Source organism: Pangasianodon hypophthalmus, chromosome 8 (assembly GCF_027358585.1).
Source record: "Pangasianodon hypophthalmus isolate fPanHyp1 chromosome 8, fPanHyp1.pri, whole genome shotgun sequence".
In the NCBI taxonomy this organism is placed as follows: domain Eukaryota; kingdom Metazoa; phylum Chordata; class Actinopteri; order Siluriformes; family Pangasiidae; genus Pangasianodon; species Pangasianodon hypophthalmus.
The window spans coordinates 5,331,302-5,475,480 of NC_069717.1; the positions used below are offsets into that span (position 1 = coordinate 5,331,302).

General features: G+C 36.7%; 3 protein-coding genes across 4 annotated transcripts; 2 read left to right on the plus strand and 1 right to left on the minus strand.

Moving 5' to 3' along the window:
* Positions 1-4,006: 4,006 nt before the first annotated feature.
* Positions 4,007-69,623, plus strand: kcnd1 (potassium voltage-gated channel, Shal-related subfamily, member 1). Its single transcript, XM_026928607.3, has 7 exons — positions 4,007-4,313; positions 5,402-7,308; positions 54,078-54,240; positions 55,118-55,201; positions 64,304-64,399; positions 65,221-65,459; positions 67,791-69,623. Exons 2-7 carry the CDS (start codon positions 6,194-6,196, stop codon positions 67,990-67,992), a joined length of 1,899 nt encoding a protein of 632 aa, XP_026784408.1. The 5' UTR covers positions 4,007-4,313; positions 5,402-6,193; the 3' UTR covers positions 67,993-69,623.
* A 10,237-nt stretch (positions 69,624-79,860) lies between these two features.
* Positions 79,861-103,431, plus strand: LOC113534956 (scavenger receptor cysteine-rich type 1 protein M130). Its single transcript, XM_026927977.3, has 17 exons — positions 79,861-80,233; positions 80,618-80,725; positions 82,244-82,450; positions 83,609-83,818; positions 84,428-84,736; positions 85,542-85,844; positions 86,349-86,609; positions 87,755-88,075; positions 89,381-89,674; positions 90,700-90,993; positions 91,891-92,154; positions 93,164-93,445; positions 94,444-94,572; positions 96,440-96,514; positions 96,826-96,897; positions 97,491-97,643; positions 97,744-103,431. The coding sequence occupies exons 1-17, from the start codon at positions 79,861-79,863 to the stop codon at positions 97,911-97,913; spliced, it is 3,825 nt and encodes a 1,274-aa protein (XP_026783778.3). The 3' UTR covers positions 97,914-103,431.
* Positions 103,432-105,605: 2,174 nt separating this feature from the next.
* si:dkey-8e10.3 (serine/threonine-protein kinase SBK1) lies at positions 105,606-114,986 on the minus strand. Of its 2 annotated transcripts, XM_026927990.3 has the most exons (5): positions 114,883-114,986; positions 113,918-114,135; positions 111,567-111,743; positions 110,095-110,297; positions 105,606-108,513 (listed from the first exon to the last, which is right to left on the minus strand). In XM_026927990.3, exons 2-5 carry the CDS (start codon positions 113,970-113,972, stop codon positions 107,863-107,865), a joined length of 1,086 nt encoding a protein of 361 aa, XP_026783791.3. In that variant the 5' UTR covers positions 113,973-114,135; positions 114,883-114,986; the 3' UTR covers positions 105,606-107,862. The 2 variants fall into 2 exon arrangements, with proteins under 2 accessions (XP_026783791.3, XP_053092472.1); XM_053236497.1 differs by lacking the exon at positions 114,883-114,986 and having other exon boundaries at positions 111,567-111,769; positions 113,918-113,984.
* Positions 114,987-144,179: the final 29,193 nt, after the last annotated feature.

Consider the following 144,179-nt stretch of genomic DNA (forward strand, 5'->3'; position numbering starts at 1 on the left):
TTTAAAAAGGCCCAAATCCAGCTAGTCCAGATCCATCAGCAGTCTCGCATTGAGAAGTCTGATAACTGCCTGAGTCTGCAGGCATACTGATTAGAGTCGAAACGGGGCGTTAAAATATGGAGAGTCAGTTACACACAGTGCCTTGCATTTTCTATTTCTTTCTCTTTTATATGGCTTCTTCTTGTTTTCTCCTTTGTTTTTGAACCTTGTTGCTCTTTTCTGTTTTCAGCCCATTTCCTTCTGGATATTTTCAAAGCTAGTGAATTATTGATGATTACACACACACACACACACATGCACACACACACACACACTCACACACTCTCACACACAGACACAGAGGAAGTAGCTCTTGCACTTTCTCTTCCAAAGATTTAAGGCACATTTATTCCACATTTATTTGTCTTGTTCTTTTTAGGTTCTTTATTAGAAAATAAAGGTCTGCATGTGTTGCATACTTTAGAAATGTATTGATAAAAATATTCAATGGTTCTAATTTTCATTTTATATTATAATCCTTTTATACAGAATATTAGGTATCTGCATATCTGCTTCAGTTACCCTGAATTTTGTGGCTCATCTTGCTGAAGGCTCTTCTCTTCTACACAGCCAATGACTCGAGGAATGTAGTAATCGATCCAGTCATCATTTCAGCTTACCTCTCTCTCTCTCTCTCTCTCCTCCTCAGTTTATTCTCGCTTGTATTGAATCTTGATGTTTCCCCAATGATCTCACTGCAAAAGCTGCTTTAACTCACAGCAGGTGCTACAGCCTGCAGCCTCTTTGTTTTTTTCTGCACAAATAGATACAATTCATTACAATTGGAGCATTTATTTATTAGTAAAGGATGTGATAAACAACTGATTATTTATTATTTAAGACTGACCACCAAAAAAAGAAAAAAAATTCAGCAACAACAGGACTAAGTTATAAGTCCATTATTTCTTGATTCATTCTTGCTATAAAAAGAAAGCAAAACCAGTTACAGTTTGTTAAAAATGTATAAGATATGTGCTTCATATAACTGTATGTGTTTCCATGGGCATACATGTATATTGAGATGGAGACATGTGTCTGAGTGCATGCATTGCTGTGTATTATATTTAAACTGGATTCACTGTAAGTGCAGTCTAATTGTTAATCCCTTTGAGAAAACAGGACAACTATAAATACCACTGTAACTGAATCCTTCTATTTTCAGTGCAACTCAATAAGCCACGTGGGCCTTTCTATCCCAGCAGCATGCTTTTGTGTGTGTGTGTGTGTGTGTGTGTGTATGTTTGTGTGTGGTGGTGGTGGTGGTGGGGTGGGGGTGTACGAATGGGCAAAGTGTCCTCGTTATAAACGGTAAGTGGCCGAGTGTCGGTTTGCTGTACTCAGCTTTTGCCTTCATGTATTATTCATTTGTATATAAGGTCTAACATGAAGCATGTGAACGTAAATCTTGACAAAAACTTCCTCCTGTTTCCAAACAACACATCTGAGAAGCTTCTATTAGTTCCATTAATGACATTTTTGAAAGGAAGTCATTTTGATTTTTTTTTCACTCTCTCCTAACATTCTTGGAGGATCAGGCACTGTCATAAAAATGGAACGACTCTGCAAATAAGAACAACTATTCCAACGTGAGACAAACTTAAAAGTAGGAGTAAAGATCAAGACTAAAGCAGGTTGAGCCCAAAATAAATTCAATATGGGTCCAACTCCAGATGATGAGTAATACACAGTGGCATTGTGCACTGTTGAGATTTACAGACACTACAGTGTTCCATAGCTGTAACAGCAGCTTTTATTCTAAAGAAATGCAAATAAAATTGACAAAAACAGAGATTTTTACTTTCATTCTAGTTGCTAAATTATTCATAATACTTACAAAATAATATAATATAAGATAAAAAACTGAATTAAAACACAAGATGTTGAGGGATTATTATCATTACTTCATCTAGTAAATAAGACAAAACCAGTATCACCGTTTCTGCACTCATTCCACCAGCTCTACTGCACTATCCTATGAGCCTGAGTGATGCGTTTTTTCCCCCCTATGAAACTAGAGACATCAGGCTAATGAGTGAATGTCAGCTTGTCAGCATGTCTTTCTGTCAACAGACTGTCATGGAAATTTATTTATTTATTTTTTTTAAAGGATAGTCTGGCTCCTGAGTGGCTGAAAAGAAAATCCCAACTTTGAAAATTAGCCATGCTCTCTGGGTGGGAGGGATGGCATATACTCTCTCCCCTGCCAATCACAGTGTCACTGTGAGCACATGTATGAGGAAGAGGATGGATAGTGCTTTCCTCCGAGTGTGTTATGCTGCTCAGCGAAGCAGCATGAACAGCAGTTGCCTTTGGCTGGCTTCACGTGTCTCGGAGGAAGCATATGCTATAACTGGATAGTCTGTCCTGGCGCCTGGTGCATTGCAATTTGGATCAGTTTTTGTCTACCAACAAAAGTGTAAGTGATGTAAAGAAGGAAGATTTAGATTTAGGCTTCTATATCTTTTGGCTCCTGTAGGTCACACCCCAGCCAATCAGAGGGTCTTATTTAGAAGCATGAAAACCTGAGGTGGTTTTGATCAGCTCTAGTAGTAGGAAAAACTGGGAATTGTTTGATGACTGACAGGAGGAACTTACTCTATTTGGTTCTGTGATTATGTAGTCTGTCTGAATGATGTACAAAGCCGTAATCACTGGGGTATCAAAGTCAGGAATGAAGCAAGTGGGGATCAAATATGATTCCTGAGTGAGGAGAAGGTTAATAATAAGGCAATTAAGACAAGAGCAATACGAGTTCCAGTTGATGACAATCTGTTACATCACAGTTCAGAGTTACCAACACTACAAAATGCATGCCATTTATTACATTTTTCCAATTTATCGTACCCAATTCCCACCCACTAACTGAGCCTTCACAGAAAAGCTACCAATCTGGCAGTGCTTCCTCTGAGACACATAAAGCCAACAGCGCATCTTTCTGAAGGCTAGAATAGCACACTTTTAGAGGAGAACAAACTGCCCTATTTTGTATACACAAGCTAACAAGACTCCTCATATTTCCTTGCTCTGATCGACAGAGGAGAGAGGAATGCGGGGCCAATACTTGGAACTTCAGCTTTGAATGGGATTTGAGCTTTGGAGCACTTAGGAGCCTTGTAAAAGTTGAGAAGATAAGAAGAACAGATAATCCTATTGTAGGCTAGAAAAAAAAAGATTCCATGTAGCACCATTAAGGGGTCTTTAGTTTGCTTAACTGGGGAAACCCTTAATAATTTTATGTAAAACCCTACAACCAAGGTTTTCTTTTTCAGAAGACAACCCATTCAGAAAGTTAAGAACCCTTCTTTTTCAAAGTGTACTGACTGGCATTATATGAAAATACATGATACTACAAAACCGTAACAAAAAAGCCATTATGTTACAAGCCAGACTTAGTTACTGTTCTGCACTATACTATGATTTAATATGGTGGTGCAGCGGGTAGCGTCATTGCCTAACAGCTCCAGGGTCCCTGGTTCGATCCTGAACTTGATCCTCCCACCTTGCAAAAATATCCTGGTATATGAACTGGTGACTCTAAATAATCCTTATGTGTGAATGAATGTGTGCATGGTGCCCTGTGATGAACTGGCATCCCAACCATGGTGTACCATCTCACACCCAGTGTCCCTGGCATCAGCTTTGGATCCATTGCCACACTGACCAGGATAAAGCAAGGATCAGTGAATGATTGTAAAACAAAAGTCAGGCTGCTATATAGATGAAGAAAAGTTTGAGTGTTTTTAGAATTTTAATCTGCAGTGCTTGCATGTTGTGTAAAATCCGCTTCCTTACCGCGTACTCCTTGGCCCATTGCAGGATGCAATGCATTTGCGAGTTAAGTATTAGATGGATTCATAAGTATATGAGAGAGACAGAAAGCCGGTGTTTGTGTGTGTGTGTGTGTGAGAGAGAGACACACACACAGAGACAGAGAGAAAGACATAGGGAGGGGGTTTAGCAAGCAAAAGAGAGAGCAAGAGAGAGAAGCAGTGCAGGAGAGGAACAGCACAAGCGGAGGAGAGGAGTGGAAAGAGAGAGAGAAAGAGAGAAGGGCAGAGAGAGAGAGAGAGAGAGAGAGAGAGAGAGAGAGAGAGGGAGGCTAGGCGGACTAAGCATTACAATCACTTCTTCTCTAGCCTGTGTGTGCTATGGTGAGACGGCTGCAGAGGATCATTTCTTTCTTGCCTGTCTGTTTCTCATTCTTTTTTTTCTTTCTGTCACCTGCTTTCTGTCACACAGGACCCATCATCCTTTCAAGATCCTCATAATGGGAGGTAATTATGATCCTTATTAAGCTCCAAAATAGATTAGAGATGCCTATGAGACCTTTGAGTTTTAGAGCATGCTGACTGCTCATAACTTCATTACAGATTGAGACTTTCCACCATCTCTTTTTCATTCTCAATTTAATTTACTCAAAGATGTTTGGGTCATATTCCAGAGTTGAGAGGTTTTGTAAAATACATGGATTTGTTGACTGCAGGGGACTGTAGAGCTACAAGCAACAAGCTATACATAAGATGGATGTTATAAAAAAAAATTACACAAGCAATATCAATATAAGGATAAAAAGCAGTTCATTTTATTTGGAAATCAGATGCTATAGATAGCAGTCTACATTTTTTCCCTGAACTGCTATATTAACTTCTAAATGAACTTAATGTGCTTCTTGGTGTGGGATATTAGAGGAAGTAAACTGATATTGATTTTTGATTGTGAGGGCATGTGATAGATGTACTGGATTGAGGCTGGGTTGGGTTATTCATGTCCTTCATGACGCTCTATAACAGGCAAAAATTGAAGTGCTGCATACATGGCTCTGGTTTTAATCTCACTTCAGCTGTCATGCTGGGAGGTATTTGTTTACCGGAGACTTTTGTTTACCCAGCAACATGAAGTTTGCAATTAATTGAGAAGCTTAGGAAATAATATGCATTTTGACAGATGGTAGGTTAGTCAGTGACCTTCTAAAAGTGAAATATCCAAAAGCTGTTATTTTGTTATTTTTGTGGAGGTGATACAGCTTACAGATAAAAAATAATTGGTAGTCGTGACCTTAGCATATGCTACATACGTACCTTTCCTGTATATTTCTATGCATATTTTCCTGTATATTTTTAAATAAATTTTATGATATGGCTATTCAGTTAAAATCCTAAAATACAACACTTGTTTGTTCTGTGCATACATCTTGTGAAAGTTTAATGTTACTTGTAAGAGGGTTTTCATAAACTTACTTTGAAGCTTGTTTATCCAAAGAAGATTGCGAAAAGCTTAGGTACAAACAAAAGTCACAGTGCATCCAGGCTTCCACGGTAAGAGCTGTACAGTATCTGAGCTCTTGTTGTGTTTGTTCTGACAGGGACATTAAGGAACATGCCGTATATGGAATAGAGGCGCCTGCGATCTCGAGATCTCCATTCAAAAGCCTCGTCGACCATCGCTGAAATCGAGTAGCCACTTAAGGCTCACTTGTAAGGGAGGGGAGACACTCAGCATCAAAGCTCTTAAACAACAGAGAGTGAGAGAGAGAGGAAGAGTGAGAGAGAGAGAAAGATTGAAAGCAGTAAAGTAAGATTTGCCTATCTTGCAATTTCAGAGACCATCACCACAATTTAATAAGAATTTGAAATTGTCTTTAGGCAGTGTGTGAGAGCAAGAGCCGGCAGGCTTACCATAAAATGATTTTATGAAGAGGACCCTGCAGGAAAAGGCTCTGAGGAGAGAATTTGAATACACAGGGTCTGTTTAAGGGGCCTTTTTCTTTTCTTGGTTTACAGAAATAAGTTCGCCATGTGATATCAAATGGCATCAGATGTGTCCTCAGTAGTCCAGTGGGACTGTTGTGAGGTTTTTTCCTAATGATGATGATAAAATTTCCCTGAAGCCACTCACCTTGCAGGAACATTCCCCTGTGAGTTACATGGACAGACAGGCTGAAAAAAAAAAACTAAAATAAAAAAATCGAACCATAAGGTCTGGCTGAGAAGAAAAAAAAAAAACCTAACAGCTCGAATGATTAGTTTGGAAATTCCTTTTTTGTTCCTCTTACTTCAAAAAAGTTCGGAGAGTTCACCTCAGGGTCCTACACCATACTCTCTACTCTCTACATAATCTCTACTCTGGTAAAAACTATAGCAACAAAAAAGCAAAAATGGCAGCCGGAGTTGCAACATGGTTACCCTTTGCCCGGGCAGCTGCGGTTGGCTGGCTTCCTCTGGCCAAAAAGTCCATGCCCAAACCTCCTGTTGATAAGAAGAGCCGCAGTGATGAGATCCTGATAGTTAACGTGAGTGGGCTTCGCTTCCAGACGTGGAAAAACACCCTGGACCGTTATCCTGACACCTTGCTGGGAAGCTCTGAAAAGGAATTCTTCTATAATGAAGACACTCAGGAATATTTCTTTGATAGGGACCCAGAGATGTTTCGGCACATCCTGAACTTCTATCGCACAGGCAAGCTGCACTACCCACGGCAGGAGTGCATCCAAGCTTTTGATGAGGAGCTGGCTTTCTATGGCATTGTGCCGGACATCATTGGGGACTGCTGCATGGAAGAGTACCGTGATCGTAAAAAGGAAAACCAGGAGAGGCTGGCTGAGGACACAGAGGCAGAGATGGCAACAGACCAACCCTTACCTCCAAACAGCACACCTCGTGAACGTTTATGGCGAGCTTTTGAGAATCCGCACACCAGTACAATGGCTCTGGTGTTCTACTATGTCACAGGCTTCTTCATTGCCGTCTCAGTTATTGCTAACGTAGTGGAGACTGTGCCGTGTCGGGCACCCAAAGGCAGCCTAAAGGACTTGCCATGCGGCGAGAAGTACTCAGTGGCCTTCTTCTGCATGGATACGGCATGCGTGCTCATTTTCACATTCGAGTACCTGATGAGGTTATTCGCTGCCCCCAGCCGCTGCAAGTTCATGCGCTCAGTTATGAGCGTCATCGATGTTGTGGCCATCATGCCCTACTACATTGGCTTGGTCATGCCTGAGAATGAGGACGTGAGCGGTGCTTTTGTCACACTACGTGTCTTCCGGGTCTTCCGCATCTTCAAGTTCTCGCGCCACTCACAGGGCCTGCGCATCCTCGGCTACACATTAAAGAGCTGTGCCTCTGAGCTTGGCTTCCTCCTCTTCTCCCTCACTATGGCCATCATTATATTCGCCACAGTCATGTTCTATGCTGAAAAAGGCACCAAGGAAACCAACTTCACCAGCATTCCAGCCTCCTTCTGGTACACCATTGTCACTATGACAACGCTGGGGTGAGTCCATCTGTTTTTTGGCTTTACATCAAGTGTAACTGTGGATCGAATGTAGATAGATCTAAACAACAACACTACACAGTTTATGCTTTCTCTGCTTAAGATTCAAATCAGAAATTGGTCGAATCCATATGTATTGTAGCAAGAAAATAATAAACTGTGCTGTGGCCCTGCAGGCCCAAATTTCATCATTCTTCCTTAATAGTGACATCATTTTTTTACACATACACAATGAGTGATACACACTTCCTTGAGGTGAAGCGTGCTGACTGTGTAGCAGCAGGTCAGGTTCTCGCGAAAAGGCGGATAAGATCCATTAAGGACTCTTTAGGAAATTCCCCTGTGCCTAAATCCACTTACAGCTTCATTTCTCATGCATGCTGCTGACAGTGTCCTTACATGCAGGTTCTGTGGAAAGTTTTGCAGTGACTTATAAAGTGTAATATTCTGTGTATCAGGTACTACCTGAAATGGTCTGTGCAGCTGACAAAAACACTGTGAAAAACTTATATCGTCACGCATTTGTCACACAGGGTTTAATAAGACATGTACTAAGTTATTCTGGAGGGCTGTTCTCCTGTGTCCCATGATGCAATATATGAAACTTTTATTTTAATACGTTTTATTACAGATATCAGACAGGAGCAGATAAAAAAAGGCACATGCTGGAGAATTCTTCTTTACTGTGCTTCTCATATCATACAGATATTTTATAAATGTGAAAGGGTTGTGCATGTCCATAAACTGTAAGCTATGCAAAAATAGCAGGAATTATCAGTATTTACTGCGTTAATTAACATTAACAAGTGTAAAACCTTATGATAAACCATAAGTAATGGTATTAACTAATATTTGTTTAAATGTTTATGAAATTCACCTACGTTGACTATTGTGTTTTCAATCCATGACTATAAATAAGTCCATATAAATAAGCTTACAATAAGCATACATATAATATGATAGCATTTTTGGCTAATGCTTTGAGTTGAAAGCTTTTCTTTAGTGTTTTAAACAATGCTCTACATAGAGCATTTCCTCATATGTACCTGCACAACAGTAACATTTCCTCACATGTACCTGCACAGTAGTAACACTGCTTCATACGTATTTGCTGTCTGATCTTACAAAGAGGTGCCAACATCTACGTTTTAGCCATGGCATTTAAGATTTTTCATGATGACCCCTTGCTACAGCAATATGGGTGGCACCTGAAAACTAAGTTTTTCTGCCTTTTCAGCTAAAACAGCACTCAGCCCAAACGCAAATACAATTCACAAAGCAGAAAAGGCAATTCACTAAAAGGGAAAGGACATGGGCTGTGAAAGATGCACATTTGATTCTAGTAGTGGTTAATTTCATTTGTAGGTGAATTTTGACCTGTACGGTTGTGAATCTTGGTCTAGTGAGCCAATAGAACCCGAGTGGGTGCAGATTGTGGTCTCTTTCCATTGGTAAAGAAATGAGTAGCTGTTTGTTATTAAGTAGCGTTCCTCTCAAACTTTTCCCTCACTCTTCTTATTACAGCTTGGTGCACAAAAATCCACTGACACATGCTCTCTGCCTACTAGGATTTTCTTATTAGCAACATTGGCACCTCTGCTTACTATTCAGGATGGACTGGCTATGAATCAGAGTTTCTGAAAAGCAGTTTCTGTAAGACAGACAGCCCAAGCATTTCACATCCAAATCAAATCCTTTACTGCACATCAGATGTGCATGTTGCTCAGCTAGATGAGAGTAAACATGACAGCAGTCCATTTAACATCCATATGGAGTAAATTACAGGAGTCTGTCACATTATTGCTGGTGATTAGGTACAGCACGCAGGAGAGAGAAGATGTGTGTGGGCCGTGGGTCTTTTTTCACTGATACAGCATGATCTCTTGCAGTGATGGATGGATGGAAGGAGGAAGGCTATCACAACCATTGGGACAAGGCTTACATTCAATGTATTTGTGTTTAACACAACTTACATCTGCTTGCATGGAAGTATAGTTTATAAATACAGTATTTATGCATATGTATCATCTGCTACATTAAGGATATATCTTTCTTTACATATGATTATTTGATTTATTTAATATATGTTGGGCATTCAAGAAAAGCACTTATATATAATTGGAAGAAAACAGATGCAGAAAATGGTGTTGGTAGTTTACTAGTTACTAGAGGTTTAGCTGTAGCATTTACGGGTTTTGACCTCTTGCTACAGCGATACAGGACACACCTAAAAGCTACGATTTTTCAGAATCATGAAGTAAGTGTTTCTTTAACAGTAGTATTGGTGTGTCTCAATAACTTGTGACTCTGACCTTGAATGTAAAATTTTGCAAATTTTCTTGCCCAATATCTACTGTAATAAGTCCAGCACCACTATCTGACTATGTGATGTAAGAACAGTGTTTCACCCAGAAATTCATGACTTGAGCAGTGTTTGTGTATAGTGTCGAAATAATAATCTTTAATAGAAAGCTGTGAATTGAGCACACTAAACACTGTGAAATTAATGTGCCAATTGGGTGGGTGGACTCCAGACTGCTAAATTAAGACAAATTTGCAAAGATGGGAAATTAATTTGATTAATACGACTAGGCCTATGCGTGACTCAATCTCAATACATTCTTAATAAATAAGGCTATGACTAGATTATTACTTATCATTTTCATTTTTACCTTCAATTATTTTTTGCTTTTATTCTACATGGTATTGCCACTGACAGTAAAAATAAAGAAATAAAGTAATGAGCTTCATCACTCCATCCTGCCAGTGCTTTTTTAAAAAAATAACCGTGTGGTCTAGAAACTTCTATACACAAAAGCCTTAGCAAACTCTGGGGCTTGAAGTGCATACAGGTAATTTCAATAATGTGGATTCAGAAATGCCTGTTCAGCACATGTTTAATGTGAGTCTGGGTACAGATAACTTTCCCTGCATGTCTGTTGACATTTCTTGGTTTTAAGTTTCAGAGATAATCCTGAATTCATTGCACTTTATTAGATATAGCCATCTAATGACTCAGTGTATTATTACATATTTATTAGACCAGATGAGAGGATATTATTGGAGTGCATTTAAACACATGCAACAATACTTTATTGTTTATTTATTGAGATTATTTTTTTAAACAATGCTTTTGAGACCTGATTCTTATTTTGCGCTGTATGAAAATGGGAGATTATACATTGCACCCTGACATCCTGATAAATGTCGTTGGTTTAGATATCAAATTCACATTAGTGTTAATGACCACAATCCATTTCTCAGCAGGAGCTTTAGTCTGACCATACATTGTACCAGAATATAAATGAATCATGCCAGTTCTCATGTTTCAGTTGATTGTGTAGTTGTGAAGACATGGGTATTAAATATTCTACTTTTTCTTCATACATCATCTTGGATGACTGCCTTTCATACAGATTTTACACACACATGCACACACACATACACACCACTACCACTCTTGAGCATTGTTCTATATTATATTATACCTCGCCATGCTCTTGTATGTAGTTAAACTCAGTCAGGACAATGCCTTATTGAACACTGTCTGCTGAGATGTCATTATGGATCATTTCAGAGACAGGAAGATATTGAGCTATGGATAGCATGGGTGTAACACAATGATATTATATGCATCTGTATCTGTGTAGTGCTCCAAATATTTGTATTTGGATTTAACCTGAAGTCTTTTTGTTTTCTATTCCTAGATTGATAGTATCATCACGAGCTATTGATTTCATGTCACACAATAATGATAAACACACCACGCATAGGTCTATGTGCTGATAACGGTCTTAACGTAACTGAAGTAATCAATACTCGATTGATTTCATGTGAAACTCCAGACATTCTGTAATGCTCTAGCACACCTGCTTCAGGTCATAAAAGCCTTGATAATTAGCAAGCAAGCCCAATCAGACATGTTATAGCAGGGCAATCACTGAACTAAGCAGTGTTACAGCCATGGGAGATTGGACAGCTTGAGATCTATGACAGCATTTTTCCATTAAACAGCCTTGAAAAGTTTTCCTTAAGGTTACACTGATGTGCATCCACTGTGTTTCCTGTGCATGCAGCCTTGTAAGGAACACATTCTGAGCTTGCCAGTGCCAACTCTCCCAACCCTGGCTTAGAAACATTACTGTCATTTTGAGTCCATCATTCAGACTACAATCAACAATCTGATTGATGTCACCATGATATGCACTATGCAAGCTAAAATCACAGTAATAATTGCAAATGCAAAATTATAATGCAAACACACACAAGAAAGCAGCTCCCGCAGGTTGCACGCTACACTGTGCATGCTAACAAACGCCTCGTCAGTGTGAATGAATACATTTGTATGCATGTGCGTGTGTATGCGCGTGCACGTGTTCCTGCAGAGATAACACAAAGATCCCCAGATGCATTCATGTTCCAGGCAGCTACGGCTGATGAGGCTTGTGTGTCCCACTGAAAGCTTGTTTAAATGCTCCATTTTAGCCTTGGTGTGCAGAAAAAGACTAGGAGTAACGTGTGCCAAAATAAGCGGAGGTGAAAGAAGTCTTCGGAGATTCCTGTGAAGTAGTACAGGATTCTACCTGCAATTAGATCCACACATTATCATCACACTAATCTCATGGATCATGTCATATATTTCTTATTTTTTACCAGGTCGTAAACGTTATCTCATTTTCCCAGGTTCTGATGTATAATTCAAAGGAAAACTCCTCCATAAAACAAATTAAATATGTTTGTATTGTAATAGCTGTGATACGCTTAGCAATTCTGGTGCTAATTTGTTGGTTGGTGCTGTATTTTCTGTGAGAAGTTTGCAGTTGTCTGTGTTGATGTCATAGGGGGACAATGCTAGCTCAGTTACAACTGCGTTTAATAAGAGAAAAAAATTCTACAGTCTCAAACATTATGGATAACAATCAGGTTTCACTGTTAGCACCTTAAAACAAAAAGAGCAAGAGCCTCTTTTCTCACTCACCATTTTCCAGCGATGTTCATTTTCATGTTAATGAGAAATCCAGTCGAGTAGTGATGTTGGAGCAAATGCTGGACTCAAAGTCCCAGAATGCAGTGCAGCTCTATGATGCACATGTGCTGAGTTACGGCAGAGACTTGATGTGGCTAGTTAGTGATTTATATGATGATGAACTCAATGGCATTGACGGCAGTATTGAAATTTGAAGCTTTGTAAACCACTCTCTTTGAGAAGAGTGTACAGATGAGGAGGTGAGAGTGCTGGCAGACTAAAGGACTAAAGTGCTGTTGCATCACTCTCTTTAGGTAGAGATAAATCCCACTGCACCACTATTAGCACATAGTTCAATGGCTTTGTGGGAAACTATTAACCAGAGTGAAAATGTCAATTAAAGAAGTTCAAACCAAAAAAGTCAACTCAAAATTTCATTAGAAAAGAAATCTTTTGCACAATTGAAGATCACATATGGATATGAAAGGGCGGATTTTTCCTTTAAATCTTTCCTTTCCTGTAACATAGGAGAAGACTGCTAAAACAATGTATAGCAGATGAAAATTAATTTCTTTAAAGCGTCTGACAGGGACTCACTTTACTGCATCCCTATCACAATCTTCTTATAAAGTTAAAAAGATGTGCCAAAGGAAAAAAAGCAACCAATTTAATTTGATCCTTCCTTCCCTTCAAAGAACTCAAATTATAATTCAAAGAACCTTCCCCCAGGACTTCTTCACAGCACCTGATGAAGTTGTCCATGGAAATTTTAGGGAAAAAGAGAATAATCCTCTCCTTCACTAGAGGACGTGTACTCTTTAGTCCCATTGGCATCTCTTCTTCTCCCCAGAGCCGCAATCTCCCTTCTTTCACCATCTGCCGTTAGCTTATATAAGTGTCTTCTGGGATATGAGCTGTCCTTGAACAATCCAAGACCCAGAGGACCTCGCAGTGTAGATGATCAAGCGAGTCCAGTGAATAAAAGGAGAAACCTCTCTAGCCAAGGGGTGCTGTGAGTTTTAACAGTGCTAGGTAAGGAATGATATAAAGAGTAATAGGAAGCCCTGAACCCGAGCCGTACAAAGCATGGCCTTGGCCAAATACAGTCTGGTGATGCAGGAACTTATCAAATTCTGCTGAGACACTTTCTTTCCTATCCTTGAAACTTATTTAGCTCATTTGTTCATTTGGCTGATGCTTTTAATCGAAAGGGACTCACAATTGAGACAGGATACAACTGATCAATTGAGGGTTAAGGATTTTTCCATAGGACCCAACTATGGCAACTCACAACCTTCCAACAGTAGCCCTGTGTATTAGCCACTGAGCCATGCCGAGTTGTATATTCATGAGGTAATGTGGTTATAGGTTTAGAAGAGTTCACACAATCAAGCTACTATGAGTGAAACCAGCCAGCACATGGCAGATATACAGAATGTCGAGATGTCATGACTGATGTTTGGACGTTCTCCAAGAAAGAGAGAGACATCTTCTGAATGTTCCAGTAGGAAAGGGCCACCTAGGTAGACAGCATTTTCGGCCAGGCTTTGCATGCAATATCAAGCATTCATATTACTTAATGATATAATCAAACCTGTCCCATTTAGAAGGCAGCTGTGTTCTGAGGTACCTTAGTTTGATGGCAGCATTGCACAATTCTCAGTTTAAGCAATGTCATACACGCAGAGAGTGCATGTATTAGTCAGTCATTTCAACAGAAGTAAAGGTAAACAGCTAATGTTATGTCCCTGCATTTCAATCCTACCAAGTCACCAGGCAAAAGGATACCTCATTTTGGTCAAAGGTCAAAGGAATGTATTTTTTTTCTATAGATATTCCTATAATCCTGTTCACCAAAGGCCCATAAAAGTTTGACAAACATGCAAGGGCCAAATGTTCCGAGGAGTTTACAACTCTAACTATACAGCTTGTTTTAAATCTGACGGATAAGTTGGTAATAAAACACGACAGGGCATGTGGTTATAGGAAAATAATCGACAATAGTGGTGGTGTGATGTGACCTGATGTGAATCTGAGTTACTGTTATCACCCTGAAGTTATTTTTTCATCATCTGTATCATTTTTCCAATAAAAGAAAATGAAGTAGATAGTCATATTACAGAAAACAAAAACAAACAAATAAATGCAAACTCCTCTGTCCTGAAGACTTTCCAGTGTCAGAAAACCTAAATTTACTGCTTTACCACTGTTACAATGTGCTGACTCTGGAGACTCCTTCCAAAAATAACAAACATCCCCTTACAGAAAACCTAATCATATCAACAACGACGCAGACTTTATTAATCTGGTTATGTGGATCTTCCACCATACAAGTTCCTGCATAAATTGTTACTATAAAAAACATAATGTATTAGTACAAGTGCATTAATATAAACCTGATTTACCTTGCAGATGGAACTGCTGTCTGAATTTCTGTTACAGAAAATTAATCAACACTTTCTGATCAATCAGTATAAGGAATTCAACAGAGCTGTGGTGTAATAGAATACAAGCTATTGTATTGTATAAACTGTTGTTTGTGTTCATAGACTACCAGAAGTCGTTAAAAAATAAAAAAAAACCTATCTAATGTAACACAACCATAAATGAATCTGTGGTCCTCCTGTTTATGTGTGTCTTACAAGAGTAAAGCTACTCCACTGATGGCATTGCAGGATATGCAGACTTTCTTTGGGACCTTGGTGTTGTCCTTTCGCTTTACTGCAGGATGTAGATGCCAAGCTGTAATGACTTGAGTGAGAAATTAGTTATTATACCTTTCTCTTGGTTATTAATCATACCAGGCAACTGTGCAAGTCAAAAATTAATTTGTAAATATGTAATCATTAGTATGCTTTCAGTCTGAAATTCCTATAACAAAACATATGACCATTCACATTAAAGCTTCATCACAGAAACTTTTCTGAAGCTTGAAAATATCAGATAATTTGATGCACGCAGGTACCAGTGTTACCTCTACTGTGCAGTAAAGAGGAAAGAGCCTCTAAGAGGACGAAGAGTTACCAAGATAATGTCTGACTCATGCTACACTAACCTTAATTACAGTAAGAGAAATAGATTCAGATTACTAAGAAATCTAACTTAAAGTATTAAATCAAATCTATTTAACCACTGAATTTTCCTCCTTCTTATGAACACAATCTGTTTATCAACTATTACCAATGGATTTATAAATATAAGAAACTAACTTCTATTATGATTTACTATGCAAAATTATTTGCAAAAACACCATAAAGGCATGCTTTGCTCTTTAAAGCTTTCTCGAGTTCTTGTCAGATAGAAGTCACAAGGTATTCATTACATCCAAGACTATGCAAATGTTGATTTTCCAAGAGCAAGTTAACTTGACAGTGAATTACAGTAATTTTACAGCCCCCTTCATCAGTAGTACTACTCTGAGGTACTTCTGGGCTAACGTTACTTGTACCTCTGGCAAAACATGCATTTTTACTATACTATATGTTCATATAGAGAGCAAAGGTCATATATTAGCTTTATCTTCTATACATTTATACCTACAATTTAACAATAACAATCTAATGTTCAAATTGGCCATTAAGACAACTTTAAATTCTTCAGTTAGTAACCAAATAGTTGTTCTTGTTAAGCTTGCGTATTCATCAGACTTTCCTAACCCAGGCCTGGCACACCTTTGACTAGGTGTGTTGGACTAGCTATGAGTCTTTGAGGACTTTGGTTTGGGAACCACCAGATTGTATTAAGATGATGGCCAACTTGTTTAATCACTAGACCAGCTGGAACTAGTCATTTCATGCATACTTGTATATAAATACTGTATAATTGTATATTAGGCTAAACTGAATTAAATGGGCCGGCATGGTGGTACTGCAGGTAGCGATGCCACCTCACAGCTCCAGGGTCCCTAGTTTGCTCCTGATCTCGGGTTACTGTCTGTGTGCAACTACGCATGTTCTCCCCCCAGGTTTTTTCCTCTAGGTTCCCCAGTTTCCTCCCACCTCCCAAAAACTTGCCAGTCTGTGGATTGGTTATGTTAAAATTGCCTCTAGGAGTGAATGTGTGTGTGGTGCCCTGCAATGGACTGGCGTGCCATCCAGGGTGTATTCCCATCTCACACCTTATGTTTCCGGGGTAGGCTCCAGAGCTACCATGACCCTGACAAGGATAAAGCTCTTACCGAAGAAGAATTAATTTAATTATTCCTGTGATTAATACTGTCTTGTAGAGCTATGGAGGGTGTTTGTAAGTCATTGTGTTTATGTGCTAAAAGTTGTGCTAATGATGGTCTTCATTTATTCATTTATGCATCGAGTGTGTTCATTTATGCATTTATTGGGTTCATTTATTTCCTTAACGTTTACACCCATGCTGTCCTGGCTCTGAGTGGATAGCTGATCGGCAATGGGCAATGCATAATCTAATTGAAACAAATATATTTACTACGCTAATCAAATTTCGTGATCCTTAGAAGTCAAAAGAGGCTGATGTTTTAAGGATTAGCGTCTTAGAGCTGCAGAAGCATTTACATGTACACTCGCAGAACATGATAGCTTGATAATGGAAATCTGGTAATGTGCTAATTTGGATCAAATCCTGTCCCTTGTATTGTAACAGATATAACAAAGAGGTCAGCTGATCCTTGATGACCTCATGACCTAAGGTATTTTGTCTGACATTGGGCTGAAGATTAGTTCACCCACATAGTATATCGAATAAAAGAAGATGACATGGGGGTCAAAAGGTCTGCTAAAGCAGCCATATTCATTACTCAGAGTTAATGACATGTTGTGGGAGATAAAATGCTGACATGATCCATCTTACTGTGAAAGGACAAGGCTCATTAGGTGCATTTTTACCATCGCTGGAATCAAGTCGATTGAAGAGTAATGTGAAGTACTGCAATAAGCTAGCGAATCGATTGTAGAAGCAATACCATCTACTTTTTTTCTGAACAAATTAAAGAATAATCACTGTTTTTCTAGAAAGAGTTTTTGATCTTGATGTGATACATGTGGTCCATTGCAATCACAAAAGCAGGTTTACCCAAAAGTCACTAAGTTCCATTGAAAATGCTCTAGAATCCATTTATAGACAGCAGAAATGCTAAGATTAATCTTACCCTGTCAGTTTTCAAAAAAAAAAAAAATCCAAACCATGAACCAGTAGTGTGGACTGCAAGGCAAATCTAAGATTTATTTCGATGCGCTTGCTCTAATATGTTATTGTTCTGTAGTAACAACTTGCAAATTGCTGTGTTATTTTCTGGTGGTAACCTTTGCTTATGTTCAGGCCACATCACACCACCCCGTTGTTGATTGTTCTCCTGTAACAGCATGCCAAAACCGTTTTATTCCTGACATTGCACAATTAAATACTAGGCCAGTTCCTAGGATTATAAACTCAAATTTACCAGTTTATTCACCCATTTTATAATTGGTAATTTGACAGTTTGTCACTTATGTCAAATTATCACTTGTTAATATCTTTTACTAGATAATGGAGGTAATAGAATCTGTTTAATCCATTATCATTTTAAGGACAGTTGGCAGATGTGATGTTTGCTTTGTCTTTTTAAAAGTTATTGATAATAGAAATCTTAAGTGGTACCACATAATGACAGTAATCCAATACAGCAGTTTTACAAGGAAGGCTGAATTTGTTGTTTTTTCAAACTCCAGGGACAAAAATGATAAAAACTATATGTCATTTTAAATAGAGTACAAATAATCAATATGATGTAACTGAAACTTGATCATATTTTAAAGTGTGACTAAATAGAAACAACTCTGAAAATGAACCCTGGCTGTGACACTTAAAAACACATGCACTACTGCAGTAGAAACACAATGCCTCTCTGTATTCTGTGTTTGTCTTATATCTGTTCATGCTCCTGTTAAGTAGAAGACAATGAAAATTCCATCTCAACTTCGGCTAACCAAGCAGGATGGCAACTGGATGCACACGGAGGTTTAACAAAACCAATTTGCTCAGATGTGCAGCTTTCTGTATTGGAAATGTTCTCTCAGGCATGATACGGTTCAAGTCGCACTTTTCTTCCTGCTCCGTTACTCAGGTGATGTTATTTTCTTCCACGCCCTTTCCTAGCGTTTGATCCGTCAAGGTTGACAGAGGTGGAATTTAAATCCGAGAGTTTACAGGAGATGGTTTCGCATAGTCGCATTGCTATGAGACAAGCAATGAAGGATGGTTTGAAGTTGTTATGCATTTCATTCGTACGATCACACAGATGGAAAGATTGCTGGATCTCACAGCCCTGAAGAATGGCCTAATCTGAAGGCGCTTGTGGGATTGAATGCTTTAAATTATACGAGAGATGGGTATACGAGAAGTGAGGTGTTCACGTGAAGCAAAGCGAGGCCATGGAGAGTGTTTCTTTTTCTTTCTTTCTCTAAGGCTTAGAGAATCAGTGACATTAGCAAAGGCAGGGAAGCTCCTTTCACTCAAACAAGATGGAAGAGAATCGATCATCTCTTCACCATCGATAATCTCCGCATGCAAGTCCACAGGGTTGTGGGCACACATTTGCACACACTGATGGGTGTGTGTTTGTGTGTGTGTGGGCATCCATTTCTGTGACATCACCTTTCCATGGAATTAAATACTGCACCACAGGGCCTCCAAGAACTGAAAATGAAGGTTGATGACAAGCTGGTAGTATTGGTATGTGTTGTGGTAGAGAGTGTAAATATGCTTTAGGTTACCAGTTCACAGCTAATATAGCAAAACAGGTATTCAGAAGCTTCTTTTCATCAAGAAAGTTTTATATTTTTTGCTTCAAAAAATTTCTAGCATCATTTATAGACACTAGAAGGCATGTTCTTTGCTTGACTTGACGTCTCTCCCCTTCTCTTGGTCTCTCTTTTAATAGACCTGTTACTGCTCACACATGTCACCATTCTCAGTGTTGCAAAGTGACAGGGCTGGATGATAAATTTGAAGTTCTGGTGTGATATGAGCATCTCTGGCTCTCTATTTCATTCCGTATTTAAGCTTACTCTGTGTTCCCACTAGCAAGCAACAAAGTGGCAGGTGACGTTTAATTTCTATGTTCATTTTCCTGCGACAGCGACAACTAACACAGAGACAGAATGACAAGTGACATTTGAATTGAGATAGACTTAACAACAACTGGCTCTAGTGTGTTCCTCGGCTCAATCTTACAGAGCAAGTTGTCTGTCATCTCCAAAAACTTTAGTTCCTACCTGCATTTAGTCCCTTTCAACCACATTTGGTACTTAAACATGTTACATTAGAACAGAATGTATATGATTATTGTAGAATTATTCATAATATTTTAGATCATATCTAACTGGCCATAGTTTTAGTGACAATGGGCTTTATTTAGCTGGATAGAAATGCATTTATTCATAAATTGTTTGTACATAGCAAAAATGGAAATTTGCTATTCATAAAAATCCACTAAATTTGGAAAAATGTACATATCCTACTCATGCACCTGAGGTTGTGTAAATTTAGGCATAAGAAGACTAACTAATGTAAACCTTAACTTGATCGAATAATACAATCAAACAATGTGAAAAAACGAAAGAGAGCCAACACAAGCCCATATGTGAAGACAAACAAAACTAATCATTGTCATGAATGGGAGGCGAAGGCGGATGCAAGTGCAGACAATTTATTAAGTAAAGTGCAACCAAACAACCAAAAATGTGAAAACAACAACCATAAACATGAGCTGTGGATACAAGGCAAAAAAAACAACAAAACCATACAGACTAGAAGCAATACTGAGGGGCACACACAGCAACAGACGACAATACAACAGAAGCTTGACAAAGAGACGCTGAAAAACTAGAACTTAAATAGTGGTACTAATTAAGGTGAAACAGGAAACAGGTGTGAGTGATAGTGACGTCTGACATACTGGGCTGATGGGTAGTGTAGTTTTGTGCCCCTTGGGCATTACCAAGACAATCATTAACTATGATAAAAGAAACGTCGCTGTATCAACGGAGGACGGGCCGGTCTTTTAGCACATAGCCGTAAACAGATACAAACAAATAAGTGCACACTTAATAATAACAACAATAATAATAATAATGATATATATATATATATATATATATATATATATATATATATATATATATATATATTATTATTATTATTAAATATTTTTTAAATTATTTAAATATATATTTAAATTTCTTAAATATTTTTTAAATATTTTTTTTAAGTCAAATAACTTCCACTTCTGTCTAGTTCTGTCTTTCATCTTTTATAGTTCATTTTGCACTCCCAGCCCTCTGTGCACTTGACCTTTTATGGAAGTTTGTGGGCATCACTATATGCAAATGAGCTGTGTCAGGAATATGCTTTGCACTTTACAGCTGTTCAACATACGCATACAAGTAGGAAGAAAATTAATGTCAATCTGGTGGCAAATTTTTTGTTTGGTTTGGCTTATGCAAACATTTACACACTTTACACATACTTTACTAATAAAGATGTTATCTTTGTCTTATACCACTCTGTTGTTGAATTCAGAAGGTGTTGAAAAAATTTCTATAACAACAGTTCTGACAGTAGTTCTTGCTATAATACAAATTACACATTTATATTAATGTGCTTATTCTATTACACTCCCCATAAACTGATTTAAAAACCATATTTAATAGTTGACATTATTAAGGTTTCTTTGAGGAGATGTTTATTTAGCATGTCTGGAAGGAGTCTCCAGGGTCAGCACTTTGTAACAGTCAGAGGTAAAGCAGTAACTAAGTTTTTAACATGGGAAAGTCTTAAGGACAGTGCAGTTTGAACTACTCGGTAACATGACAAATTGCTGTTTATAGCTGTATAATGTGAGCGATAACAGAAACTGACTTGTTTTATGAACGTTCAACAATAAACATAAATATAAATGGATTTAAAATAGTACATGTCATACCATAATAAATAAAAACTATAGTCTTGGCTAAGACTGTGGTACAAGAAGAATAAAACATTTTCACATCCTCTGACTGGAAAATAATCAACTTCTTGGTGGTAACATTAACTCTGCTTTTTCCCAGCCTGCTTCACACCACCCCATGCCTGGTTAAGCCACAATTTATGCACTATAAATCATAAGTACGTATTTCATATCAATTACATGTAAGGATTACTGAGTTTAGGGTATTTGTGTAGTATTTGTGTGTTGTGTAAAGATTAACTAACTGGATACTACTACTTTTTACTACTAGGGCAGAAGGAGAGAAAACGCTAACCTGTGCAATGCTCTTCTGGACCAGTAAGCATATTTCAATCACAGAATCCATGTATATTAAAGATAGTGGCTCTGTGTGGTTGTGACTTCTAGTCTATGATCAGACGTGAATGTGTCTTTGCAGCTATATATCACATATTAGCATTTATGAGTGTTTTTAAGCTTCACTTCACATGAACTAACTAGACAGGATTTATATCCTTATTCAAAATCTTCCCTGCTAACACTAGAGATATGACTTATATGAGGTTTCTGAGGATATTTTGAAATCATAAGTCATGACTGTCAATTTTCACTACTAATTCAAGCCATAGGATAACATGAGGCAGTCTGACAGGATTTCTGAGACTAGCTAGCTGGCTAACATGCACTAATCTGACAGGATTTCTGAGGGGATTTTAAAATTTAAAAAAAATTTTTTTTTAAATCTCCTGTGTATAAATGTTCAAAACTCTCACCAATAACACTAGCTGCCAAACAGGAGTTTACTTAACAGGATTTATTCAAAAAGTTTCTCTGCTAACACTACTTATGAAATAACTTGAAGGATTTTCACTGCTAATACAAGTCCACAGGATACTATGAGAAAAAGTATTTATATTATTCACTTCTAACCATAGCTAACTGGCTAACATGAGGTAGTCTGAGAGGATTTTTATTTTCTGTGTATAAATGTTCAAAATTGTCACTACAAACACTCACTGGCCTACATGAAATCCTGAAAAGATTTGAGAGGATTCATGGTCATATTAATAAATGTTCAGAATTTAATTAAAATAAGCTAACCTGACAGGATTGCTAATATTTTTAAACCACATTCCTGAAGATTTTGATGCTAATGCTGGCTAGCAAACATGAGTTAATCTGACTGGATTCTAAGGTCATTTTAAGCCATATTTAATTATTTAAAGTTTCATTCACTGCTAGTGCTTGCTAGCTAGCTAGCTAACATAAGCTAATTTGAGTGAAAAACCTTACCTGTTTGAGTGCATTCATAAAGGTTTTGAAGGCTTATTGCCTGATTAGAAACAGCTTGAATGTTTAACAAGCATGTCTTTAAGCTCATACTGTATACTACTACAAAACCCCACCCAGTGATCTGCAGTCTGCGAGCCTCCCCTCCAATTTCATAAGCCTGCTTTAGGAGGTTGAGATGCAATTGTCTTTCATTCCTCATAACTTTTAAAAAAAGAAATGTTAAAAATAGAATGCTGGAATTTTCACAATGATTTCATGATTCATTCTGTAATTAGCTAGTGCATTATTTAATGCAGTGTAAGCCAGTTCTTCGCCTGGTGTTTCCCTGCACTGGACATTTTTTTTTTTGATCCTCTACTCTAACAAAACTGAACTCGTTACTTGACTCATCAGCTCATTAACAGGCCCTTATTGATTTTAAAATGGGTGTACTGGAGCAGGAAGTGCACTAAGAAGTAACCCTATTTGGAACTAAGGCTTTAGAAGTAGATGCACTTCAGTATTTGTTCCAACGTGCACAAGAACATTCACTCTAGCAGTTTAATTTGATGCTTTCCAGCATTCTTTAATTAGCCAGCTTTTTTTTTTTTTTAATTTTTCAAATGCATTCAAATGATACAGATTTCACAGAATTAATTCCCAGCCAACACCCCTCCATTTCACACCATTAACACCTTTCTGCACCATTGGAGAGGATTTTAATTTATAGCCACTCCTAGTCTTGACCGTAATCAGAAGAGACGGTTGGCGTGTGTCCTCTTCATTTTCATTCAAATCACTGAAGCATGCCCTCGGGTGTCTGCACAGCACCAATGCGGGAAGAGAGCTGGAGAGAAACTGGCTGTTACACTAATGCTCTGGCCTTACACATTCTAGCCATGCTCTGATTTATTTGCAGGTTTGCAATAGGTGGGAGAGCTTGGCTTGCCTATGGATGTATTGCAGCATGGTCTGCTGTTCTAGTCCCTGAATGTCATCTTTTATCTATCATCTAAGATGAAAAAGACTGAGATGTTAAAAGGTTTCATATTAACTATTAAGTAGTAAAAAAGTAGGATGTTTCACTTATTTATAAAACAAGTATGGTCACAGTAGGGTAGTCAACACAAGACCCTTCGCAATACTGCTTCACTCCTTGTGGCAACAGTTAAAGCTTTATTCTAAAACACAAACATCTTTTCACCCATTATTCTAAAAGCATGAAGTCAGTTTAATGATACCTGCCAGATGCTGAAGTAGTGATGCTAGGGTTAAATGCATCACTAGAATAGACTGCAGGCTTTCCTGGCTCATCAGAGTTATGGAGTTCTGTAGTGTTCCCAAATGGCTGCCTGGGTTTACAGGAAGTAGGTGATGTAATATAAATACTATGGAGGTTGAAAGATACATGAAATTCCAATCCCTGCTCCTGCAACTTTTATGCACTGTCCATCAGTAAGACATGGTGAACCTGTATGAGGAAAGATATGTTTAATCTAATGCAGAGACAAGCTGAAAATGAAACCTTCTCTGATTACATTTTCTTTCTTTCTTTCTGAAACAATGTCATTCATACCAGACAGGGTTAGAGACAGACTGTATAGCCACAAGTATGCTAATTTTGTACTGCGATAAACCAATGACTGTAAACTAGTAGAACTGATTATTATATAGAAGAAAATTGGGTAAGAAGAACCACTTGATAAGGCCCTGATTATGCTTGATTTCATTCAGTGCATCAGTTGAGCACATCTAAAATTTAGGCAAAGCATGATGTTAAATCTTGGTCTCATCAGATGAGAGAACCTTTTCCAATATGTTTGCTGATTCTCCAACATGCCTTTTTGGCAAACTCCAAATGTGATTTCATATAGCTCACCACTCTTCCATCCAGCCAAACTTTGTGGAGTGTCTGGGCTATGGTGGTCCCATGAACAGCTTCTCCCATCTGAGCTGTGGATCTCCTCTCCAGCAAATTCAGACATACCCTTGGCCTTGCTTGCTTGTCTGAATAATCCCCTGCTTACTCGATCACTGACTTTTGGTGGATGGCTTTGTGTAGGCAGAATCGCTGCTGTGCTATATTCTTTCCACTTTTTAAATAACAAATATAATGGTGCTCCAAGCAATGTTCGAAGTTTGGAATATTTTTTATAACCAAAGCCTTCTTGGCACTAGTTTAATTTAGTCCTGGACTTGTTTTGATAGCGCCCTGGTCTTCATGATGCTGTTTGTTTAGGAATGTTCTATAACAAATCTAGGGCCTTCCAGGCAACAGTGATGTGACACTTTACGTGTACACAGGTTGACTCTATTCAACTCATTATATGACTTCTGATGGGAACTGGTTGCATCAGAACTAATTTGGGGGTTTCACAGCAATGGGGTGAATACGATTTCATGTTTTTGTTTTATTATTATTTGTAAATTATTTTGCAGACTATATTGATTTCCCCTAAGCTATTTTGTACATGTGACATGTAATCCCAGTTAAGTTGATTTAGGCTCTAGGTTGTAACATTACAAAATGTGAAAATGTACAAGGGGGAATATTTATGCAACTCACTATATGCGTTTCAGAATAGCTGGCATGAAGGTAGGTATAAACCCTGAATAGACACACACAACACACATTTATAGCTACAGGCCACCTTTCTGGCCTGTATCCTGAGGAAAACCAAACAACTCACCTTTCTCATTAGCTCATCATACAATTAGAACTAAGGACTATTTTTTTAGATTGCATACGTACCCATAAAACCTTTTTTTAATCTCAATACAAGATATCGATTGCCAAAGTGTCACAACACTTTTAGGTTTCATTTGTATCTATGTTGAAAAATCTATTTGGTTCAACGAACTGATGAAAAGTGAAAAATGGCTCCTCTTACTCCATTCCCTATGACTTTTCTTATTAAATGGCAACCATTTTCTTTAATAAAAGGGTGATTTTTCATTCGGTTAAATTGATTGAGCTTCCTGGTGGCAGCTGGCTAAACTGGCTTGGATGAACAGGCATAGCTTAATCCTCACTTTCTGCGAATAGAAACTGACATATGGGATTTTAAGGCTTTCATTTTTGTTCCAATTGGCAAGAAACCATTTTCTGTTCCCAACGATGGAACCTGTAGTGAATTTCTGTTGTTGGTTTTATAAAACACATGACAGCAATCTAATTATCATGATTAAAATCAATAAATATAGCAATAATTCAGTCAGTCCATTATAACACAATTAGTTTACATTTTCTAATAAAGAAAGTGGTTGAATTAGAGATTAAGTATAGTGAAGAATTCCTGCGTCTTTACACAGGGCATGCCCTAAGCAATCAATAATGAGTAGCACAGTCTGAATACAGTATCATAAAAGATAGATGTTAAATATGACTCATCACTGACTACTCCCACATGCCCTTTTGGCATCTAGAACAAACGTTACAGGGAAGGTGAATGCCCTGTAGTAAGCATGATGAGATTCTTAGTGGAGTATAAAGTGTAAGGATGGACAGGGCCTATTTAAAGCACCCTTTGGGAATAATAGGAGATTAGCTGTTTAAAGGAATGCCGTTTGAGCCAAGAAACACAATCATTTTGTTCTCAGCTTGGGTTCTGGTCCTTAGAGACCCTCAACCTTTTGGCACCTTTTTTTCTTCTCCCATCATGCCTGAGCTAGATGTCTGGACAGTAAAAAATAGTCTTGCTAAGGGATCATGGAAAATGAGGAAACCTGTTTTTGTAGGAATTCCTTTTTTGTAGACAAAAGTGCCAAAAGCATCTTTGAAATTGTGACTGCCAAGCATGTCTCCAATCCTGACTTCAACCATTCACACCTTTTTTTTTTGTTTACATCAAGTCCTAGAAACAAGTCGCACACACACATAAAATACTTTTATAAATATGATCTCGTGAAATTTAGACAGATTCCAACATGCAAGGGTGATGTGATTGAATTTTGTGATATGAACGAAGGAAGAAAAGATATAAATACTAACCCCACCTGTAGCTCTAATATTATCTAATATTATTAGAATAATATTAATATCTAATATTTAATATTAATCATCGTCAATAATGGTCATAGGATTTGTAATGCTGGCTCTCACAAATGCCTGATTTACTTCTCCCATTTAATGCTTTAATTGTATTTTGTGTGTTCCAGAGGTAAAGATAGTGAGTAAGAAAACATGAATTTCATTCATTCATTCATTCGTTCATCAGTAATTGCTTTATCCTGGTTAGGGTCATGGTGGATCTGGAGCCTGGGTTTTTCAGCACCATCACAGGGCACCACACACACACGCACACACACACACACACATATGTACACACACACACACACACACACACACACACACAAACACCTAGAGGCAATTTAAGGTAGCCAGTCCACCTAGTGGCATGTTTTTAGGAAAAGGGAGGAGACTGGAGAAACCAGAGGAAGCTCATGTGGACATGAGGAGAACACAGACAGTAAACTAAGCTCAGGCTCATACTTTGGACCTACTGTGCCATTGGGAGACCAGAGCATTTTATATTAATTTGAAAGGTTAAATTGTGAGAGTGAAAGCATTATGTGGTGAAAAAAAATTGTAAAGTCTGAATTGGTTAACTGTTCTTACTGAAGTGAATTTTTACCTCTGTTAATTATTTCTGTCCCTGACATTCACCTCCAACCTGATCTCATTAGAAAAGCTTGTATGAAAGTGAATGAGATTGATTGTTCATTGAGTGGTGGTTCATTTTCAGACAAAGTAAGAACATGTATGAGTGCTAACCTTGCCCCTACCTTCGACCTTAAGCTTTGCAACTTTTCATACAAATGAATTCATGCAGAATGTTATGAATTTGCAAGTGTGACACAACCTTATATGTGAATATGAATATGTAAACAGACAGTGCAAGTGCAGTCATGGGCGTAGACTTTTTTTTCAATTCTGATGTAGGTGTATGCATACAGTCAGGTATGATAGACAAAAGAAAGGCCACATTCATTAACATGAGAGTGTACTGGGTGCTAGCATGGATTTCATTCATCTTCAGTAAATGTTGTATTGAAATCAGGGTCATGGTGGCTTAACTGCTAATTTGCTTATATTTTGAGAAATAGAACCAACTAAGTTTGTCCAAAAATATCGTAGACGGGTGCAAACAAATCAGTCTAACTCGAACACATGAACAGGGCAAAACCAAACCAGCCAACAGTGAGACTGTGAAGTGTATATAACGGTTATGTAATGACTGAAACCAGTCCTGTGTGACTGTAAGTGAAGAGAGATTCCCTGTGAGACTTGACTGTGTGTGGGGTTCATCAGTTAACATGACATCTGGCTAGGAATCATAGGTGGTGTAGTTCAGCTCCCTTGAAGTGGTATTGTGAAAAGACAAAACTGTCGAGGTAGCAAGGTAGGAGTACAAGTAGTAATAGAAATAAAGATGATTTTTTATATACTGCTGCATATGAGAAGTACAGTTTGATTAATACTCTAAACAGGACCACATAGGAAGGTCTCTCTTATACCCACTGTGTGACTTACAAAGCCTGAATTGGATATGTTTGTGAAATATGCTTCGAGAGTGAAAGCTAATGCGAAAGGCATGCACCGCACTGCGCTCCTTCTGCAAAATTACTCTTATTAATAATGACAAGTGTTTAATAGCACTGACTGACTGTAGGTGGGCTGTTAAATTTAGATATGAAATGCATTTGGTCCTGAGGTGGAAGAAAAGCTGTTGATGAGCATTTCTGGACCTGCACATACATACAGAGTATGCTTTACCTGTTTTTTTTTTTCTAATAGAAGAAGGGAAAAAAGACAAAGTATAGCAAAATATATAGCCTATGTGTCACATAAACTAGAAATAAGATAAAATATACATTATGTTTCATTATTTATTTGCCAGGAAGAGCAAAAAAAAAAAAGAAAGAAAGCCAACAAGGTGAGGCCCTAGTCTTTGGTTATTTGAGGGTTGGACATACAGCTATGGTCTGTATGCCACAAATATCCCTGAGGACATTACTCTTCCTTCTATGGGAGTCTGATAACAGCCATGTCTACCCTCAATTTTTTTTTGTGGGTCTGACTGATGAGTGTGTGGAAAAAAGTTAAACTATCCGTGCATTTTAATTTGCGGTTAGTTAAATGCTTTTGCATTCCAAAATAGAAGCAATAGCAAACCAAATGATAAAAGTTTTGGCTTCCAGATTTTGTCAGTTTTATTTAGTCAGACAATGACAAAAGTCAGTCAGCTTTTAAATATATTATGTATATGAAAATATATGGAAATAATTATATAACTACTAGATTTAGTTGCATGTTTATAACCATACATGAACTCAACTTGTTATAAAATAATTTATATGAACAGTAAAATGATATTGGGAAAAGTTTATCTGCATGAGTTTTATATATATGCGCTGTAGTAAAAGCTGTATAAAATGAATTGTTACCCAAAAGTCATTTAAACTTCCTTTCTTTGCTGTCACCAATTGCTCAATGTCCTATAATGAGTTAACCCACAGCAACATTATAGGCTTTGAAGCAGCCACGATCAGGCTTTAAAAAATTCAGTAAATTGTCCTTGGCTTTCCTCGCTGAGAAGCGATTTTGCTTCAGACGTGGTCCATCATTTATGTGATAGAGTAGATATGGATCTCCCCTTGCTGCCGTCCTCCGCTGCAGTCATCATAACAGATAGGTTTCATCTGCTCCATCAGACTATATAAGAGAAGCAGTCAGAAATCTATTTTTCACTCTGTGACCTTTCCATAAAACCATATTCATTCCACATCATCTTTCTATATTACTCTTTCACATTTTCCCCATCTTGCACGTCTCTCTCTTGCTTCACGGTCTCATTTCCTTACTGTTCTTTTCTATTACACACCCATCAGAAACCTCCTTCCTCTAACTTTTACTGTAAAAAGGCTTTTAATGGTTTGCTTTGCTAGTAAAACTGCAGTATCGTGGCCTCCTTAAAGTGAGTGAAGCGTGTACCTGTATTAATACGTTACAAAATACAGTTATGATAAATATCTGGTGAGAATGTGTCACATCAGCATTTCCTGAGTGCATTTTAATTGTAACATGCAGGCAGGGAGCAAGTGCATTCAGTCAGCACTGTGTTTTTTTCCCCTGGCTTTTCAATACTCATGGTCAATTTCCAAGTCAGTTTACAGACAGATGGGGTTAAAATAGCAAATTCTACATAAAAATTCTATACTAAACCTTTAAAAGCAGAAAAATGCTAGGAACAGGAAGCTGGAAAGCTGGGCTTTGCACCACATAACTGAAAGTATTGAGTAAATTACTCAATAATTGTAATTTTAAAATACTATAAATACAATGTAAATGCACTAGAATAGAATAGAATACCTTTATTGCTGTCAAAATAGAACAATAAAACAATAAGACTTTTGTCTTGCATTGTTATGTGAATATAGAATTGTACAGTACTGTGCAAAAGTCTTAGGCACCCTATTATTTTTAGTACAAACTTTGTTATAAATTTTTATTTTATGATTTCTACATTACTGAGTCAGTACAAAAACATTTTAGATTCCAAACATTAGTTTTCCAGCACAAAATTAAGTGTTACAGAAAAATGTTTGTATGTCAGTAAAGAAAGCAGCATATTATGTAAGAGACACTTTTCAGACAAAAAAACATAATGAAGGCTGCTGGGTTTTGCTGCAAAAATAGGAAGCAAGTGCAACAGTCAAAGTCTCCAGAAGAACTGTGGCTGCTTCTGCAAGATGCTCAGTAACACTTACAGCTCATTTCCTTATAAAACTGCACACATTGTACCTGAGACTACTATTTTTTTTTAAAGCGAATGATCATCACACCAAATATTGACTTTGTTTCATTTATTACTGTTTACTGCTCTTTACAGTATTTCTTTATAATGTAGAAGCATTTAATTTCATTATTTCTGAAGGCATCTTTGCTCTAAAGCATTTCTTTGCATGTGCCTAAGACTTCTGCACAGTACTGTATATAATAGAAATAATAGAATACTGTACATAATAGGAAGAAATGTGATTTAAATAAAAATGTGATTTAAAAAAAAAAGGAAGAAATGTGTTTAAAAAAAGAACTGTATAAATTACAATACAGTGTTCAAATTATGCTGAAACTCCTGGCTGTGGTCAAATCCACACTTGCTTGTGGAAGCTTGCTAATATGGCACTGATAAAATAAAATAAATAAATAAATAAAATAAAAAAAAAATTTTTTTTTTTTTGTTAAAAACAAAATTTTAAAAGAATTAGGTTAAAAATATGTTTAAAAAAGAAGCCAAATTTAGTTGAATTAGTTAAAAAAGAAAAAAACTTTTTAAATTTATGTGTAAAAATTATGATATAAACCCCCCACATCTTATTAAGAATATAGTATTAGGTTTGTATTAGGTGGCTGGTATTGGGGGTACTCATGAGAGCCAAAGTAATTCAAACACTAAACAAAGCCATTAATCAGGGTGAAACTAGATTAGACTTGGTGAAAAACAACCAGGACACAAAATCAATGACAGCTCAATGGCAGAGACTACAACTGAAACAGTAAATAAAACAAACAAACAAAAAAGTTATGAGTTAGGAAATATCTGAAGTTTGGGAGAAAGGCCATGCTTGAAGCTCCACTGTCTTTCTAGTTAACCTTCTATAAATTCCAATCTCTCTCTCTCTCTCTCTGCTGGTGATGAAGTTTCTGCATCCACCATCTCCCCAACTCCTCCTTCAACAACTCCTATCCAAGAGTCTTTAGTGGGGGACTCATTCAGGTACCTAATCATCTGATCCTCTGTTGATTCTGCACTCTTCTCTTTTCTCTTGTTTCTCCTGACCTCTCCAACCTTACAGTCTTCTCAGTATTTATCATTCTGTCCTGACTCATCCCAAACATGCCCAGCCTAACCTCTACAGTACAGTTACATTAAAATCTTTGGAACATCCACAAAACCTTATTTAACTTTATATAATATTATAACAACTATAGTCATTTATATAACATTATAACAACTATAGTCATTCTTTCTCTTACTTTCTCTTGATTTTAATAAGACAAAAAAAGCATAGCTTGCCATTTTTGTGAGAAACAACAAAAAAGCACAACATTCTCTGTCGTTAGACTTTTCTCTAGTGGAAAACATAAAGGAATTTTAACTTTATTACAAAGCGCTGACACTGTAGACTTCTTCCATGAATGTTAAATAAACATCTCCTTGAAAAAAACTTCACCATATCAACAGTTATAAGTTTTTCATTGTCAAATAACTTTTACATTTATCATTAGATTATGTGGAGCATCTGGAATACAAGTCCCTGTGAATATTGTTGCTATGGTTGTTGTGTAGAAACAATAGTGTATTAGATGATCATGATAACATACAGCTCTGGCACTATTGTCAGAGCTGCTGTTATTGAAAGTTAATCAACATCTTATAACCAATTAGATTTGAGAATTCAACAATTTTGTGGTATAACTATCTTTTCATGTTTGTTATTGGTGTTCAGGATCTATTTCTTTATCTTTTTAAAGCATCTCTTTGTCATCTCCATTTTGGGTTTTCTTTTGTATTCCTCCTATGAAGCAATGCTTTCTTGCTTTAGACAATAACTTCAGCATTTGCCTGCCTTTCAGGACATTTAGCTCTCTTTTATCGACAGGACTTCACTCTGATGCAACCCTGAAATAAGTGAAACAAATGGAAAGCAAAAAGAGAGGCAATGCAGCAGGACTGAGTAGACAGACTTCCTAGCTTATGGTGATGAAGCCCAATTGTGGCCAAGTACCCGATGTGGAACAATTATGCATTTTTTTATGAGATTTACCATGTTCTGGGGCATACTGGATAAGAGCATGGTGCACGTTTTAACTGCACTTTGTTGTCCTATTATTTGACTCTCTTACCGATAAAACTAAGATGCGAAATAAAATGAATCAGACAAGAAATAAGAAAGTTGTTAAGATGGAGTGAACAAGACAAAGATGGTGTGGTTTCCAGTCATTTTGAAATAAAGCTTCTGTTTACGGTGCAGTAGAAAGCCTCTTTATGTCCCACCAATAACGTTTAGAGTACTTCTTTTGGACAGAACTCCAAGGGTGATGCCTGTTACCTGATTGCTGCATTTGGATCACTGAACATCATAGGCTCTGATGCACTTACAGATTTGATGGATGGTCTTGCCTGGCTTCTACTTGGCTGTAATCATGCTCTACTTTGCTTTGCCCTCTGCAAAGAAATGCATTATGCCCATTTCCTAAACAGGCACTGCTATTGAATTCCCTTTGGCGCCTGTCAGGCTATTGTGGAGGAGCAGTTTCTCTAAACCCTGCAGGTGGCTAAACTGCTAGTAAACTACTATGACGGCATACTTGGAACATTCACCACATCAACCTGTTGCTGGACTTGCACCCTGCTCATTACCATATATAAATTGATCTCCGTTGGTTTGGTCTAAGAGTGACGTTATCATGTGTTCTGGGAAGACAGCCAAGGAAGCCTCCTTGGGATGCATGGGTACTTTGAAGTGCAAGGCTAAAAGGTGCACATACATTATATATGATTAGCAGTTTATAAAGAAAAAAAATATTAGACAGCTCATGTTATGCTCTGCCATCAGCGTTCTCGTAGAAGATCTAAAGTCTTTTCCCGGCTCACATTGCCCACACCCTCTGAACCCTCAAATCTCTACCCAAACTCTCTGTTTAAAGTCATATTCGTATGACTCAGTCCTGGAAAATATTGTATTGGGGTAGTGGTTGCTCAGTGGTTAAGCTTTGGGCTATTGATCAGGTGGTGGTCAAATCTCCAAACTATGGATGTTCTTCACACAAAAGAAACAGCTAAAACAGAGAAGAGTGATTAATATTAAGGAGTTCACTCATTTCAGTATCATTATCGCTATTGGTAGGAAGGAGTACGAAAAAAAAAAAAAACATGCTCAGTCATACTCAGCCTAGAAAAAATGGTATTGATGCATTCTTGTTCCAAACACATGATCCAAGTTCAATATCAAGCCCAATAAATTGTGTTTGAAGCAGGGAAAACCTGAAATTGTCCAGGAGCGAAGCTGATAAACCCTGGACTAAAACATATATAAGGCATATTTTGGACTGAGAACAGTTGGATAAACCTTGGAAGTCTGGTGTAATCTCATATTAGCATTAAAAAATAACAGTGCTGTCAAACACTGATTCAAGCTGAACTGCTTTGCTAAGAATTTATTGCCTGTTTTAATCTGTTTTTCCTCTCAAATATGCCTGTCAGAACACATCAAAGAAAGGTTGATCAGAGATCTACAAACGTATTAAGAGCAAGAAACACTTTAGCTCAGCTCCTAATGTAAGCTATCATGTTTTGGAAAAACAAAAGAGAAAGACAGGTGTAATATTGTGGCAAAGAAACTGGTGAGTCGTGCCCTCAATTTGATGAAGCACTCGAGCGTTGAATGAGTTTAACAAAGGGCCATTCCCAAGACTCACTGTAAAGCGTGTGCACTCGAGCTTACACAACCATTCCAAGAAAATCAACTTCCTGGAGTTGTTTCAGGTGCGATGTTTGTGTTTATTGGGCTGAGACGTTCAGGACAGACAAACACATAAACCAGGGAAGTCCATTTTTTTTTACTCTAGTGTTCATTCAAGACTAATAATGAAATTCAATAAACAATAAGCTTGCTATGTTTTATACTATATTTAATATAATACAGTAAGTTCATTACCACATTGAATGGAAGTATTGACATGTTTATTATTATAGACAGGCCCAATTCCTATGATAATGAATTTTATTGTATAGAATATTATTCTATTTGTCTAAAAATCTTAACAACTGACAGCTCCCAAGCTGAGACAATGAAACCAACCTGATCTCAGTAGAAATTTGGAATGAATGAATGCAATATGTTTAGATTTCAGGCAAATTAAATACAAATGAATTTTTAAGAAAAACAGTGGATACAAATGATTTCCACAGCTCTAATCTTTATAACTTTTCATACAAATTGCTATGAATTATAAATGTGAGATCATGTTGACCAATAATGGGGAAGTCAAAGGTGACCATGGCATTGGAAAGAAATTGTTTGAGAAGCCAACAGTGATACTAGCTGACGCAGGGATCCTGATATTAAGCTTATGATATATTACAGTAGAACAGTACTTGGGTCACACAGAGGAAAGGTAAATATTACTGATTGGTTTGAAAGTGTACAGGGTGTGAAGTCACGATATGGAAACAGAGAAGATACCCATGTGAGATTACCCACTGCAGCAGGAAGGTGAATTCATTCATTCATTCATTCATTCATTCATTCACGTTCAGTAATAGCTTTATCCAGGGTCACAGTAGACCCGGAGCATATCCTGGAAACACTGGGCTTACGGTGGGAATACATCCATAATGAGACGTGTTAAAGGAAAGACCAAAATATAAATGTATTATTAAAGTGTTGGGCCACCGCAAACCTCAAGCCTCCAGAACAGATTTAATTCCTCAAGTCTCTGGAACAGTAATGGAGCGATGAATACCGTATTTCCTAAAGATATTCCCTCCATTAGTGTCCAATGGTCGAGGAAAGCACTATCTAACACACCACTCCAAAATCTTATAGATGTTTAATTGGGTTGGGATCTGGTCACTGTGAAGGAAATAGCATATGATTTACATCATTTTTATCCACACCACTGAGTCGACATGCCATGTGGATGAAGGCAGGGTCATCCTGGAAGGGACCACCCTCGTTAGAAAAGAAAAAATAAGATAAAAGTGAACATCTCAGAAGAACTTTGCCTTGATTTGCAGTGTTGCTTCTCTCGAAAAGAGACCAAAGTCATGCCAGTTAAAAAAAAAAAAAAAGGGCCCCACTGCATTACCGATCATCTCGTTTTCCTTTAATTTGTCACCAGTCTGTAGGTGGCATTCATAGTTTTAGGAACCACTGAACTTCATGAATAGCTCTTAGTTCAGTGTAGCATCACACCAAAATCAACAAACAAGGGCTCTCAAGTCCTAAGTTCTACTTTCCCTCCATGTCTGCTGAAGACATGAAATTGTAGCCTAAATCATGTAAATGATATTTCTGCTGTAAAAGAAGAAAACCACCCAGGGGACAGAAGAGATGCCATCTCCAATGTCGGCCTGATGTCCTTGGCCTGGTCCGTGGCAAGCTTTACTTTGACATTGCCTTGATCTGCCTACTTCATTTGTTGGTATCAGTGGTTCAGGTTTTCTTTTCTTGGTCTTTGTTTAGCTTTAGCAGGATGTTTCAGGAGGGGAGAAATTAAAAAAAAAAACTCTGATCTCTCTCCGAGCAGAAAAATGAGAAGTCCCATGTGCGACTATTCGAGGCATCACCTGATCTTTCTTCCTTTCTTTCCAGGAGGCCAAAAAACTTCCTGGAAGTGTGACTAGTGCATTTAGTGGCTCCTGAAAGTCAGTAATCTCTGTGAATCATCTCTGAAGCCTAATACTCCTAACAACAGAGCCAGTAAAGCTTCTACGGATTGCTTTTATTACTACGGATGTAACTGAATATGAATATCTTATAAGGAATAAACAGATAATGTGTTTTAAATAAAGTGACCCAAACCCAAACAAAGAAGAAATGCTTATATTTATAGAGCTGCCACTTCATATAGTTCCTGCTGACCACGCGTTAATTTAATTAATTTTAAAAATATTTCCCTGTACATTCATGGTACATGTTTTCCATCATTCATCAGTGTTATTAAATGAAAATTAAAAAAAAAATCATACATGCATTATAATGAAATGCCACTTGAAGGCCCCCATTTTGACTAGCAGCAGCACTGAGTTAAAGCTTCGTAGTAGACTTTGAAAGTGTGTCAGTGAACCTTTCTGATCTTTCTGATCTCTCGATTGTTACAAATCCTAAAACTAAAGTAAATTTAAATATTGCTAGGTATTGCTAAATCTAGGTATTACTAAAGTAAATACTGTAGTTGGCTATTGTTACATATTTACTTTTGTTTTTGGGGTTTGTTTAAATCAAGAGACATCAGAAAAGTTTGCTGACACACTTTCAAAATCTACTATGAGCTATTCCTTGATTTGGGAAGCTTACTCAATCCCATTCAATAGAAATTTTTCCAGAAAGTTTCACAGGGCATCTGTTTGAGACTGATTATGAACTCGAGTGATATAGCTGAGGGTGAGGAACTCTCAGGAGTTGTTCTGCAAAGAGCTGTGTATTATATTTTGTGAATTTCCAGCAGCGCTGGGTTTTTTCCCAGCGTTTCTGGAGCATAGTGGTAGGATTCACATAAGGAAAAAAAATAAATAAGCCACGCCCACTTTCAGTTCAAATACAGATACAGATATTTAAAGCACTAAACAGATTCTGATACAGACACTGATAGTGGCGTTGTGTTACATCACTATTTCTTACACAAACTGTGACCTTTGATAATGTATAGATTGAACTTGACATTCCATACATCACTGCACTGGAGTTGTATTTGTAGAGTTGAGAGATGTTAGCTTGCTGATCTCCCCCAAAGATGTACCTTTTCACATCTTCTCTGAAGTTCTCCTGCCATTCTTTACTTTTCAGTTTTGGCCTATTTGCTCTATGTCATGACAGGATACGGACAATCCTACTCTGCAAAATTAATATAAAAAAACAAAAAGCATTGCTGCCTGTCTTATCATCTATTCCCTTATGGGCCCAGGCTAAAGCGCCACACAATCCCTGTTGTAATATCCATTACTAATATGCATCACTTTCATCTTATTAGATGAGGGAGCTTTCTCATCCCTTTTGGCTCTCTATGCCTATGTCTATGCAGAGATGCATTCCAATCCAGAGGGTCCTCCTCTCACATCGTCTGGCCCAGGAGTCAAACGAGTGTTAGCATATTAGCATATTATCTGTAGTGTGCAGCTTTGGTCCTATGCAAATACTGAGATTTGTTAGGGCATCCATTTGATCCTAATAAGTAATGTTGTCATGCAGATTGTCAAATTTAATGTAAATCTAATGTCATATGAAATATGGAATGCTAATATAAGCTAAGTTTGATGAAAACGTCTTGTTGTTGGACTAACAATTTTAAGTTAGCAGAACATCTTCTGTGAACCTGTGAATCATAGTATTTTCTCCAAACACATTTACAGCTTGTACCGCATTCACTGGAACAGTTAATCCATGATAGATAGACCAGGAATATGTGCTTCAGTGGCCCAAGGCTGACTGGTACATGAAGCAGAGCAATAAATATAGCTTTCAGTACAGTAACTATGACCTCTGACCCCAGTTTCTAACACATCATGCCATGCTTCACTGAGCATAGTTGCCTAATTGAATGTTAACACAGCTTTTATGCCCCAACAAGCCTGCATGGGTGAAGCAAGTGGGTGCAGATGTGCACACACACACACAGGCACACACACACACACACACACACATATGTGCAGAAGGCAAAGCAGAATAGTTTAAATACATTCTTCTGGGTGTTTTTTGGCTCCACTCTGCTAATATAATCCAGTGTTTGGATTCCTTTCAATCTCATTTTTGACATATCCTGTCGTGTAATAAGGAGTTAATATTGGGTGAAGATTATGGTAAATAAATTCACTGTGTGATCTGTACAGAAGTGGTGATGGTATAGTGATGGTGATGGTATTCAGAATTTGTTTAATTATTTAAGGCACAATGTACCGCCAATCTTGCCATATTCATAACGTGAATAGATGTAGCAAACATAATACATTTATAACGGTTCCACTGAAATGATTAAAATAGCATTCTAATTATTGTTGTTCTTTCGGCTGCTCCCGTTAGGAGTCGCTGCAGCAGATCATTGGTCTGCATATTTGATTTGGCACAGTTTTTATGACTGGTGCCCTTCCTGATGCAACCCTCCCCAATTTTATCTGGGTTTGGGACTGGCACTGCTAGTGCACTGTCTTGTGTGAGCCTAGTGGCTGGGGTCACTTCCCTAACTGGGAATTGAACCCGGGCTGCAGTGGTGAGAGCACCAAGACCTAAACACTAGTCCTCCAGGGACCCTATAATAGTGTTCTAGTAATAGGGGGAAAATGACTTCTTACCTTCTTTTTCTCCTCCACCACTAAACCTCCAGTGGGTCATTTCAGCATTTGAGGACAATCTCTGTCCCTTTTGACTTTTTATTGAATAAAACATACATAGTTTACAAATACATAAAACCAGCTGCATATTCGATATTATATTTTCTTTTTTATATATTAAAAATCCTTTCAAAAGTTGCAATCATAGTAAAAGGGCATGTCCCTGAGCTTAGTCAATGGATAATAGCTAACAGTTTTTATCTTAAAATGAAATAATATTTAAAAAATGAAAACACTGTTAAAAATGTAAGTTTTAATTTTACACTTAAATTAATTAAAAATCATATTTTAACGCATAACCAGTGCAAAAAAGTGTCACTTTAAACTTGTTGTCAATTTCCTGTCAACCCTGTTATAATGGGGATAAAAACTGCAGGAAGTGGTAATATGTTGATTTAAGTCATATAACTTTAAGGCAGTGATTTAATTTCATTACAAAGAAGCATAGCATGCAAAGAATGGTAAGTTAGCTCGTTTTTTGTCATGTTTTTAAACATTTGACACATTTTTTGGAAGGGTGGAAGAGAGTACTGGTCATTCACTCCCCCCACCTACAATCCCTACCAGGCCTGAGACTCAAACCTACAACCTTTGGGTTGCAAGTCTGACTCTCTATCCATTAGGCCACAACTGCCCCTATGATTAACACACCAAAAAAGCCTAAGTTTATTCACAGTAAATTAAGAAAATGAATTCTCAGTTGTATTCTATTCAAATAGTTAATTTCAGTGTCTATAGTGTCAGTAGTATGGCACCAGTCACAGCAGCAGAGAGACAGAGACAATACAGGGCAAGGAGAGATGCTGACCCTGTGAGAAGGCAGCAGTATTTGGAAAAAGAGAGAAAGAAATGAGGCAGGATAGGTTGAAAGGGAAAAAGAAGGGAAAATTTTAAACAGAAGCTTTTAAACAGAATTTCTTTTCCATTTTATTGCATGGCAGTTCTGTGATTGATGTATCAAAGTTTAAAACAAACTGCACCTTTAAATGTGATATAAATAAAATGCTTTACTATTATTATTGGTATTATTATTATTATTATTATTATTATTATTATTATTATTGGTAGTAGTAGTACTAGTATGAAAACCATGCTGTTAAATTAAAAGTGTAAAAGAATCATACAGGTGTACTTTGATGTGTCATATATCATTTACAGTATGCTTTTGCTCCTCTAAAAAAAAATAGCATACATTCATTTTTGGGCGAGCTTCCCAGAAGGATTTACTGTTTGATTCCAGCAAGACTGTTGCTGGGTAGCATTTAAAATCGACTTACTCTCAGTCAAGTTAAAACATGAATTCTCACGGAATTATTTTCTTTTTGACAGTTTTGACCAAACACAACCTAAAAACCAATGTCTACATTCAATCTATGTTATTTAGAGATCATAAGTAAGCCTAAGACTAAATAAAAACAAAATGAATCCACATTCCCCACTGGAAGGGAGAGTTTAATTTTGGAATACTGGCCCAAAATGATGAAAATACTTAGAGCCTATATTAAAATATATATGTTATCTTCAACAACACACACCAGCTTGAACCCTATAAGAAGTCCCTGTGTCAGTTTCCTTGCATCAGTTTGCCAGTGATAGTGAACCAAAGCCATTCTGATCTGTTTTTAATGGATTGGCATTGAGTGTGTGTGTGTGTGTGTGTGTGTGTGTGTGGCCTCAGTAGACTGACAGTCTGACCTTCTGTTCAAGGATGCTAAATAATTCTAGTTAATCAAGCCATGTCTGATAAGGAAGGACAACAACATTCCTTTTTTTGTTTGCCTTTCTCCAAGAATAGCTGTTCTGCAGTTTTTGAACTCCCGTGTCTGTTTTTATGTATGTTATAAGATATAGCATGAATTGTTTTCATTTTAACAGTATATTTTACGCATAAATGTAATATGGAGGTTCTGCAGTGACACAGTTTGTATATTCACCTGTTTATTGCTCCAAATATCCGTATATGTATATAGATTTAATCCTACCACTGTGCCCCTGGAAACACTGGAAAACACTGGGGAGAAGTTCCTCAATCTCAGCTACATCACTGGAGTTCATAATTGGTCTCAACTAGTGACGTGTGTGGTCTGTTTTTTATTTTTTATTTTTTAATCCTGCATGCACAGTTTGTATTTTTGTTTGTACCTGTCCACAATAGTTTCTAACCAGTACTTAGAAATTTGAACCTCCGTAATCAGGACCAGGCAGTTACTAAGGATGAATGAATGAACCCTGTAAATGCATTGCATTATTTGTCCTGTGAGCTTCACGTCTGACCGCTCGCTTGAAAGTGAAAACGTCCCACTCAAGCAACTGTTCTTGTGGTGTCTCGAAGGATCCTGAAGCACACCTCAAGCCTCAACCAGATGCCCTGTGAACCTTTCTGGCAAGCGTATAGTATACTTCCTGTTTGTATCTCTACTTATATCTGTTTAGAACACATTATTGGTTGCATCCCTTATATGCAACTACCTACCTGTAATATGAATTTTCTGGACCTAATCCTAATTCTAACCCTAACCCTAACTTTAATCTCAGTAAACTGGTTTTTACGATTTCATTCATGAAAATAGTAACACATAGTTTTTTATCATTTTCATTCATGAAAATAGTAACACATAGTTCATCCTTTGAGGATGAACTAGCTGCTTGTGACAAGGTTGGTTCACAAAAACAGACACACACAGCCTTGTCCTTTTTATGAGACAAACTGCACATTCTGCATTCTGAGAAACCAGAGTGTGACTGCGCTAGCTGTGTGTATTAATGCACAGCGAGGACAGTTTTCTCTCCTGATAGGGATGCAGAGCTGCAGTCATCTCCATGACACTGAACAGTAAATTGCCGGGTTATCAGCGGAAACCATGCGCCTTTTCTTCAACGGCTCTCAGCACTATGTCTCCACCACCCCCAGGCCTGCGCTAACGATCACCTCCAGTGCGTCGATTTCAAGCAAGTCGACATCATGTCAGAACATGATCCAGTTTTTGCACCTCCGCTTTTATGGCCCTCTTCGAAAGCGGAACATTATTGAATTTTTAAATGACTTTTACATGAGTATGGGCCGACGCAGGAGCATGTTCATCATTGTTCACTATTTAATGGTCTCCGGGGCTGTTTCGAGGACAAACACATAATTCTGGGGGTGTAATGTGAGATGTGTGGATGTAATCACCCTGAATCCTTGGTTTTGGTTCAGAAAGAGATAAATCACCCATAGCAACGTGCTGCACCATCGGCCAGGAAAAGAACTGTGAAGACCATCAAGTTCCTGTCACTGAGCAACCAGGATCAGCAAATAGAACTATACAAATAATACAAAAATGTATTATTGCTTATCCCACAACTTTTATTCAGGGAGTTTTTACTCAGGGAGTTTTTCCTCGCCGATATCATCTCTGGCTTGCTCATTCGGGGTCTAAATGTACATCTGGTTTTCTGTAAAGTGATAATGTCTATTGTTAAAATCGCTATACAAATAAAATAGACCTGTAACTGTGGGAGATTCTTCACCACCATCATTTGATTTGTGTAAATTTTATAACTCTAAACACTCCAACTAATGCATGCGAACTACTCAGACTAAGAAGAGCTACTCCTTATATTGGATCACACTAAGAAATCTGTTCACCACTTACCAGTGGGTCTTAACACAATGTATAATTAATTTTTAAATACCCAATATACCATAAATTCATTTCAGCTGTTAGCAATTTAAATAAATCTTTAGAAACAGACACAAAATATTTTCTCATATTTAGGAATTTTCCAGTTTGCATGTGTGCATCCAATTTTTTAAAAGTATTTTTAGTTCTCTATTCTATGGTCGTACATTATTCCTTTTTCTCATGATCTCCAGAAAAGTTCTTTTCTCATATGTCAAAATGCATTATTAGATATACTGTACATATTAGTATACATCATGGATGAGCGCATCTGCTTTTACTTTAATCAGGGAGCCCCTTTACAGAAGGTAGCTGGTGCCGGGGTAGAGTTATGGCTCTACAGCACCAAGGTTGCAGGTTTGATCCTGAGTTTGGGGGCATGTGTAGATTTTGACAATATTTTTTCAAAAATTTCTCCTTCAGAGCCAATAAAGTACATCTATCTATCTAGTTTGTCAGTGCTAGACCATTTCCAAATTAGTGTATGTCGCTTGAGAAGATGACTCAGAAATATACCGTTGTACAGTGTATACAACGTAACATCGTAAACACTGTAGTCAGTTTCATCTCTCAAACAACATGCGATAAAAATGGGAACATCCCGGTCTCTCAAACTGGTTGGCAGTGAAACCAACCACTCATTTAGGATTACTGTAGAGTTCACTACGGTATAGTTGCAGTCACCTTCTCAAGTAATTTGGAAATGGTCTAGCACTGGCAAACATAAGGCTAGCTAGCTAGCTGGATGTACTTTATTGATCCTGAAGGGGAAATTTGGGAAATATATTGTCAAACTCTGCACATGCACCCAAACTCAGGATCAAACCCTTGACCTTGGTGCTGTAGAGCCATAACACTACCACTGTACAAGCCATCTTCTGTTAAGGTGCTCCCTGATTAAAGTAAAAACGGATGCACTCATCCACGATGTACACTAATATGTATGCCTAATAATGCATTTCAACATATAAAAAAATAAGTTGTGATGTTGAGAAAACAATTTTTATTATCACGAGATCATGAGAAAAAAAAAGAAAGATCACATGGCCTTTCTGGACTTCCATACTATTTGGTCTGAAATGGTTTCACACATATTTAATCGGAACAAAAGAAAAATGTGAGTTGGTGAGTTGGCGATAGTATGAAGAAGCATTATAACCATGCCTACACAGATATGTCGACTGATCTGTTGCTGACAGCAGCACTTAACTTCTTTGACTGATGACAAGTGTTGACACAGTGCTGTGTTACCGTCTGACACTCTTCTGTTCAGTCCCAAAATAGTGAAAGAGTCCGAATGGTGACCTGTGTCTGCTGTTTCTGACTCGAATAAGACAATAAGAACCAAGACTCTTGGTCTCTAAAGCCTTAGTTCCTGTTATCACGTGCTATAGCAGCTATAAAAAAGTCATTTCTTCACCAGGCTATTTTTTTTTAACTTTCTCCTGAAATTCATAACAAAAAAATGCAGCTTATCATGTCTTCAAGAATTTTGTATTAACAAAAACTTAAGGTTACAGCTTTACCTTTGACTGTTACAAAACGCTGACACTGGAGACTCCTTCCAAAAATGCTAAATAAACATCTCCTGGCAGAAATACCAGTGATTACACACGTTTATTGTGTAGCGTCCATCCCAGAAGTCCATGTGCTACCTGTTACTGTGGAAATGATAACATATTAGAATGAATGCTTTAATATTAACTGTGTAGCTGCTGTTATAGAAAATGAATCAACACCTTCTAATGAATCAGATTCAAAAGTTCAACAGTGGTGTTGAATAATTAAAAATAATGTATGTAAATAAGTTGACATATAATAATGTGATCAGCCGGTGTGTTCGGTGTGTGCTAATGTTGCTGGTGACTCTCATATTAAGCACTTGTTTATGGTGATCAGGTGTTCTAAACATTAGGCATCTAATTCCCTACTCATTATCACAGCAGTAATTACTCAAATAAGATTAAGTCCGGTCACAGATGATTGGAAAAATCAGATTTGAATGAGACACGAGGTGTTAAGTAGCAATTTTGGGATTGCTTTAATCAGAACTGTCACACACAATCAAGATTAAAACACAATGTGTGTTTACTGACATTACTGAATTACAGTAATAAAACTGCTATGTATAAACCTTCGTTAGCATACTACTGATGCTAGCTGTCGTTTGTAGATGTTATGTCTTAGAAAAATCAGTATTTGGTGCCATTATAGGCCCTCTGTGCACTTTTGACTTGATGATTTGATAATGTCCCAATGGGTTATTTAGTGGCTTTACTTGTGCAACTGCTTGTAAATTAGCAGCAGACTGTCAGTATGGAGCTATCAAGAGAATTGTAGCCTAAGGAAAGAAAATAAATATATAAATATATATTAAGGCCTGGTGTCACTGTATGCAGCTCAATTAGAGTTTTATATATATATATATATATATATATATATATATATATATATATATATATATATATATATATACACGCACACAGTACTGTGCAATACTGTGCAAAAAAATTAAATGTTTCTACATTTTAAAAAATACTACGAAAAGCAGCAAACAGTAATAAATGAAACAAAGTCAATATTTGGTGTGATGACCCTTTGCTTTAATAAAGTCTCAAGTACAATTTGTTTGCTTGATAGTCTCAAGTACAATTTGTGCAGTTTTATAAGGAACTGAGCTGTAGGTTTTACTGAGCATCTTGCAGAACCAGCCACAGCTCTTCTGGAGACTCTTGCTCTCGCACTTGCTTCTTATTGTTGCATACAGCAACCTTTATTATGTTTTTTTGTCTGAAAAGTGTCTCTTATGTAATATGCTGCTTACTTTACTGACATATAAACATTTTTCTGTAACATTTAATTTTATGCTGGAAAACAGTTTGTAAATCTAAAATGTTTTTGCACTGACTTGATAATGTAGAAGTCATAAAATAAAAATCTATAAATAAGTGTGTCCAAAAAAAACACATAGGGTGCCTAAGACTTGCACAATACTGTATCTATATATCGCAGCACTGAGAAATCAATAAAGCAGTGTTTTCATTGTGTACCCTCCCCGCCGTGTTCTCTGCTTTCACATAAAGAGTAAAATCCTTCAGCATACATTCTCCTCACGTGCTGAAGCATAGGATCAAGATGGTGAAAGCTCTGGACAGTTTGATTGCAGCTCTGCTACAGTTGCTGGATATAAATTTAAGCATAAGTGCTGAATGGGAGAAGTGATATTGCATTGCCGTCTCTGTGCTGAGGGAAATACGAGCTGGTCAACTTCACAGAGCCCAAAAATAGCTCTGTTTGAGGATGTTGGTTTGGGGTGCATTCTATATTTTGCTCAGAAAAAAAAAAAAAGCAGAGATAAAAACAGAAAGGCAGGCTTAGCATTACAGCATGACTGTATCATATTTCTTTTTTATTTTTTTTAACACTCATCAAACCCTGCTCATGTAAAAAAAAAATATCTTACTTAATATAATACTCTTTATAGAGTTACCCGGGTGTTTTAGACAAAGAAACACACCATAAATCCATCCCTGCTTCTTTTATTTTTGTTCTTGTTTGCTATTTTCTCTGTCCATGCATTCTTATTGGTCTTATTGGTATATACACATCTATCTGTGGCTTGGTATCATTACTAGTTATGATTATTGGTCTTTTTCTCTTTCTTGGTTTTTGCCTTTTGTATTTCTGTAGTAATGTGATATTGGTAGCCTTTTTTAAAATTTAAATATCTACAATTGCATATATTAAGCTGTTGGTTTTGTAATAAAACGCTTGTGCTTATATCTACGCCTCCACATTTGTAACACCGGGTCTAGTGCTAAATGAAAAAACAATAATGCATTATCTGTTGTTGTCCATTCTTCTCTCTCTCTCTCTCTCTCTCTCTCTCTCACACACACACACTCACTATTTACTTCATCCCTCTCTTGCTTCCTTTCTACCTTTGTCTCTCTCTTTCTTGCTCACCATCTCCCTTTTCTCCATTTTCCCTGGTTATTTCTCTCTCCCTATTTTCCCCTCCCATCCCCCTTTCTATCATATTTTCATTACACAATAAAAAAAATCCTCCAACATAATTCTGAGGCTAAATGAAATGCTTTAACGAGTTCTCTGTTGTTATCCCTTTTCTTCTCGCACTACTTCTCACCACTTATTCTCACTCTCTTCCTAATTATGTATACAATTCCTCTTCCATCTCACTTCTCTGTTTTCATCTCTCTCTCTTTCTCTCTCTCTCTCTCTCTCTCTCTCTCTCGCTCTCTCCCTCTGTCTCTCGTAATTCATCTTTTTGTATGAACCACTCATAAACCTCCTTGACCCCTTTCTGGACTGCCATCTAGGCCAGGCAGCCTGTTTGTCTCTGCAGTTTCTGTCCAACACTTTCTATTATAGGAAACTTTAAGTAGTAGCGCATTCTTCTCGACACTGAAGGGATTCACAGCACTGTGATAATTTATGCTGTGTAATGACACTTCACTTTACATCTCTCAAAGCCAGGAGCCTGAGTTTCCAGTGTCTTAGTAGCTACGTGTAATGAACAGGACTCAATGATTAGGATCCATTTGCATGAGGTTTATCACAAAGAGTATCCAGAATCCAAAACTCGTAAACAATGAACAGGCCAGGATCACACACAGAAGTCCAAATGGCAGTTCCAAAATTGTAGCCAACAAGTCATGCAATGATCAGTATACAGTAGAGATCAGTATTACCAAAACCAAAGGGAGGTAAAGATGGAAAGTTCATACACAATAATCTGGACAGGATACAAACCCGCTCAGAATTTACACAAATGAAAACAAAAAAACAAAGCTTCGCAGTTTGCATAAGTGTCCATGTGCTCTATGTATACTGATGACCCACAACGAAGTGACCTTAGACTTCGAGGGAGGGTGCCCTCTGATGGCATGGCAGTGAAATGTCCCGGGCGGATGTAACAATATGATCAGTAAGTAAGGAATAAAACATAACATAATCAACAACAGGGAGGTATGATGTCGTTACCCCCACGAAGGTGATTATTTTCCTATAACTGCACTGCCTGAATAGTTGTTCCCTCACCAGCCTCTCTTTTCCTCTCTCTTAAAGTTAATAAGACAAAAAAGTGCAACTTGTCATGTTACCAAGAAATGACGAAACGCAAAGCCGTCCATCCTGAAGACTTTCCCATGTCAGAAAACTTTACAAAGCACTGACACTGGAGACTCCTTATAAAAATGTTACATAAATGGCACCATATCAAGAAGTCAGTTTTTGTGGAGCATCCACTGTACAAGTCCCAATCACAAGAGATGGATAAACTGTTAAAAAGTGTCAAGTATAGGCAAATTTATTTAATTACAGGCAAATAAAATAAACAGAGTCAAAACCTGAGCCACAAAATGAACAAACCAAGAACTAGGAGAACAAGGCATGAAACATCATACAACAAGTAACAGAGACTTAGCAATGACTGTTAGAATGTCCGGGTTATTTATGTTGTGAGTGGAATGGGAAACAGGCGCACATGATCAGGAGGCAGGGCAATGGTGGTGGCTGATGGGAAAGGAAGTCCAGTTCGCCATTTTGTGAGACTGCAATGAACTCTGGCCAGAGGAGTTCATGGCTCACATCAGCACTGACTTGACAAAATAAAACAATAATCATGCATGAAAACATTCCTTTCCTAGTCAGGATCTATGTGAATTTGTCATTTAGCATTAAAGTAGCTGCAACAAACTAGCAAATTTAATGTCACACATTTATTTTTTTAATAATTACAAAGTTGAGCCTTGCTACTGTATCTTCTCATTGTTATGGTGACATTAAATGCCAAATCTTGCACGTGCATAGCATACTTTTTTGCTGGTTATACGACCAAGACTTTCAGCAGACTGTAGAGTTTAGGATACCTTCAAGTCTATTCCGAATCTGCGATCAGAATCAGTTCATTTTATGTGACAAATGTCTTGCAACTGTCAAATTGTCCATATGCTTTCATTTTTCAAAGTATTCCAAAATATTCATCCACTTTAAATAGAAATAATGTTGGTTTTAATGTCATCTTAGTCTAGGAAAGAAGAGATTTGGAAAGCTTTTACATAACAACCTCCTCCATCCTGCACAGTGGCGATGCTTTGTAATGTTAATGAACATCTGCATGCACAGAACATGGCAGAGAGAAAAGCAAAGCAAGATAAGAATAACAGACATCGTAGTTCTACAAATGTGTGTCTGTTTTTGCCTTATCTGTGTGCCTGAGGCCATCTCCTGATCTTCTTGTCTTCCCTGGACTGGAGGGTTTCCAGTGCAGAATGAGATTAGGAGGTGGACTGATGGTGCTCCAGGGCTGCTGAAGGGGAGCAGGGAAGCGAAGGAGGAACAGAGTGAATGTGACATTATATTTAAAGAAGGCAAGACTATGGTGTGGAGTAAAATCTTGTCCACTTTTTTCGAGATCAGTAGTTCAGAAGGAAGGGAATCTTAATCTAGAAGCTTGAAGGGATCTTCAGCTTGTTCCTGTGATGTTCCAGAAATGTTTCTAGAGACCACAGGCAGGAAAATGCAAAAGGCTCCTCTGGTAATTCTTCCTCTTTATTCCCATTATGTTACCCAGATGCCTTTATAAAGAAATGAAAGATTGAACCTTTTTTCATAGCTTTACAGTAATAGAAAAATATAATGCATTAGACAATCCCCTAAGCTAACAGTATATAAAATATGAATGTCTGAACATGTTAGCATTATATTATGCTTTGCAATTAGATAAACTATCGTTTCATCATATATGCTATAACAGAATACCTTTTTTTGGTGAAGTATTGACCAGTATTTTTATGGTCTGCATATACCTTAAATGACCAAGCTGTGATGAATGACAAATTCTACCAAGAAAGCTAAATAATTAATATTACACACTCCATACCAGTCTAGCACTACATTATTTTCTAGCTGAGCCTACAGCTGTCATCTTTGATTATTTCTTTATTAGATTATCTCCACCACTTGCCACAGTCCTGCTTCCTCTTTTCCTCTTCTTCTTGTTCTCTCTTTCTTTTCTGGCTTCCTGACAGGTAAAGTTCTCTTCATTTTGAAAAGTTAGACATGTTAGCGAGTTGGACCCTTTTAAAGGGGTTGCTGATATAGTGTTGTACATTACCCATTGGAGGTTTTGGGGGGTTTGTGGACTTCGGTAATTGCCTGCCTTGCCTGTCCTGTAGCTACACCTCTGTTTAAAGGAACTCTTAAAAATTCTGTGTAAAGTCCTACAACAGAGGGTTTCCGTATCTAAGAGCTTTCATGGTAGAGCTCATTTAGGAAGCTAAACATGCTTAACTAACAGCAATCAGCTGGCAAGAATTGATTGTGATTACTATTGTTTAAAAAAAGACCCTATTCATTTGTTGTGTCTTGCCTTAATAATGCAGGCTTCATACATTGATGAGAACATTAAAGGAGCAGACTGTAATTTTTTAGAACCCTCTGCTGTCCGTAAGGTGAATTGTGATTGCAAGGAAAACACTGACAAGCTAAAATACAGGGTGTCCCAAAAGTCTCCATACATAGGGGACTGTGTACGCCAACACCACATCGGTTGTGTATTAGTCAGTGGTTGTTCATGGATGTCCACTTCCCAGTTGGTCCTCAACACTTATTTTTTGTTTTTGAATTTGTTAATAAGTTTGGCAGCAGTGTCGTGTGTGGTGTGCTTGCCATGGTTCCTGTTAAAGTCCATCACAGTCTTGAGACAGCTTCCCTATCCAGCCATGAGAATGATTTCAATACGTTCTTCTTTTGTCAAAGGCATTCTTAAAGGCTATGTTAAAAAAAATATATATATATTATATAAACTAAGTATGAAAGATTTTGGAAGATATTTTGCTAAAGAGTGTTCATTTCCCTTATGTATCTAGACTTTCTGGACACCCTCTATTATGAATTTTAGTTTTTCTTGAGATATATCTTTAAAATATCTTTGATTGATATTACAGGTCTAGAAACACGTCTAAAAATTACAAATTGCTCCTTTAAATACTGCTCATTGTACTTATTACTAATTTTCTCATTTTGGTGCTTGGAAAGGTGGATTTGAGCGTGGGCATATTCCTTTACTAATGACATATCAGTCTACTCTCAGTGAGGGTTCCAATGTTGGTACACACACTGAGAAAGATGGGGATACAGGGATCTCCCAGAACTGAGACTGAGAATCACTCTGTTATTTCTGAAAAAAAGAAACAGCTTGCTTTAATTGAATTTTCTTGCAGTAATAGTTGGGATAGTCACAGCAACAGAGAGTGTGTAGGTGGTGTTTCTGTCTATCATCGCTGTGATAAAGACAAATATTGTTTTAATTTGAGCCATCTGCAGATCCCCCCGGTGAAACAACAGTACATGGTGTGAATGTGTAAGTGCGCTCTGATAGGGTTCTTTCATTCTCTCTCTCACGCACACGTCGAGCTCTTAGCCGCTGCTTAGTTCTTTGGCGCCTGGTTTGTCTTTGGCTGCTTTAAAGTGCTGAGCGAGCTTCAGCTGTCAGAACAACACGCTGAAGGATGGGAGTGTCTTGCAAATGTTAGATTAGTTTTGTAAATGCTGCTGCCAATAATACAAAATTTGAGGCACTTTCTAACACAATGAGCTGGTTTTAATTTCTCTGTGTATTGTTAATTATATTAGCACAAGCTTTAACTAGACAATCAGGAGACATTCAAATTTCTGAGACATCATTATTCCACTTATGGGACTAATTATGACTGCAATCATTGTTAGCACTATTTTAGACTCGTTCATAATTTCCTAGAGTCGCCTGTAATTATGGTTGGCACAGTTGTGTGGTGCACAATGTTGCCGTTTCACAGCTCCAGGGTCACTGGTTCAATCCTGAGCTTGGGTTTCTATCTGTATGGAGTTTTGTATCTTGTCCATGTGGGTTTCCTCTAGATCCTCTGGTTTCCTTCAAACTCCAAAAAAACATTCTGCTAAGTGAATAGGCTGTGATAATTTTCCCCTAAGTGTGTGCGTAGGTTGGTGCCCCATCTAGGGTATATTCCCATCTCACACCCAGTGTTCCTTGGAAAGGCTCTGGATCCCACGATCCAGTAATTCATTCATTCCATAACTGCTTTATCCTACTTAATCCAGGAAATACTGAGTGCAAGGCAGGAGAATTCACTCTATGTCAGGGCACCACACACACATTCACATACACACATGGACAGTGGGAGGAAACCAGAGAATCCAGAGGAAAACTGTGTGAACACAGGGAGAAGATGTGAAACTCCATGCAAACAGTAAACCAAGCTCAGGATTCAATCTGAGACACTGGAGCCGTGAGGCAGAAATGCCACCTGCTGCATCACCATGCCACTCTCAGTAATAATAGTATTAATACTAATACTAATAATAATAATAATAATAATAATAATAATAGCACTTTTAATTTAGAGTCAAAATCTCAAATTGCTTTACATAAAAGATTAAGAATAAGACAAGGAATAAAGTTAAAAAAAAAACAATACATATAAGGATGGAAGATGTTAGCAGAAAATTTAATAAAAAAAAAACAACATTAATAAAACATTTTAAAACATATCACAGTCACAAATGCTCAGTCACTGCTCAGTTACCAATTTTTGTTCCTGTTTCATTGCTGTTTTCTGCAATCGTGCTTCTGCCTCTCATTTTGTGCTGTGGATTTTTTCATCGATGGTGACATCAGAGACCTCGGGCTGTTATGACTCATTGTGATTGGCTGCTAATCATCTGATTGATGTAGGAGGATTGGAGCGTGGCTTCTCCTGTCTGAGTTCAGCTCGTGTCATCTTTTGGCCTGCCAGCCTGATTTATGGGTCAAAACAGAAACATGACGAGCCCTGTAAAGAAGTTAATGATCCACCAGTGTGTAGGAGGACAGGGAATTATTATAGCAAGAACACAGCTGCGGTGTGTGTGTGTGTGTGTGTGTGTGTGTGTGTGTGTGTGAGACTCTGACTGTACACACCTGTGTACACCTTGAGCATGTTAGGATATGTGTGTGTGTGTGCGTGTGTGTGTGTGTGAATAGTTGACAGCATGGGTGTGTTTCCTGTCTGTGGCTACAGGCCCTGCTATTAAAAAGGAATCTCTCTGCTAAATGAGTTGTGCTAAATGAGCGGGTGATTAGAGATGAGCTTTGGATCCCTGAGGATGGAAGAACCAATATGCATTTTCCCAAAGAAATTCATCCAATTAGTATAAAAGCTTCAGCAAAGTAGACTTTTTGAATCATTTATGGAAAGAAAATCAGTAAAATCCTGGGACCTTGTCCACACACACGATGAATCTCATACACGCTCACCGTCCTACATAATGAATTACCACAAACACAGTTCAGGTCATAGCATTAAAAAAGTGAGAATTACTTCCACCTCAGTCATGTTTTAGGTCCATTCTGAAATGAGTATGCCTCTTCCCTAAACTCAGAAGGTTCACTTTCTCTGTAGGAGTAAAACAAAGATTAACAGCATTAGCAATCCAGGTTTTTTTTTCTGAGTAAATATTAGCCAAGTAAATATTAGTAAATGTTAGCTAAATGTTAACTAAGTAAATGTTAGTAAATGTCAGCTAAATGTTAATTAAGTAAATGTTTGGTAAGTAAATGTTAGGTAAGCAAATGTTAGTAAATATTAGTCAAGTAAATGTCAATAATTAAGAGCTAAGTTTTAGTAAATATTAACTAACTAAATGTTAACTAAGGAAATGTTAGCATAGTTAAAATTAGTTAATAATTGTTACCTAAGTAATGCTAATGTTGGCTTAACATGAAAAAAAAAAATCTCACAATCTCAGACACGTATGCGAATAAGAAGTGTAAATTCATTGATAATTTATGCAACTGTTACCAAATAATTTGCTCCTAGCTAGCATTATGTCTGCTAAGTAAATGTTAGCAAACATTAGCCAAATAAAGCTTAGTAGATCTTAGTCAAGTAAATGTAAGTAAATATTAGCTAAGTAAAATATTGGTTAAACATGAAAAACTCTCACAATCTCAGACGATTAGGTGAACAAGACCAAATATCTCAAATAAATGAATCCATTCAGTAATTAATTGCTGTGACTGTTACCAAATAATTAGAATTTCCTAGCTAGGAATATGTGAGTAAATGTTAGTCACAATAGCAAAAACTCATTTTGAAGTGATGGACAGGTACTCATAGCTGCACGGACCGAAATGTAATTATGTCACAATTTACTATTAATAAATGTATCATTAGTATGATTCATACTTAATGTACTATATTAACATAATGTACATTCGCTGGCAGTATAGAAATCTGATGACTGGCAGTAAAACATCCACAATATAGTGTACATATGAAATGACATAACAATATTAATCCAAAGGGGATAGATAGGGGGATTCCAGTTTTACAAGAGTGAAGATGAATTATAATTTATTTATTTTTCACAACTGGGAGAATGAGATTCTCATGTATAGCCCTTCATATTCAGCCCAGTTTATAGCAGAATATATATTTACTGGTTGCTATTTTTCCGTTATGTCTTCCAGAGTAAGATCTACACCAAGAATCTCAGGGACAAAGTGTTCATTAGTGTCCTTTATAATAACTGTTTAGAAGGGCATTGGAAAGTCACTGTTTTTCAGCACTTCAGTTATAAATGACTGCACAAACTAGCTGCTTAAAGAGTTCTCCCTTCAAAGTCCCCTGTGCAGGCTTCAGTTATTTCATCCTGGTTTATATTGTATGAAATGTTGTACGTTGCATTATCTCATTATACGCAAAACTATTATCCTGACCTCTTGTGTCTAAGTATATGTGTGCTGGGTGTTGCAGATATGGAGACATGGTTCCTAACACCATCGCCGGCAAAATCTTCGGCTCCATCTGCTCTCTGAGTGGCGTCCTGGTGATCGCACTTCCTGTTCCTGTCATAGTGTCCAACTTCAGTCGCATCTACCACCAGAACCAGAGAGCTGACAAGATGCGTGCCCAGCAGGTACGGAGAGAGTTTGTGCAAACAACAAAAGCTTTTTTTTTTTTTTTTTCCAGTGTTACTGATTTTATATAATTGGCCTGAGTAGTAGCAGTAACAAGTGAACAATAGACACATTAGTCTTTTTAATAGGTGGAACTTAAGCCCTACAGTTTCAGGTGAATTTCTATGTAGTGCCTTTCTTTTAATGCTGAAGTCAATCTCAGAATCAGAGAAATGTTATGTGACATTGAGAATTACAATTGCAAAGCAGAAACCCAAACCATTAAAGATAACAATAATAAATAAGTATTATGTATAAATTAATTCATTAACAAATAACTAAACCAACAAACAAGTAAATAAAACATTTATAAATAAATTAGATTATTATTATTATTATTATTTAAAACATGAAGTGAAATCAATAGAATAAATGTCAAGAAGATTGAGGGTGAGTGTTACAGGATACAAATGAGCAATCATAAAACATCATAAAAATCTAATAAAAAACAGTTGTAAAGGCAAAAGGTTATTTTTTTCACTATTTTTATTTTAACATACACTATATGATTTTTTAAACTAAATTTTTTTCACTTAATGAAATCTGTGAATCCTCACACTTAGTGTTTTTGATATAAGTTAAAAGTCTTTGTCTTCTTTATGTTATTCTAATGGTCTTTTGAAGGTTGTTGAGTTTTGAATTCTATCATATCATATCATACTTTTTATGATTACTGTGTTATCTAAACACAACAGCAGATGCTTTCCGAAGTAGATGGAGTTCAGAGTTTCCACAAGCAGGGCTTTATACAGTATTTTTTGCACCAGCAGTCCACTTGACCACTTTGGGATAAGTGCTGATGCAGCCGTTTGAAACGAGGTTTCCTCTGTTTTACAGAAAGTGCGTCTGGCCAGGATTCGCTTGGCTAAGAAAGGAACCACTAATGCATTCCTGCAGTACAAAGATGAAGGCGGACTACAGGTGAGTAACTGTGTGCCAGTATGCAGTCTGAAGGAATGGGATCTCTCTGTGGGTTTTGAGCAACAAACAAACACTGAGACACTGTTCACTTACACTCACACGTCATGTTGTGTGTTAATGGGATTGTCTTGTCACAGTAGTTAGGAGACCTGCAGTAATGGAGGGTGCGCCAGTGCTGTTTTCATCTGACATCATTGAGATAAAGACTAATATTGTTTTAATTTGAACCATCTGTAGACCCTCTCTTTAGTGAAATTATTGTACATGGCTCTTTTTCCCTCACACACACACACACACAAAGTATACAGCAATGCCACTATCTGTATCTGTACCTGGATTCGGATTTAAATCAGAAAATTTTTATTATTATTATTATTATTATTATTATTATTATTATGCGAACCCCACCACTATTCCCCTGGAAACACTCACAATTCACAAAATATAACAATAAATAGCTGGAGAACATAATTTTATTCAAGTCCTAAAGTTAATTATCTTTCAATACAACACCTTTCCCAAATTAGGGAATGCTTCTTTATAGTTATAGCTATCTAATAATATTTTATCATAATTGCTTTCATTTTGGGGTTTGTTACATTCCAAAAAGACCAGAAAAGTTTGTAAGATTTTCATTTAATAATTCATTTCACTTTGTCAAGAATGACAAAGCATAGCATGCGGTCTGTGTGGGGTAAATGGAGCGGTAGCTCTGTATCTGTTTTTATATCTGTTTAGAATACGTAATAATGTATTCATATTCAGTTGCATACCTAAGACATCTAATACACACACACACACACACACACACACACTGTTAGCTCTCAGCTGATGCTCAGTTCTTTGCTGTAAAATGCTGAATGTTAGAACAACACATTGAATAAGAAGACCTTCTTGCTAAAGTTACATAAGCATCATAAACTCAGCTGCCTTCAAGAAAAATTTAAGACACTCTCTAACAGAATGATGGAGCTTTATTTCTCTTCATGTTGTTAACTTTATGGACACAAGATCTCATTTGTTATAAAGCTGAAGGGCTTGGAGGAATAAGACTCCTTCACATTTATTGCTCTAAATGCAAGAACCGGAAACTAGTAACCTGAAGAAATGAGTTGAAATAAACCTGAATGGCTTTGTTTACATTCCCTTTGGTTGTAAAGTCTTTCCAAATTTTCTTGAGGGTGCAGCCTTCAAAAAAAAACTTGAGTATATGGTAAAGTTTTTTTTTAAACTGGTCTTAACTTAAACTTCCTGGATGCACAATTTGGGAATTGTACTCGCTCATGGTAGAACATTTCATAATCAGGATTGCTGCAAGTTGAGAGACTTGCGTAGTGCTTAGTGAAGGCTGTGTCACAAATCTAAATAGCAATAACACGGATGATATACTGATAAACTATTTAGTATGGCAGTTTTGATTTTCAGAATATAATTACAATGCTTCCATAAGTATTCACCCTCCTTGAACTTGTTCACTTTTTGTACTGTTACAACCTGGAACTGAAATGGACTTAATTGGATTATATGTCATGGATTTACACAAAATAGCCCATAATATAAATATGAAGTGTAACAATTGAGTCACAATTGTATGATAATTCAATTGTATGATATTCATTCCATTTTTTTCTTAATAATGTATTTAATGGTGCTCCACAGGATGTTCAAAGTTTTGGATATTTTTTAAAAAATCAAACCCTGTTTGAAATTTTTCCAGAAATTTAAACTTATCCATGAAGACCTGTAGCTGTAATTGCTGTTAAATGGGGCTTCTACAAAGTACTGAATAAAGGGTCTGAATACTTTTGTGAATAAGAGATTTCAGTTTTTGATTTTTAATTAATTTTTGAAAATCTCGACACTTTTTACATTATGGGCGATTATGTGTAGATTGATGGGTAAACCTGGCAATTATATCCATTCAAAATCAAATCCACAACACAGTAAAGTATGCAACAAGTAAAGAAGTCTGAATACTTTCTGAATTCACTGTAAATAAGACGTTTGAAGTGGTTATTGCTTGTTTTGTAGAAAACGGGAGTCGCTGAACTAAAGTCAGTTTTTTTATACGTTCATATCCGTTTTTATACGTTGGCTCTACTACAGTATTTTTTAAAGGCATTTGGTATTTTACTGTATTTTAAGGTATTTACTTTGAGGTATCTGCATCTGGACCATGGTCCACCAGTTTACGACCCCTGCTGTATGATGTCCTATATAAAAACAACCTGTTTCTGTTACCTGACAGGTCTGACTGTCAATTACTATTACAGACTTGCCAAAAACTGACGTCCACTCAGACAGCTCAGAAACTCCATGTTTTAGAGTATATTTTACTCCCCTAACTCAGTGTCTTATACACTGCAGCTTTAAATTCAACAAGTCAGGAAAGGGAATTCAGAGTTTGATGCATTTAGTAGTATGATTTTTTTTTCCTATAATATGAGACAATTCTAGACAGCAATATGAGCCTGATGGAGATCTGACATTTGAAAGCTTTTTTGTATTTCAGGCTAATGAGTGGAAATGTTAGCATGAAGCCCCAGGGGGTCTGAAAATTACATTTTCATGTATTCAGCGTTTTATGTGAAGGAAACAAAGCCTGCAGTGTATTATCATTTTGAAGGGATTCATGAATGCAGCTTTGATGAAACACCGTCATTATGTGAGCTCGCAACCTTATCTCATACATGTGCAATAATAGCTGCAGCTACAGCACCTTATAAACGAATAAATGCCTGTGCCCTGAAGCTCTGCATTTCCAATTAACCACAAACGTTTACTGCGTGTTTCCCTATATTGTCACTATTCTTATTCAGTTTAATGCCAGCACATCATTTCCGTGGAAGTGTTTGCCTGATCAACAGAATTTTAACAAATCGAAGTACTTCAGTGATGCCCGAGGTGGTTGGAGATAACTTCAGAGCCGTTTGATTTAGACCTTTTCAAATATTGTAAAAAAAAAAAAAAAAAGGTTCAATCTAGCACCATAAATAAAGAGTTTGGGTAGTTCCTCTTGTTTGGCTGATGAGTGATAATGGAAGATGAATGAATGAATGAATAAATGAATGAATGAATGAATGAATTAATGAATAATATAAATTTCTGGAAATATAGATAAGCTAAATTAAACCTAGGTTAAACTGATGATTTGGAGGCAGTAGAACCAAAACAAAACATTTTTTTTCAAAGGTTATTTGTTTAAAGTGCTTTTTGTGACTGTGAAACCCTCAGTTGGAAGGTTCCCCCAAAGGAACATATCAAAGAACGTTCAGGGTTATGGAATTAACCTCTTTTCTAATAGTTCACACAGGACTAACAAGTTTTGTGTTAACTTTGATTTTTCTCTGTAACCATGAATAAATATTGTTCTGTAAATAAATCAGGTGTAGTCTGATTAAAAAGCCTCTTGCATTTTAGCTAACTGTGTTAGCACAGTCTGCTGCCACCGTCAGGTGAGCGGAAAAATTGCAACAGCAGGCCGCATATCATACATTGTAAGAGAGATGCCGCAGGCTAGTTAACGTCTGTCCATGGGTCGCATTTGGCCCTGGGGCCAGACTTTGGAAATCCCTGTTTACTACTGTAAGTAGATCCTTACAACAGAGTTTTCCATACACAAAAGATTCCATGTAGAACCACACTGGGCAGAGATTGTAATCGCACAGTGAAAGGGCTTGTCTCAGAATAAATCAAACTGGGACTGTGGTTATCCATCTGGTGGGGTGACTAACACTCAGGCCTGGCTCTTTAGCCTTGTCCCCAGCTGTGTGTCCAGGCACCGAGTGGGTGTAATTAGCAGAGCTGATTAGCAGGTCCTGTAGAAAGTGTGTGGGGTGAGGATGAGAGAACAGCAGGATGAGAGGTGGGCTAGAGATCCATTGATAATTATAAAGACAGAGTTAATAATGTCAGATATGGAGGACTGAGCCAGAGATCCAGGGACATGGAGAAACTGCAAAGCTGCGCCGATCTATTTCAGCTGCTGGATGAAGTATCTTACTGTAATCTAAAAAAAAAAAGGATGCTGTCCAATATGGCTGTGTTGTGGTTCTGGATGTACTGGACAAATGAAATGAAATACCAAACTGGTCTTTTCAAAGCCAAGTAATGTCAAGGTTCTTCAAGGTCCTTCATGTCTAAAAACCTGTAATAATATAGATGTGGAATATAAATAAACCACAGAATCTGGTTTGGCTAGTAATGTATTTTAAGGGTTTGGATCAATGAAATGAGAAACAGGTTACTGATGTTTTCAAAGCAAAGATGTATTATTATGGCTTGAGGTTCCTCGGAATGCATTGCAGCATACACTATCCAGCCGTTTTAATAGGAACACCAGGCCACCGATCATTTGGCAGCAGTGCAAGATAGAGATAGAGATCAAGTGCTTCAGTTAATGTTCTCATCAAACATCAGAATGGGGGAAAAAATGTGATCTCAGAGTCTTTGACAGTGGCGTTGCATTGTTGAAAGCATTGTTGGTGATAAACTGGTTTGATTATTTTAGAAATCTCCTGGGATCTTCATGCCCAACAATTTCTAGAGTTTACATGGATAGATGTAATGTATAGTCCACTTATGTCCAATGTCCAATATTCAAGTACTGTATGTCCGCTGTTTTTTATAAGCACTGTAGGTAACACTGTAACCCGGCAACAAATTCTTTGGATGTACATGGTCAATAAAATTGATTCTGATTGTGTGAAAACAAAAAAACGTCCAGTCAGTGGTAATTCCGCGGGCTTGAATGCTTTATTAATGAGAGAGGTGAATGGCCTGATTCCAGCTGACAGGAAGCTACAGTAACTCAGATAATCACTCTTTACAGCTGTGGTGAGCAGAATAGCATCTCAGAATGCACAACATGTTAAACCTTGAGGCAGATGGGCTACAACAGCAGAAGGCCACATCAGGTTCCACGCCTGTCAGCCAAGAACAGGACAGAAACTGGAGAGTTGAAGACTGAAAAAAGACCAGATGTTTTTCCAATCTTCAACTGTCCAGTTTGGGTGAGTCAGTGCCCAGTGTAGCCTCAGATTCTTGTTCTCGGCTGACAGAAGTGGAACCAGATGTGGTCTTCTGCTGTTTTAGCCCATCCGCCTCAAGGTGTGACGTGTCGTGCATTCTGAGATGCTTTCAGTACAATGCATAAAATCATGTGTGCTCCAAAACAACTGGAGTTCAATATTAATAGTGTGTATTTTCCTCTGCTTTAGAAACTAAAGGTTTATGGTTTTCCACTAAAGCATGCCCCTCTATTTCCTTTCTCTGTTATGCCCCAAAGCACCTTTAAGATAACATTTATTCTACCTTAATTAGCATTACAGGAGCAAACACCTACTCCAGGGTCACCATTTTCCCCATTTCCTCTATTCCTTGTGATAGTTACAGTAGTGCTGCAATTCCTTTTTCTCTGGGCCTGTGTACTTGTGTAGTTGTGTAGTCGATGCACAATCAGTGGCCTTGGCCTAACAACACATTCCTGAATAAACCATCTACCCCATGGGTATGTCTCAAAATGAAGACATATAGGTGGAATAACACTAGCTTAATGGAAAATTCACCACTGTTTATATGCTGATACATGTGAACTCCAAGGAATAGTGAAAGAAAGAAAGAAAGAAAGAAAGAACAACAGAAAGACAGAAAAACACAATAGATGGAATGAAGAAACAAACAAAGAAACAAAGATGGAATAGAAAATAGACAGAATAGTGAAAGAGAAAGAAAGAAAGAAAGAAAGAAAGATGGACAAATGTAGAATGGCAGAAAAACACAATAGAGAAGGAAAGAAAATAACAAACACACAAACACACACACAAACAAAGATAGAATAGAATAGACAGAATAGTGAAAGAAAGAAAGAAAGAAAGAATAGTGAAGCGTAGAAAGAAAAAAGAGTAAGATCTAGAAAATATTGTGTAAACAAACAAACAAAATAAAAAAAAATAATAGATGGTTAGAGAAAGACATTCTGAATTCTTATTGTGATTAATGCAACCGGTGGAATTATTATTATTATTATTTTTTTTTGTGAAAGCCGTGATGATTTAATATTTACAGTGCCAGAGTGGAGGTGTATGTGAGTGTATGCATGTGTGTTTATTTTACAGCTTGGGTCTATAAACCTATTACAAACACTGCCGTGCTATTTATAAACCTGGCCAAGCTTTTTTTTTTTTTCACGCCTGTCTTGGCCTTATATTTTTCCAAGCTCTTGTTTATGTACACGTTTTTGGAGATTCTCATGACCTGAGATAGGAGATTGCCAAGATTTCTGCAGGAAGCTGTGCTTTTAAACATGTACAGCTATTTATGAGGACAATTTATCACCAGACATTGCAGCTGTTTAGGAGATATATGCTTTAGCGATTTATGCTTTGTGGGTAGAAATCTCCTTATGAGTACATTAGGTCATTAGATTTGAATTTTAAATGCAGAGGTTTTGCAACAACAGCAGCTCGCCCGCTCAGCTGCTGTAATGTTATGCACATTTGCATCTACAGACTTTGAAAAGCTAAAGTGATTAAACTTCCATGAACTTTGCTGATTTTTAATGTTTTAATCAAATGGATAAGGTCTGAAATGGGATCATCAATCGTTGAAATTCTCAACCTCCAGCTGGAACTTACATTTTTTTTAATATACCACAGTGGTATTGAATTCTCTGTTCTGATTGGTCAGAAGAAATTGATTAATTAAAGTATGATGAGTTGCTCTTCAATAAATAAAAAACTGTAATCATTGGCAAATTGCCATAAAATACTTTGTGGTGAGGTGTTATTGGAAAATAATAAACTTTAGGGTGGTAACAGTAACTCCGCTTCATGTTGGGCCGCATCGCAACACCAATCCTTGGATTATTTTCCTGTAACAGCACACCACAAGTGTTTTATTCTTTTCTTAAGATAAAGTCTAGCCATTTAACACATACATACACTTTCACTGTCAGTCCAACCTGCATAGATTTTAATCACTACTGGATTAGTGCTCCAAACCTCTTGTATCTGTGGAGAATGTGATTTATGTCATTTATGTGATATTACCATCAGCAGTTCTTCAATGCAGAAAGGCAGCTGAAGGGTTAATACTCAGTGGAGATCCACTGCAGGGGAGATGATTCGCTCCTCCTTACCGAGAGATGCAGAGACATTTAAGGCTTCAGACATGCAATTTGTAGTAAATCACACTGAAATTGGACTTATTTCCAAAGTAATTACAATCATGAGGTGGCACAGTCGGCTACAGGTCCTCCAATTAGGCCCTAAAAAAGGATGCTGATGATGTTTAGAAATAACTTTAATTTTCATTTTCAATCTTTTTTTTTGCTTGCAATAACAATTTTAATCACGTTAAACAGTACATGTCATAACTGCATTTCTAATTTGCACGCAGGGTGTTTTCTTACTAGTTCACATAGTTGAAGATTGTTCAGATTTTTTTACAGGCTGCTGGTCTGTGATACTTCATATTCTACTAGTGCTCGTCTGAATCGCTGTCCATCACAGAAACATCCCTCTGTGTTTGCCTGGACTTTGCAGAGGATCAGTGTGACTCTTTTTCTCATTTGGGAAGTGAAATTGCTCGTTGTTTCCGTTCATCTTACATCCTACGTGATCAAACTCGTTCAAACACGTCTCTCGTGACCGCCCTGCAGTTCTGAAACACATCAGTAGTACTCCATCGCTGTACTTTCAAACTAGCAAAAACAAACTAAGTGTTTTGAGGTCTGTTTATTGATGATCTTGTTGGGCAAAAATTCAAAGCCTCTAGTGGTTACTGGTGCTTTTCCGCTGACGAAGCACTTCCTGTGAGTTTCTGATGCCCTGTTTTCTTTTATCTAATGTGCCCTCTTCCACTTATCCTGGCCGTTTCCACTTTAGTGGAATCACTGTTCACATATTAAGGACTGTTCCAATACTTTATCAGCTTGAAAAGAGTACATTAGATGACCCCTTTCAGGCCCAGGGGATTGAGTCAGCATAATTGCAAACGTCAGGAGCAGAAGGTCTAGTGATCTGAGGCTATTTGCGTTTTAAGCAGCAAGAAATTCCAAATAAATTAAAAAATAAAATAAAAAACAAATATTTTTTTAAATAAGCATTGTGTTATGTAAGAAAAAACATTTAAATATCAAAATATAATCCATGACGGTGTGGTGTGATGCAGTCTGACACGAAGCAGAATTAGTGTTACTACCCTGAAGTTGATTATTTTCCTAAAACATCACATCCCAAAATGTTTAATTATGACACCACGGCATTTAGCCACTGCTGACAATTATTTATTAATTAATTGAACAACACATTATAGTTTTTATCTGTTTATACTCATGTTTAATAAAACAAATTACTTTCTCTTATCACTTATGTTATGTTTCTAACACAACTCGGCTCTTGCCTCACAAGACTCTTTGTTTTTCTCGTTTGTAAAATCAATGTCATGTTACCATGAAACTGGAAGGTCCTCTGTCCTGCAGCCTGACCTCTGATTGTTACAAAGTGCTGACACTGAAGATTCCTTCCATTAATGAATTAGAAATTGTAATCATTGTAAATTGCTGTGGGCTGCATTACACCACCCTGTTGTTGATGACTGTCCAATAACAACACGCCCACTAGTGTTTTATTCCTTACTTAACAACTGGTCATTTTGATGCCATTTTTACTACAAGTTATTTAAGGTTATTTTTGACTTAATATCAATAAAGATATGAGATATGTTCACATGACCAGTTACTAATTGTTATTTGAAATAACAGCAGAGTGCCTAATGGCACCAAAAAGCAAGTTTACCAACAGCGTGTGGCAATGAATATATTTTTAAATGTGTGCATTGTGGCGTTCATACAGAAAAGGTCCTCTGGAGCCTAGAAATAGATGGAGTCATCTTTAAATAGCTCAGAGCTGGTTGACCTAGAGCACCTTTGTTCTTCTGATCTAGGATCAGGTTTATTTGTCTTTGAATACACCATGAGCAGAAATTGATCTTTCCTCTCTTCCTTTGTGATGATCTCCCTGTGTTTGTAGTGATATTGACTTCTTCACCCACGTGAGTTTAATTCTCAAACGTTTCTTTCTCCTGTGCTGCCGTTTTCAGGATCATGATGGTGACAGTGGCGCTCTGTGTCTGAAGAACAGGTCGTCCTTTGAGCACCAGCACCACCATCTGTTACACTGCCTGGAGAAGACTACGGTGAGAGCTCTCCTCAGGTTCAGAAGGCCACGAAATAGCCTTGGGCACTGACTGTCACATTTATAATGGCAAGGAAAATGCAGACCTGGCAACCCCGAAGAAGAATAATGCATAGACCTAATCTATGAAAAATATCTACCTCAATTATACAGCAATTAATAAGAAAGTGTGCATTGTCAACTTTTCTAGTGTCTACATTTTAACTAAAAGAGATGAGCAGAACCTTTTTTTTTAATTAACCATAAGCACCCGGTGGTTATCACAAAACCATATATATACACACACTTCAGTTTCTACTACCATGGAGTTGATCATGTTTATCACTTTTTAATTGTTAGTACCAGTAATATGATTATCAATTACATTGATAGCCTATTTATTTTTTTCAGGTAAATTTGTGGTCTTTTTTTTCACTTTCAGCCAAATATTTTCAATGGCATTCCTAATAGATAAAAATAACTATATATTTGTTGAACTATATATTTGTATATTTTATGAAGATTTCAGAATACCTATGGGTCTGTCAATCATTCTAGTTTTACAGGCTGATTTGCTCATCTGTCATTTCCATTGGGGGGAAAAAATAAGCTCCTTTGGCATATTTGTGAGTGATAACTTGTAGCAGCATACTTTAATGTTAAAATGTAGAGCTACATGAAATGCATAATGCTTGGCAGATCTGATGGTAAAATTTATCCAATATAGGATATATGTAGATAAGACGTAGGATTTTAAACATGGACATGATCAGCATAGCGTTTCCTTGGCATTAATACAAGTGTATAACCCCTAACCTAGTATATCCTTACATACATCCACAGAACCATGAGTTTACCGATGAGCTGACCTACAGTGAGATGTGTATGACGGAGTCGGTCGGCTTCCGCACCAGCCGCAGCACATCGATCTCCAGCCAACAGGGCGTCTCAACCTCTTGCTGTCCTCGCCGGGCAAAGAGGAGAGCCATCCGCCTGGCCAACTCCACCGTATCAGTGAGCCGTGGCAGCATCCAGGAACTCGATACACTGCATGTGCACAAAAGCCCGTCTGGTCCTCAGAGGTACTCACATTATCGTATCATAACACTCATTACAGATTACACCTTGATCCGATCAGACTTGTAGTGGTTATGTCACTGCCACCTGGTGTAAACTGATGATGACATCATATGTACACCATGATGATGGTATTACTCATTCAGATATTAAAGGATTGAAATCCAGCCTGAAACACGCTGAAATATTTGTGATGTTTTTAGTGATTCTGTTTCGAATTTGTTGATTGGTGCTGTATTTTCGCTATTCTTGTGAAGAGTTAGCGGTTGTGTGCCACACTGATGGCATAGGTGGATATTTCTAGCTCAAATAGGAGGAAAAATTTCAACAATCTCAAACATAAATATCCAATATATAGGACTGTAAATAATAACAGTCACTGTTAGCTCCTAAAAACAGAAGAGCTTCTTTTCTCACTTATAATTTTCCAGCATCATATTAATGAGGAATCTAATGTAGAAGTAGTGGGGGCACTGATGCAAACACTGGGCTCAAAGTTCCAGAATGCAATGCAGCTGTATGATGCAGTTACGATAGAGACTCGGCCTGGCTATTTAGTGATCATCGACACAACGACCACAAAAGTTGAAAATTGAAGCTTTAGAAGCTGATCTGTTTGAGCAGAGTGTACAGCTGAACAGACTAAATACTAAAGCGCTGCTGCATCACTGCCTTTAGGTAGACATGAAGCGAGGACTAAATCCCACTGGTGGCACTATCAGCATTGTGGGTGATGTAGGTAACTGTTAACCAATTAGTTGTTGGAATTTAGTAGATATTCTACAGACCACAAACTTTTCTCTTTTGCTTTCACTTTATTTAGATTGTCCAGTATCTGGCTCCTGGAGTCTAGAAGATCATCTATAGATTATCAACTTGTTTCTCATCCTGTCCATGTGGAATCTATTGGTACATTTAATAGCATGCTGTTGAAAGAAAACATTTGAGAATCAGTTAATAGGCTGCTTCATGACAGTTTATAGAGGGAGTGTCTACATTAGACAATCTGAAATTCTTCTTATTATGATTGACAACCTCATGTACAGCATGGTTTTTGTGCCATGTATTATATAATCTATGGGTATATTTTCAGTTTTCCTATTCAAAAAACATGGATTTGTATATCAGTGCTTTGTTCTTTTATTTTCTCGGCCCATAAGTAGTTGAGGTTCTATATGATCTACTAATATACTCTTGTATAGCTGCTACATCTAAAAAGAAGGTTTACGATCTCTGAAATATCCCCCACATGAAACTAACAATGAAAGGTGTTTACAGTCTTCACAGAATGAATACACAATATCACAACACAATCTAATGTCTCCCCCTAATGGTAGTAGTGGAATTATCAGTTTGCTAATGTGTGCTTTTGCACACAGTAAGTAAAAATATGCCCATGTTGTCATTCTAATGATAGATTTAAATAAAATTGAGACATCACTGCTAAGTTATTCAAGTTAGCAGGATTAAAATAAGCAGTCAGTTGTGCCAGTCAAACTCATAGCCTAGTTTGAACTTAAATTACCCCTATGTTCAAGTTTACAAATGAAAAAAATAAATTAAGGGTCGCACCAAATAACGTAGTTTCATGAACATGTCGAATTGTTTTATGAACAATGTCTGAGTTTCATGAACTAGTTAATACCAAATTTAAGGCTATACAACATACATTAAAAGAGAGTCCAAATTTGTCAAAAAAAAAAAAAAAAAAAATCATATAACGGTACTTTCCAGCTTTTGACATAAAAACAAAAACTACATTTTAAGAAACTATGAAAAACTACTTCAATAATAAACTGAGTATAGTATAGTTGTTGATGTGGAAAAGTTTTCTGTATGGTTTATTTAACATTCACAGAAGGAGTCTCCAGTGTCAGCTCTTTGTGACATTCAGTTTTCAGTCACTGGAAAGTCTTTAGGACTGAGAACTTTGCACTTTCTGGTTTCTCAGTAACTTGTTTATTTATTTATTTATTTATTTTTGGCTTATTAACTTCAAGAAAGTAAAACAAGAGCACGGAACTTACATGTCATACGTACAAGTCATATAAAAGTCATTCTTTAAGTAATAAAAAATTGTTAACATTGACAAATTACTGTGGTATAAGTGACATAAAACACTGCAGGATGTGCTGTTAGAGGAAAATGATCAAATTTGGATATCAGCTCTACACAAGTCCAAATAGCTATCAAACTTTGTAGTGTCTTCAAAAAATGAAGATACAAAAACACTAAACAATTTTACTCCTTTTCTAACTGAAAATGAGTAATGAAAAATAATGCAAGCTGCTAAGATTCTGAAGAAGAATGTTTTCTATGTTTTCTTTCTCAAATAGTCGCTCGAGTCTCAATGCCAGGACAGAAGACCTGAAGTTAAACTGTGAGCAGCGAGACTTCACGGCAGCCATCATTAGCATCCCCACTCCTCCAGCCAATACACCTGATGAAAGCCTGCCATCGTCGCCTGCCATCCCAGGCATTCTGCGCAACTCCCGCTGCTCCTACAGTCAGGAGGCCGTCAAGATCTCGTCCTTATAACAAAACCGCCTCCAAGCACAAAGCTTTCCTCCAATGCACAAACGGGAAGGAGGAAGCTTTTCCTGTCAGACTTACCACCAAAATATCATCCCAAGATACAATGCATTTGACAAAGGCACCCAGCTATGGCTTCATCCCACACTGAAAGCTCCCTTGAGGTTCTGTGAGAATAAATCAGCAGGAACTGAGACGTGAACCGAAGCAGGTTTAATTACAGCCTTTTTTTGGAGGACTGTTGTGATTCTTTCACAGATCTGCATTGGCCATTCTGCCTTTCTTGGGAAAAAAAAGACAAGGAAAATGAGAAAAACTGTTCCACAGATTATTATTATTATTATTTTCTTTTTGATGAAAACAATACTGGATATCAGGATGGATGGATGATTTAGTGTGTGCAATCACAGGGCCAGTATTAAGAGTATGAACACAGAACTATATTCCTATATAGATATATCTTTAGAGAGAAAGACATACAAATACTGTATCCTGCAATAGATGCTTTCACAAAAAAAAAAAAAAACAACCTATGGATATTATGGCTGAGACTTAGCGGGTCAGTATACGTATATGTATCATAATTTGTATCATACTTCACATGCATCTTCCAACCTTACCAAAAAAAGGGTCATCAGTGCCACCCTACTCAGACATGCATGTTATTGTACAGTAGATTGCAGAGAATGGAGCAGCTAAAATGCTCTTCCCACCTATTTTTTGCATGATAATTCCCCCACCTCTGTTTTGTTTTGTCCTATTTTATTACCTGATGTCATTTAAAAAACATTTATAGAATATTACAGATCCAAAAGTGCACAGTAACTTTAAAAAAAAGATTAAGAAAATTTGAAAAAAAAAAAAAAAACATTCAGGCATGACTCTTTGCAAAAATCTCTGTCTGGACGTACATGGGTGTATGCGGGGGTGATGGGAGTGATGATGGTAGAAAGGATTTGTGTACATTAATCACAAATATGCATGGATACCGTTATAGGTATGATTTTCCTTTTCCTTTATTTTTTACATTCATTGCTCCTTTGGTAAGTTGATGGCATTTTACTGTATATCATTAAGAATGTAGGTGGATGAAGGGATTATCTACTGTCATTTGCTTTAACTGAATCCATAATGTAATACATTTATGGGATTAATTTACATCCATCTCAGTTGGCCTTGTGATTATGTGCATTATTGTTTTTACTACTGTGATGGATCAGTGCTGCCAGTCTTTAATATGTGCACTTTAATATGTTCTCATTTAACTTCTTATATTATGATTTTCTGATGATTCACATGCAGCAATGAAACTGGCAATAAAAATGTAATTATTTTAGTAAAAAGTGTTTAATATTCCATAAAACTACTTGCACTTGACTGTGATGACAAATGTACTCTGCGACTCTGTTTACAGGTATTGTTCCAGAATTATTTTTTACTTTTGTTTGTTTGATTGATTGTTTGCCGCCGGTTGTATTTGGAGCCATAAGGTATTGAGCTTGGACATGCTGGGACAGTTGCCTCCACATCAGCATACACGGAATGTATGGACATGATTGCAGTAGGAGGACGAAGGAGAGTGTTAGATTTGAAAAGCACAGAGGTGTACAGTCTATTCCACCAATAAAGTGAACAGAACTCAGCAAACTCAGTCTGTGGATTCATTCGCAGCTTTGAACATATGTGTGTTAAGGGAAGGATTGTGTGATGGTGTGCACAGCAGAGGTGTGCATCAGGACTGGGATCCCACAGGATTCAACATAAAAGTCGAAAGTGTGGGTTGATTTTACTCTCATGCAGGCGGGAGTGGACAGTCAGATAGGGTCAAAGAAAAAAATCGGTGTTAGCATTTCTGTGGTTTCATTTAGTAATTTGTTTATATATTGTTAAACAGAATCAACTTAGGTCATTAGATAATATCGCAGGTGCGTAGAAACAAAAATAATAATGTGGGAGTGAAAGGGATTAGTCAAACTTTTTGTGGGAATGGACAAGGTTAATCAAACTTTCTGTGGGAAGGACTGGTCAAATTTTTTGTGGGCATGGGCAAGATTGGTAAAACTTTCTTCAAGATTGAGCAGGATTGGTCAAACATGGGAGTAGGCAGGATTGGTCAAACTTTCTTCAAGATTGGGCAGGATTGGTCAAACATGGGAGCAGGCACGATTGGTCAAATTTTCTTCAGGATTGGGGAGGATTAGTCAAACATGGGAGTAGGCAGGATTGGTCAAACTTATCAGTGGAGTGGGCAGGATTGTTCAAACCTTCTGTAGCCAGGATTGGTCAAACATTCTGTGGGACTAGGTGAAATTGGTCAAACTTTCTGTGCGAGTAAGCAAAATCGGTCAGATTTCTGTGGGAGCAGGTGGAATTGGTCAGATATTTTGTTGGAGAAGGTGGGATTGGTCAAACTTTTTGTGGGAGAGGAAGGGATTGGTCAAAATTCTGTAGGAGAGAGTGGGAGAGGATGGGGTTAGTCAAACTTTCTGTGGGAGAAGGTGGGCTTGGTCAAACTTTTTGTGGCAGAGGATGCGATTGGTGAAACTCTTTGTGGGAATGGGCAGGAGTAGGTCCAACATTGTGTGGGATATTCTGCAGTATCAAGCAGGATTGGTCAAACTTTCTGGATGAGTGGGCAGGATTGGTCAAGTGTTCTGCAGGAGCCAGAAGGATCAGTCAAACTTTCTGTGGGAGCGGGAGCAATGGTCAAGCTTTCTGTGGGAGTGGACAGGATAGGTCCAACATTGTGTGGGAGTGGGTGGGACTGGTCAAACCTTTTGCAGTAACAGCGCATTTGCCTCTTTTGCTTTGAACACTTTGATAATGTCCCTCAGATGAATTCTAAAATGTGTCCAAGATTATAGCTCAAGTCCTGTCACCAAGAATTACTACTGCTGGCTGATCTAGTAGCAATATGTTCTTGTTGAAATTGCAACCTAAAATATTACAAACACAAGTCTACATTTGAGTCATTGTCATAGATATGATTTCCTAAAAGATTTCAATGCAGCTGTAACCTTTCTTTCCAGTTTCCAGGTTTTTCTGGGGTCAGCTGCCAGCAGTTATATCAGGGAGGCATCTGCAGGCATCTCAGGGAGGCAAATGCAGAGCATTTTTTTGGTTTATAAGCAATGGGCAACAATTATAGCCTAATTTAGCTACCTGGGTTGTACCTAACATATCTTAGAGGAAGCATGCATATGACATCCTGTTTTTCTCTGTTTGTTTCAAAGGCACATACTGTACCTACCACTGGTTTGCTTTTCCTGCTAAATATAGAAGGTTGTTTACCAGAGTACTCTGATGATGCCATGGTGACGCTTATGTAGTCTGCAGTTAGCAAACCTCAATCTGTTAACCTCAAGATGTTCTAAACATGCAGTGCATGTGCCAGATTACTGAAGACCTTAAGGACATGACAGGTTCCCAGACCTTATGCAGCAATGTGGCTCTGCAGATCCATGGCATAACCAGAGAGGTGGTGATGAGACTCACAATAAACCCACAGAGCAAATAAGCAAAGAAACATCAGTATGCACTGATGCCTAGTGTTGTGGAAGCAATCAGGAGTGAGAAAATAATTCCACAAACCCAGGTGAATGAGTAATCAAAAGTAGAGAGAAAAAGAAAGTAGAGAGAATACAAATAGAAAAGCAATCCAGAAAAGACGAAACATTTTTCAATATGTCCAGTACCAGCAGGCAGTGAATCCCAGGTGAGTAAAGTAATTTAACCTGAGAAGGAAAAGGGACAAAAGAAGAAGAAGAAAAATACAAAAAAAAAAAAAAAAAAAAAAAAAAAAAGGAAACAACAAATTGAAAGTAGAAATAGTGTAAAAGAAACAAACACACAATATATCACGAAAAGCCAAAATTATACTTAGTATTAGGTTACAAACAGTGTCTTGATTAGTAAACTGTGAAAAAGTTAATGATGGCAAACAAAATTAGAGGGTTTAAGAGAGAATCCTTTAAGAATAAGTTCCAGGTAGAACCACTTAAGAAAGCATCACAATTTTACTGTTGCAATAAATGGTCTAAAAAGAACCCTAGTCAAGAGCTACTGGACAATGATATAAACAGCGGGGCTATTAAAAAGGTACTCAACAAGTGAATTCAAGGTGTGAAACCTAGTACAGGGCTGTATGGTGTATCCATGCAGCAGGTAACCTTGCTGCCTCAGAGCTCCAGGGTCCCTGGTAAGATCTTGAGCTTGTATTACTGTCTGTGCAGAGTTTCTGTTCATGGTCTCCCCATGTCTGTGTGGGTTTCCTCAAGGTTCTCCCACCTCGCAAAAACATGCCATTTGGAGGATTGGCTATGTTAAAGTGTGAGAGTGTGTGAATGTGTGTTTGCATGGTGCCTAGTGATGGACTGGCGTCCCATCCAGTGTGTATTCCCGCCTTACAAGCAGTGTTCCTGGGACAGGCTCCGGATCTACCATGACCCTGACCAGGATAACAAGGTTAATGGAAGTGGGTGAGATAAACTAGTGCTATTATAGATAGTCAAACACTATCTTGTAGGATTTTTTTTTTTAAATGAGCTGATAAGAACCCTATGGATAGCAATCAACCCTTCCATCATTCACTCTTTTACAAGGTTCTTTAAGTAGAAACAGTTCTACCTAGAACCTTTAATCACAGAGTGATATTACTTTCCAACTTACTTTTTTGCTTACTTTTTTGCTTATTACATTTAGAGAGCACCACATCTCTCTCTCTCTCTCACTCACACACACACACACACACACACACTTCCCCTCCTGTATCATCTCTCAGCAGGCTGCATAACCACAAAGCCACAGCACACTCCTAACATGTTTCCTCTGAACTGGCACTGCTCATCACACACAGCCTGTGATGTGATCTTCAAACCACACAGTGGTAACTCCACTGCTTGATTTTCTATAAAACAGAAGGAATTCTTTCATATAAAACTAAAGAACATTAAAAAGGTTCTGGTTCCTTTAAAAAAATTAAACCTGTTCATATATATTCTTCATGATGGAGAAGCTGTTTAAGCATTCATGCTCTTGAAGCACCTTACAAAATAGCTTTATAAAGCATTTTTTTTCCATTCCCAGTCATGCAGTTCTGCCACTTTAGTTTTATCCTGGAAGTTAAATTTTTATCAAGCCATGTGTGAGTTGTATTATGGCAGGAAAATGGTGCAGTGTAAGGCAACTCTAGAGCACAACTAGTTCTAAGTAACATTTTAACTTTAATAAGAGTGATATTTGTTGCTTCATTTCCTGATTTGGCTTCTTTATGTTGATAACTTAGGCTTTGATACTGATTGCATTTTTATGGAACTGTCAGTAAATTGCTAACAATATTTCAAAAATTACAATAATCAAAATTTCATTTGGTTTATTTTGTTTTCTTTACAAACTCTTGCTTTGTGTAAATTTTATTCATGTGAACTTATTGTTCATGACGTTCTTCCAATATTTCTAAGAAATTTGAAAATAGGTCTTGAAATTGAAAATTCTCAATTCTGATTGGTCAGAAGGTGTTGAATAATTTTATATAACAGCAGCTCTGACAGCAAGGCAATTCACAGGTGCATATTAACATACCTTTTCTAATATGTTATCGTTTCTATATATAGCAGATGCTCTACATAAACAGAATAAAAACATGAGTAATTGTTGACATGGTGAAGTTTTCTTTGAGGAGATGCTTATTTAGCATTTTTGGAAGGAGTCTCCTGTACCAGTGCTTTGTAACACTCAGCGGTTAAGCAGTAACTTTTTAAACCAAGTTTTCAGACACAGAAAAGACTTCAAGATAGAGGACTTTGTGCTTTTCGGTATCAAGGTAACATGACGAGCAGTGTGTTTTTTGCATTATTAACTTCAAGTGAGAGAAAAAAAAGAGAGGCTGGTGAAGGAATGACTGTTTAAAGCTGCTATAGTGTCATAATAGGTTATAAAAGGAACTCGTTTCATGGACATTACACAACATAAAAACATAAAAAGTATGTCATTCTTTAATAAAAGGAAATTGCTAGTGGTGGCAAATTGCTGTGGAATAAGAAGAATAAAACACTAGCAGTCATATTGTTATAGGGAAAAAATCAACATCGGTCTGCATCACATGCATTTTATTTCTTACTTACACATAGTAATAATTACTACTGCTTATTAGTGATATATTTGGATTAGAACACTAAATCTGAAAAAAAAAAAAAATCTACCAGAAATAAAAGACAATAATACTCTCTTAAATAAAAGGACCTGTTTTTAGTTGTAATTTGGGAATTTAAAGGTTCCTAGTTTCCAAAAATGGTTTTACTTGGAACCCTTTCTAATGGTGTAATAATCTAATATAGGGTTCTAAATAGAACTTCCAAGCTTTTTCTCCAGGGTTTCTATTTAACCTTTTTATTCAAGGATTATTAATATCAATCCACATGGTTTAACTAAATAGCATTAATGACATAGGAACAAATCTGAACAATTCAACAATTCAAGCAATTCTCATCAACAAAATGCCCATTTTGAAGGATTTTTCCAAAAAAGCTGGAAGTGTTGAGAGGTTGTTGACAAATTTATTTAATAAACAAATAATCACTTATTACTTACATACGTTCAGCTTATAGTGAATATCTGTATTTCGTAACCGGAATCTGACATTTAACCAAAGTTCTATAATCAGCAGATTTTAATGCCCGTATGACATCACACAGAGTTTAAAAGCAGGAGAATTCTCCCTCTGTCCCTCTTTCTCTCTCACTCTCTCCTGCTCTTTCTCTCTCTCACTTCTCAACAGTGACCATGTGGTTCCTGCTAATATACATCCAACTTACAGCAATACAAGGCAAGTAAACCTTTCTGCTTTTATACGATGAAATTTTTTTTACGATTTTTGTCCAAATATTCTGAAGTATCTTTTTTTATAATAATTTCAACAGTTTGACTTCTAAAGTATCTTTTTTCCTTTATTCTGTGTCACTCAGTAATAATCAATATTGATGAATAACGATTCATGAAATATTCATGTTAATGAAATAAATAAATATGGTAAGACAGTGGGGAGAAACAGTGTGTTGATGACATGCTGTGATTGTCTGAAGGCTGGATTTATGACGTATTTTATTTGTTAGTTGCTAAATTGCAAATTTTCTCTAAAATGCGAAGACCGATAGCTTTGCGATTTGAAAGCAAATCCAATGAAATGGCCTTTTTTAAATTACTTATAAAATTGTCAAAGAAAAACAAACAATTCCCATAAATATTCTAACTTCTACAATGATATATTTTCTAATAAAAAATTTTAAAATAAGCACAAAATAAAAAAATATAATGCAGTGAACCCCAAAACGCCTTCCACAATGTAATTAGTTACGCACATTAGTTACACAACTTTGGTATTGCTCTGCACAGTAGTATATTTGATTTGTTATTACACATGCATGTGATTACAGTTATTCTCTAACACATGGCTCAGTAAGTATGGGATCTGAAAATTTTAAACCATGAATAAAAAAAAATCAAGATGCACTTATAATTGATTGCAATATACAATATGAATTATGCATACAAATAGGTAAGGTAACAGTCACAATATATAGAAGTATCACATCGTATTTTTAACAGCAAGCTCCATTCCTTGTGAATACTAAACATATTTTGTCTGCATTATTTTGTTTTCATATCACAGTTAGTTCTGGTCCACTAATTTGATTGGACAAGCATCATTACGAGAGTGCTGATGTTTAGTGTAACAGCACTGGGATGTTTGCATCACTCCTCTTATCTGTTTTCACTACATAAAATTCCAGTTGTAGCAATAGTGTGTTACATTGAAACTATTACTACGCTTATTATGGGGTGTCAGTCAGTCTGTATGTTGGCATGGTAACACATAACACAGACGCATAACATTTGGCTATATTGTGTCTGAAATGTCAGTGACTTGATCGCAATCGCAATCATGCTGTTGCATATCAGCACTGATATTCAGTACAGCTGCACTCTAGTTCATGTGATTTTGCTTAAATCTATTAGGATTTTTTTTATTGTGCAACAACACATAAATTCAACAAAACAAGTTAGAAGAATGCATTTCATTTCTACGATCTAAGAGGCAAATCCTTTACTAAGTTATCTTTTAGAAAAGCGCATAAAACAAACAAACCCGTAGCTTTTCTAGTAATAATGAATGACCTTCACTATTTTGTCACATCATCCACAATTAAGGAGGCTTTTGGCTGTGTGCAGCAACAAACATTAGATTAAACATTTAAAAAATTAATTTAGATTTAGATTAACTGGATTATAAGTTTGGATATATATAACCAAAGCTTTGTTAATTGAAATTCTATTTCAGTTTTGTTGCATTATAAAACTGTGGAAACACTTTACAATAACAGTACATGAATAATCATGCACTATTACCTATTATCTATTTACATTTAAGTGTTCTATAAGATGAATTGCTGGTGTTTTAGTCCATTGTTTAAATGTTAATAGATAATAGTGTTTGATAATGAATAAATATTACTGTATTATTTCATCCTTGTGGGCATTGGAGCAGTGCCCCAGGCCCTAGCTACCCAGAGCACATAATAGTGCTACAAAGAGATTTGAAGAGAAATGGACTCATCATTAATTCATAATTAAGTAAATATTAATTCAGATATCAGTGCATGATTATTGATGAACAGTTATTGTTAAGTGTTACCAAACATTTTAATCACGGCATAGAAATATTGAGATAAATAAAAGTGACAGTGATTAGTTTGCCAGTCAAAATAAGAAAACAGCATCAATGTTGCTCTTGAAATTAATCATTATCATTTTTTACCGTAAAGATTAAACCAGAATTAAATGATGCCTAAATGCAATTCTATTGCAGTTCAACTTGACAAAATTTTATGATGTTAAAACATATGTAATTTCTGGCAAGAAATTTGGATAGCTCAGGGGTGGAAGTACTATTTGTAAGCTTTTTACTTTCCCAAGCATTATTGAATTTAAATACTTATTCAAGTAAATTTCCAAGAGAGAGAGAAAAAAAACAGACTTCTAACTCCTTACATATTCATTTGATCTCATTACAAGTTTTCAAACTTCTTTTTTTTCTATTTTTTCCCTTTTTTGTCTGCTTTTGCTAATGGTGTCTTTTGCTGGAGTTTTTGGAGGTGTCCCATTTGTATAAAAATGAAATTTTGGTCTTTTAAATTTGTTATCAAAGCTAAAGAAGTATGTTGAATTAACATTAAGTTTGGTAAATTAGCTAATTATGTTTTGTAATTTAGCTGTTTAAATTCGGTAGCTATTTAATTTTTATATATTAATTTGTAGAATTAGCTAGTTAAGTTTTTTTAGCTTAACTTTTTCAACTAGCTACCTAGTTAGGTTTTGATTTTTATTGCTAATCTGCACTGCCATTCATTCCAAAACTGTTATTAAACATTAGCAAACCAGCAAACCAAAATCTAGCTTTGTCTGAGTTAGTAGAACATTTTCTTCAGGACTACGCTGCTTAGTGAACTAGCTAGTCATGCAGGATTGGGCATAATGAATTTCTGGTCTGCTTTTTAAACATATTTACTTTTTACTCTTGAATACTTGAAGTATGAAGTAACTTCAAGCTATTAAATATGCAATTCATTAAATTCATTTATAAACAGTGCTTTGTGTTGCCTATTAAAGACACCTGATTTCTACTTGATATTTTCCTCAGAATCATTAAACATAGGTTGAAGAATTGTTAAAAATCCCACTTTGAATATTTGTAATAAAATCCATTAAATTGTTGTTCAGTATAGAAGTAATGTTCTTTTTTCATTAAGGTGTACTTAATGAAATACTATAAGCTGGGTCAAAATGACACAAATCTTTATAATCTGTATACTTACTATACACTGAGTATGTTATACTTTACTTTAAGGCATTTTATCATTAAAGCATATACAGCAGATGCAGTGTGCTTAAATATATATTTTACACCTATGTGCTGTATATACTGCTGTTCCAGCATCACTACACTGTACGCTTTGTTTCATTTACACTCCTTTTATAGGTTTGTAAAGTCCTTAATGGCGTTAACACTTCATCCATCTCTAAGAGACGACCATCCAAATTGAGTTTTAATATCATCAAGTGCTACTTTAGTGAGCGTTCCAAAGATAAAACACAAGAAATGGAGTAATTTCTGAAATATTTGGACTGCCATAACAGCATAACATTCATCAGGTGCTCTCTACTACCAGCTTAAGAAAAGGCCAGAACTTTCAAACTTTACTTTTTTTTATTAAATGTGTTTTTTTTCTATGCCTTTTCTGAGTATTTATCTATCTATCTTTTTTTATTTATTTTGCCAACATGCAAAATGTTTTTTATTGCCAATATGCAAAATGTAGTTTACGCCCCTTTGGTTGGAGGCCCTCTGATTTTTCGTCCTTGCTGCCATAGCAACAAGTAGTCATGCTTACAAATATTAACAATATGTCTATTGCTGTCAAAGTCGAAATGGTCAGCCAGTCTTATCTTTTTATTTTAATTTCTTCTCTTTTAATTATTTAAAAATGTTATTATTAATTTTATTATTATTTTAATCATTTACATATTACTTTAATTCTATATGATTTTATTATTTTCTAATAATTCTATAAAATATAATTCTATTAATAATTATTTTATGAAAGTTTTATATAAAAACTTCTTGAAAACTAAATATCAACTATATATCAATCATTATGCAATTCCCCCCTGATGTCCTCTCCATGATAACCTCAGTGACAGGTGTGTGTGCGTGTGGTGTGTGGTGTGTGTGTGTGTGTTTTAATTGCATGCAATGTGATTTTGGGCAGCTCTGTGGTGTAACTGAACCTGCTACAGACTTGATATGTACTTATCAGAAAATCCGCACTGACGTGCAACTCTGGCAGAAGCCTAGCGCTAAGACTTTCTCACAGATAAGAGCAGAGTTTCAGCAAAGCGTGTGGTTAACCATTCCTCTGCATCTGATGCTTACACCAGTATTTTCCACTGACCGAATGAGTTTCAATTCACACATTCATTTGAAAATTATTTTTGACATAAAAAAAAAATCTTGCATGTTTTTACTCCAAAACAGCTCAGCTCAAAAAAGTATTAATCATCTGGCGCATTGTAGTGGGTGCTGTAAAACAGGGTTTAGGTTTAAAATCCTGTCAAATGACTTCAGTTATATGAAATCCAACTCCAACAACTGCTGTCGTTTGTTCGAAATGAGATTACACTAAATATACAGGATATAAAATAGTTATTTTTTTAGTACAGCATCACAAATTATGACCACACACCCCACACCTAAACAAACAAATAAATAAATAAAAGTTAGAATCATCATCATCATCATCATCATAATAATAATAATAATAATAATAATAATAAGGTACACATGAAATTTGCTACATACTTCACATTCAAGTGTATAGTAACTACTGTAAAGAATACTGAATATGTAACAGTACTTAATGCTACGAACCATATTTGAACATTATCAATAGCCATTTAGCTTCAGATAAATGTTGAAGAACTGTATAATATTACAAGCATTATTACACAATTGGTACCTGTGTACTATGTATTTGCATATACAATTATAGCGGCATTATAGTGGCATTAAGTGCTGCTGTACAGTCCTGATAGTTTATACACATTATTATGCACTTTAACATCTACTATGTGAAGAATGTTCCAGTAATTACCAAATTATCACCTACATTAAATCCTAGGTATATACTATACTGTACAATAAGTGTTACACATTTGTGGATTACAAAATGTAATTCTACAAAATTCTCTGTAGATTATTTTATGTTTACCATTTAATTCTGACATACTGTTATATTAATGATTATTATTATGGAAAAAATTATGTTGTTTGTGCCAAGTCAGTGCATTATTATTTTTAGTCCTTTATCTTTTACAGCGCAAGATCGAATAGCTTTACGGGGGTCGAGCCACCCATGTGAAGGACGTCTGGAGGTGTACTACAAGAACCAGTGGGGTAGGGTGGGCCATCATCAGTGGAGAGATGAAAACGGTGCGGTAGTGTGTAAGTCTTTAGGCTGTGGTGATCATGTGGAATCTATGATTTTACAAGAAGCCTCCTCTTCTTCATTTACAAACTGTTGGCTGGATGAGATCAAGTGTAAGGGGACAGAGAACAAGCTCTGGGACTGCGAATCCAGCAGCTGGAATGACACTCAATGCCACCCTCACACCTATGTTTCAGTTAGGTGCTCAGGTGAGTAAACATTTTCAGTGTTTTAAAACTATAAATCCAAAAAGCATGATTGCATTTATTGTCTTTTAATTAGTGAAAACATGTCTACAGGTAAAATGCAGGTAATCAAAGTGAGCATTTTGAGCACCTGAGGATGTGCCGTTTTAGAAGAATAATCAACACCTGATGAAGAGCAGACTTACTGTTACCGCCCTTAAGTTAATTACTTTCTAATAACAACATGTCCTAGAAAGCTAGTCAGTCAGTAATGCCAAGTGAAAACACTCGTATGCATTTTTGTTGCTTAGCGTTCCTAAATGTGTTTCATCACTATGAACATGTTCTCTGCTTAATGTGACAAATTAAATACAATACAGTAAATTGAGTTTTTGTTTATCAACACAGGGAACATTTCTCTGACTCTAAATCTACATGGAATGACGGACGAGTGTGCCGGGGTGGTCCAGTTCACAACACCGAATGGCACAATTAGCGTTTGCCAACAGAACTGGGGTGAGTTTCACATATCAGTACTGCTCATTTGTATGTGTAATAAACTAGTATCTTACTGCAACTATAGTTATATGACCACAGTGCACCAGTAACATCAGCAAACATTTACATTCCTGACAGTGGCTATGGACCACTTTTTACTCCTAGATCTTGCTTTTAAACTTTTCTCCAACCTGCTAGCCATATGCTGCTGTGACTACACAAATGCATAGCTACTGTATGTTAAGCTCCTTTTCACCTCGGCCATATAATCCATCTAGTACTGTTCTCTTGACCTGCCCAGTTTCCTTGCACTGTCCTGCATATTTACTGTATATTTTGCACTTTATGAAGTCCTGTGTACTGTATTGTGTGGTGTACCATGGTCCCAAAAAAAAAAAAAACAACAGTTCATTGCAATGCAACAAACATAATGATGACTGTGTTGCAGCATTTTTTTGTGTGTGTTTTTGTGCAATATTTTCCTGTGCAACATTCTCCTCATTTTGCACTGTCATTTTTATTGACAGTGCAACATATACTATATGACCAAAATTTTATGGACACTTGACCATCATACCCATGTGCTTGTTGAACGTCTTATTCCAGATTTAGTACCCTTTTTGCTATTATAATAACCTCCACTGTTCTAGGAAGGCTTTCCACTAGATTTTGGAATGTGGCAATTTTTTTTTCCATTCAGCCCCTAGAGCATTAGTGAGGTCAGGCACTGATGTCGGGCGCGGAGGCCTGTGGTGTGGTCCGTGTTCCAGTTCATCCTAAAGGTGCTCAGTGGGGTTGAAGTCAGGGCTCTGTGCAGGACATTTGAGTTTTTCCACTCAAACCTTGGCAAACCATAGACCGAGGTCTTCATAGACTTTGCTTTGTGTGCAGGGGCATTGTCATGCTGGAACAGCTTTGGGACTCTTAGTTCCAGTGAAGGAAAACTGTAATGTTATAGCATACAAAGACATTCTATACAATTGTGTGCTTCTAACTTTGTGGCAGCAGTTTGGATAAGACTCACATATGGGTGTGATGGTCATGTGGACATCCTCAAACTTTTGGCCGCATAGTGTATGTCGTATATAGAAATAATCCTGTGGCACGTGTGGGTCGACGTTTCCTCTGTTCCCCACACACGTTTAGTTCCTACTTCTAATTTGTTCCTATTTACAGTTCTATGTGCATAAATGGAAGAAAAACTTATAACTGTGGTTTGGAAAAACCACAAAAAAAATGTGTATATAGATATTATGGTTTGACTTTACTCAGCTTGACTTGAAGGTTTTAGAAAAGTAAATGCAAAATGAGTTTTAATTCATTCAAAAACTGTGGGTCCAACATTAATATATGTGTATTATACTTTAAATCTCCGTACACACCTGTAAACTGAATGACTCCCAGAGTGTACAGGGAATGTATAATCATGCTGTCAGTGCTCTTTTTAGCTACTTCCATTGTTGCTTTAGCAAGGTATATCCTCTCAGAAATTCCAGATTAAAACCTTCTAACATGCAAAATATTTACCTCATTCAGATGAAAACGAAGCAAATAAGGTGTGCCAAAAACTTAAGTGTGGGAAATATGAGAAGACATTCAAACTCACCACTGTTAATGCAAAAGGAAATTCATACAGCGTGCCCCTAAACTGTATTGGCAAAGAAGAGTTCTTGTGGCAGTGTGTGGACTGGTTGTCTGCCAAGTCACACACATGCCAAGAAGAAATCGGCATCATCTGCTCAAGTAAGATTGTGGCTTGACGCTACCCCAGCTATACTCCAAATTCCATCTAGTACCTCTTTGTGTCTTGTTTTTTTTCTTCTTGAGGAAGCCTTATGGGTTTTTTTATAAGTGAGATCTTCATAAAAACCCATTATTAACCATCCTAAAAATGTAGAGGAACCATTATTTCTTAAAGTATACATACATACTGTATTCCTGCATTAGAAACAGCTTTCACACCAGATGATCTACCAGTTACTGCAATTGTGACTGTTTTTACACCAGCTACCATACACTTCTACTATCTCTGTTTCACAATATTTAGTGTGCATGCTCCAACTGGATCATTTTCAGTATGTGTGGCAGCCTGGGAAACCTTCACATGTTTGAATTTAAAATCGAAACTACAGGTTTTCCTGAACTGAAATGATTCCCTTCTGCATACTGTATATCTCAACCTAGTTACAGCATGTGATCAACTGCATCAGTGAGTTTTATCAAGATAATTTGACAAACATGAAACTCATCATCACTTTTCACTTGACTGATCGCTGTTTGGTCTTACATCTGTGCTGAAATAATCGCTGTTTAATTTTTTCTCATTTTTTCTGTTCTAATTTTTTCAGTTTAACATTCGAAGAAATTTAAACTTTGTCCACTGTTATTTCTGGATAGTCAGAGATGGCGTATGTGCATCACAAATAATTTGACAGATTATTATTAGTAGTATTTAGACCATTTGCAAACTGAATTTTTTAGGCTTATGTCCCTTTTTCTATGGCATATAATCAACAACTTGATCAAATCATGACATTTACTGCGTAAGAAAACTACATTTAACAAGCAAGACAGCAACTAAATCATATTCAATTTATAGCTGTGTTTGTTACATTGGCTCCTTATATTAATGATAGTATATTAAAGTTTACAAAACCTTTCTATATCATTTCAGTGAAATGTATTTGTTTTTTTAAAGTAAAAGTGTTATAGACAGAAAAACTCAATTTTGGTTAAATCAGCAATCAGCAACATCTGCTGGGTTTTCCCTGACTGCCACGCATATATGATTGATGCACTAGGACCATTGTCAAAAACTAAACCATATTTGTGTGTATTCCATAGGAACTAGTTTGAAATCTTACCTCTTGACATAATTCTAATCAGAGTATTATTTAACAGATTACAGTCATGTCCGTCTGCACGGTGGTGCTGATGCCTGTGAAGGAACTTTGGAGGAGAAGGATAGCACTGAAGGAGGGTGGGCTAATGTACCATGTCAAGAGGGTGATTATAACAGGCTTGATAAGATGTGCGCTAAGCTGAAATGTGGCAGAGCTGTCAGTGTGAAACCATGCAATGAAAGCAAGAACACCTGGCTTAAATGCTCAGGTAAGCAGATTTAAATGTGACAGTTTGAATACTTTGTGATAGTCAAGCTAACAGTGAATGAAAGCTGGTTTGAATGAATGGTCAGTAATGCTAACTGAAGTCTAGTCAGATAGTAATAGAGTGTGCATCACAAATAATTTGACAGTGTATCATGAATAATGTAAACTGTTTCCAAACTGAATCTATTAGACTTGCGTCCATTTTTCTATGGTACATAACCAACAACTTGATCAAAATCATGACAATCACTGCATTAATAAAGCTCAACAAGCTAACAAGCTAGCAGCTAAAACATATTCTTTAGGCAGACTGACAATTTTACAGCTGTGATTGTTAAACTGGCTAGTAAGCCAGTTCGTAATGGTAATTGAAGACTTTTCAGTCAGTAGTGTTAACATGAAGATAGTCAGTTATGATAAACATTCATTCTTTGGTGGCCACACTAAGTTCATTAAGTGTCATTTTTGCTTTTTGTTATAGCATTTCCAAATGAACAAGTTAACAAAGGCTAATGAATTTCTTTTTCATTTTAAATAGACCCATGTAACTGATTTGCAAACTATTCATTTGAAGCTAAGCTTCTCTTGACCACACCATGCCTTTCTTCAGATCGTGTCAAGGTGCAGCTAGGAAAAAGTGGGGAAAAGCCACCAGCATGTTATGGGGACATCTACGTAAGCGTGAATGGCTCTCAACATGCAGTGTGCATCGATGCCACCAGTTCTAATGTGAATGTTGGCGAGGTGGTGTGCCAAGAGTTGCAATGTGGAACCCCCCTCTCTGTGTTGCAGAGCTCCAAACTGCAGCAGGACCAAATTAGTCAGGTTGAATGTCATGGACAGGAGAAATCTCTGTGGGAGTGCTTACACAAACGTGGCACTGTTGGCAGTTGTCGCACCATCAATATTATATGCTCAGGTAACTGCAATGCAAGTATAAAGACATGCAATGTTCACAACACTCAACTGATCAAACAGCTGAAATACTGTATATTTCTTAACAAAAGTTGGAACAGTGTGAACAGTGATGGTAAATAGGACCACTTTCATGTATGGTAACACATAGTGTCTTCAAAGTAGCCCAGCTCCAGGCCCTGAGAGTCAACCTCAGTCTCAACAACCTCTGTCTGAATTTGATCTGGCAGTCTCTCCACCGTCTCTCCACTGTCTCTCCACCGGTCTCCTCCAACCCAGTCTGTCGTTTGGGCTTTCCTCTAGTTCCCCCTCATTTTCTCCTCCATCCCCCTCTGTCTCTTTCCATCTCTTCCCACTCTCTTGTGTATCTTTTCCCCCAGTCTCTTCTACAATCTCTCCCCAGTCTCTCTTTCAGCCTTTTCTTGCCAGTCTCTTTGCCTTGTCTTTCCTTTAATCTCATCCAGTTTATCTTTAGTTTACTGCCAATCTCTCCCCATTCTCTCCTCTACCGTCTTCCAAATTTTTAATATTTTCCATATTTTCCAAAGATTTCTCATGTTAAATTGAAATAGATAACAGAATATAACTTTATTTCTTTGTACAAATTTTTACTATTTAATTAGTTATAGTTCATTAAAGTATGGAATGCTACTGGCAAGACTAGATTCCTTTATTCATTTAAACATTATTAAGATTACTGTTAATTCAGCACTGTCGATTTTACTATGGTCCTTCATTCTCTGTAATAGTTAAGGGAATATCCACAATAACCACAATATACTTGAATTGTGATTCCTCTTGAATGACAGGCTCTCTGGACATGCATCTGAGCAATGGTCTGGACGAGTGCACAGGCCAACTGGAGGTGAAATCATCCGGTTCCTGGTGGAGCGTGAGCTCTGTAGACTGGTCGAAGGAAAATTCAGACATGGTGTGTCAGTATCTTCAATGCGGAGAAAAAATGAAGGAAAATAATCAACATCACTTTGTCAAGAGCAAATTGCAAATACTGCAATGGACGTTGAAATGCACTGGCTCTAACATCTCGCAGTGTAGGATGGCAAAAAAGAGATATGATCAACAGGATAAAGTTGTCAACATCATCTGCAACAGTATGGGATTTAGTATATTGGATTTTGTTTTTGTTTATATTTGGAATTTAGAGCACGGTAGCACAGTGGATAGTGTTGATGCCTCGCATCTCCAAGGTCCCTGGCTTGATCCTGAGTTTGGGCTACTGTGTGTATGGAGTTTTGGACTGATTTTCAGTCCAGGTTGCATTTCTTCCCCAAGACCAGTGTTTCCAGGATAGGCTCCGGATGTACCGTGACCCAAACCAGAATAAAGCAGTTACTGAAGACGAAGAAAAGAAATGAATATAGTAGCTTAACATGTCTCAAAATATGTCATTAACTTTTTAAATTATTGCAAGTTAAATTAAAAGTCAAGTCATATGAAATGATATGAAGATTATACTATTTTGAATTTGTATTTTTCATCAGATCATGTTGATACAGCAGCATTTCCCAAACTTTGAAAATGTCATTTGTAATTAGAAACCTTTTACATTAAAGATTCAGTAGTGCTTTGATTTGATTCCCCTTTTTTCTTGACAGAGCATGAGCTCTGGTTTCTGCAGGGCAACTCAACATGTGAAGGGAGAGTAAAGGGTGAAACTGATGTATACTTGCAAAACATCACCAACGGAAAGGCTGCAGAAGTGTGTGCACGAAATCTTTGCGGAAGTGTCCAAAAAATTGACAACAGCAACATGCAGTCCTCTGTCTGCCCTGAAAACGCAACCTCATCCTCCAGCTGCTCTATGAAGAATACAACCACATCAACAGAACCTCAATTTGACTATGTGAAATGCTCAGGTAACTGTGTATGAAAAAGTGTATGAAAATCGTTCTCTGAATTTCTCTAAACAAAACCAAAACTCAGTAACAGAATAAGGGTAGGCAGCATAAATACCCCTAGATTATATAGGAATCATTCCAGCAATCCAACTTTTTTGGGGGGTACTTAAGGGGGACATGTGCATTCCCATAGTCCATTATCAGCATGTGTTCATGTTAACACTTAGAAATCACTACAAGCCAGTTTACTAACATACTATTAATAGGACTGTATACTTAGAATAAAGCATAAAGCTATATTATCTGCAAGATGAATGTTTCTTTATCATGTCCGTGTGTGCTGTCAGACTTAATTGAGTGTATGCAGGCTGCTATCACAGACAAGCTACTAATTAGCCTGAATAGCCTATTCTTACTGTTCCTTTATAGAATAGAGTAGAATATTACAACGAAATTTTGGTGTAACAACCTCAACGGTGCTTGTCATATAAAACTACTATAAATACAATAAAAAAATACAAAAAAAAAAATAATAAATAGAAATACACAAAAAAGAAGTAGTAAAGGAAAGCACCATGGTGAAAAACACATTCATGCACACACACTACATTGTTTCTATATTGCTTTGGAGAAATATATTTATGTTTTCTTAATGTTGAGGTGTTATAGGCAAAAAAAAAAAAAAACATCTGCTGCAAAGGCTGACAGATTTCCCACACTATTTGCCAGACATTTTAAATATTACTTCATGGAACAAATTGAGATTATTTTATCAAACTCTACCATTTGGGACGAGCCAACATTCCAGTGGTTCTAAAAACAACATAGCATTTCCTAAATGTTTTTGATCAAGTCTTCTGAGAATATTTGTCAGAAATGTTCCTATAATGTTGCTGCAACAAGATTTTGTTATTGGTTGACTTGATTTACAACATAAATTTGGAAACTCTTTAAACTGCTTTAACTTTGACTTGTTAAAGTGGACTGAGGAACTTCCACTACCCTAGATTTATTACTACTTGGTACAGTGCAAAAAGTTTCTGAACGCACTATTTGCTGGTACATGACAGAAGCAATGTTTTTACTCTTGAAACTGTGCACTCTAAAAGGTTGTCATGCTTCCAGATGAAATAAGATACCTTCTTTTTTTTTTTTTAATATAGACGTGGTCAAATTTCCTTCTTCAGTCTCAGGCTCCATGAAGGTGTGGTTGCAGAACAAGTGCTATGGGAAGGTGCTGGTGTGTCCGAAAGAAAACTGTGGGGTGTGTGAGGACACCTGGACGGAAAAGCAGTCAAGAATGCTCTGTAAAAGCCTGGGCTGTGGAGAGTTGTTCAGAGAGAAGTACAGCGAGAAGAAAAAGTCTGGCGTGACCGTGGCCAGTGTACACTGTTCTCAAACTGCTGAGAACTTCGGCCAGTGCAACTTTGTAAAACTTGAAGACACTTCCTTATGCCAAAATCCAGCCTACGTTGTCTGCACAGGTAGTGATTCTATTCTCTCTAGAGAAAGAACAACAACAACAACAATAATAATAATAAGAAGAAGACGAAATAAATATAAATAAACAAATAATAATAATAATAATGATAATTATTATTATATTGTACCATTACACTTTAAATGCAGCTGAAAGTGCTTTATGTAACAAACAGGACAAATTATAATTTAAAAAGATAGATTGGTATACAAATAGGTATAACTATGACAAATAGGTATAACTATGATAGAAAGTTCAAATGAATCGTGTGAGAAGAATTCATGTGAGGTACAAAAGGTAAAGCTAAAATAAACCTATACAAAAGGATACTTTATTACTTTTCCTGGGTGTTGCCCTTGGGATGTTCATAAAGGCGACACTTGATCTTAAAACTTTATTTAGGACAGATCTTAACCATCTGTCCATCAGAGATTCTCGCTAGTGTGATATCTCAAGAACGAGTGGTTGAACTTTGGTAGGATTTATAAGGATTAACACTGAAACCAGCAGAACAATGATTCGATTTTGGAATTGATCCAAACAAGGTGAAGGTTACAACAAGGTCAAATATCTGAAAAATGTTTTTCTTCAATCCCTTCCTTCCTGTTGGAATTATATTTTAAGGGCATTTGATGCATAGAAATTAGTAACAAGAAGAACTAGACTTCTTGGTGGTGGATGCATTCCTGTTGACGCTGTTGGTGTCGACTTCTATTTGTTTTACAGTAGAGTGACTATATAATATATAATAGAAAAGTACACCACATTTACAAGTCATACTGAGTATATGTAAAGTGAATATGGTGCCAATTTTGCAAATGGGAAATGGAAGTCCATAGTAACTAATGTGCCAAACTATCAGGTATACCACAACACCTATTATTATATTTCTACTATCATATTTCAAAATGATATTATCAATAACCATGTACTTTCAGGTGAATGTCATTGTTGAATAGTTAAATAATAATTTGAGCATCTAAATAATTATATAATGTTGTGAGATCTGTTCTTATTAGTTTCTTTAAATAGTTATATATGCATATATTCACCACAACAGTTTGGTACATATAACTATTATGCTACTTTTCAGCAGTATGTATTTAAGTACATCTGGTTCTGGCTACATGTTACAGTGTACTTTAAAAATAAATATAAAAATTAAGCTGGATATTTACAGTACTATAAAATAATGTGTTACCCTACAATTTCATAAATCATCTATTAGGTAATTGCCTGGTTGAGGACTCAAAAAAGTTTTTTTTTTTTTTTCTATAACATTCCTTTCTCTTCATCAAATCTTCCATAGGGAGTGTGAAAGCTGTGCTGCAGGACCCGAGAGATAAGTGTGCTGGAAACCTTAAGCTATTTTACTCTGGAGAGTTGCGCCCTCTGTGTACAAACAGCATCAATAATAAGACACAGAATGCTATTTGTACAAACTTGGGCTGTGGAGAAGCCCTCAGTTTCAACGAGCCTCTCAGCAAAATGTCTAACAGCAAGGGACTGACAAGCGTCACTTGTCAAAATGCCACCCTTTCCAGCTGTGATTTCTCTAAAACTAAAGTAAAACAATGCCAAGCTGGTTATCTCAAATGCACAGGTATTCATTTTACTTCTCCAAAATTGTTTAATTTTATTTCAGGAAAACACCCTTATGAGTCAGTCACTGAAGTAAATCTTCTTGTTGGGAATTCTTTTAACGATTTTCTTTACATAAAACAAATATTACAATATATTACACTTTTGGGGGAAGATCTAGACCTGTGTAGAACCATATAGCACACTGTGTCAAAGTCACATAGGCTTTTATTGTCATTCCTCTCATCACATACGTATATAACATTTGGAACAAAATATCGTTCCTCTAGAATCATGGTGCTACAATTACCATGTGTCTCTTTTAGAGAAGGTAGAAAACCTTTAGGAAATGTTAACTATCATAAGACCCCTTTATTTCTAAGACTGTACTGTCCTATAGTTTATCACCAAAATCAAAATCAAGTTTATTTTTATTTTTTACATTTTTGGTAACATTCGATAATTTGATAGTGGTAATAGAAACATAAAAGCACATTAAAAAAAGCAAAATATAAAATTTATTGATCGATTATGTTGATTATATTATACATGTACAGTATGTACACTTTTCATATTAGTAAGACTGTATCATAGTGATAAGCTGTATATATATTTTAAATATTTTATATTTTATATATATATTATATTTTAACTAATGTAAGATTTATAAGAGGTAAAAAGATATCCCACTGTATACTGCAGTGAATTTTTGAAGTAGGCATTTTATTAAGGTATATATACATGAAAAATTATTGCCTGTCAAAAAGGACATCTATATGGCAAACATTGGTATTTATGAAAAGAACATTTTTCCTGTATTTTTTTTTTTACTTTAGTTCTTTAGTACAGTCACAAAGTATGTATATAAACCTTTTGTGCCCAAAGTGTTTTTTCCCCCAAGCTTGTGTTTCCTATGTTTCCAATGAACTGTTTAGTAATTTTGTAATCGATGGCATACCCTTAGTGTATTTCAAGAGTTCTACACCAAATTCTATACAGATGCAGTCATCCCAGAGACACTTCATGAGTGTTTACTTTGTTTCTCAGGCTGGAGACGGCTGCTCCTCACCAACATACAAAACGCCTGTACTGGTGAAGTCTACCTCCAGAAAGAAAGAGACTTCTACGCAGTGAGCAGTGATGGTTGGAGCAAACAGGAAGGTAATGAGCTGTGTAAATATCTAGAGTGTGGGAATGTCTCTGAAACTACGAATAAAGAACAGGTGAACGTGTCTTTCTGGAGCAAGAGCTACAGTTGCACAGGGAATCCCAAGAGCATCTGGGACTGCGAGAAGGAAAAGGCACCTGTTAAGAATCATCATCTCCACATCAGCTGTACGGGTAAGAGTAATCTTTACTTAAACAGTTTCACGCTTTATATAGACAGTGTTACTGCACTCAAGTTTAAATCATCTGATGACGTACTCTGCATTCTTATATTCAAATCATCTTAATGTTTAGAATTCGTTGAGGAAACTTGTAAGTTTCCATTTCTATATTGTTTAATAAACTACCAAAGACTGAAAGTGTATTGGTTATCCTGGATATATATATATACATATAATATACATGTAATATATATATATATATATATATATATATATATATATGTGTGTGTGTGTGTGTATATTTCAAATAAATACTTACACTACTGCTGAAGTCATTTAATGTTGTTAAAGCACTGTTGAATTCTGAAATTCTGCTTGGTCAGAAGGTGTTGATTAATTTCATATAACAGCAGCTCTGAAAGGAGGTATTATTTTTTCAAATACATTATTGTTTCTACAGTAGCAACTTACACAGATTCTCCACCTTCTGTGAGCAGATGTTTATTTAGCATTTTTGGAAGGAGTCTCCAGTGTGAGTGCTTAGTAACAGTCAGAAGTAAAGCTGTAATTTGAAATTTTGCACCGCAAAGCTTCTTCAGGATAGAGGACTTAAAATTTTTTCTGTAACATGACAAACTATTTTGGTTTTGTCATATTACCTACAAGAGAGAGATGGAAGAGAGACGGGTTATAGCTGCTATATGTTCCCCAACATTAAATGTAGCTAAAAAAATATATATATATAAATTAAAAACATTGCTAACATTGGCAATTTGCTGTGCTGTAAGAGGAATAAAACACATTGAGTGGCATCTGGCCATTGTTGATTATTTTCTTGCATATGTATTGGGGTAATATGTTTGCAAAAATCATGTCCTCATTGTATGTATTTGTGTGTGTGTTCCCACAGACAAGCCTGAAGTGAAACTCAAAGGCAACTGTACAGGTGAGGTGCAGCTTAAGAAGATGCCTGTGTGTTACAAGTCACAGGAGACAGCGCGTGTGTTCAGTGAGTTCTGTCATGATCTGAACTGCAGCATGTTTTTCAAATCCTGGTCCACTAACTACAGTGGTAATGCACATTACCTGAGCTGCACAGGAAAGGAAAGCAAACTGTGGCAGTGCAGCTCATGGACAGATAATTGCGAGGGTGTCGTCTCGCTGGCATGTACAAGTAAGACCCTAACATCACTGTACTGTGTGCTTTACAATCACCAGTTATATATATATATATATATATATATATATATATATATATATATATATATATATATATATGTAAAGATTTATTTTGTAATGAAATGTGAAGTTGAATTTCTTCTTTCATTGATATTTTAGTCTAATTTTACTTTGGTTAATGGTCTTCTACATTACCCACAATGCTATTCAAAACCCTGATATTGGTTAGACAGTGGGATTTAGCCCTCGATTTATCTCTACCTAAAGAGAGTGATGCAGCAGTGCTTTAGTCCTTTAGCCTGTCCAGCCCTTACCTACTCATTTGTACACCCTGCTTCCAAAGCTTCAACTTTCATGCTAATACCACCTCCAACAGCATCACACTCATCATCCCACAGATCGCTAACTAGCTGCTCCAAGTCTCAGCTATAACTCAGCGTAAATGCGTCGTGAAGCTTCAATGCATTCCATTGCATCGGAGTCCAGCATTTGCACCAATATCTCTACTACTTCTAGGCTAGATTTCTCATTAATATGATGTTCAACATCACCAGTAATAGTGAGTGAGAAAAGAAAGTGTTTCTCTTTGGTTGTTTAGAGCTAACAGCAAAACCTGGTCATTATCCCTCAGGTATGAAATTTATAATTATCCCTTATAAATTTATCCCTTAGGTATGAAATTTATATTAGGTATGATATTTTTCTCTTTTTAAACACCACTGTAACTGTGCTAGCAACAACAGTGTCCCATTGTGACGTCAGTGCAGCAGTAAACCACCAACCTCTCAATGAACTAACAAAAATACAGCACCAACCAAAATTTCAATATACTGTAAAATTATTTAGTTTGATTCAGAATAGACTTTTCCTTTAAATCTGAAGCAACTTTGTTTTTTTCTGTTGATTTTATTGTTATTGACATTTTTGGACTCTGTACAGCGTGATATGCTTTGCTCCTTATATCATTACTATGCGTTTCAGCAACTCTTACCATTTATTTACAGAGGCAATTAAATTGAACTTCAGCAGTCCTTGTGGAGGCGAGCTTCAAGTGGACTACCGCGGAAAGTGGGAACCTGTCTGTCCTCTGGCGAGCAATCAAGATGCAAATAGGATATGTAGAGAGCTGAAATGTGGAGATGTCAGTAGAACAAATGATGAGGCTGTAGAAAATACAGCAAATACAGATATTAGCATTAACTGTGGAGATGACTATAAGTCTTTAATGCACTGCGTCAAACCAGTACCACAAGCCTGCACACGGAAAGCTGTTTTTTATTGTGACAGTAAGTGCAAAGTTTAGGGATGCAATGCTGTTGTTCATGGTCTCTGGGGAGGTGGGTGTTCATTGGTTTTGGGTCTTTATTTCTACATTTTGTGGTGAACTTTTGGGTATGCTATAGTATTTATTTTTCATGTTTATATTCTATGTTATGGTCTTTATTACTTTATTTTGATAGTCTTCGGGTATGGTAGGTACATTTTTTTGGTTTGTTTTTGGCCATATTTTCAGTACCATATTATTTGTTTCAAAATTTTGGGTGGTATTTGGATATGCTATAGTTAGTATGTGTAATTACATTACACATCTTGTGGTGGATTATACTAAATTTATTACTGTCTTTTATACCACAGCACTGTTGAATCCTCACATCTGATTGGTCAAGAAGTGTTAATTAATATTCTATAACAGAAGTAGTGCTGGCTGTAAGGCAAATCACAGTAACAACTTACATGACATAATCATATCAACATAATCATAGAATAATAAATTAATTAAAAAGGGTGCTTACAAGATAATTCTTACAAGAAAAACATATAATCGTTGATATGGTGAAGCTGTAAGGAGATGTTTATTTAACAGTTATGGAAGAAGTCTCCGGTGTCAGTGCTTTGCAACAGTCAGGAAGTTTTCTGCTCAAGGAAAGTCTTCAGAATGATTGTTTATAGCTGCTATAACACAGGTGATAACAAGAACCTGTTTTGCCGACATTCCACAACAATAAATGTAACTTTAACCAGACAAAAAGTATGACGTGTTGTCCTTTAAAAAATAAAAATTGTTACTATTGGCAAATTGCTGTGGTATAGAGGAATGAAACTAATATTAAAATAAATATGAACTCCTGAATGGTAACAGTAACTGGGGTGGTAACGTTGATTATTTTCCTATTCCAGCACATCCTGTTGTGTTTTGTTCCTTACTTAGGCATAGTCATTATTTCAATATCTTGCTTTTGTGTGTTATGCTAAAGCATTTCTTTCTACATGGTTGCAATTCCAGATTATATTCCTCCAGTGAAGAAAATTCAACCAGACACTGGACTTATCGTAGGGGTTGTGGTGGGACTCGTGCTTGTGCTGGTGGCTGTGCTGATTGTGTTCTGGAAGAGAAAAACTTTCCTCGCCATATGTAAGTAGCTCAACAGTCCAGACACCATGACACAGTGCAATAATATGTGATAAAAAGATGCTGTGAGACAAAGGAATGCGTTTTTGCTAGAAAAGCAAGTGAACAAGATAACCGTTTTGATCAAAATTTAAAATTTAACCCTGAAAATATTTTTATTATTCATTTGTCCTTATTAAAGCGTAGAATTTAGTAACTAAAATTAATAGGAAAGGTGTATAGTTATGAGAATGATGAATGGATCTGTGTACCTTATACTCCTGTGTGTGTGTATTGGGTTACATGCTTCAGTACTACAAAGAAATTTTCCCCAAATAAATCTTATGTGCTTCGACCCAGTTACTCTAAAAAACATAAAGGAAATCCTACAATATATTTATATTTCAGAGATCATGTTCAGGTTAAAAATATCAATTGTTTATTAAAAAAAAAAAGATAATTTGTTTGTAATTTTATTTAGAAAATTTATTTTCAATTCACCTTTATTGTTATCATACATATACAGGGGTGTACAGTATAACAAAATGTAGTTTAGCTAGCCTCAGCTATAAACATATAAGGCATTCCTTCATATAACATAAGATGACATTCAGTGATACACGCAGTAACACAGTAGACAGAAAGAAGGAAAAATAAAACGTTTCAGGGCAGTGTGTAGGTCTAGTAAGGTGTTAAGGGAATCTGCCATTTACAGTGTTCAGGTATATAAAGGCCATACATATTTTCTGTCCCATTCTATTATTATTCTTTTATTTACACTTAAATATGCATAACATAATTCCTAATAGTCATATTTATATTACAAGATTATGTTCAGGCCATATGCAAAACATATCTGAAATCACCAGTTCAGTTATAACCACTAGGTGGAAGTCTTGGTTCGTCCTCCTGAGGTCTTTTGCTGTGCAGAAAAAGAAAGCAAAAGCTTTGAGACTAAAAGGGATCTGAAAATCACTTTCACAGAAATCACTCTGTCATGCATATAAACAAAATTACATTAAATACAATTTATTTTTGAATCATTATGACCACAGGAACAGCCCCTTTTTTAATGTATAAAAGTAGAAATCGTGGTAGACTTCGATAAATAGTATCTTAATAGCTTTGAGAACTGACCTGTCTGTTTTTATCAAAATGACCCGTCTTTTGGGGAAGAAAACTAAAATGACATTTTGAACATCTTGCATCTTGGTTTAAGTGTATCCTGGTTTAATTTTTATTCTTATTATTAATAATAATAATTATTAATTCTTTTAAAATTATTTTTCATCAAAATTAAGTCCAAAGAAAGTACAGAACTAGTACATTAATAGTATACTAAAATACAGTATAAGGTACAGTTAACTCATACACTGTTACATGTACTAGTATAGCAGTATAATATATTAATTCATTTATATTACAGTTAAAATTTATAGAAAAAATTTTAATACAATATTTAAAATGATATTTTTGTTAGGGAAGGCACTAGTGCAGAAGTGTAACCCCTGAGCTACTACTGTACTACAGGTTAAATAACAGGTAATGCTATAATAATAATATTACTATGGGTTGAACCAATTATTTGGGCCACAACTTTTTTACCAAGCTAAAATAATTGCAGGAAGATCCAAAGAATATAAAAAAGCTTTCAGTAAGAAGCAGAAAATCAATTGACAAATTTTGCGAAATACCTTTGTCTTGAACCATTTAACATTTACATGATCCTACCCTGAAAATTGCATACAGTCATTTGCAATGTCACATCTGTCATTTGTTCTACATCAGAATACACAGTGTGTTTAATCAGAAACCTCATGTCAAAATTTTTTGTCTTCTATTTTCAAACATGTCAAATTTCACCAAAAAAATCCTACTACTTTTCTTACAGTAAGATTCAAGACTTCTGCTGAAGACACTGACATGGAGATAAGTGGGAAAGAAATGCAGAGGTTGAGTGAAAAAGGTGATACATGGTGTCTTTAAAACTTTTCAGAATGATAATTAATTTTTTGTGGATGGGATTCATTATTAACTTCCTGATTATGAATTGATTTAATTTCAGCGAAATAATTTCACACTGTAGTATTGTTAATTAATGCTTGTTTTTGTCCCTGGAGGATCTTTATGATCCCTGACCCATTTTACACTTTACTCTGAATTGTTATATATATATATATATATATATATATATATATATATATATATATATATATATATATATATATATATATATTGCTATATCATTAACCTATAAGCTTAATCCAAAAACACTAGATGTGTTTGAAGAAGATGATTATGATGATATTGTTACCACTGTGAACCCCATGGAGGATAACCAGAGTCAAGGTAAGTTAACCTTTACATTTATTAAATTAATACAAAGTGATTTAAAGTTGGCATTTATACCTTTTCTTCATTTACTTCACTTTTGTAAATTATGCAAATATGCCAAAAACTAAGATGAATCATTCTTAACTTAATAAAAATTATAATTGCTGGCAAATTGCTGTGGTATTAGAGGAGTTAAACATACTGGTACATTGGAAATAATCAACTTCTGAGTAGTAACATATCACACCACCCCATGGCTGATTATTTTTCTATTACAACATGCCCCATTGAGTTTTATTTACCAAACTTTATTTAACACATAAAGTTAAGACGCACAGAAACATGATTGAATTGGTAGCCATTAAAAAAGGAAAAAAATGTTTGGGTAACTTTGAGATATGTAATAAAAGGCCGCAATGAAACCTAAAGACTGAAAAGGTTTTTTTTTTGTTGTTGTTGTTGTTGTTTTTTTTCAAGACAGAAGTAATAGTCTGTATGTAATACTTCCAAATAGTGCTACCCCTCTCTATTTTGTACTTTTACGTACACCATACCTTGTGTCATAGTTGTGCATTCTTCTGTGTTCTTATTCATTTTTGGTGCAACAGTAAGTGCCTCTGAACATGACGAGGAGAATAAGAGCACAAGTGAAGGCTCCTCTGGGACTGAATATGATGATGTTGATGAAGAAAATGTCAAACCACCAGCAGAGAGCAGCACCACTGATCCACTCCTTCCACCCAGACCTGACAACTTACTAGGTACTATAACATTCTTTATTTCTAAACTCTTACTATAAGAGAGTTACTAGAGTTAAAAGAGCAGCCAGAATGAGATATATTATTCCTATAACCTTTGCAGATGAAGTGACATTCGAAGCGGAAGTAGAGCCGCAGGAGGACTATGACGACGTTTCATTACCCCAGGCCATGGTCAGTGAGCAAAGAGAAAGCTTTGATATCCCTGGTCCATCATCAGACCCACCATTACTGGTCTCTAATGATGAGGCCAAGCCTCAGAAAGATGAGTAATCACGATCATTTTCAGTTTGTACAAAACATTTTTAAAAATTCATGAAAAATTATTTTTCATAATCAAATTTATATTATACATTAAGTTCAATAGCATTGGCACTAGCATAAATAGCAACATGCTAAAATTTGAATGTGCTTTGACTGTAAATACTGTCTATTGTAATGAGGAGCAGCAAAATTTAGGTTAAAATGTGTTTATGTAAATCAAACTTGTAATTGTGAGTTTCTAAAAATGGATGGAATGAGGAAGTTTAAAATATATCTTTTCTTTAGTAATTCATTTTCTAAAATGTGTATACATAAAAATTTACAAAGTGTACCTTTAAAGTTACCTTTAATGGTGATTTGCCCCATCATTTCATTTTACTTTACAAATTTTTTGTTTTATATATTGCTGTAAAGAGGAAAGTTATGTCCTTGTGGTGATGATATTATTATTATTATTATTATTATTATTATTATTATTATCATTATTATCTTTGTACTCCAAATATTAGACAATATATGCTCATTTTAACATTGACTTTCATCAAACTGTTGTTTTTAAAAAAATGTATTTTACACAAAGTTGCAGGAACCATATATCCCTGCATTGTGTGTGTGTGTGTTTTCCTTTATAACTGGCTGAAATACCCCATGTTAACCCTGTGACACCCCTTAGCCTGCCTTCTGATGTCCCTATTCCACCTATATTATCCACAAAGACTTTTTGCTTTTTCTTCTGTTTATAGTCATAAAGCTCTTTGTTTACCTCACAAAGTCTTGCATTTCCTTCTGCAATCTTGTGCTGATGTTCCTAGAGTGTAAGGCATTGTTTCCCTTGGTTTGTTCCTGTTCCTAGTTCATAATCTTGTGTGACTTCTGGTTTTGAGCTGCTCCTCTGTTTGTTATGGATTTTAGTCATTATCTGCCTGTGTTTGCCTCATTCCTAGACCCCACAATGGACATAGATGTTTCTGAAATAGTCTAAAACTCCTTTGCCCCCTAAACTATTTATAAAAAGTATAAATATCTATTTTTGTTCACATTACTATTTACTCTAGTTTTGTAATAAAGTTTATTTGTATCTGTTTGATTAGCAAGGGTCTATGATGAATGGACAGACTGAAGAATGGCTCTGATGCTGTGTATTAAACTGTATAGCTCTAAAACTCTTATAGTTTGATATACAGCACAAGAAGCCATTTTCTCATTTCATCCTGTATGCCTCATATAAAATTATTATCATTCATGTGTGTCTGTATCAGATCTGAGATTACTTTTGGTCTTTATGCACCATTCACAAAAATGTCTACATATCTTTGCCTTACAACATTATTGGTTAGCTCATTCTTTAGTGCACTTGGAGCCTCTGATTCAAACATACATTATACATTATATTGACTGTTCTTCTGCTAGCATCAGTCCCTCCAATCTGCACATGTAGACCCCTCTGTTCGGCAGTTAATTGTCACCCCACTCCTGGCAGTGGGACCCCTGGGGCAACTTTCTGATAGCTTGTTTTATTCTCATCACCAGGTGTGCTTAGAGTAACCAACCTTGTGGACTTGTTGCCAAGAAGCACTAAATAGGAAAGTGTGGATTTCAGAATCACAAAGCCAGTGTAGCCAAATGGACTGTTTATGTGGCGCCTTTAAACGACCACATCCCAGTTCCATCTTCAAGTGGCTACAGATGCCCTGCCTACACTTAGATTTCTAGTAAGCATTTGAGTGCTCCTCACCTATCCTGCAGGAGAGCCCTATACATTGCTCCCATACCACTAAAGAATGTCAGAGGGACAGAAACTACAATTCTGCTGCTGGCCCCAAGCTTTTTCAGGGCTCAGGGTCTTAACAATCTCAGACACCAACAAAGCTGTCACTCTAACCCAAAAAGATTGTTTCCTCTTGATCAGAGATGCAATAGAGAAGGTGGACCTTATTTTCTTGTTTAAAAAAGGATGGTAGTTTCTGCCTAATTTTGGATCATGTCATGGTATCACTTCTCTCTTGTCTTTCTAAAATCCTTGTAAGTGCTGTCTTGTCAAGAGTTTCTCTATCTCATTCAAACTAACCTCCAAGATCCTAACCAGTCTGGCTTCAAAGCAATACATTCCACAGAAACTGCCTTTATCACCATTACTGAGAAGCTTTGTGCTTCTAGATCAGTCAAACTGTCATCAGTCTTCATCCTCCTCGACCAGTAAACAGCTTTCAACAAAATTAATCACAAGACTCTCCTGTCCATCCTCATGAGTCTTGGAATTCATGACAGAGCATGGCCGTGGTTTGCTTCATACTTAGAGGGATGGCCATATCAGGTGACATGGAGCAGCTCCACATCTGCTCCATGCAGACTTTCCACTGGTTGGTTTCCCACAAGACTCTAGTGCTGTTCTCCCTCTATACCCACTCTCTTGGTGAGATCATATCCTCACATGGGTTTTCATACCACAGATATGCTGATGACACTCAACTCAACTCTCCTTTCCTCCCTCAGTCACTCATGTTTCCGCTCTGATCTCAGCATATCTGGCAGACATCTCACTGTGGATGGCAGCACATCAGCTGAAACTTAAACCCTGCAAAACACAGCTGCTGCACATCCCTGGAAATGCATCCCCATGTCAACATCTTGTGATCTCCCTAGACAACTCTCAGATCTCATCTTCTGTCACTGCACACAGCCTGGGGCTAACCATGGACAAACAACTTTCCTTCACACCTCACATTGCTAAACTGTCTCACTTGTGCTGGTTTCCCTCTACAGTATTAGGAGGATCCAGCCATTTTACCCACAGAGGCCACTCAGGTGCTTGTTCAGTCACTTGTCATTTTGAAACTGAACTACTGCAACTCACTCCTGGCATGTCTGATCCTATGCACCAGCAACTATTCCAGAATGCAGCCATATGGCTTCTTTTCAACCTCCTCAAGTTCTCCCATTCCACCCCATTGCTAAACTCCCTCCACTGGCTTCCTGTACCTGCCTGCCTCAGATTTACAACACTGATGCTTGCCTACAAAGCCAAAAATTCAACAGCGCCCACCTACTTTAAAGCACATATCACACCCTGCTCTGCATCATGCTCCTTCTGAACCTCTAGCATGGCTTGATTGGACCCACCATCTCTCAGGGTACAAGGAAGATATGCATTAAGGCTCTTCTCCATCCTGGAACCTAGGTGGTGGAATGAACTTCCCCAGACTGTCCAAACAGGTGAATCACTGGCTGTCTTTATACGAAGACTAAAGACCACGAAGCAGTTAAATTAGCACTTTGTTATTTATTTATTTTTTTTACATTCACATTCACATGTATGGCATTTGGCAGACGCCCTTATCCAGAGCGACTTGCAACAGTGCTTTGAAGTCTATCAAAAATACATTCTGATACTGGCTCACTAGGTCACAAACTAGGAATACCATCAGTCCAAAACTCTGTTGGGGAGGTAATAGACAAGTGCTCAGACAATACATTTTTTTTTTCAATCCTGACCTAAATGTTGTCCTAAATCCTGACCAAGTGATCTACCATGAGACTACAAAGCACTTCTGTAAGTCAGGTTATTAAGAATATTTAGTAATGCCATATGGCCTGGTCAACACACACCTTAGCATGTCACTCTTTCATTAACTGCAATGTAAAGGACATGCTCTACCATTTCTAATTGCCTGTGCTGATAATATTTTTGATTTATTCCTCACTATTCTCTGAACACATCACTCATGTCAGAGCAGTACTCAGTGGACTCCTTGAAAACAATCTCTTAGCAAAGACTGAAAAAAATCTGAATTTCCCAAGCAATTCATCTGTTTCCTGGGGAAGACTGGAAGTCCAGAGGGAGTCACCATGGGCAATACAAGGAAGGGACTGTTGAGAATTGGCCAACCCCTACTAATAGGTACAAGACTTCCACTCAATAAAGAAAGCCTCACAACTCCCATTCTTAAGCATCCTGATACTAAGTGCCCGATCATAGTAGAAGTAAATGCTTCAGAAGCAAGAGTGGTGAGTGTATTGTGACAAGGTTTAGCAGATGTTCCAACAATTTTAAATTTTCCCAAAATTTTCAAATTCATAAAAATTCACACAAAGTGGTATGAAAAGATATCAGGGTGAAGGTTAGGGGCAGGGTTAGTGTCCATGTTTTTGTTATGTGTATTTGAATAATAAAAAAAAACACAATGCCTTTGTTTATTCAAATTTGTCTAAATTTCTCACAAGACAAGGTTACACAATAATGACAATTATTTGGATTTGTTTATCTAAGACTTGAGACTTGACATGTCCTTGGCCATTTTTACTTAACCTTACATGCTCTGATATGTGTAAATATGCTCCATAAAAATTATGTAGCCTATTTACTCAACCTTAATTAAGGTAGCTAAAGTCCTTATGATAATAGAATTTGAATAGTCACTGGTGGCAGTCTCCCTCCTCCCTTTCCTACCATTGACGACCTGACATATAGGACCCATATGAGTAAAGCACGTCAAAGAACAATGTCCTGTCTCTCCAAATAGCCTTCTGGAAGTAGCATGTTGCGGACTTTGGAGTTGACTTGAACATGGGGATGAGTTGACTCAGCTTGAACTTGCAAGCTGCTAACTGTTAACACAACTTGGACTTGAATCTAAATACTTGACTACTGATATACAATACACAAGTATGAACACAGAGATCTCTGATACTTTGTCATGTTGCTAGTTTGTGCACTACTTTCCTCTAGTCAGCACTCAATTAATACAGCTTTAGATGTAGGTGTAACAGATAATAATAGTGGTTGTTTGAGTGATACCCCCGATGTCATTTCTGACTTCAGCATTCAAATGGTAGTAGGAGACCTTATTCAGAGACACACATTTGCACTGAAGTGATTTGGATGGTCGTTGCTATTCCAAGCTCATTAAGATCACTGGGCTACACATTTACCCAAAGGGGTTCATTTGAAAATGGTGTTTACAGTGTTGTGTATAAACACAATGCTCAGCCTCAGAAGCCAAAGTGACATTCTGTCAGGTCTCAGAACCTCAGAATAGAACCCTGGAACATACCAGAGATTAAACTGGGTTTAAGATGCCGATCCATCATTTGTTTTACACTTCCCTTAGGACGCTAATGGAATTTTTCACGGGTGCTTTTATTTGTATTGCTCTGAGCTGATCACAAGTGTAGTGCACATTTAGAAGACATGGACTATATCTCAACTTACACACTATCTAGTGGGTGAATTTTGTGTAGGGTAGTAATGTCTCACATTAAACACATTTCCATGCAGTACCCCACATCATTAGCCACATAAGATCACTACATAAGCTACATTAGGAATCTACAAACACAAGAATATTTTTATATATGTAGCCCATGCAGTAAATGCCACTACGGTGAACAGACTTATGGCATTGCCTACTTCATAAAGGATATATCCAATACTATTTTCAAACTTGCCCATAATAGGTCCTTATCTCCAGAGTTCGAAGTCTGTCTATCCTAGGAAACTGCCTCACCTGCCTGGAACCCACTGCCCATTTGTTAAACTTTTCATAGATCTCTGATTCTGAATAAGAAACTGGCCCAGTAGGTGATAAATGTCATCACCATGACCTACAGGCTGGCCAAACACCTGGCCTCTACCGTGACATGCCACTCTATGAGGAACATATCCTACTAGTGGGCATTACTTGGAGGGATGATGTTCCAGGAGGTCTGCACTGCTGGTACCTAGGAGCCACCACATACCTTCCCCAGGTTCTACAAGGTTAACATCACCCTTCCACTGGCATGAGTGTGGTCATGCAATCACCAAATATCATTCTGCTAAACCCTAACGTGTGTCAGTTCCTCCTGACATTGTGGAATGTTATCCAGGTGATATTCACCATCTCATACAAATAGGAAGAGTGAAATAGAATGCTAATTACATATGTAACTGTGCCACTATGAACATCGGATAACTGCCAGGTCATTCAGAACCAATCTGACAGGACCCCAACACGAGGATTCCAAGGAAAAGATGGCTGTATGAAAACGGTATTTTTTTATTGAATACTACGTCAAAATTTCTTTCTCTTCAGAGCAACCCGTATCATGCTGATATTATGCATTTTTAATATGTGCCCTGACTAAACCACTGGCTGAATATTATACAGCTGCAAACAAAGAACATAACATTCCATCATGACAGGAAAATAATTAAAAATTCTGTTTGTTATCTGTAAATCTTAATTGTATTTATATGTGCCTATGCACAGGAATAAGCATTCTTTAAGGCAGGTATGTCCTATGGTCTGCATGATAAGCACACAATTTTCTATTATTGAATAGCCCACGAAAATAAGTTAGGGTAGATATAATTTTAGACTGATGTTGTATGTTTCCAGAAGCAGTAGTGTCAAACCTGTCATTGCATTGTATGACAACCTCACACAAAATGTTTCATCCTCCTGAACCTGTCATCTTGTCTGATACTGTTCCACATGACAGAAATTATGGCTCAAAATGACTTTCATCACACATGGCTTTGTGTATGGTGGTCTAGTAAACTGGCGACTCTACTACCCTGGTTGTGGTAATTTTCCATAACAGAGTATAACCGAAGGTTTATTAATAGGTAACGATGTCATTATCAATCAATGAGATCCATTCTCTCACCAGGAGATTATGCTTCTGGGCCAAAGCATCTGTTGCAAAGCCTGCTGGGAGATCAGGGACAGTGGTTCAATGTGAAAGGCCATTGTACAAGTGCATGTACTTTTGCTTGCACATGACATGTAACACAATGTGTGCACAGATCACACAGTGTGATGTCACTTCAGCTGTTGTCTAAAGTTTTCTAAAGGAAACTCCAAGACTTTTCACCCCATGAGCAAGCCTCAGAATGACACATCTGTAATTTAATCTGAAATCTGTAACTGTTCCAAATCAGGGGTCATCATAAGTACCAACCAAAAATGCCAAGTGAATAGCAGTCATAGCATGATATCAAAACTGTGGAAAGCTGACTGAAGAACCTTACAAGAGGAATTCAATTGCTCAAGCGTTCATCATGCTAACCTCCTGCTACCATTTCATATAACCTGAGCTCAGAGATTTTAATTAAACTAGCAAGCTTCAACTTTCATGTCTACCATGTTTGTTATAGCCACTAATCGGAGTAGACCTTAGGAGAGGAGTGAAGGTTAAACTTCAAAATGGCCACTCAAAGGCCCTGATTTATGTGGGGTCAACAAGATGTGAGCACCAGCTGGTTTATGGGCATCCATTGCTGGAATGGTCTAACTTAAAGTGGCCCATAAAAAGTCATTGCTAATGGTCTATTTTCAGTTGGCCCTGATCCAAATTGACTTGACCCCTAATTATGCCTCTTTTTGTTCCACTTTAAATTTGATTAATTGTATAGGATCACAGTAGTCTTCTTTTTTGCATCTTTGGAAAGCTTATTCTGTTAAAGCTGGCAAATCTGTCTTTGTCATGTCTTTTAAACATCTGTGTGCTCCAGTTTTCTTGCTAATGCAGCTAATAGCTATATACGCAGCCATAAAAGGTTAGCCATTAGATTCATAGCAGCCAACAATTCACTTTACATAGTGCAAGTGTTAAGTATCAATTAAAACAGCTGCACTCAAGTGTGTTGTGATGACTTCATCTCATCGTAGTTTGGCGTCGCTCAGAAAAGAGCTTTCCAGAAACAAACAGCATGGCTCATCAAGTTTAATAGCAATAAATACATAGTTGTATATCATCTACACATCTACATGAGCTAAGTGTGATGAAAACTGATATATTTTCCTGACAGAGACACTCACAAAACTGGTTATTTGCAAGCTACCGTAATAGAATCTAGGGCAAATTTCCAACACAGCTGCCTCTTCATGTCAGGGTGTTAAGTTTACTACAGATCTACAGCTCTGGCCTATAAAACAGTCAGGGTGTTGATTTATATTCACTGCGAAGTTGAGATGTTTTTCACTTGTGGCTTTCTCAGTGGACACACGTGATGGAGTGCAGTGAGCTTGTTGCCCATCTACCATGATGGAAACTCAATCCTGGTTGGTGTAACATGTAAAATATGCTGCAAAGTGCACACTCTGAGCCAAATTGCCCACTGGTCTGTAGGACACACAAGGCTCTCAGTGGGACATCAGCACCAGTGCCAAGACACACCAACATACTGTCCATCACTGGCCTGCCAGCTGCAGCAGATGCCAGCAGATTATTTAATGCGAATGGCTGCGGGGTATAAAGTACAAGTGTGTGTTTTATGTGTGTGTGTAGATCACTTCAAAGCTTCTAGTAATATGATCTGTCTTCTAACAATATATAACATGCATTGCACTGATTACATATTGACAAAGGCAGGAGCTGTTAAAGTCAATCACTAAAGTGCCAATTTATTGTTTAATACAAATGCAGCAGTATAATAAAACTGTAGAAGGGCAAAGTATATAATATTTAAGCTGCACTCATTCTCTGAAGACTATACATTCTCAGCATAATTACACTACAGTACAGTATACAGTATACATTATACATAATATTTGTAACATCATGATGATTATCATGCTTTTCCCAGAGTAATAGTAGGAAACTTTGTAGGTTTCGTAAGTAGGAAAGCTGTTCATTTTTTCATGCACTAACTAACAAAATAAACTACATACACAAAAATCTTGCAGTTCATTTACAAAAAAAACCCAAAAAAAAACAACTGAAATATGAGTATTCAGACAGTTATTTTAAGTCTCTGACCTAGCCTAACCATGAAAATTCTTTTTGTTCACCATTTTATTAACCATCCAGTGATATACGTTTTATTTCTAAATTTCTACTATTTCTAATTTGGATCACAGTAGCAGGGCACAAACTATAAAACTTTTTTTTTTTCCTAGCTAATTGAATTTTGAAAAATGGTGTTATTACCATTTTTATTACCAAATTCCCCAAACTATTCCAGTGAAAATGATGCTTTTGAATTTAAAAAACATGAGGCCAAGGCTCTCAGGTCCTGATTTACCAAGATCCCAAATAAAGTGCTGTAATTTTCCAGTGAAATCTGATACTGTGTTCGTATGTGTAGTTATTAGAAAAAGAAATAAATCAAAATCAAATAAAAAAAAGTTCTAAATATCATATGAATCCAAAATTTATCCAAGAGGATAAACACAAGTCTGCATTTTGGTTATAAGCTACATGTTAATTGAAAGTTTTTCACAGTCAATGGAAAAAGTTCAAATGCATATTGAATACAGAATATTAAACCAACTTTACTGCAGTAATATTAAGCCATATACAGTATTCAAGAAAGCATCTAATTATTTTGAGATACTACAAGCATTTCAAGAAACTTGTGTATATAGTAGTATTTTATTTATTTATTTATTTATTTTTTCAATTTGTGGATACGTGTTTCTGCCATTTAAATACCTCCTTGTATTAACGTGCACACAATCACCATTCTTAAAATAACTGTAAGGCTTTCAGTTAAAATTCTGAGGTGCTAAATTAATCAACATGAATCAACACTGCCCTATTTAACACCATTAGGTAGAAATATTAATTGTACAGACGTGCCATTTTGCTCAATTGAAAGGCACAATCCTGTTTCTGTTGTTGTTCTTTAGTAAATTACAACCTCAGAACCTACATTCTACATTCTTAGTTTTGAAAATAGTTTGATTCATATTACAGAAAATATGGATATCCAATCAAGTGAAGGAACTTCCAGAACCTTTCCATTACCTGTTTGGGTGAAGGGTACAAACGTCCAACCTGAACTCCTGCAAAATTTGCAGGAATTCTAAGGATGTATTCAATATGTTTACAAAAGTTGGCAGAAAAGGTATGAATGCTAGCTCCGCCCCTCACCCTGACTTCAACTGTTTGTAACTTTTCATGCATGCCAGATTTAACAAACAGTTACAAAATTTGCCAAAATGAGACTGTGTTGGAATGTCACATGAAGGCGTTACTGCAGCACTGGGCTACTACGGCAAGGGCTGTTCAATGTTGCCATGGTGCTTACTTCTCCATTTTCACCCACCAGTCCATTTGGGCACTTTGGCCTCACCCAGTCCTTCCCAACATACCCTTTCACCACGTCGGCTGTGGATCTGTCGTTAGGCTCCAGTGCCAGCAGCTTGGCGAACATTTCCATACACGCCGGTGTGAATCTCTTCCACTGTGTCGGGAGTTCTGCTGTCTCTGTGTCCTGCCGCCACTCAGCAAACTCCTCATAGAAGCTGTCAGTGCACATGCAGTGTTCCCAGGGAAAGAAACCTGTAAGGATGCAGAAAAGCAGCACGCCAAAGGCCCAGGTGTCTAGGCTGGGCTGTATGCTGAGTGGTGGAGCTTTAGGAGTTTCCTGGCCATCCTCTGCCACCATGGCGCACAGCTCTGGAGCCATGTAGGGCAGCGTGCTTGAGATGAAGCGGATGAGAGTGCCACGCTTCTGTGTCAAGCCAAAGTCGGCCAGCTTCACATGGCGGCACTGGGTGTCTAGCAGAAGCACGTTCTCGGGCTTGATGTCACGGTGCACCAGGCCCAGGCGGTGGATGAACTCCAAGGCACTGGCGATCTGCACAGCACAGCGTTTTACTGCACGCTCCGAGATCCCGACCTGTGGAAAAGAGGAAGGCCTCTTATCTCTTCACAATAAAACCATGAGTGCTGATTTAAGTCTTGTGATTTCATTGCTATTGCTTAGCACCATGACAGGTAGTTTAATGTTAATGTCATTTTACTGGGTATTTGCTTGAACAATTAATAAGTAATATAGAATCAAAATTCCAAAAGAGGAGTTTCAGATCACTAAATCACTATCATTTAGAGGTTTTTTGTCTCTTAACTTGCTGGTCAATACCAGTTTACAAAACCTACACATCTCACTGCAGGAAAAGAGAACATAAATAAGGTATTTTTTCCTTTCATAAAGACTTAGCTAGCTTGTGACCAGTGTTCATATTCGCGGCAACCAGAATCAAGCAGTTACAGCAGGTGATAATTCTGTCATTCTGATTTATTAGGCGTTTTATGGGAACATACATTTTCAAATTTGTCAAACAACAAAGCAGGTGTTATAAATAGCCTTAACAAAATGCTGTAACTGTCAGCAAAAGTGGATAGACTTTGGGGGCCTAACCACAGACTTGTCTTCTCTTACAACATCATTACAAGAGGCTGTAACGTGTTGTGTTTTTGTGCCTTATACATATTGTGTGGAGTTTAATGTTTCGGAGAACTTCACTTAGCCAAAGGAAGAAGGACAGCTGTGTGGCTCGATGACTCACACGCTCCGAGTTCCTCCAAGCACATACACACATTGTTGAAATATGTGTTGAGCATGCACTATATGCATTCATCCAACAACCTGTCTGAGACATGGCAGGGGGAACACTATGCAAAAAACTCTTTTGCTATCTTGCTATTGTATTTCTGCTATTTGTTGTTCGTGATAATGTAGCAGTAATGGCATTACTGGAGAGCTGTAACATCTGAAAAAATCTGAAATGAACTTAAAGGGAACTTCCACTTTTATTTCAATATTTTCTGTCTACTAGATTTTTCAGCATTACAATTATAAAACTTACTTTAAAATATCTAGTAGATGTTATCTCCATCCCAAGAGTTAGGAAAAACAACCTACTTATGAATCATACTTTAACAATAACTCAATCATTCATCCAGGTTCAGTAAGCAATTTATCCTGGTTACGGTCTCAGTGGATGCGGAACACTGGGTGTGAGGTGGGAATACACTCTGGATAGGACGCCAGTCCATCACAGTGCACCATGCACACAAACATATACCCATAGGTGCAATTTAAAGCAATCAATCTACCTATTAGGATGTTTTTAGGAGAAAACCAGAGAATCCTGAAGCAAATCCATGCAGACACAGGGTGAAACTCTACACAGACAGTAACACGAGCCCAGTTTCAGATTGAGATATGTTTTTTTTTTTCATATTTCACCTTGTCACTCTCAGGTCAAAATGAGCCGAACATATAAATACGATGTTTAAATTTATATCACAGTTTTTTTTTTATTTGGAGAAACTGATCCAAGCACAAGTTTTATGCTGAAAAAATGATTTTTTTGTATTGTTCCACTTTTGTTAAGCATTTTAAAAAGCTTAACTGTGTTAACAGACTAAGACTGTATTGGACAGTAATTAAGTTGTCCAAAATGACATGGCTGACCCGTGGTTTGATGATAGCGAACAGGTCGCGTCCCGCCACCAGCTCCTGAGCAAATCCATAGTGTTCTTTAGATTGGAAGGCGATTCCGAACAGACCCACAATGCACGGGTGGCAGGACAGACGGAGCGAGGTACAGTACTCACGCAGAAATCCCTTCAGCTGGGTCGACGCTTTGGGCAGGACCTTCAGTGCCATGGGCGTCCCTGCCACACATACACCAAGCAGAAGAAACAGGAGACATCAGGATCAAACATCACACACTTATGCACATTCCTAGAGGCACACAACGTTCTACATGGGACTGGGACTTTTTATCTGATACCAGTTTTTCCAGCTGTCTGATGATGTAGGCCAGTGTAGCTATACATGTCAGTAAATATTAAATATTGTAGGCTTTGATTACATTTATATAAGTGGAAATGATGTACTGTTTCAGGATTTCAGTTTTCAGATGGAAAACACTATTACAGAGAAAAATTCTTTACTTATATATTAAACAATGGGAAATGTTAAAATGGATATTTGTAAACATCTAGCACAGTTTCTGAAACTGAGTGAAATTATGGAAAAAGTCTGGGATGGGTTGTAATTAACATCAAATCACCGATATCATTCCACTTTAATATTGTAACTGCTAAAAATATGGAATTACATGTAGTTATTTTATTTGCAGCTATTAAAAGCTCTTTTTTTTCAGCAGTAGAAGAAAACCGATGTTTTCCTAATTTTTTAGCTGTTATTTTGGGAATATTATCAATGATTTCTGTCAATTTTCATTCTTACTGAGCAAATGACTACTCCATGTGATAAATTTCCCAAGCCACGTTCATTATGCCTACTTAATGTAATGTTGATTTTTTTTAAGCCAGTCATTCTTATTTTTAAAAATTTATAAATAAATGAATTGACTTGGATATAAAATGGAATATTCAGCCATTATAACTCTCTTTCAAAGTAAAAAAAAAAAGACCTTTAGATCTGCAGTTCAATTTGCAACATTCACCTAAAAGATCTGAGTCAAAGAGCTGACTCAACGAGTCAACTTGTGCAGATATGACACAACTCCTTTATTTTTTTTATTTTAATCTACAGATAGGGAACTAGTTACCTTGAGTTTCTTTTTGATCCACTACCAAGTAATACCAAGACTAATTTCCCAAAAGTGATACTATAAAATCATCTTGTGTATGTCAAAAGTGAAAATTTGCACTTTCTACAGTGAAAATGTGCAAAAATGGATATCAAGAATTATAGGTGAAATACATTATTTGAAATACAAATTTGAATACAATACAAAATACAAAAAATACAATATTTGAAGCCAGAAAAGTTCACTCAATGTTTAACTCATAAACAGACAAACAACCAAATGCACATTAATTACTCAAGAGTTCCCAAAGTCATCTAAAAAATAATATGCTCAACTGAAATGATAAATGATTATAAATAATGCTGCTCATAAGTTTACATACCCCTGCAGCGGTGAGTAACCAGCAGCACGTGTCCGTATTTGCCGCGGCCGATCTCCTTGATGACGTTGAAGTGCTCTTTAATCTCAAGGCGACTCAGACTCTGTGCTGTCAGCTCCATCAGCTCCTCTATGGGGCTGCGGCCGTCTTCCACAGGGCCCAGCTCAATCATCGCTCTGCCTGCCAGCAGTACACAAGAACACATTCTTGTGCACAAAGTAGCATTGTTTAACATTTAAACAACTATCACTATATGCGTTCATGGAATGCTGTTGAAATTTTGCTATATGTTATTTGAAACCTTTGGAAATAACTGCACATAAGACAAAAAGATTTAGTCTATACTTCTCTCTGAATCTACTCAATAGTAAAATCTACATGATGACAGCAAAATTCAGATGAAGCAGTACATAAAGGATAAATAAACCTACACAAAAGTTCATAGAAATACCGCCATAATTATGAGAGAAGCGCCCTGGCATTTCGTAACTAGTCTGCTATTTACTTTATACAGCACTGCAGCAATAAATAATAGCCATAATCATTAAATAATACTCAGTTATTAATATTAATTAAAATAACAATAAGCAAAACAATAAACTGCACCAGCCATTTTAGAAATAAGTAATAAGCCATTACATATAATGAAAATAGATATTTTCATTATAAATATTTTCACAATAGATATAGTGATTTCATGGAAATTTAGAATTCAGGAAAGAATGACAAATTCAATAAATCCTATTTCTTAAGAGTAAAGATAAAAACCTTTTTTTTTTTTTTTTTAAATTTTGGATTAATTTAAACTATATATAGTAATTTCATTGGTCCATACCTATAGAAGACAGAAACCGCACTCCAGCAAGTGAACTTGTCTAATGGTTAAATCTTCAAATCACTGAACAGACTCCAGATTGCTCTCTCAGTCACCAGTCACACATTTAGATGGCAACATCTGAATACTCTTTATATCAAACTTATTCTGAAGCGAACTTGTCGTATTCGGAGTCAGTAAGTATTGTCCCAGCATGGGCACCAAAGAAAAGTTTTATCACTGAAATGTGCTATCACTGGAAAAAAAGAAAGAGCATACACTTACATGTAAAACAAAGGTATATACTATATACATTGTTTGTACATAAAACATAAAAACATTTTAATGCAGCTGATTTTCTTCTATATCCTATTTGTTTGGAAATGATTTATATACTTTTAAATGTTTATATACATTTAAATGTCTCAATTTTTATTTCTTGGCTAAATTGACCTTCATCACTGACATACACTGAAGTTACACCCTGGATTCTTCTTCATATAAGAAGTTTAAAATCTAGGGTTAGAGTTAGGGTTAGGTCTTCTCAATAATATTAATAATATCATTTTGTCTCAGTATTATTAAATTTTGTTGCATATACTAAATATATAAAACTATTTAATATGATGTCAGCATTATGCAACTTCGAAGGATTCAAATAATTTTGAATTCCATGAAACTGTTAAAATGATCAAATAAATATAATTAAATTAATTATATTTGATGTGTCCAGAATAATGTCCAGAGTTGCACACATAGTTCTTAAAATGAATGACAAATACACATTGCATTGAGAATGATATCAGATTTACGCCTTCCAATTTGGCATCTAATCGAGAGGCAGATTTTTAATTTTTATTATTATTATTTTTTTTGAGAAATACATTGGATGTTTATTTAGGTTTTAATTTAGAGGTTTTTTTAAGGCAAATTTAAGTTTTAATAGTAAACTCTGCAATTTAATTAAACTGCAGAAAAGGTGAAAGTTGGACTCTTTCTTCTTTACACCAGTTCTACTTTAAAACAAAATGACACTCGAACCCGAAGGATATAGCAGACTGCTGCATGAGTCATACATCATAAATTATAACTCAGGACAAAGCAGAAGTGACAGTGTTATAATATTTATACTTTCACTTGCATCACATTCCAAAGTTAATATAATGCAATTTTCTATTTATTATTTAATTTAATCAATCTGGTATGACAATAAAAATCTGTAGATTAGACAAAAAATATACAAGCCTATATTAAGAAGCTTTGTATTTATTTGGTAGATTGTTTTTTTGTTTTGTTTTGTTTTGTTTTTTGATTGTTTTATATTTTATTATTTCTACATTTATATTAGATTGTTCTATTATATTTATAGTTTACTTATTTTATAATTTCTACATTTAAATCTTGCCAAAACAAATATTTGTATCAAAAATATGACTCAAAGTAATTTAGCAACTACATTACATTTTAGTCAATGCTAAGAAAAAAACACACATGCACACACACACTTCAAACATGCACAGGTCTGTCTACTTTGTCTTACCTTGCACAGTTCTCTGTCTCTGATTGTTACGAGTGCTGGAGATCTTCCCTTTCATACACACTCTCTGTCTGTCTGTCTGTCTGTCTGTCTCTCTTTGGGTGTGAGTCGAGGGAGGTGCTTCTCTGCCCGGTGCTGCCACTAAGGCGGCTGTAGCTGAAGGCTCACGTTCCCTACTGCTGATTCCACAGAAGCTCAGTCAGAGAAACACCTTAAGAACCCTCAAAAGAAGACAGGAAGTACTCACTCTCAGTACTAACACACACTCGGGTGAATATCAGTCTCTTAATGCACATCTACCTTCATCCTTTTTGTTAGAAATTTGTAGTCTTTTCTACATAAAATGAATTGTATTGCTTGAATTTATACACTATGAAATAAATGTGCACACAAGCATGTACAGCATGCCAACCTTTAGCACTGCCTTTAGCATTTTTATTTAGAACATTTGTATCAGTGGCCTTTTCAGCACCCACTACTGGCAGAGTTTATTTGCCCACTAGCCAGCAAAGCTTTTAAGAAACACACACTGAACTCATTATTCATGCTGAGATGAGTCCATTAGAAAGAATTAAAGTCAACTGAAATAGCAGTTAGCAACATTTTAAAATCAAGACATTAAGATGAATACTGAACCTGCATATCATGCAAATTTATTATACCCTTATAAATTTATTATAGTTTTGCTGTTTCATTTATGCATTATTAAATATGGCCCATTGCAAAGAAATGACTATATAATAATCAATTTTATGCCTCTAATATCACAACGGATAGCTGTACACAATAACAAAGGGAAAGTAGATCAGCTATTACCAGTGTGTGACAGTTATGCCATGCTAGCATTACTCAGAGGTGACAGTTACACCGAGCTCTCAATCGTTCTCCCACAGGGACATCGTTGTTGGTGCCCGGTTTCCCTGGACACGTCCAGCCATATAAACACACATGCACACGAACTAACTTACATTTCACTGTTGACAGATGAGCAGCCAGACAGTACTGCTGCAGCTGCAGGTTTATTTCCAAAACATTGTACCCACTGCGAGAGAGAGAGAGAGAGAGAGAGAGAGAAAATAAACCAAAAACAAGGCATGTTGATGTATAATGGTGTTAATACTACTGCTACTACTATTACTGGTACTAATACTAGTACAGCTATTACTACTACAGATACTACCCTCTATACTACTACTCTACTACTATGACTATGGCTCATAGTATTAATACTATTTCCATTACTACTACTACGACTTCTTTTAATACTACTTCTAATACTACTACTGTTGCGTCAAGTATACTACTACTGATACCAGTACTATAGTACCACTAACGTATACAACTACTACTAATATTAATATTATACTACTACTGCTGCTACAACTATATTACTACTGATGCTACTATTAATATTCTACTATATTATTCTACTACTACTATTGCTACTGCTACTGATATTACTGACACTACAAATACTAAACTACTACACTACCATTACTACCACTACTATTAGTACTATACCTGATATAATTAATACTAAACAACTATAGTACTATACTGTACTACCACTACTACTGGCACTACCAATACTATACCACTATACTACTACTAGAGTACTACTATATTTCCACTATTGATACTACTATACTACTATACTGCTGAAACTGACTACCAGGAATACATTTTGGTGCTTTTAAAGTATAAGGTCTTAAGTGTTGATAAATGAGACTGATGATTCCAAACCTTTTCACATTAGTAAAGCGAAAGCATCATTCAGCATTCTTAATCTTAGCATAAATATATAGCACATATAGCAAGGAAAACACTTTACACAAATTGCATTAAGATTTATTGCTCAAATTTAGGTTTTATTAGTAAACTCTGTAATCTTATTAAACTGCAGAAAAGGTGAAAGTTGGACTACTAATACTAATACTTCTGCTGTTGCTTCTAGTATACTACTGCTGATACCAGTACTATAGTACCACTAACGTATACTACTACTCCTTCTATTACTACCACTACTACTGCTGCAGCAACCACTATACTACTTCTGATACTACTATTATTATTCTATTATATTATTCTACTAATACTATTACTGATATTACTGCTACTACTAATAATAAACTACTATACTTCCATTGCTATCACAAGTACTAGTACTACAACTGATATAATTAATACTAAACAACTATACTACTGTTAGGGATTTTACTCCTAAAATACTACTATACTACTATGAATCCTACTACTAGAGTACAACTAAATTTCTATTACTGATACTTCTATACTACTATACTGCTACTAACTATCATTACTACTACCACCATTAATGTGACTATTAACACTACTACTGCTAGTAATATGCTTCTACTGTACTACTACTACCATTCCTAAAACTACACTATATTACTATACTATAGTATACTATACTACTGATTCTACTACAACTACTTCTACAACTACTAAAAAAGAATAAAAAGAAGCTTTAAAAGGGCCACAGAACTGAATAGTTTGTTTTCTCCCTTAATTCAGCCGATCATCCAGGTTTCCTCCATCAGTTGAATCAGCTGTTTTGAGAAGTGTTATGCTCAGTGCTGTGGCCTTGACCTGCTGAGTGTGAAGATGGCCAGTGTAGGGCATCATCCTGGCTCGGTGGTCAAATTTTTTGATGGCAGAAGTGAGAAGTGCTTAATATAGAAAGCTTAATGACCAGGGATTTGAAAGCAGAAGTGTTTCCAAACTAGGATGAAAAAGGTGATGAGATTCTCGCAAAGGGATCAGTTGATTCTCCCGTGTCTTTCAGCCTTGTGTGCGGGTGTGAGACTTTTCCGCTGATAAATGGCGGGTCAGCATATCCCTGTATATCTCACATGTTGTCACTTTGCACAGAGCTGCATACTGAGTGTGCCAGTCTTATGACCTATTTACCATCCGAGAATGTTCTGTTCAGCTGGACCTGCTTTTGCGATGGAAGCAGAAGGTGAGAAAACGAATTAGCAGGGTCCCAGTCAGGGTCGTTCCGCGGATTTAGATGCTGCCTAAATGAGGCAACAAGCAGCCATGGGAAGCAGTTCATGTTCAAGTAGGCTTCCATCAAGGATTAAAAAATTACTCTCAGTTCCATGCAGCTTCTTGATTTCACCATGTAACCCAACTCTGAAAGTGTGTGTTTGAGGCAGCGGGCTAACGCCACAGAAGCCTGTATGTGTTTGATAGTGAAATCAGGAAGTGTAGTGTGAGAATGTCAGCTATGGTGTAACAGGATGACAAGGAAGGATCGTCATGTGAAGAAAATAGTAGATATATATATGCAGTCTACACACCATCTCAGGCCTCCGTCTCACTGTCTCTCTCACCAGCTGAGTGTGTGGTAGCGGAGTGTTGTCTTACTGAGTGGACACCAGTGAAGTGCCAAGTGTGCTTGATCAGAGAGGGGCATGTCTGCCATTCTGGTAGTCGCTGAACCTTGCTAACCTTTCTCATTCACTTTATTGAAAAAAGTTGCTTTAATTCACACACACATAATTCAGGTATTGCTGCATGACAACTGTAATTTGACTACACTTCTGTTAATGAAAAATGGATATTAGGTTCCACAGCACTATTACTATTTGAGGTAATGTTTAACTGTATGCTTGGAGTACATCAATGATTTGAAGAAACTACACTGGTTTTTAAATGAATCATTTAAGTAAACTCTACAATGGTTATAAAATAAAGCTCAAAATTACTATCAATGAAGAATTATGAGAACCACCATAAGGTAAATTATGAAGTGCTTCTGTCGGTTGATAAAGTTATGGCAAAATTCCAAGTTTTTTTTTTTTTTTTTTGTAGGACAATGAACCGGAAACTACAGCATTACTGCTACTGATACATTTAAATCAATCACTGCAGTTATTATTACCTAATAATAATAATAATACTGATAATAATAATAATAATAATAATAATAATACATCAGAATATACTGTAGATCCCAAAACAGACATTCATTTATTAATTTTTATAACATACATTTAAGTGACAAAGATGATAATGGAAATTAAAAATTAAACAAAGTTAAGTATAAACATGATAAAAACAAAATCACAAATGGGTTGATTATTGATTAATAAATATGTGAAGTAGAAAGATGTTAGCAAAATTGCTGTAAAGTAAAATAATAAGCATATTTATAGAGTGTGACTTTCTTTTATTTATTTTGTTTTCAATAAAACAGCCATGTTTCAGACTATGTGCATTAATGTAACTAATTGCATTTTAATTTAATGTAAATTAAAATAATAATTTACAATTAAGCTTAAAATTTAATTTAAAACAGGCTAACCTCATTTTACTGTAAATTTGCACTTTTCTGTAAAATTTTTACATTTTCTAAGTAGATATTAGTAATTCTTAATTCATATCAGCTGTTTCCTATTTTACTAATTTTGAACCTGAAATGTTTTATTTTACTGGCAGATAATTTCCTCCTTTGTAGAAATAAATGCTTGAACTAATTACAAGTATCTGCCAAGCTTGAAAAAATTATTACTATTACTATTATTATTATTATTATTATTATTATTATTATTATTATTATTATTATTATTATTATCATTATTATTAATTTATATTTTTTTGCAGAGTTTTCTCAATATTTTGTTTTTACACCAACAAGACCTCCAAGCATTAAGACATTGTATTACTGCCACATCTTATATAAGCTTTACATCAACAGACACACATGTTTTACATGGATAAGATGTTATCCATGTTATCGGGAGTTTGTCTTTTGCCTGACACTGTCAATCTGATGGATGCTGTTAAATTGTTCATGTCAATGTCATTTATTTATTTAAACTTGGTTGTAAGTCCTGAAAAGAGACATTGATTGATGGCTCATTGCACATCCCTTATAACAACTTTTGCAGCACGTGCCATTTTCAGAGAGTGTGAGAGAGTGGAAATGAAATGTGTTAAATATTTTAAAGACAGATTGGTGTCAAGCACAGATTAATTTCCCTGATTCAACACATAAGTTCTTTGAAATTTTGTTCTATAAATGGCAGATGAAGTATACTCTACTTTTCAAAGGCCAGTGAAAACAAAATGTTTTCGAACTTTTCCATGCGTTTTCCTGGCACTATGGAAACTTATATGAAAAAAAAATTTAATTCCCCAAAAGTAGATACTTTCATTTAAATGTGACAGGTAAGCATTTTCTGGGAAATTCGTCCTACACTTTAGGGCATGTATTAAATTTGCATCCAGTTAAATGCACTCCATGAATGCCTATACTCTTCCTCCATAAAAATTAATTCTGCCAGTTATCATGACAATGATTTAGCAGGGGCATGGGATATATCGAATGCTAGGAGCCCAATATTAAAAGTCAAGCCACTTGACTTAAGTTCTCTGTCTTCCAGTTTCAAACAGAAGTGCATCAACACCAATTTTATTGACTTTAAGGTGATTTTAAAACATTCATTATTTCTTATTTCTGTTGTTAGCAATATGAATCATTTCTATTGAGTTTTTGTTCAACTGATCATTTTGTCTTGAACAGAAAAAACAGGTTCACAGACTTTATTGCAGCAGAGGAATCACACACACAGGATCACAGTGTGGGCCTCTGTATTTAGTGTTGGGTTTATAATGACATCTACTGGTAGCACTGAATAAGTGGAATGTGGCGAAATAAAAACTATTCAGGAACTTAAGCAAGCAAGTCCAATGTGTTTATTATGTCTTATATATCAGAGAGTGAGACTGCTTAGAAACTCAATAAAAACCTCGATAGCATGCATTTTATGCTGTAAAACTGTAAATGAATCACAGAATGATGTATGTGCACCAGAAGAGGAGTGTTTCCTGTCAATGTAAATTCCAAACAGAGGTGTTCATTCTTAAAACTTTAGGTGTACTTTTTATTATTTGTGTGTGTTTTTGTGTGCTTTTTTTAATGAGTTTCTTTTTGTTGTTTTTTTTTCTTTTGTTTTGTCTTACATCTGCTGCATCTATTCATTTTTGTTTTCTTAGTGTTGTCTTTCACATTTGTATTAGTTTGTACCTCATTACTTTGTGAATTATCTAATAACACTAACAAATTCTTGATGATCCTCTGGTGTGGGGTGGGTCCCAAAAAAAAATCAAATAAAAATAAAAATATGATTCAGTCAATTTAGTGTATATACTGCATTTGTTCATGTATACAGCAAGTTACGTTTATTATATCTACAAATGTGGTGTAATAAACGTATAAGTGTATAAATGAATTGACTAAAGTAATGAGGCTTGTTAAAAGAGAAAAAAAAAAAGAAAAAAAACTTTGTGCAATCCTGTGGTCTTTTCATTCTCAACTTCCTGAAAGGTTTTGGACAGCGCTACACATTGTAATGACATCTTGTCATGTGTTACGCTGATAGGTATTTTGATTATGAAACTGTCCTTAGTGCCTTGTGGTTTGCATGCAGTGAGGAAACAACTAATATTGCCTTTTTACTCATATTTACGTTTGTCAGATTACAGAACTTCCACTTCCTTTTTACAAATGTACTCGAAATACCCAGGTTTGATAATGTTTTTAGTACATTGTTTGGCAATCTTGAGAAAAAGTTCATAAGAGGAAAAAGATTAACACAAGATGTTCTACTCATGTAATATCTCATTATGAATAAAGAACATTGCAAGTGCAGTGAACTAATACTACTGGGCCACCACAACATGTGCCTATACACACACACAAACACACACACTGCCTTTATATATTTATATATGTTTGTGTATATACATATATACATATATATATATATGTGCATGTGCATACATATATGGATGTATGTATGCACACACACACTCATATGAAACACTAGGCTTAATATATTTCTAAAAGTGGTCATATTTCATCAAAAGGTTTAAAAACTTTTACGCATATCCCTAAAAGTCTAATTACAATGTTTGAATGTTTGGTGCATCACTCATAGAATCTTTCAAGAGAGAATTGCATTGCATCTACTGTAATCAGTTATTTTCCCCTTTAATACAGGCCAAAGACTAAAAGGATTTACAAAACAAAAAAGTCAAGAAAGAAAAGGGCAAATATAATTTATTAAATGCTATTTATACATTATAATGTGTTATTCTGAATGACAACTTTGCACTTTTTTCAATTTTGAGATTTATTTCTCCCTTCATATGTATCTTTCCTGCAAATTTATGAGTATCATAATTCAGAGTGGACCAATATACTATTCATGACTATTAATAATTTTCTGTACTATTAATAGCCTTTGGATGCCTGTCACTGAACATACATCCTGTCTTTGAAGCTAGTTTCATACTAAGATTCCTATAGATTCTATATTACATCCACCAGCCACAGTCAAGTCACTAAGTGCACTCTGCCTGACCTAGACTTGACCTACTCAGGAAGTTTCATCTTAGCAACATCTGAGTGATCAAGTCGGGGAAAGTTGACTAGAAGTCAACTCATCAAACTGTGTTAAATGCCATTTTACTGACATACAGATCTGAAGTTTAGAAATATGTGCAAAGTAATACCGCAGGTACTCTGTGTATAGCAAACCCACATGCTAATACACCAACATTTTGATATAGAAAGACCTCTTGCATCTAATTACAAGCTGTAACCATGGAAGCATGAAGTCATAGCACTATAAAACACTATAAAAAAAACAATACCTAATATTTATTTATGACTTAAGCTTATAACTTATCATTGTAGTATGTCACTCTATGTCAGTATGTCACTCATCACTGTTACTTGAATACAATCGGCCCTATAATAATTCTGTCTCTGTACACCACCACAATGGATTTGTAATGAAGCAATAAGATGTGATTGAAGTGTAGACTTTCAGCTTTAATTCAAGGGGTTTAACAAAAATATTGCATTAACCATTTAGGAATTACAGCCATTTTTTTTTACAGATTCCCTCCATTTTCACAGGATCAAAAGCAGAGTTTTAGTACAGACCGTACTGTGCGTATTCATCCGCTAAAAAGAACAGCTTTCACGTTTCAACATCTTTCCGATAATCGTACCAACACACGCCCTCTCAGCCCCCCACTGCTGGTGCCTCATTCTTACACCAAGACCCTCTTTAGCACCTCATGTGATGTGAAACATTTTGAAAACAGGAAACCCAATGTGTGCAAGCCGTAGGCCAGTGTCAGGAAAGTGAAATTTAAGGGTTCCGTTTTGCAAGAAAGAAGAAGTTCATGTGTCATTTACGGGAAAAGCTCTGCCTGCTTCCTCTAATGTCACCCTTCCACATTTCTCAAACAATAGACAGTCTCAGGCTCTATACATAACGCCTGATCGGAAACAGCAGGAAGGTCACTCGGGTCGGAGCGTGTTGTTCTGCAAATGTGTAAACTCCCTCAGGCCTTACAGCATGCTGAAGCTCAAGGCTGACCTGCTGAACAGCTTACACAGTTAAATAAGAGTTGTTCATAAGAACTGATCAGAATAAGAATGACAGAATAATAACTGAGGCAGTATTTGCTTCAATATCAGCCAGCAGAGGGAGTGCTAAAGCAATATATTCACACATGAGCCATGTCAAATAGCTTGTATAAGCAGCACAATTACCCAAGGAATGGCTGTCACAGCAGTTCGATATTAATTACTTACCTAAAAAATGAAAAGCATCTGCTTGACATCCCTGTTTTACTATTTAATTTTAAAATGTGAAGTGAAAAATCCAGCTTGGTCTAACCAACTGCAGGCCAAGCTAGTCAAGCTGGCAGGCCATCTTTGCTAGCTGGTAAGTATTGTAGAAAGGACATTTCTACCACAAGTTTCTGAAAAACAGCTACTAATGCTACATCATAGGTTAGCTGTTTTTTTTTTAAAGACAAGAACACAGCATTAAGACAATCAGAATATCTCAAACATTTATTGATCCATTTAGTCAGGTAATAAGGAAGCTGGAAAATAACACCCCTGCTGGCAAGATGGTGTACCAGTTTGAGCACCTCTACTTGTGTTTTGGTAACTGGTAGCTGTTCAGACCAAGTTTAATTAGTTTTCAGCAACTTAACATTTCAGATTTAGGGTTAGCATGCAACTTTGTGAGTAAAACTGCATGTCTTTATTGTCCTTAACCTGGGATTAGTTTTAGTAGCAAGTTCTGTCCTAGTGACCAGAAGATTGTGAGATCAAATCCTAGGACTGTCAGTAAACCACGGTTGAGCACTTAAGTACATCCATTAAGTGGATCTGCTCCTTCCTCACCTCTAGGTGTCTCCTAAATTAATAAATTTAGCCCTGTTGCTTTATTACTAAAAATATTGAATGCTTTTTCTGTGTGTTTGCCTGCTGATCTGGAAGCCTTTTAGGACTCCAGTCACACACCTGGGGTGATCTTGCGTCTCCTGCTACTATGCTGCTGGCTAGCTTGTGACAATCAGCCCCTGTTCCCTTTAAAGGTCAGTACTATGCAGTCATAAAACCAAATAAAAAATGCAGTTTGTCACATTATCAGCTTAAAATAAGTTGTTCTCGTTCTGCTTAATAGCAGATGCCCTGTCTGTACAGTTTGGTGTTTTCCTTGCTCTAACACACCTCATTCAGCTCGTCGATAATTATAAGGCTCTTCTTGATCTTGTGATCTGAATCAGATGTGTCAGAACAAGATGAACACTCAGGTGTGAGTTATTTCCATGTACCATGGAGTCGAAAGCCACTTTTCCAGTGTTTTCTCCATACTTTGTCCTTATATGGTTCCAGTTACGGCATAGCTCTGCAAACATATTTGCTCTGAACAAAAGCGTATGCTACAAGTCTGTCATTTGCACATTTTTGAGGAAAATGGTGCAGTTTTTTTTTTTAACTGGAAATGTTCACTAGGAGGTTCACAATCATAATGACAATTCATAATTATACAACACTGGGTACTGCAGATTTTTAGGGATAGATGCAAATCAGATGTCTAACAGTTAATTCAGTGGAGAAGTGAAGAAAAACACGACCACGTTGATTTAAGACACAGATTTGGTCAGCTTTAGCACCTAATACAGTATATACAGTATATAGCACCTGACTCCAATACCACCTGTATTCTTTTTATTCCGTCAGTTAATACAACCAATATGTCTGCTCCACCACTATACTGTAAAAAAATATTTCTTGTTGAATTCTCAGTTCTGATTAAACAATGAATTATAAACAGGTTAGTATTTAATACAGAAATATGTTGCATTTTTGGAAGGAGTCTCCAGTGTCAGCACAGAGATAAAGCCGTAACTTTAACTTTACAGGAAAGTCTTCAGGACATACGACTTCACACTTTGTGTACTCTTGGTAAAATGCTGCACTTTTTTGTGTCTTATTATCTTCAAGAGAAACTGAGAGAACAACAACCAGAACTAACTTGCTTCACGGAATTTTCACAACCTTAATGTAACTAACAGATCGAAAGTATGACGTATTGTACTTTAATAAATAAAAGTAGGACATGCTGTTATAGGAAAATAATCAATACACAATCATTACATTACACCACATTGTTGTTAATAATTTTCATTATTAAAATTTGTTAAAAATTCATATGAAATCAAACAAACCACAATGATTTCATGATATACATTTGTACAAACTTCTCATTAAATCGCTTGCCCTGTGTGCACTCACTGTGCAGTAGCCCAATAGCACCCTACTCCCTGTCTTCTACAAAGTGTACAGTGCACTTTGAGTGTTCTGCATCCATTAGGCTATATGACTTGGATATTAACATACTGCAGTGCATTGTGGGGTTTCCACATTGTGCTGAATATTCTAGACTATGTTCACAGACAAATATAATATGGCAAAACTAAGGGTGCACTATACTATCACAAAACTAAGGGCACTACAAAGTGATTAGGGTGTGATTTTGGATATAAACTAGATGTTACGTGTGTGGGTGTGTGTGTATGTGTGTGTGTGTGTGTTTTAGGATGTGAATGATCCTAACGCATCAGAGGAACTGACAGTGAAATCAGAGGGATTTTGATGGGAAAAAGGACAATAATAATAAAATAAGCAAAATTTGTTACAGACCTTTGAATAATAAGTATCACTTTGTGGTAGTATTTTTCTTTTTCATGAAATCTAACACAGTTCTTGAAGAACTCCTTAGACTTTTAGTCCATTTTATATAGAGACTACTTTCAGTAGCGGTTAATTTTTATGATGTGAGGCACTTGAGCAAAAGCCCGTGCTTTAATTTTTTCACATGATCCCTCTAAGGCCGAAACCAGACGTTCTTTGCTCTCCATAGTACACGCCAGACTGGAGTATATGGTTCCCATGGCAACAGTGTGTAGCTGGCAGACACAACATGTGCTGCTGGGGAGAAAATATTGAAAAGTGGTTCAATTACACAGACGCTGTAGTGATGTAGAAGATGCCGGATCCCTGCTCTCTCTTTCTCTCTGACCTCTATGGCTTCTTCAGTCAGCATATTCAGCTCAGGGGATTATATCAGTGCACAGAGAATTAGCAGGAGGAAATGGCTTAACACGCATCTTCATTCTGCTGAAAGCGTTCCCTATTCTGTCTTTCTAGGAAGGTCTACAGATCAGCACATAAAACATTCACACATCCGTTCTTTCGCTGACTGGAAGCGTGATTGTTGGCTCTGCGGAAAGAGAAAGTGTGTGTGTGTATGGAAAAGAGAGAGAAAGAAAGACAGACAGACAGACAGACAGACACCCATGTGATCACTGTATAATAATGCTGAAAGTGAATGTGTGACTCTTTGTTTATTTCGTTTTTTTTTGTTTGTTTGTTTTTTTTGGTTTCTGTCTTCTTCCTGAGAAAATTTCCAGCTATGCTATTTTTTTAATCCACTCTTTAACCTCTTGGCAGTTTCGTTCAGCATGCTTTTGATTCCCCAAACACTTCCTAAATGATTCCAGGCTAGATGAACATTTTATTACAGCTGTAGGATGTTTTGGATGAAATACAAATATTCAGCATTTATTTTGTGAGAGAACTGTTGCTAACACCAAGCATCATTTACCGACTACTGCTAACAAGGTTGCTAGCTAGCACATAGCCATAAGTCTTTTATACAGGGATTGTAAAGACAGAATGGCAGTTGAAACAATACAAAACAGTCAGGAATATAACATTTTTGTCAAATGTGTTGGTAAATTACAAGGAAAAGACTCCATACTGTTGTATGTTTTCTAAATGCGCTCGCTAACCTCTTGCCGGTTTCATTCAGCATGTTTTAAGTTCCTCAAAACACATCTTAACTGATACCAGACTAAAAATAAATAACAATTTCTGAACATTACAACTGTAGGTAGTTGCAGTTCAGAGACAAACACACAATATACTCGTCATTCAATTTGTAAGAGAACTGTTGCTAATGTCAAGCAAAAATTGCTTATGGCTAACAAGGTTGCTAGCTAGGACATAGCCATATGTCTATTATACAGAGATTGTAAAAGCAGAATGGCAGTGGAAACAATACAAAACAGTCTAGAATATCAATATTTTCATCAGATGTGTTGGTAAATTACAAGGAAAAGACTCCATACTGATGTATGTTTTCGAAATGTGCTTGCTAACCTCTTGCCAGTTTCATTCAGCATGCTTTGGGTTTCACAAAACACCCCTTAACTGATACTAAGATTAAAAAACCCACATTTTCTGAACATGTGGGACAACTAGTACTGTGGGAAGTTGTGGTTGAAAGACAAACACACAATATACCCACCATTCATTGTGTGAGAGAACTGTTGCTAACATCAAACATAAACTAACTATGGCTATTCCCAGTTGCCTAGCAATAGTGTTCTTGGAGCTTTAAGGATTTGAACTGTGTGTGTTTGCCTTCCAATACCCACTTGAACACAGTGTAATGTAGAACTTTTTCCAAGCACACAGGAAACTTGACTGGAACAGATTGTTCCAGCCATAACTTTAATAATAATAATAATAATAATAAATAATACATTGTTAGCTGGGTAGAACATTTCTTTGTACATACCATTTAAATATTTTATACATAACACTGTTACTGTTCCTAGATCTAAGAACGTTAAACTTTCAGTAATGTTCTTGTCTAACCTGGCACATTGTGTCAGCAATGTCATAATCATACTGTGATGCAAACCATGTTTTCAAAACCTTGCAAGAGCGTTATTTTTGTAACGTCATAGCCTAAACTCTGTTGGAACCTGCTGAATACATTCCGTTCTCCGTTTTTGGCTGATGAATGCATAAAAACCTGTTTGTGCAGCAAAAATCAATAATACAAGCAGTGACTCAGGATTTCCCAGACCTCTGATCAGACGCTGCAGTGCATCACATCTTTTCACTTTTAAACAGTGCTTGTGAGTGTGTGAATCTGCAGCCAGGCCTCGTCCTGATTTTAGCACACAAACCGGGTCGTGTGAATCTGGCACCATGTTAAAGCTCTAAATTAGCCTTTCACTCAGAGACTGTTTGTTCCACTGTGAAAAGAGCGATGCTGAGAAGGAAGTGAGTGTCTTAAAGGCATTCCTTGGTTCATTACATCATTTCCATTAATGTGCTTTTGTTTCATGTGCTCATTGTAGCTGTGTTCATATATAACCCTTTAAACATGTTTGAAAATTTGTGTATATTTTTATGCATTCTATATTATGCAGAAGTATATTTGGCCCTACATATATATATATAGTGTTATGTTGAATTAGATACTGTATGTATCAGCATGCCTTTAACTACAATTTGTTCTTTGCCATATAAATTTTGATCATTAATCCAAACCTATGGCTCCAATAAATAGGCAAAAATATTATACACATTTAAACAATGAACCTAATATTTGTATAGTTATGTATTTATGTATATTATGTTCATAAATTGGTGTCAAGGGCATTGAATTTATTTTTGCAGTTAAAGTGGCATCTGGCTGAAAAAAGATTGAGAACCCCTGGTCAAGTCAATCAGAAACATATTCTTTGTGGTATAACATGCCAGCTTTAAATTTTAACCATTGCTTGCGGTGTGACATTTTACCAGTGCCCTTTAATTATTTTGTACTTCTGCACCCAGTCAGTCAAGTTTCGCCTGACACAGACATAATTTCTGTCTTTTTACATGATGGCCTCTGCTGTCTACAGTAACTCAGAATGACTGCCATTGTGTGGCAAAGAGTGGCACTTTTAAATCATCATTTTTACCAAAGCCTATTTCATGGTCATGAAGTACATAAATTGTGGAAACTATTTTAAATGATTTTATTTATTTTAAAATGAGTGCGACAGAGAAATAAATTGAATTAGATCAATTAGAAACTGAAGCATGGAGATGATATATAATATTACATTTTACTCCTATCTTGAAATGAAGTAATGACTGGATTACTGTTATACTGTTAGCCCACACTACCTCAATGTGAGATTTCAGACCATTCCCACCAAAATAATTAATCAGAGGCTACATAATATGTATGATGTTCCACAACATATTAAGTCATGGGCTCAATTCATTACACAATTATGATAATTAGATTATGGCTGTGAAATATTAAATTGTGGCGTCAATATGCTAGTTCTTGATCGTGCCTTATTAAAAAATAATCACCATGTCACCTCAGAGGTTCCATAAATTAGAAACGGATCATAGCTGATATCTCTTTGAAAGCCTGCCCTTGCCCCTTTTTCTGCTAATTTGTCTTGGAACACATTAAATATAAAGGTCTCAGGATCATGAACTTCCGTTCAGCCTAACAATGATCTACAGGTGGTCTCCTGTCACTTGTTAGCCCTGATGGAGGCTCCATGCGGTTCCGGTGTGACCCAGATTTCATCCTGCGTGCATGCTCTCTTTTGGAAAGTCCCATCAGTCATAATCAGTTCTGATGGGTTTCTCCTTCCCAAAAGCGTGTGAGCAAGTTGCATTGTGGGATCCCGTGTCCATGGAGGCCATGGGAAGAAGACAGAGGAGTGAAGGCCAAGCATGCACTCACCCTTCCCCTCCCCTCCCCTCCTTGCTCTCACTTTTCCCCCTCTCTCTCCCATCCTAATGTCCTGAACTTCTAGAACACCACTGCCCCCTCCTCGTTGCAACTTGGCCCCCGTTAGGAATCCCACCAGGGCATTGTGGGTGGGATCAGACAGGGGTCAGAGCCAAGGAAACCAAAGAGGAAGTTTTCACAAGAGTTTAGCTTTCTGCTAGCACTCCTTTTTCAAAGCGGTCAAAGGAGGCCCTCCCACGCCACTGTGGATTCATTGGAGTGGACAATGTCGGTTTTCAAAGAGCCATAAAGAGAGAGAGGAATGAGGGCACTCGGCCATGGCTTTGGCCACTAGTACACTGGAATGTGTCCAGGATTGAGTAATTGCATGCAAATTATCAATATATAATAGGATCAAAAATTTTTTTATTTCGTAATGCGCACATCCCATATCAAATTTAAATATACACATACATCCCACTTGCAGATCATTTGCATCATTTTTTTTTTATTGTTGAAGTGCTGCGTATGGTAACACTCCGTATACTGGGGATGTACCTGAATACAAATGTATTCTTCAGATTGAACAGATAGTGTGCTCCAAATAGATGCAATACAGACACGATTATGACTTTTTTTTTTTTGCAGAAAGGTTCAGAGGTTAAACTAGAGACCAAAACTAGGGGAAAAAGTCACTTGATCAGGAGGTTTTACTTTCATGCAGGCAGATATGAAGCTCCAGGAACAAACAATGACCACGTTGATTAACATGAAAGTGTGGCACTGTGTGATGCATATACGGCATCCTTAGTAATTGCTTAGTAACATACTGTCTTCAAGTTTACATCTGAATACAGACATCAAAATATCTGCGTAACTTTATTTATTTATTTATTCAGCTTTTTGCTTTTTGTGCAGATAAAAACGTTGTGTGGGTTTAAAAGAGTAAAGAAGGACATAAAGATTTTATTTGTTTGACTTAGATCAGAAATGGAATATGTAATTTTTTTTCTGTGAATATAATTACACACAATTGTACCAGTTATCTTGTTAGCACTCGCAGTGAATCCAGCATTCATAATGCATTATAAATGCAGTTACAATGAAATATATAGCTGTTTTTATAAATGCTCATCAGTAGCTACATGCATAACACATTATAAATCAAGAGTATGATGTCATAATATCAGGTAATTATGACACATACAGATACTGTACCAAAGCCTGTGTTAAAATGCATTATAAAATTGCACTGCATTATGAACAGTAGATTCTTAAGATACGTTACTGTCATCATTTTCATCCATTCTATTCTGACAATTTATCCTCAGAAATACATTATATTACGTTCTGAGTTTTGTATCAGCACCACAGAGTGTATGGTGTGTCCCAGCCTCTTGCTAACTCAGGGCGCTATGTGTCTATATGTAGCATGGCGGCAAACTGGACCTCTGTCTCCTTGGGAGGCCTTTGTGCGCCATCCAAAAAGGGAGAGCTCATGGAGCCGCAAAAAAATGGACTGAAAGAGAAAGCGGCCATCAAAGGCCATCTCTGCATTCTTCTGGTCGCTGCATGCTAATGCAATCTGACCTCAATAGCCAACAGGGTGAATAAAGTGGGAGATAGGGAAATAAAATAATGGTTGTCAGAGCTTCCTGGAATAGCCATCACTAAATTGATTTTGAAGGAGAGGGAAGAAGGACTGCAAAAAAAAAAAAAAAAAAAAAGATATTAGCAAGTGGGAATATCTTTAATTCAGGAATGTTTAAAATCTAATATTTCTCAAACAATGTTTATAAAACAAGTAGATTATTTTAAGCCTATTTCTAGATACTTCTGCTCATTTTAATTTCTACTGGAATATAATTTTGTTGGTTTTTCTAGAAAAAAATGCATGAAATGAGCAGAATTATTTGCTAATTGACAGACATTTTCAAGTCTGAAATGAATAAAACTGTTTGTTTTTGTTTCATAAAAATTTCACAATGAGAAATATTAAGTTTTTTTTAAGATATAAGTTTTTTAAAGATTTTTATAAGATTATAAGATTAAGATTTTTTTAAAAAACAAATATTTTATTTAAAAATTATTATTTTTAGAGATTCTAGGAAATAATTTTTTAGTGATAAATAAATAAAGTTACTTATATTTAAGATGCTCACATATTTATTTACTGAAATCTTGCATCCTTGGGTATTAAAGGTATTAACATTTCTTGACTTTTTCATCATCAGCTTGATCCTCTATCTTTACAGATTCACAATAAGAATAAGTGCCCCTTGATTAAGCTGTAATTTATGATACACTGCCATGCATATTAAGCGTTTGTTTATACCACATCTGCTTAAAGATATTTTTCTTCATCAATCGATATATATATATACCCAAGAGCAGATGTGTTTTTCTCAGAATGAGCATTCAAGGGAGAAAATAGAAAGAAAAAGATCCTCAAAATCAAATAAACATTGTAGTGAGATAGCTCACTACAGGGCTTTCCAAGAAGCGCATACTCAGACCGAGAATAGGCACTGCCAATGTTTGCATTGTGTCTTCCGGCTGATGAGCTCCGAGTATCTTTTATTGAATCTGCACCCATTTAGAGAGCTGAAGATTACGCTGCTGGAGACTGCACTCAGCCATGACAGTAATATCCTTACACACTTTACACCACAGTGCTGCAGAGGCTGGAACGCATCCACCACTACTTAAATCCACATGTTGTTTGGTTGTAGGAGATTTCCTCTAAATGTGTTCTTCATCAATGTTGTCCTGTCAGTCAGAGAGGGCTGGGCTGCCCTCTCACTTTCAATAATGCTTAAGATAGGGTGAGGTGACCTGTGTTTGGTCAATGGGCCTTTTTATTGATGGTAGAAAAGACCAGACGTTTTGGCACCAGAGAACCGGAACTGTGCTAGTCGTATTAGGCAGTGGTTCCAGGACGGTCTTTGGTAACTGCTCAAGATTCACTCAGAGAAAAAAATGGTCACTTGGGTAGTACCCTCAAGGGGACATCTTTTGTACCTTTAATATGTATCTTTCACCTGGAAACATTAATCTAGTGTACCTTTAAAAAGCTGGATAGAGATGCATGAATGGACCATAATTAGTTTTTAGAATAAAGCTTTAAAGGTACACTACATGCATATTTCTATGTAAAAAAAAAAAAAAAAAACATACTGAAAATACAAATGGTACTGCCCCAGTGACAAGAAAAAGTACAGTTTAGTATCCTACTACTACTGAGAGTATTGGTACCCACAGGAACTAATGGTATTTGAGACAGGCAGAGCTGTTGCTGATTGGTTATGCAAAGTGTGATACCATATACATAATGAATTCCCAAATAATAATTCATTCATTCATCTTCAATAACTGCTTTATCCTGATCAGGGCCACGATGGATCTGGAGCCTATCCCAGGATCACTGGGTGTAAGGAGGGAATAAACCCTGAATGGGACACCAGTTCATCATAAGGCACCATACACACATCCATTAAGACACTCATTCACACCAAGGGACAATTGAGAGGAGCGAGTCCACCTAATGACATGGTTTTTGGAAGTGGAAGAAAACCAGAGAACCCAGAAGAAACCTACGTGGAAATGGCAAGAACTTATAAAATTCATCATGGACAGTAACCCGAGCTCAGTATCGAACCAGGGACCCATGATCCCCTAAAGGTAAAGGGAGTTAAGGGTGGCAAATTAAATAAATAAACTAAAATAAAAATTATGGGTAAATACGTAAATCCAGAAATACAATAAACACGGCAACTCAGAAAGTTAAAGGTAGTGATCTTAAAAAAAAGAGGTGAGGAAAGGTTCCCAGGTCTGGAAAATGTCTTGTTGTATCTCTTGGGTAACCAAGCAGCCGATCATCCAAAGAAGCCGCATCTCCCCAAAGCTCTTCCTCCAAATTAGACTCAACAACGATGTCATCTTGTGTCAGAAGGATGATTCAGTTGTTTTTACTGTTGTAACCATTCCATTCATCTGACAAATTGGTGGGAAATGAACTAGAACTAAAGCCCCAAGCTCTTTTTTTTGAATGTGTGTTGGTTAAAAAAAAAAAAAAAAAAAAAAACACCCAGAAACTTCCCAGGAGCATGGCCAGGGTTTGATGCGTCACCAGAAGGTTGACCACTCATTGGAGTTGTAAAGCATTGTGTGGACAGAGCTGATGAGCTTCTTTACATGTACTGTTGTCTGCAATGCAGTATGACACAGGAAGAAGAATTTTGATGTATGCGACAGACAAACAACTTATCCATGTCAACTATGAACCATCTGATGATCTGGTGATAGGAGGACAAGACCCCCTTTTCTGGGAATGCTGCACGTGTTCTTGCAGCTCTTTGGAAGCCATGTTTGGTGTGATGTGTGTGTTCTTCACTTGAAAGGAGGATAGGTTTGAAACTTTAAGGAGGGTCTGAGGGCTGGAATAGGAAAGGGAGAGGAGGATGACAGGAGAATTAGGGAGGGGAGAGTTCGCACTCGTTCTCACAGTCCTCAAACTCTCAGAATTCCCGCCACTACACTCCCCCAATCCTGTTTCACGGCCAGTGGGTCTCAATACATGACTGTGCGTGAGAGTGAATGAGCAGGAGGTTCCTTGTTGAAGAGTTTCATTTGTGTACTTTCGGGTCACTTGGGTCATTAAGGGAAGTGTATCTATCACAAGAGGTTACTGGCTCCTTTTCTTCTTAATCATAGAGGAAATTGGAACAACACCATTCATAAATTCTTATCCACTCAGCGTTTATCATCACAGCTCTCTAACCTTTTTTTTTTTTTTAAAGTTATCCAGATTTGTATGTTTAATGCTTAAGGTGGCTAGCTGTACTTCATATAGTTTCCCAGCCACTTCTTATTTGAATGCCATTCTTTTTTTTTCAGAGCTAAAGTCTTTTTAAAAGGCTCCATAAAGAGTGTCTTAAAGAGGCCGGGCAGCATATTGTGCTGTCGCCACCCATGGCTCGAGATCAAAGAGCAGAGTGTGAAAAGGAGCTGAGGTCCCAAATAGGAATGGAGTGGCTGCTTAGGGTCATAGATCACTTAACTGATCACATTAACTTGGAAGAATGTGGAGCCTAAGTGCTTCAGCCATGATGGTGGAGCGGTGGCTTCATTTGCAGATAGATAGACAGAGGAGGATATAATGGGTCAGAGGATGGTGGTCTGAATCTCAATCTCTCTCTCTCTCTCTCTCTCTCTCTCTGACTCATGGGCAGATGTTTGTTGGAGAGACACGTTTCACGATACATGATATGCATCTATTACTATAATTAGGTTTGATAACACGTGCAAAAACAAAACTATGCAAATCTATGATTTCTATATATTTATAAATTAATTTTCTAGACAGAAAAACTGGAAAATGTTTTTTTAAAACATTTTTGCCACCGTTAGAGAAGCAGCATAATAAAATCACTACCAATTCCATAATCCTAATTTATCACAATATGGACAGAGAATGGTCAGACTGGTTTGAGCTGACAGCAAGGCTATAGTAACTCTCTAACAATAATCACTCTTTACAATCATGGTAAACAGAAAAGCAGCTCAGAGTAAAAAAAAAAAGCATCTCAAAGCAACTGCACACTGAATCCGTTTGTACTTGTACAATGACAGTAACCCTATTTGGATTCATATTTGAAAATACTGATTGTATTCACAGTTTGATTTCTAAGAACTGCTGGTGTAATCATAAAGACTGTCTTATGCTCGTCCCAGGACTCCTATTTACAATGTGCTCATACTGAACATCCTTTCAACACACTTGTTTTGTCATATTTTCATCAATAACCTGAACTATTTAAAATTTTATATGATAAATTTATATGATAAATTTCATATTTCATATATCAATGATATATGATTTTATATGAAACTGCACAATGTTTTATTCTACTAGAACTGCTAATAAAATGCACATTGGATTATTTAAAAATAATATTTTTAAAATATTTAATAATTAAAAATTGCCAATATTAAAGAATAATTAAAAAAATTGGAAACTATCACTGCTGAAATTAATATGTTTTTAATTATAGGTTGTTTTTTATTTCTATTTGAGATTCATTTTCTTCCCTTATGCTTATTTCTTGTGTTCATTCATCCCTTACGTCATTTAATCAGTCAGTTGCTTTATTGCAGATTTTTATCAAAACTGAACAAAAGATTTTCTAGAACATCTACGTATTTCTCTTCTAATCTAATCTCCTCATTTCACAGTCAATCTACCAAAGCATGAAAATGTGCTGAAATATTCACTTTATAATCGAGCCTACATTTCCTCTGATATGTGTACACAACTTTAAATTGATTAGCTGATATGAATATGGAACATGGTGAATTGATTATCTGTGGTTAATTATTTGTGTGTAATTAAGCAATATTTGTTGATATATTGCTGTCTGTGCTGTCTTATCCATATGAATTTGTGTGTGTGCTTGTGTGTGCTTATGTGTTCATGCATGCTAATCACGGGAATGCTAATTATGTTCAAGAGTGGCAGTTTTGAGTACTGAGCGCTTGCTCTTCATATATGCTCTTCTCTCGCTCTGTTCCCTGCAACATAATGAGTTTGTGGGTGTGTGTTTAAGTAAGGGGGGGTTCTTCCCCCATTCCGTTTCTGTCTGTCATGTCAGCAACATTGTTAGGATTAGCCTTAAAATCGTTGGTTCATAATGAACTCAGAACATTGTATAAATAGGTCAGTTATAAAGGAATAAGAGGAATTAAGAGGAATTTAATCAAGGAACAAAATCCATTTATTTGGAATAGATGTTACTCATCGAATTCCGTCTCGTCTGGCATATGGCTTGTGCCGAACCTCATTGAGGCCGTGCGGTAATGGAATCTGTTTCCTGTTCTTAATGGAGAATTTTAAATTTGAAGTATTGAATTTTAAATGGAACAGTGGATTGGGATCAGAATGGGAACGTGCAATTACAGAGCCTCATAAAACAAGGAAGCATGCTTTATCACTCACATACATACTAGGGGTGGAACACAATGACACTATCTGTATCTGTATATATTTAGTGCTCCAAATATCCATATCTATTCAGATTTAAACCCAAAATGGGCATGATCTAAACTGGAAGGCTCTTTTTTCATATTAAATATGACCCTAACCCTACTACTATGCTTCCAGAAATAATGGAAATTCAAAAAAACAAGAAAAAAAAAAAGAAAGGTAGAAATGCAGGCATGGTCTGTTTCTGTCTTGGACAGTTCCTCAACCTGAGCTACACCGCCTGAGTTCATTACTGTTCTTTGTTTTGTCTTGTGAACTTCTGTTCACTCATTCACATCCACATGAAAGTACAAAACCCGCGATTCTGTGAATTTCTCATTGCGTGCCTATGCACATAAAAGGTTCATCCCATGTAAACACAAAGGCAAAAAAATATATAAAAGTAATACAGAACAGTGTGCCTCGTATCTGTTTTTTTTATTTGCTGCATACACACATTTCTTCATTCTGAATAATGTATATCTATACAGTTACATCCGTAAAACACACACAGGAAGACTGTTCAGAATCACCTCATCACTGCAGAGTGTGCACAGGCTTTAGGATCTCAGAGCTTGTACATGTGACGTCTTGTCTCATGGGTGATGTGTCCTTGTGCGTTGTAATCTCTCTGTGAATGCTAGTCAGGCCTACAGGCCATTCACGCTGCTCTCATCAATGTGCCATTCTCCACAGGACATTCCCCGTGCACTCAATACCAAGTCATGTGAGCCACGTGTGCATGAGTAGCAGTGTGTTGGAGTGTACGTCTGAGCACATGTCCATGCAATACAATAAAGCAATAGGAAATAGCAAATACTCCTTGTTAGGAAGACAAAAAAAAAAAGAGAAAAGTTTTATTGTAGTGAGAAATGTGCATTAATCATAACTTTTGTTGAATGGTCTGCTGGAGTAATGATGGCTGTTAGCATAATAGGTATGCATCATTTTTTCAAGATAAAACTAAAGCCAGTTTGGCCCGTATCTGTACCCAGGATTGATTATGAGCTTTTTGGGAAGGTCGTTATCATTGCAGATTTGTTTTGGCATGGGCGAACTCCTTCTGAACTGCAGACTGACTGCTGACTGACTGCTGACTGAGTCATTTTTTTTAGATTTCATTTCTCCTGTGTGGACAATTTTTCCAAAATGAGAGATAATGTTCAATACTTTTTTTTTTTTTTTTGGAACTTGTCAATACTTTGGCTGAAGCCTTTCTGTTGAGGCTGCTTACATAAATACATGAATAATTCAGGGTTTCTTTGAGGATTTGAGGCTTCTTTGGTTCATCTTTCTAGACGAAAGTCTGCCTCTACTGCAGAACACAACATCCTTTTCCCCTGAAATTGTCAAACTTGAAACAGGAAGTAACATGACAACACCAGTTCCCTTAAAGTGAACCCCAGAGCACCATTTTCAGGTGGACCACAGATCAATTTTCTGGACCGCACCCAAGCTTTCCCACTCATCCAACGTGACCAGATCTTAGTGCAAATGGCTTCTGGTCTGGAAACACCCATTGCACATTGAACAAAAGCGTTTATAAACTGTAAACGTATAGTATTGCCTTTGATTTGATGCATCTGAGGCCAAGGCTTGAAATTTCTGTTTTAAACATATCAATCTCTCTGCTCATAGTCCGAGTTTTGGGGTAAACTACACAAACAAGATTTTACATTCGCAAGAGCACATTTTACTCAATTCAAAGGTGAACACCATTTGCACATAAATAAAATATTTTTAAAAATCAACACAGTTTTGTCTTTTAATTTACTTGCTTTAGGCAATAATTTTTGCTTATGATAATAATAATAATCAATAATAATTGCTGATGCACCAGATTTTATTAACATGGAAATGACAAAAAAAGCAGAGTTGATTATTTGACAATAACACATCATGAAGGGTTTTATTCCTCTTATACCACAGCAATTTGCAAAATATTACATTTTTTTTTAATTCTTAAAGAATGACATTGTACTTTTTATCCATTTATAGGTACATTTAATGTTGTGGAACATGTTAGTTCCTGTAATCACTTTTATACTTACGGTATATAAACAGTCATTCCCCCCTTATCTTGAAGTTAATGAGAAACACAAAAAACTTAAAGTTGCAGCTTTACCTCCAATAATGTTAAATACGCGTTTCCTCACAGAAACCTACAACATATTGATGACTACGTGTTTTCCTGTGTTAAATGATAACACATTTTTGTTTATCTGTTTATTATTAGACTTACATTGCAAGAAATGCCCACCGTCCCACCATACAAGTCCCTGTGAATGAGCTGTTACTATAGAAATGCTAAAATATTTGGTTGAGTGCATTAATATAAACCTGTGATTTGAATTATGGCTGGCACTAGCGTCAGAGCTGCTGTTATAGAAAATGAATCATGTTTTGTTAACCTGTTTTATGTATTGTTTTTTCTTTGTAATTCAGCAGAAATGTGTTTTTATGAGATTTAAATAAATAAATAGAATAAGATTTATTAGGAAATACTACTATGAATAATAGTGATTCAAGGACATGTTTCAGATCCTCTGTCACCTTCCACCTGTTCATCTTCCCACGATTCTTTCCTCATCATCACCTTTTGGTGTTCAACATGCCTCCACCTGTTTTAGGCCTGTCATAGCGCTTAGAATAACATCGATCTGTTCCTGAACACCTGGCCCCGTCCACCTGTACTGACAGACTCATTACAGAACCGTGGTATTAATGAAACACTGTGTTCCTCTTTTCTGTCAGAAAGCAGAAAGTTGATGTGCTTCATGGACGACTTTTCCCCCTAAATATAACTCCATGTGTAGTAACAGTCCAGCCTGTTTCTCTATATGACACATCCATCAACAGTCATCTTGGTACTTCTCCAAGTCTGTACACAGATGTGCAGCGAGATGCCTGGATGTGTTTCCTCAGTCGGGGATCCGTCATCAAGCGTGACATTAATCTTAATTAGGTTAGAAACAGTGTGGGTCCATTCAGCTGCGCTAAGCAGAACGGTCATAGCAAATCCCAGTTGTAGAATGACATGATGGTAATGTGGCTAATAGGAAATGTTACTTAAGCATTACTTTATTTTAATTTAGCATATTGGACATGGACACACTCCTGCTTTTATTCTTCCATTGTTAATCATTAGAAGTTTTGGGTGAAGCTCACTTTATAAAGAAGAGGGATCACACACTCTCTTAAAAGAAACTATTTCTTGAGTCCTTCTATGGAGAATGTGCGTAAAGAAGAGGCCCACATTGTCATAAAGGAGTCGACCAAACCTTACATGGTCAGTAATGAGCTGCTCAATACTCGTAAATCAACTCACATCAAAGACAATGTTTTGTTTGTATGGAATCTTTTTCTCCTTCCTTCAAAGTACAGTTTACTTGCGATTGGCTAAGAACAACACTACAGGAATAACACTATATTTATATCATAGTATATATAAGAAAGGTGGCCAGGTTCAGGAGACTGAAATTATGGGACTCAAGCCACTCATGGTCCCCAAAACCTTTTTTATTGCACATTTACAGTGCCTTGCATAAGTATTCACCCCCTTGAACTTTTCCAGATTATGAAGTGTTACAACCCGGAACTAAAATTGACTTTTTACCATTTTATTTACACAGTATTTCTAATTTAATATATCATTTGAAGGTGCACTGTATACTGTATAATATATATATATTATTTTCATGCAAAGGTCAATTAAACAAATCAAAACAAAACTGCTATTTTGGCTCCACCTTTGGCTCCAATTACAGCTGTGAGACTTCTGGGATATGTCTCTGTCAGCTTTACATACCTGGATCCTAATATTTTAGCCAATTCTTCTTGGCAAAATTGCTCAAGCTCTCTGTCAGATTGGATGGAGACCACTGGTGAGCAGTAATTTTCAAATCTTGCTACAGATTTGCAATCGAATTAAGGTCTGGATTTTGACTGGGCCATTCTAACACATATGTCAGTTTATACATGCTCTAGATTTCTCATAGAGAGTACTGACCTTGTGATGACCTTGTGTCTTTTTTTCTGCTCTAAGAAAGGACTCACTTTAGCTCTATATTTTTTGCAGACCTGTGTGCACTAGTGTAATGTTTGTACACACTAGTGCTTTGTGTGCTCTCTCTTGTCCTTTGAGACATCTGTAGAAATAATTAGGGATATCTGTAAGGACCTGGACATGTTAAGCTGGCTGTCAGCTGCCTGTCCTGCACTGCACCTCCTCAGCACTTTTCAGGCAATATGGTTATCACTTGGCAGCTAGGTTGGTTGTTTGGCTACATCTCACATCATGATCCAAGTACTATGCCACTGTAGATAGCAATACTGGTAGGTACAGTTGCATTGTCAACTGACACATTATTTACACTGCTATACTGTTACATGTTCATAAAGTATATACAACTTAGATAGTCGTGTACATACATCTTCATACAATATGAATTACTTAATCATATTGTATGTCATTATTTCCCCAATACACTGTATTTTTTGCATATTACTCATATTGGGCTGCATATGTATTTTTGTAAGTAGGCATTGTGTGTAAATGTTTTTGTATATTGATAAATCAGCTGATCAACACACTGCTGATTTACATTTAGTGATACCCACAAAACTCCATAAAAGGCAATGCACACAGAGAGCTGAAAACAAATAAGTGATGACTTAAGGCTAATTTATACTTGATGCATGATATTGTGTGTGCATGCAGAAGCAGCAGCAAAATGAGCAGCGTTGTTCACACACTCGCCGTCATATCTTGTGTACATCTCATAGCGTGACTGTTGTTATGAGCTGTGTCTCAAATCGCAAACCCTCACCCTCACCGCAAACCCTCACCCATACATATATGTATGTATGTATATAATGGAATATATATATATATATATATATATATATATATATATATATATATACACATACACAGTATATATATATATATTCCCATTGTATTTGTTTACTCTGCTTATCTGCTTACTCAGCACTTTTTTTATTCTGGTTGGATGCTAAACTGCATTTTGTTGTACTAGTACTTATACTCTGTGCTGTGGCAATAAAGGTTAATCTAATCTAATTTAACATAATATGCGATAAGGGACATGTCATTTTTTATGTTACAGTGAATCTTGGTTTTATTTTTAACTGTGAATACAATATATGGCTTCTTTTCTGCAGACTCAGAGCAAACATGCATCATTTTGTACAAGACTGCAGAAGGTGAATAGGAGGCTAGTTATTCCGTGTCAGGTCATAGAGTACCCAGAGTACCCAAACTCACAGCACCCACTACTAACCACTATGTACACGCGGAGCACCGTACACCATATGCAGTCTCAGTGACATATTCCTGCCTTTAAAACACCTGAAATCAGCACTGTGCAGTGATTCCAGGAGCGGAGGAGGATGTTGTCCCTAAAAGCAGGAAGGTGTGGAAGAAGAGCACATGTTTCACCTCCATGCAGGGGGTTAATGAGAAACGCTGCAGTCACATGATCGGCATGAGGGAGCCATGCTGTGCCAGAGGTGTGAGGAGCCCCGTCGCCATGGAAACAGAAGCTGTCGTACCTCAGCAGGTCTGACCCTGCTGTCTGCTACTGAGATGTGTTTAGGCTCACGTAGACTCAGATCCTGCAGAGTGTATCAATATGGGTGACCTATAAACAGATGGAACAGTCCTTAAGGATCACAGCTGCACATTTTGGGGGGAGTTTAATACATCTAATCTTCAATTCATTAATTAAATTCAAAGCTCCCAACGAGTCAGATCATTGGTGCAGAAGGCAAGGAGGAAAAAAGCATACTAGATTAACCACAAGGACATGGAAATTTAAAACTCTGAGGAAAAAGGTTACCTCCAACTTGGAAATGTTCAAGCCTTTTTTTCCCAAATATTCCAATGTCTTTGTAAAGTAAGTAAAAATCACACCACAGGACAATAAAGTAGGTTCCTTGAGGTGAATTTTTAAAATTTTGGCCAAAATTTAAGACAATAATCTTATAATACAGGAGTTAGGAATTTCAAGAGTTTGCAGAAGGTGCTGTATTGTTGGTAGTCAGTGATTATATTTTTTTCTAGAACCAGATTATCTGCATAGACAGAAGAAGGGTTTAAAAGAAATGAAAATGTTATTAAATGCATGTTATGGTTACAGTATTCATTTAGGCCATGTAGCTATTTTTGGCAACATTATTTCCATACAAACATCAGGTTACTAGGGGAATCGATGATTTACAGAGAAGAACTGAAATGGGCTTTTTACGTTTAGATTGCCAGGCGTTGGGAGTAGCAGCTCTGAAATATCCTCCTTCTGAGTAAGATTCCTAAGCTATTAAAGGCCAGAGTTAAATCATCCTTGTTAACCCAGTAGACTGGTGGATCTCCAAAAGCAAGACTCAACACCATTACTGTAGAAGGATAGCGGTATGAAATGGATTGGAACTCCATAGCGAAGCAAAAATGTAAATTGCGTTTGCAGTCTTGGGGTCTTGATCCTGTGGTTGATGAGGATGAGAAATGAACTGTGCAATGATCTAATTCTGCTTGTCTAAGATAAGCTGGAGGCAGATGGCATTTTGCATTCACTGTGGAATGAAATTCATAATTGTCTCTTGAAGTACAGTGGTGGAAGCACGCATGAGTCACTCAGCTTTAAGTGCAGCAGTCGTCACATGACAAATTACGGTCCGGATGTAGGCCCAACAAAATATTTCAGTAGCTGTATGAGAAAAATACTGTAGCAGAGCCTATCAATATATAAAGAAATTTCTAAACACAAACCAGTGCAGCTTCTGTAGCAGATCCTCTGTTGTGACCAATGACATACATTTATGTAAATTATTTAGCTAAAGGCAGCTGATCAGACCAGAGAATAGCTACAGGGGTAGAGACATTAGATCAGAAAATGGAGGGTTTTCAAAGATTTTTCATTGTATTTACCTTCACTGGTCTTTGGTATTGATGACTTGGCTTGTTTAAAGAAACGTTACCTATGAAAACAGACTGTTTAAAGATGACTGGAAAAAGAAGTGTGTGTTTATTCTCCCAACAACAAATAGCGCTAGTCAAAAATGGTAACATGAAGCACTATTACAAAACAAAACATAACCACTTCAAATTGTCTTGTTTATAGCCATAAACTGAAGGTTACTCTTGTCACCATTCAGCCATGTTCATTGCTTATGTAGACATTTGTAAGTAAGGAATTTTAAGAATTTTTAACTGCACCGTTACAAATTTTAGTTGAATACTCCTGTTCTAGTGGGCTTTCTTTTTCATGTTCTGTTTCAAGAGAGCTTATTCTGATAACCAAATTGCCTCAACAGCAAGATCCACAGTCTTTTAACTTATACTTCAGGCCTAAATATATGCAAGAAAGAAAGAAATACAATTACACGTGCTCAAAAAGGCATGATGAAGCACACAGTTATCAGGTGATTTCACGCCTCGAAGTCTCATGTTTCCATGACGACCTTTTCGCCATCACACGACGTGGCTGTGAAATCACAGGAGAGGTCAGGTTGGAATGGTCATGCTTCATGTGATCTTACTAGAGCCGCAGGAAAAGCTATGCAGATTCCTTGCATTCCACATCCCATTCGGCAGTCACAGGGTTTACACTGCTGCAGGCTTCGAACACTTCATCCAAATACTATTCAACCCCCATGCACAAGAGATATGCCGGCTCAAGTGATCTGAGCTGAGGGTCAGGTCAAACAGTGCTAATGTCAGGCCTGGCATAATGCCCTGCTCTCTTTTTCCATATAAGGGTCCTAGCTGCTCTTGTTAGTGCTGTTATTCTTAGTACAAACTCAGAAAAATAATGGCATCGGATGGCAGATTGGCCACGAATGAGACGGATACAGCAACACAGCACTTCACTGGTTTACGTTTAGGTGTAAAGTGGCTGTTAGCAGTAACTGTACCGCTAATAAGGCTGTAAAAATTTTATCTTGACTAAGATGTGGGTTTGGTTTATATTCAGGAAGGTGGAAATATATAAAATTTGTATCTTGACTGACTAGATCAGTGTGCATGTGCTTGCTAGCTTGGATTTTGCCCATGCAGGTGTAAGCTTATCAGCCTCAGATGATATAAATCATGCCTCATGAATCTCGATCCAAACTCCTGTCCACCTCCCGGTCTCTGCTCCAGAGTCAGCAAGTGAATTATCATCGTACATCCAGCCACAAATCAAATGCAAGTAAAATGATCACGTTTCCCTGTCACATCCTCATCTTGCTGGTCGTTAGTCAAATCTGTACCAGAAAGCTCTGGTATCTG

Excerpts from the sequence above, each read along its gene's own strand:
- LOC113534956 (XM_026927977.3), top strand. The coding sequence starts at position 79,861 with ATGTTGTTTGTGCCAAGTCAGTGCATTATTATTTTTAGTCCTTTATCT. Across the intron at positions 80,726-82,243 it reads CGTTTGCCAACAGAACTGGG|ATGAAAACGAAGCAAATAAG; the intron begins GTGAGTTTCACA and ends TACCTCATTCAG. Across the intron at positions 94,573-96,439 it reads AAAAACTTTCCTCGCCATAT|TAAGATTCAAGACTTCTGCT; the intron begins GTAAGTAGCTCA and ends CTTTTCTTACAG.
- si:dkey-8e10.3 (XM_026927990.3), bottom strand. The coding sequence starts at position 113,972 with ATGAAAGGGAAGATCTCCAGCACTCGTAACAATCAGAGACAGAGAACT. Across the intron at positions 111,744-113,917 it reads GAGACAGAGAACTGTGCAAG|GCAGAGCGATGATTGAGCTG; the intron begins GTAAGACAAAGT and ends TACTGCTGGCAG. Across the intron at positions 110,298-111,566 it reads GGTTACTCACCGCTGCAGGG|GGACGCCCATGGCACTGAAG; the intron begins GTATGTAAACTT and ends TATGTGTGGCAG.
- kcnd1 (XM_026928607.3), top strand. The coding sequence starts at position 6,194 with ATGGCAGCCGGAGTTGCAACATGGTTACCCTTTGCCCGGGCAGCTGCG. Across the intron at positions 7,309-54,077 it reads GTCACTATGACAACGCTGGG|ATATGGAGACATGGTTCCTA; the intron begins GTGAGTCCATCT and ends TGGGTGTTGCAG. Across the intron at positions 65,460-67,790 it reads AGCCCGTCTGGTCCTCAGAG|TCGCTCGAGTCTCAATGCCA; the intron begins GTACTCACATTA and ends TTTCTCAAATAG.